We start from the raw sequence: 144,179 nt of genomic DNA, 5'->3' as shown, positions 1-144,179 counted from the left end.
AGAAGGAAAAATGGCAATAGGAACGAACAAGAACTGTAACAAAACTCTCACCATCCCAGATATGAAAAAAGGAACAGCAGCACTAATGGACACCTACTGGGTATGCGGAAACAAGGCGTACCTGCACCTTCCCCAATCATGGAGTGGTAGCTGCTCAATGGCCACTTTGCATTCAACACTAATGGTGATTCCCGAAAGCCATATTGACATAAGTAACATGATGAACGGAGGCTTGAACCAGAATGCAGCGTCTCCAACTACACAAGCGCACCTTTATGTCCTGTCCTCCGGAGGGAAAGGAGAAGAGCTCTCAAGGAACAAGCGAGCCTCGAATTATATATCACAAGCATCATCTGATTTATTGGCACAGATCCCAGACAAGTATCGCCTGTTCAGCTCCGTGGAAACATTCTTTGCTTCGCTAGTATCAAGTGTCCAAGCAAGAGCAAATGCAAAATGGCTCCAGATCACACGGTGGGAACTGATCCAGTTGGCCAATGACACTGAAGAAGGGTTTAACATAATAAAGGTGGAACTACGAGCTCTGCGATTAATGACCATGCAGAACAGGTATGTTCTAGACCTGTTAACAGCTATCGATGGAGGTGTTTGCCGAAAAATAGGAAGTGCGTGCTGCACGTTCGTACCTTCTGAAGACGCAGAAAATGGGTCCCTGTCCCACGTTATTGAAGCAGTACATAACCTGGGCGAGAAGATGAAAATTGAAGGTGGAGCTGAGGATAGCTCGTGGTTCGACAATATCTTCTCTTGGGTTCCCTCATGGCTTGGAGTGACAATGAAGTTCCTGATACCAATAGTGGTGATCATCCTTGTGATGTTCTGCCTGTGCCAGGTGGGCCTCCGATGTTGTGCTAACGCAGTTCCTAACGGTGCAATGATGATGGTGACAATGGGCAACTCCGGTGGTACAATTAAAGCAACACAAGAAGTACATGTGCAGACAGGAGCAGATAACACCCCCAGGTACCAGTTAGTGCCTATGTGCCGTGATAAGTACATAGTAGATAAACTATGGCACACCACTATCAAAGAACCACGAGACGTAGAACTGGAATGGTATGAGGAGGTTTGGGTAGATCTGGAAGAAACTGGCGACTGTATATATTTAACATGTACACCAGACGAGTATGCTAGGAGAGGTGAGAGCTTAAGGGGGGTGTGCAGAGCATGGATGCCTATAAAAGGAACCCCTGCATGGGATGGTGCAGTGTTAGAGGAACAAGAATGTAGAAGATTAGAAGAGCTAAAGAAATTCGTTACTTTAAGTAACGAAAGGGGGGAAATGTAGGGGAGGAATGGCCACGAGGCCCTCCTCACCTACAGCTCCCTCCCCAGGTAAGGACCATGGCTCGGTGGGCGCACCCTCATGCCACCCGGGCCCAGGTGGAGGAGGGTTCACCCGCCGACGACATTGCCCACACGCACCCTGTCTTTGCAGTTACCAAAAATTAAGTTAGGCCTAGACGCCATCTTGCATAGCAAACATGGTGTGAGTTCAGCACACTGTAACGAGGCCCCCACCTTTGGAGGGCCTTTCATGCATCTCTGCCGCCTCAGCAGCCCTGGCAGATCCGTTGCAAGCGCGTTCCCATGAGAAAGTCGGAGATGAGCTAAACCCGAGATGCCAATACGGCAACATTATATTAGTAACAATGTGATATTGCACCCCGTATGACCCGGACCGCAAGGCCGGGGTAACGGGGAAAAAGCTGAAGCATCACTATCTGAAGAAGGTGGAAAATAATTCAAGTATTGGTATTAATGAACTACCTCTGTTTAAAATGTGAATAAACCATAAAAATGTAACGTTATATGATATCCCTCCAGGTCTGGACTAATGCTGCTATAACCACGGAGAAAGATGTTGACTAAACGTGTAACCTCTATTTTGTAAAAGTGTTTTTCAATAGTATGTAGAAACTTGAACTCATATATGTTTTTGAATCACCCAAAGCGGCGAGCATCAATCTCTGTAGGCCATAACCTAGATATCCCTCGTATAACGTCTAATGTACATACAATACGCACACAATGTAGTGAATATAATGTTAGGTAATGAAAAGGTACTGGAACCGACTGTATTAAAGAAATGTGTAACGAAATTGAAATATATATGTGTGTCTAAATAACGTCAAAATAAGGCAGAACAGTATAGAACTTCTGCATTCACTGATCAGCAACGCACGAGGAAAATACCTTTGTGGATATATGCAAGGCCATTCCCTCTCCCACCCCACCAAGCCTGCCAGATAAAAAAGCTAAGACTTGTGCCGCGCTCCCTCACCTCCCCCAACCAAGCTGGCGTTACTTCAGAGAGTCAGAGGCCCCGGCACCGCAACCAAGGCCACAGCCCGCCACCTGTGTTATTTACAGCACGGTAATAAACCCACGGTTGAACCCACTGATCTACCAGCACCCTCTCATAAATCCCACGAACCCCCCAAGAATCCTGACCCCGTGTAAGGACGACCCCCATCATTGGGACAGGACACAGAGACCCATCTATATAATAACTTCTAACGCAGCAGACACGCATGTATCACTCGGCCCAGGCCCCAGAGCCCCGTCCCGTGACCTAAAATACCGGTCAATAAGACACAGGTAAATCTCACCCCAACCGACAACCACCAGACCTCTCACGAGGTGCATTCCTCATGTGTTGTGTTTATTTTATAAGATAAGCTGTTGAAGCGATTTATTAATGAACTTAAATGTCATTTTTCTGAATAACTGCAGTGTGCATGGCCTAGGGCAAATAAGACAGGAAAGGTATTCGTCATTGTCACAGGCTGCCCCAGCACATCAACACCGTACAGATGACCTCAAGCCGGCCTGCCAGGCCCAACCCAACCCACGAGGCTGACCAGTGACGTCGTCACGCCAGGACCAACCCCGCGGCAGCAACACCTATAGTTAGTCGACGCCACCCAATCCCAATCGACTTGTGCCCCCTATAGTGTTTAGGTGTTGATGACGTTTTTTGTATTAGAAATACGCCTGTCTTTGCTATTGTCAGACAGAGCGCTCTCGTAGGTTGCAGAGTTCTTTGCATGCCTTATCCTTGGATAAACTCCCACTTACGCTCACCCGCACTCTGTCTTGGTCTTATTCCCACTACGGGAGAGTCCCTTATTGTCTCTCATTGCGGGGAGGATCGTGCTGAATTGGGGGCGCTTCCCTTCAAAAGGAAGGATACCTCTGAGGAGGTGCAGCTGGTAGTGTGACTTCTTAGAAACGTCAGAAATGTGAGGAGAGAAGGAAAGTGTGGAGTCGAAGATGACCCCGAGGTTTTTTGCCTTGCAGGTAGGAGCAGGAAGAGGGCCAAGAGAGGCCAGCCAGAGAGCTGCAGGGAAGGAGGGAGTGGGTGTGCCGATGAGTAGAATCTCAGTCTTACTGGCATTAAGGCAGAGGTCGTTGGCGGCACACCATTCCTGGATAGCAGAAAGACAATCAGAGATGAGGGAAGGAGCAGAGGAGGCCGAGGGTAGCCTGAAAATGAGCTGGGTATCATCAGCATAGCACTGAAAGTTGGGGCAGAGAGCAGCGATGCGGTGGGCAAGAAGTGCCAGATACTGGTTGAACAGCCAGGGAGAGAGGTTAGAACCCTGGGGGACACCACAGGTAGAGAAAAAGATGTCAGAGAGGAAAGACCCCAGTTGGACCTGGGAGGGACGATTTGAGAGGAAAGAGGTCAGCCAAGCCAGAGCCTGTCCAGAGATACCTAGGTTATCGCGGAGACGGTTGAGCAGGATGGTATGGTTGACAGTATCAAAGGCAGAAGAGAGATCAAGCAAGATGAGAACACATGGAATGTTAGAGTCAAGGTTCGAGAGTAGATCCTCACGGACATTCAGGAGAGCAGTTTCCGTGCTTCTGGCGGCTCTGAAGCCAGACTGATGGTCATGAAGGCTACCAACAGATTCAGCATGGAGATTAAGCTGGGAGATGGCCAGTTTCTCCAGGAGCTTGCCCAGGAAGGGAGTGATAGAGATTGGGCTATAGTTAGCTGGGCAGGAAGGGTCGGAAGAGGGTTTCTTAAGAAGGGGGTGCACAAGGGAGTGCTTGAGAGGGGATGGGAAGACTCCAGAGGCGAAGGAGTGGTTGCAAAAGTGAGCAAGGGCAGGAGCCAAGGCGTCGATATAAGGGATAGACACTTCTACAGACAGAGAGATAAACTGCGTTTACCCGTCCCTGCCCCCTGTAAGTCAAGGCTGCACCCTGGGGAAACTGTGGGCTGTGCCCTGTAATTCAAGGCTGCACCCCCGTGAAAATACAAACCACCAACCCTATTTCAAGGCAACCCAAACTGCTGTCCTATTCCCCTAAGTCATAGCAGCCACCTCAAGTTCTGATTCTACCCCCACTCAATTCTGCTACTACCCCAGGCAGCCCCCTCAAGACCCAAAACCATCCACCAGCTGCCTTCACCTCCGGCACTACCCCAGGCAGCCCCCTCAAATCCTGACACCACCCGCCAGCCCCCCTCACCTCCACCACTACCCTAGGAAGCCCCCTCACCTCTGCCACTACCCCCCAGGCAGCCCCTTTAAGTCCCGACACCACCCGACACCACCCACCAGCCCTATTCTGCTACTATCCCAGGCAGCCCCCTGACAGTACACCGCCCTCCCCATACCCCATGACCTTTGCCACTATCCAGGGAAGCCCCCTCAAGTCCCAACACCAGCCACTGGGTCCCCTGACCTCTGACACTACTGCAAGCAGCCCCTTCAAGCCTGACACCAACCACCAGCTCCCCTCACCTCTGCCACTACCCCAGGCAGCCCTCTGATAGTACACTCTCCTCCCCACAACCTATGACCTTTGCCACTACCCAGGGCAGACCCCTCAATTCCCGACACCACCCGCTTGGCCCCCTGACCTCTGCCACTACCCCAAGCATCCCCTTCAAGACCTGACACCACCCACCAGCCCCATCACCTCCGCCACTACCCCTCCACACACACCTGTGACCTCTTCCACATCCCTAGGCATCCCCCTCAAGACCTGACACCACCCACCAGTTCCCTTCACCTCCACCACTACCCCAGGCAGCCCCCTGACAGTACACCCTACACCCCCATAACCTCTGCGCCTACCTCAGGCAGCCCCCTCAAGACCCAACACCACCCACCAGCTCCTCTAACCTCCACCACTACCGTAGGTAGTCCCCTGACAGCCCAGCCCCTCCCGACACATCCCTGACCGCTGCCACTTCCCCCTGACAGCCCCCTCTAGACCCAACACCACCCACCAGCCCTCCTCCCCTCTGCGACTACCCCAGGCATCCCCTTGACAGTACACTCCCTCCCATCCTCCCCTGACCTCTGCTACTACCCCAGGCAGCCCCTTACCAGTACACCTCCCTTCCCTCAGCCCCCTGAGCTCCACCAGAACCCCCAGGCCAGCCCTACCAGATTACACACCTAGCACCCCAATGTTGATCGACAACTCACCTCAACAACACAGGCCCGTCTCCAACATGACGTACACCAGCCACATATCCTCCTCTAACTGGGCGCACTGCTGCCGAATCCGTTTCTGTCGCTCATCACAGGACTCCCTGTTACATCACACTCAGTTGCACATCAACAGGACAGCATAATGTAGCACCAGCTACACTGTGACCACACCACGTACATGTGACATAGTAATGAAATGGAATGTAATGCATCATTGTGCCCATGTGCCATTGCAATGGACTCGAAGTGCTGTAGGTGAATGCCCTTGGAGGGCCCAAGTATGAGGCATTACAGATTGCACTTAGTCATATGTAATGTGTGTGTGCATAGAAGCCTGTACAAAGGAATGAAGGATGGTAGTCAGTTAGGTAGGCAGTGGTGGCAAAATTCCTGCAAGTGACACAAGTTTAACTGGCTTGTGGCTGGATGATGTGGAGACTGTTTGAGTTTGTGCGAGTCAGGGAGATGGATATTGTGTAAAGCCAGACTGAAAAATACAAAATCAGAAAATTCTGCATTTCAGTGGCAGATGTGCAGCATGATACGAGAGCAGATTGTGAGTGATTGCAGATGTGTCTGGCTGGGGGGCTATGCCTTGGGAGGGATACAGCTACTGAATAACAAGTGCACAAGTGATAAGTATCATGAGTGAGGATCCATCCCACATGACAGTCATAGTTGACATGATAGAGAAACTTGTATTAACACATCCAAACAACAAAAGCAAAACATGGGGAAGGATAAAATGTCCAGAGTTGAAATGAAAATAATAGTCAAATATGGAACCTAACACTAAGAACTATAAACACAGGCAGCAGGCTTGCATGTCCTTCAGTGCTTCCTCAAGGGCAGAGTCACATTCCTCTTCTTCCACCTGTAGGCAGGCTTCCATTCTTCCCTGGTGGTCTTGAAGACCCTCTCTCATCCTCTTCCCCTCCTTCTTTGCATCCCTACAAGCAGCCACCAGAATGGCAGCCCCCCCCCAATGTCCGTCTCTCTGCCACACCACATCTGCCCTGGTCCTGGAAATGGTTGCTTCACTAGCCCGCTGCCTCTCTGTCATCAGCTGCCTCTAAAAATGTGGCCGGACGCACACCAGCTACCGGAGCGGCCTCCTTTCCTCCTGCCAGATGTGAAAAATGCCCTGCCTGAATTGACTCCTCTTTGTTGATTGGTCTTGCATTGACCCCATCTGCACACTCCTCATCTGCTGCAGCCTGGCAATTTGCAAGCTGTGCAGGTACCCCTGCGATCTGGATGACACATGTTGAGGGGCACAGCACTTACACTGGCCTGAGGGCTAGCTGTTGAACCACTGCCTGTCCCTGTGTTGGTGCCTGGGCAGGCACAGTGACAACCTCATGTGGCGTACTTGCTACTTCCACCAGAGGGAGGGTTGTAGACAGTACCAGACTTAGCTGTGTGGGTGGGATTAGTGCACAGTGGCTGTGATGGAATGTGTCATGAAAGGCTCAATGGAGGATGACTGGGGCACACAGGAGGAACTGGAGGAGGGGGCAATTTAATGTGTAAGCGTACAGAGACCACCTGAAAGCAGAGTTCTTGCTAGCTGGTCCAGGTATTGACACATCGACTTGTGATACTGAGCTAAGTTCTCATGAGTAGCTGGCACAGAATCATGAATCAATTATGTCTGCCTCACCAGAATGGCCAGCAAGGTCTGCACCACACATTGGGTGACCTATCCGTTCACAAGGAGGGCCTTAGTCTGGGTGGAGGCATCCACAAAGGTGATCACTGCCGCAGCAGATGGCTCAGGGACAGGAGGTTGTGCAGCAACCTCCATGGTGGACTGCACATCCTCATGTCTCTGGGCTATGGGTGCAGACTAACACCATCCTGGATGCTCCCACCAGAGACCGTTCTCAGCCTGCAGTTGCCTCTGCCTCCACGTACACCTCCATCACCCTCGACGACTCCAGATGGCCCCTCTGTCTCTGCACACTAACCCACAGTCGCTGTGGAGTCCCCCACCACAATCACTTCCTGGGATTTACCCCAAGCATCTCCACCTAAAGGTACGGGTGCTCCCCCAGCCAATTCACCTTCTGGAGTGGTGGTGTCAATGATGGCTGACTGGGGTTTGTGACTGGGTCTGGTGGCCTGGGCCCTGCCGTTCTGTTCCACAGCAAAGCCTCCACCATCTTCACAAGCTGCAGCAACTGTGGAAAATGGGAAAAAGAACATTGACATCAGTCATAAGTGTCTCTCTCTCTCTCTCTCTCTCTCTCTCTCTCTCACACACACACACACACACACACACACACACGCCCCCTCCATGACTACTGACACAGCAGTTTAGGGATAACGAAGAATCACAGTCATGACACATGCACATGTCAACCCAACACATTTTCGTGTGGCCACAAACACATTACAAAAAACATGTAATGCCTCCATACCAATGCCAAAGTGACACAAGGATGACATGCAGCCAGGGTCATGGGAAGTCCACCTGGGCCCCTGTTCACCCAGTTACAGTTATCAACATGCATAACTGACAGCTTGACCTGTAAGCATGCAATATGTACCGGCACACATTTCTGAGGAACAATCGGTCACGTTTTGTGGCCCAGCACATAAATATGGCACAATCACACGTGATCTTGGGCCTCAAATGCAGAGGTCAATGTACCAACATGACATTCACAGACATCCATGCACATGTGTCACTCTCAGTGGATGTTTGTAGGTGGACTCAGATGCCACACATTCAGGTGTCCTGCATGTATGTCCCTCACATGGCCACAACGCCATAAGCCGGCATCCGTATGGTCCCTGCACTTGATCCATGGTGTCAAATAGCAGGTGCCTGAGTGCAACAAGTCACCAAGCACAATTAGTGCATATACCAATGCAAATACCAGAGACAAATGTCTACCATCGCATATGCCCAGCATTGCAGGAGCTCACAGCAACACCCATGCTGTATACAGAATGGGGCACCTGCAATCATGCATGCCACACATACACTATAGAGCAGTGCACCACATGGGTACTCACCAGCAGCTTCCAGATGTCATTTCCACACACAGATCTGGGAGTGAAGTTCCGGGTAGAACCTTGTAAAGACCCAAAGCAGGTTTTGTGACAACTGGTGGCAGCCTGCATGGTACACCTCCACAGTGGGCTCTTTCGAGATGGCTGCCTCTGCCTACAAATGGCTATGGGTGTTGAGGTCCTCCCATCATTCTTTTGCAGTCTTCTATGGGTGGGCTGCCATCCACTCCATGTCAATGCCAGCCGTGCTCTCTACCCAGATTTGTTCACGTTGGTCATTACCCAGCTGTGTTGCAGGGCTAGAGAAGGCATCATAGGCACACAGGACCCAATCCACCAGGATGCGAAATTTGATGCTGTTGTAGTTGGTAGCCCTCTGCCTCGCTGACGTGGGGGTCTGCTCTCTCCAGAACAGGCTGATAGTGCTGACATGGCAACTCCGGAGACAGGTGTGTCTCCGCTGGCTGCTGGGGAGCTGTGCTGGAGTTGGTAGGCAGAGGTGGAAGTTTCAAATTCCAGATGAGGTGGTCACAGGCCCAACACAGGAGATCAGACGATGGCAGAAAAGCTGGAACTTCAGGACAGTACTGGTTGGCAGCAGGCACTTACACACAATCAGGCAGCAGCAGAGATGTTGAGTGTTTTAGGCAGTGCAGGGCTGGAGGAGACAAAAGCAATGGCACGCAGGCAGGATGAGCATTGGTGCACATCTGGCAACTGAGGTTGCAGAGAACAGAGTTAAGACCCTTAGTGCATAAGTTACATGATACGCGTGGCACGCTGCATGCCTACACAGCTTATGTTTTACATGGCAATGATGGGATGTTTAAGAGGTGCAACGCACATCACTGGTGTGTATGAGAAGGCACAAAAAAGATGGCTGAGTTTTGCAGAGACACGTTTGGGGGTGCTAAGCAAGCCTTTTCCTTCAAGTAACATGCACTGCATTTTTCTTTTTGGGAGTTGCCTCTGTGCATACGTGCATGTATTTTTGCTCAATTTGGGGACTATGGTGTATCACGTACACATTTATTTTGATATTGGTGTGCCACTGCGTATCACGTACCACTTTTTTTCTTCTCTCAGGAGAAGTTTTGGAATATTGCACATGCAGTTTCTGGCTCTTGGGGTGTCACTGAGTCTCATGTAATGCTTTTGTTCTTTCCAAAGCTTTCGAAATAATGTGTATATCCATATTTTTCGTTTTGGGGTGCCACTGCATATCATGTACCACTTTTTTAACCTATTGGGGTGCCTCAGAGCCTTGCTGAACCACGCATCCACGTAGTACATCACGTAGACTATATATTGGTGTGCTTATTGTTTATTCATTTTGCCTGCATCATAAGTGGTAAGGCCACAAAAGGGAAAGGGAGATTACAGGGACTTGGTGAGGACACACATGTCCCAGCCCCCAGAGTATGTCGTGTGCCTCAGCCCGCAGGTGACCCGGCACTTGTACGTGGATTTGGTTGGAGGCAGAGGTTTTGTACGATCGGACTGAAAAAAAAGGTCTGACCGTACAAAACGACCGAAAAATGCTACCACCGAAGGTTCGAACACCAAAAGTTCAAACCTTTGGTGGTAGCATTGCAGGTAAGTAAAAAAAAAATGTAAAAGACTGCGGGGGCTGCGAGGGTATACCCCGCAACACCCCACTCACTATACTGTGTGGCATAGTGAGCGGGGTGTTGCGGGGGACACACCCGCAAAAATAAACGAAAAAAAAAACGGGCTGCAGGGGGTTCCCCCGCAACCCCCGCTCACTATACTGTAAAGTATAGTGAGCGGGGGTTGCGGGGGAACCCCCTGCAGCCCCCATAGTATGCAAGTGTGTTCGCATGAGAACCTTCCGGAAGCGGTAAATTCAGCCGCGGCCGGATCACTTAGAATCGAGGCAGAAAGGTTAACCAGCCCTTCCTAGAGCCACTAGGTTCAAGAGGGTCCATCCTTCAGAGCAGGAAGGGGCTCCATCCCAAGACACAGCACAGGAAAAGGGTCCACAGAGAAAGAAGTGATTCACTAATGAGGGGCTCCAGATCGTCGTAGACTATGTGATGGATCACTTTCTGAAGAGATGTACTCCATTGCAGGCCGCACCTATATTCCTGCACACCTAATGGTGCATTGGCAGCATGTCACAGGACTCATCAATGTCTGTGGTGTGGAGAGGCACACTGATGAACAGGTCGACAAGTGGATGAACAATCTCACACGCAGGACCAAGCAGAAGCTCAGATGATAACTCATCCTCTGCATGGGCCACTGGAGGGGGGCCAGCAGAGGAAGAGCAGCTGACCTCAGTTGAAGATGCTGCACACATGCTCATCAGCAGTGAGCAGGTGCAAGACGTGGGAGGCCTGCAGACCTATGTGGACAGATCTGGTGAGTGGCATATGTGTGCATCATATGTGTGGGCAAGTATGGTTGACCAACCTATTTATGTGTAGTAGTACAGTTTGCTTCAGTTGTTTGCTACAATGTAGAATTCTGTCACATGGCCTGCATCCTTGGAGGTGGTTGTGTTTTTCCTATGTGTGTCACATGATTGTGTGACAGTACACATCACTGCCTACAGGGCTTTACAGTGTGCCAGTCCTTTGATGCAGGGTTGGTATGATCCAAATATGTACACACTGCAAGACCCCATGATGTCCCGCCCCCTGACAGCCACACATCACCCACAAGCCACACCTCTGTGGCACAAAAATAAATACCTCATCAACATTTATAAATCATTGTCACACTAATGGGGCCAGTCACTGCAGTGTACATAAAGTACATATGATATATGATGACGCAACACAGAAGTTGCTGTTGAGGTGCATGTTTGTTGAGGTGCATGTTTGTTCTGTCACCTGCTCTTACATAATGCCTTCTCATAATGCCTTGTCAGAATGCATTTCCAAGCTGCCTGTAATAACACGCTGTGGTGTGACCAGCCTGCCAGGATCTGAGTGGCCACAAACCACTGCCATGTGTAGCTGGAGTTGTGTAGAAACAACATTGCTTGTATATTGCAAGGGGTGACACTAGACCAAACATAGGTAAAATCAGCTGATGGTGGGCCATCATTCCAAGGTGGCCAGTCTGGTACTCTCCTGTTGAACTGTCTGTAAACGACCCCTGAGAAAGGTTACTTGGATAAATAACACCAATGGGTGTATCTGTCTGCTTTACATGTCATGCATGTTCATGTTATAATTACAAATATGATGATAGAGCCCTGCATTCACATCAGAAGTCTGACATGGAAAACCTGTATGTGGGTATCAGTGAATACATGACAGACACATGCCTTGGTACTCGAATAATTGTTTACGACACTCACACAAACATTGCCCTGTCTGTGTCCTTGAGACATGCATACTTGTCCAGACATGTGGATTTATTTGGCAATGTGATGACATGGTAGCTTCATCGACCACTCAGATGTGGCACGAGGGACCTGTTGCTCCTTATGTCATGAGAATCAAAGACTAATTCTGAATCTGAGCATGCTTGCTGACCAATACAGACACATCTTGATTGGATGATGCTCAAAGACATGTACTGATGCTCAACTCAAATTACCCATACATGAAGTATAAATGTAGGGAATGATTGTTCCACTTATGTACAATTGCCTGACCATTAATGACCTTTGGCTGTATGAAGGACAAAACCGGCTCATGATGTGTCATTTGAGGTAAACATTTACACAGTCACTGCCTACTCACCATTAAGCATGCCTCAGGGGTGATTTCTGCACAAAGGAGCAGGGCCATGCTTTGTCTGACAGTTCTGATATTAGCATCTCTACTTAGTGCTGGATTCCAGCCAGTGAATACCATGTTGGGGTGGTGTACTAAGGGGGTTTAGCACAGTGGAGTATTGAATTTGAGGTACATTCTCTGATTGAATCATGTGACTTAGTGTGGGTACAGCACGGCACATTTGTAGATGCATAGGTCAATATTCCCAGTGCACTATTGTATGTACAAGTGACACAGAGCTGACTCAAGGGACTATCAAGTTGTGCTGTCACACAGGGCCCCAGCAAATATAGTGCCCCAGCAACACACACAATGTGAAGTGTCACTTCACATTGTGTGAAATGATAGCACCTTTTACATGACAAGTAATTCAAAGCAACCGTTAATGACTGTCACTCACTGACTGTCATGGGTACCAGGCAGGTAGTTGGGGCAAGCCGGGTGGAGGCTTGGCTGGCCCGGCATAGGCACACAAAGAACCCATAACAAATCCCTCCTTTCATTCCTTCCTAGTGTTTGTAGTAACTTCCTGGTTACCACTTCCTGTTGCTAAACAGGAAGTGCATGATAACCCATGAGCTCTCTAGTGTTTGGGTGTGGCTGGCTATATAAACCACACCCAAGATTCTTCCAGTGCTTCGTGTTGCTTACTGTGAGCTGTATCAGCAACACACTTGCCGTGCTCTGGATCAGCAAGCATCTGCTTACCTGCTCCGGATCATCCTGTTTCTGCTTACCTGCTCCAGATCATCCTGCTTCTGCTTACCTGCTCCGGATCATCCAACTACTGCTTACCCGCTCTGGATCATTCAGCTTCAGCTTACCTGGTTCTTACTCCACGCCGCAGATATCTCCAGTCAACAGGGGACTTCTACACCGGCACTTGTAAGAACAAAGAAGAATAGCGTTAACACGCGCACATCAGTAATGCTGCACATACTCACCGAATCTTCCTGCGACGCTGGAATCCAGGTTAGTTGCACAAGCGCACAAACCCCTGTAAGAAAGAAGAGACATTATTCATTGCGATCGCTCCAATAATGCGGACAATTATTTCACTGCGCTCTCTCTCTCTACGCGGTGCATACATACCAAAAGCCTCCGTGCAAACTTACCTATCCACCAAGCCTCCAGTAGCGCTGAACCCAGACTCAAGGTGCTAATACCACATAATTGCTCCTGCAAGGGAAAGGGAAATACATTACCAGGTGCACTTGAATTGAAGGCGCTGCGCAAACCTACCAGCAGCTAGCTTCTCCACACAGCACTACTCACACACAAAAATACCGGCAAACAAAGACAATACTGACAATTTTGGACACTCAACATTCTCCGGCAAATATTCATTTGTCGGATGGACTTTCTAGCCAGTGAAGAAACTGGCACCTTGAACTCTCAGCCTTGCTGCGAAGTCCAAAAACAGCGTTTGGTATCTGGACTCAGCCTACAGACATTGGCACCAATCACATGAGTGAATCGCGCCCCTGCAATTGCAGGATGGAGTGCACACTCTACTAAAGATCAAGGTAAGCCCATGGGGGACATCACAGCACACTGTAAAGAGAAGGAAAGGGCCCTGGGGAATTGGGTGAATTCAGGTCTGAGTGTACATCTTGTATTTGACATGTATTCCTCCGGGTGAAACAGGGGAAGTTCAGACTCTGGGGTCAAGGGAGGCTCGTCCATCGCTCCTGCAGAGACACAGGTGAGTGTGACACTGACTCATGGGCAGTCATTGCCTGACACATCACATGGCACTGTCATTTATAGGGCATTATCATTGCACACAATGTGAATTGACACCGCCTATTCAAAAATTGCACTAGGCAAACAGCAGGGGACTAACACCCCTGTGAATTCACACACAGGGTCCTGGTCGACCTGTGGTCAGCACTGATTTGACACATCTAACAGTAACAGTCAGCAGTCATATGTGTTGTCAAATATGTGCCAGCACAGGGAGGCTTTGACTGAGAGGATGGTGATTTCATCAGTGCAGTAATTATTGCTGCACACATCACGTCATTGATTGCGCATGTACTACGGTCTGCACAAAGACACAATGGATGGACCCTGCTGTCCTAATCAAGTTGCAGAGTCACAATTATGAGACATCTGGCAGTGGTTGGCATGTTTGGAGGATGGAGAGTATGGGGATGGCGAGGGAATACATGTAGGCCATGTCCTATGCATCCACTGGAGCACGTTGACAAGGACATCACAATTTGCCTTCTCAGGTATATGTAGCAATGAAGTGAAATGAATGACCAGTCTGTATTTATTTAGTTATTATCTATTTATTTATTTGTTTATAATGCAGGAATTGACATGACATGGTAATCAAGTACATAGTTTGAATTAAGTAATGTCTGCCATGTTTTCATATTGAAAGTATGTGTGGATTTGGCAAGCTAACTGATGCCTTGTGCTGGCCTTCAGCATTACAATGCCCCATGTGCAGTACTAGTCCCTGGGTTGTGAAAGAATATGCATGTTGCATGCCCCATAAATCATGAGTAGGCCACAGTTTTACGACTATTTCTACACTAACGGCATGGACTGGACCCAGAGGGGGGCACAGGCAGGCTAGAGAGTGTGTGTATTCAGTGTTAATGTTCTCCATGTGCACTCCATTGTTGGATACATGAGTATGCATGTATTCTTCTCTATCTCTGTACTCAGAGTAAGGTGTCTGGGTTCGAAACTTCCTGGGTCTGCATATGTGTGTCTTGAGATCTGCTACCCATGAAATGGCAACCACCACATGGACCATGAAACGCGGCACCTTGCACTTGTGGAAATTGCATGCTACACACATGTGACTCTATACATTCATGGTGTCTTGCATGTGTTTGTTCAGTGGGTGAGACTCAACATGACTGGTGGCAGTGGTAACTATCATTTTTACATGGATTACTGTGTTAGTGTTCTGGCTGTGATGACAGACGTGAACATAAAACCCGCTACCCCATATCATTTTTATTTTGGTTCCTAGCGTGGTTTTTCACCATTTCGTGTTGGAAAGGTCTTTCTTGTTGTTTGCTTTTCGCGCCAAACCAGGTTTGGTTTCCTTGTTCTCCGTCCTTTGGGAAGAAGCCCTCCTTTGGCATCTAGGTGGGCTGAATGTGAAGCAAGGGTTTAGTAACCCCCTGCACAGGGTCTCCTTGGAGACCCAAGTCGCACTTTGAGTCCATAGGCTGAGGTGGTTGTCTGGGCTGGACAACCCCCCTGCTGTGTGATTGACAGCCAGGCTGTGTGAATGGGGGAGTTTGGCATAAAAGGCAGGACTCTTGGGCTGGAAGTCAGAGTCGCCACTGGAATTACAAGAACCGAAGAGAAGTGGAGAAGAAGACGGCTGCTGCAACTCCTGGATCCTGGTGAAGCCCTGCTGCAGTCCTGAGCTATCTACCCTTTAATGACAGAAAAGATCCAGTCTGGAGTCTTCTTCCCTTGAGCCTGGTGGGATCAACCAGCTCACCTTCTACAGCCATTGAATCCTCTTCTGGGTCAGAATCGCTGCACTGAGTTGTAGTGGTCCAGATAGCCATCAGAAGAGCCATCTCCAGTTTTTTAAGGAGCGCACCTTTTATTCATCGTTGCTTTGCTGCTGCTGGCCTCATCCCTGGGTAGTGCAGATCGCTCCAGACGTCCTCCTTCTTGTCCCCACGACTGAATCTTCAGGAACTACCAGGAACAACTGCCGTAGTACCAGCTTTCTTCATCCGAATAAGGTACTATGTCCGTTTGGTCGTTCTCTCCGTCTGACCTTGAGGAATCGGGGTGAATCCTTTTCCTTTCCGAAGGCTTGTCCTTTCTTCCTTACTTTCCTCTTATAACTTTTACCTCTCTTTAACAATATCCAGTACTCCTGGCAATGTTAATCTTGAACTGTTCTCACAGTGTGATCCTCGACAATAGAGCCCTGCTCCATTTGACACTGGCGCAGGCCTAATGACTTTTATCTGCCACTTAGAACACGTCGTCTGATTATATTGCTTTGACAAAAGTATTGCCTATGATTTCTATCCACTATTCCCTTGTTTAAATTCTTTGTACTAAGTGTGTTTGACTACGGTTACATTTCTCCCCCTGGGTACGCTTTTCTTTCGTAATACCGAACTGTCATTCCTGTCAAAAAGTGATCGCGTAAGAACCCACGGTAACGTCTTTGTTTCAAAACACCGGTCTGTCAAATCCTAATGTACTTACCATGAATTCACCTGAACAAGAGGAATTGGTTGTGTGTCGCATATTTAGAGTGTGGTTTTATTTAATAGAAGTGAAGTGTTTTGTAAATAGATGGTTTAAAAATAAATGTACTTATATTTTTTAACCAAAAACCTTGAGTCAGTGTTTGCTTGAGTCACAGTAATTGTAGTCCTTTGTGTAATTCCTATTACTGGTCATTTGCTCTTGAGGTAAGTCTGGCTGCTCAGCCATCGCTAACATTTTACTGTGTAGTACAGGCTTGTACCAAAGGTGAAATTGTACTATCACTTGTAGTCTAAATTGTCTGTACTGTTCCCTAAGGGTACTGCAGATGATTCTACCTAACACTGGTGTACAGCGGTGGGATGTTTAAGTATAGTGATTACACTTGGAGTGCTGCTATTACCTTGGGTCAACTAACCACAAGGCTAAACAACACAATAATCTATTAACCGAACAAGCATGTCAAATATGAAAAACTGCAGTGTGGAGAGCCTCCTAAACTACAGTGCTGAGGTTTTAAGAACCATGTGTAGAGAACAGAGTATCTCTGGTAAAGGAACAAAACAAATCTGAACTGGTAGCTAAATTATTGGGAAAACAAAGTCTGGAGAGTGGGTCAGCAGAGCCTACCACTCCAGCAAATGTGGATAGTGATGTTTCTGATTCTGAGAGTGTTGGATTAGAAGAAGCAGACAAGTCTATGCCAGTAGGCCCTACAACTGCTCTCCCTGCCCAGAAACCACAACCTCTGTCCACAGGGACCCCATCAGGTCCTACACTCCTCCTGAATTTATTGCACTTGGGAAAATGAGACTTGAGTTGGAAGTGAAACGTATTGATGCACAAGCTACCATGAAACATCAAGAGTTAAGGCTCAGGGAACTGGAGATGGCTCATGCTTTAGAGATGAAGAAATTGTCTGTAGAAAATGCTTCTCTCCCAGGATCTTCTAGGTCTTCCTGTACTGAAACACCAAATGCCAAAGGAAATGATTGGTATGTAGGCTAAACTTGATGTTTTGGATTGAATAGCAATGTTTGAAGGTAATCATGGGATTCAGGGTATCTCAGGAAATCGGTTGATTCCTTTGCTTTTCTCTAGGCTCCCCCCTGTTGCAAGTGATGCTGTAATGGAGTTGGGGGAGGTGGATAAACAGGATTATGAGTGTGTGAAGCTAGCTTTGATAGCTAGATTTGGGAAGACCCCTTCCCAGTCCCTTAAGAGGTTTAGGACCCTCAGAAAGCATGATGGTACCCCTTGGGCTCCCTGGGTATGTGACTGTTGAAAAACCTAGATGGTTGGGTTAAGGGTTACAAAGTGAACACTTATGAAGATTTGAGGAATTTTGTTAAGTTGGAGTCAATTCATGATGCCTGCTCTCCTGAGCTTAGACAGCACTTGGCTGATTCAAAGTTGATAGATCCTAAGAGGTTAGCTAAGGCTGCTGATTTGTGGGTTGCGAACAGGGCTACTCACAAGGATTCTGGGGCAACTCAGAAGAAGGATGAGGGAAAGCAGCCAAAGAAAGATAACAAGGAGAATTCCAATAATTCCAATCCAAAAGAGGGCCCCAAACAGAACCAGGGTAAGCCACCAGGGAAACCGAATCAGGCTAGTGTACCATCTGGTGCTAAACCAGGCAGAGGTCAGAGTAAACCTCCATTCAATAGGACATTTGGTAAATATTTTGTTTGTGAAGTTACTGACCATGTGAAAGAGGATCCCAGATGTAAGGGTAAACCTTCAGGGGTCCACACTGTCTCCTTAGCCTTCTCCCAGGTGGAAAAAGTGCCTATGGCAAGTGGAAACTTTCGGTTACTGGCTGATGAACCCATGAGAGTCTCAGATAGTGTTTCTTAAGTGTCCTTGGGTCTTTGGGAACAACAGAATGTAGATGTCTATAACTCAATCCCAGATAATACTAAAGCATATTATAAAGATAGTGTTCTTGTGAATGGTCAGGAGACCCCTGCCATTAGAGACACTGGATCCAGCATAACTGTGGTTGATGAATGTTTTTTCAAGGTAGAGGATGTTGCTAAGGCACCCAAATACCTAACAAAGTTAGCTGGAGGCCCTGTGCAAATGGTTCCCCAGTTACTGGCTCTCATCCACTGCAATGACATGACTGTCAGAATACCTGTTAGTATGCAGAGTGAAGCACCTGGGGGAGATTTTCTGGGTAATGACCTGAAAACTCTTGGAGTTGTGTCTAGTACCCCCAGACCTCCCATTAAGAGGAAGCATTAGCTCACAAGGCCTGCAAGGGAGAGGACCTTGAGAGGCTCTCCTGGGGACCTGATAGAAGAAACTATCACCCCAAGTCCACAGGACTTACTTACTGCTATTGCAAGACAAAAAGCGACAGAGAGGAAACTCTAGTCTGCCAGCAAGAAAACAACAAGCACCCCTGTGCCCAAAAGGATATCATAGAGACTCGCCAAAGTACATCTGTGACTCCTCCACCAGCTGAGGCTGAGTGTGAGGTCCAACCCTGTCTGGTTCAACCAGAAACTGAGGAATCAGATCTGGAAGAAGATCTTACTCTGGTTGGAGATCTTGACCCTGTTGAACAACCTGAGCTGCAGTCTTTACTGGCAGAAGGTGGACCCAACAGGGCAAACTTCAGCAGAGGACAAAGAGAGTGTCCTACTCTTGAAGGTCTTCACCTACAGGCAGCTTCTCAGCTTGATGGGAAAGAGCCTGGGAAGTATAGGTTGCACTGGGAAGATTGTCTCTTCTACAGTGAACCGACTGAGTCAACCCCTGGAGACTGCAAAAGACTTGTAGTACCTCTAGCGAACCGACTCCAGTTCCTACAGTTAGCCCACGAGATACCTTTGGCTGGTCACTTAAGTTTTAAGAAGAGCACGGAAAGGCTCTCACTTTACCTCTACTGGCCTAAGGTGGGTTCAGACTTAGACAAGTTCTGTAGGAGCTGTCACACTCGCCAAACCTCTGGAAAGAGTGGGGCCAAGAATGTGGCACCCTTGGTGCCTCTCCCAGTGGTGGGAGTTCCTTTTAAGAAGGTCGGGATTGACATTGTTGGTCCTCTTCATCCTCCCACATCTTCAGGTAACAGGTTTATCCTGGTGGTAGTAGACCATGCTACTAGGTATCCTGAAGCAATACCTATGAGAACTGTTACGGCTCAGGCTGTGGCTAACGCCCTATTTGGTATTTTTACCAGAGTAGGTTTTCCTAAGGAAGTGATATCTGACAGGCGATCCAATTGTATGTCCCATTACATGCAAACCATGTGGAAAAACTGTGGAGTCACTTACAAGTTCTCTACTGCCTACCACCCACAAACAAATGGACTGGTGGAGATGTTTAATAGAGTTATCAAGAGCATGATAGGTGCTTTAGAAGAACCCCTTAAAAGAAAGTAGGACCTTCTACTGCCATGTCTTCGCTTTGCATATAGAGAAGTCCCTCGGGAGGGAGTAGGTTACAGTCCCTTTGAACTTCTCCATGGCCATCCAGTCAGAGGTCCATTGGCCCTGATTAAGGAGGGGTTAGAGAATGTTCCTTCCCCAAGCCAGTCAGAGTGACTGACTATGTGATAGGTCTCCGGAGGAGAATGTCAGACATGATGGCAGAGGCAAGTGATAACTTGAAGGCTGGTCAAGCTCTGGTCAAACATTGGCATGACCAGAAGGCTAACATGGTTGAGTTTTCTTGTTCTTGTTATGGTGCCCACAAGGCAGAGGGCCTTGCAGGACAAATGGATAGGACCCTTCATAGTTGTGGGTAAACTTGGAGAGGTGAACTATCGGGTGGAATTAGGCAATACTAAGGAGGCTCCCAGAGTCTTTCACACTACCTGTTTAAAGGCTTATGTCTCTAGACCTGAAATAGGAGCTTTGCTTCTAGCTTCAGCTCAGGACGAGGAGGAGAGTGAAACTCTGCCTGACCTCCTCAGAAGCTTACCTTTAGATGAGAAAGTGGAAGGAGTTAATCTCTCTTCCAGTCTAACATCTGACCAGCAGGATGAGTGCAAGTTACTGTTAAATCAGTTTGCCTCCCTGTTCTCACTTTCACCAGGCTTGACCCCTTGGGGCCAGCATGATATCCACACTGGTGACTGTTTGCCTGTGAAAAGCAGGGGGTACAGAATGTCAGACAATATAAGAACCCACATAAGGAATGAGGTCAACAGGATGCTTGATCTCGGGATTATAGAACCCTCTACTAGTCCATGATCTAGCCCAGTTGTGCTTGTACCAAAGGCAGGAGCCAAAGAGTTGAGATTCCGTGTGGACAATAGAGCTCTAAATGCAGTCACAAAGACTGATGCCCATCCTTTACCAGGACAAGGTGGGCACCCCAATGGGCATGTTGGATGGGGCCCTTGAGTCTGTGGAGGTGCATCAGGCTTCACAATGCCAGTCAGTGGTAAGCCCCACGTCCGTGGTGGTTATTGTTACAAGATCGCCCTCCCATTAGTTGGGGTCAAATTCTGGGACTAATGTCCAACAGGTTTCCAGGCCTGCAGCCAATGACTGAGGCCCAGCAGCAAGTGGGGGGTTATTAGTGTGGATTGACGCTAGTGTCTATGTCTCTATAGTCATAATAGGTAAGGGTTGCAGGGACTTTGTGGAACTACATCTGATATTTTAGAGTGGGCAAGGGTTGCTACTGATACATTTGTATAATAGGCAACAACAGGGTGAAGGGACAATGCTGTTCAATCTTTTAAAGGCACAAGTAGAGCTATGGGACTATTTGCACGTCACCAAACCTAGAATGATCATTGCAGGAGAGTTTAACATACCATATGAGCCAATGGAGGTAATGGTGGGGATGTGTGAGGAAAAGGACGCTCTATCAGACATTCTTGATCTGATGCACCGCCCCCAATGAGACATTATAAGAACTCCATTGAAGTTGCCAGTATAATAGCCAATCTCAATCTATGTGCTTGCAATGGCAGGTTTTCTGATGATCGCCCACAAAACGAACATTCAGTAGTGGGCTACATACAAGTCTTAGTGACTACATTTGAACTAGTACAGAATCCTGGATCCTTGTTAAAAACTTTGAAGTGAATGAATGGCTGAGAGCGATCATTATCCTCTTCAGTAACATTAGACAAAGACATGCTCAGGGCTGGCATAAATAGAGCCCGTGATGGAGTTGTCCCGTCAAATATAGTAAGACATACAAAAAATCAAATGGAGTGCGGTAAATAAGGACCAAACACTACCTGAATTAAACAGAGACCTACTACCGTCATTATCTGAAGTTTTTGGGAATCCAAACAGTTTGGATTATGCTATAATTGCATCATATATTAAAACCATTGACCATTTACAGATGTATTTAAAAACAACCGTCAGGAATGTGAGGAAAAGGGTAATTAAAAAAGACATCATGGTACGACATATATTGTCGCGATGCAAAAAGTAACTTAGTAGAACATGGAAAGAATATCACATCACTTGGTATCACGCCACTGCGCCAGGCTAAATCCGACTATAAAATGATACTGAAGACCAAGATAGAGGAGCATGTGAATTCTGTATGGGACACCCTGCTTACATCAATAAAATACAAAAAAGACACCACTGGAAATTGGTGGGGGCTGGTAAAACAGTGAACGTCGACCCATTACAGGGAAACATACCAGAAATAACGCGGTATGACCACTTTAAGAATAATTCCTTCACGTCAAGAACACACTAATTCTATTCCAATTATATTCACAGAGGAAGAAGTCACGCTAGCAGTAAAATTCCAAACAACTGAGGCAGCTCCCAGCCTGGATAACATACATAAGGATGTGTGTAATTCTGAGCCCTGCATCTGAGTTCCATAATTGGCAAGAGCTTTCAATGCAGTATTAAGTTTGAATAATGCCCCAGCTTTGTCGGCCAGAGCAAAAATAATTCCCCTTTACAAGAAGGAGGGAAGGTAGGACTCGCATAATTGTCATCCAATTTCATTATTGGACGCCAGGTGTAAAGTATTTGTGAAAGCAGTACTTGCTCACCTGGAAACCTGGTCAGAAGGAAAACATCTCATAAATCCTTTAAAGAAAGGGTTCCAGGTGGGGTAAGTACAATTGATCAATGTTTGCTGCTACAACTCCTAAGGGAGAAATATGTGGTTTTAAGAAAGATGACCTTATGTAGTATGCTCATTGGCTTAGAGACCTCCTTTGCTGGAGTCTCTTGTGCAGATCATGGTCTCTCTTAGCAATCTAGGCATCTCGGTTGCACTTGTTTCCGCTATCCAATTGCTGTTTTCAACCTAAATAGCAAGACAACAAGCGCATTCCGTAGTGAAATGGGAATTCGGAAAAGCTCTGTCCTTGCGCCAAAGTTGTTTTTCTTTTTCATAAATGTTGTTTTAGATCGACTTTTAGCAATTCCTTCTGATGCTCGCATCATTGCATCATGGCAGGTGAACCTTATTTTTGCCGACAATGCTGTCCTTATCTCGCTTAGGCCCGTTGGACTCAAATCCCAGTTTTCCATCTTTGAGAATTTCTGCTTGGAAAACGGCTTAACCATCAATGCCGCAAAAACAAAACTTCTGCTTTTCTCATAGAAAAGAAGAAAAACGCAATGTAATCTTGATATCAAATTACAGGAAAAAGAGATAGAACAAATCACTTTTTTCTGAATATCTTGGCCTCGGAAAACTGTTCATGGAAAAAGTAGGTTGACAAAGAAGGAATGGTGCTTACTAGAAACAGTTGTGTACTTGCTAAATTTACAAGGAACATGATAATGGAGCAGTGTGAGTTTTGTTAGAAGCCTACAAGCCTGGAAGGCAGCTTTGTATGATTCTGAGTTGTGGGCAGTGTGAATTGTTATGGGCTATCGGTCATAGAAAATACATTTTTTAAACAGATTTTGTGCCTGCTTATGTGCCATTGTTACTGGAAACAAATATGCAGGGATAGTTTCTTTGGTTAAATTCGGACCACTAGGGTATTGGCCTAGAGTATGACTTCTCCCAAAGTAAGTAAGTATAAGAAAGCTATTAAGAACCTCCTCATCCAAGAAGGCGGTAGATTTTTAACTTTGTGCATGTTCATTAACATTCCTTAAATATAATTGGTTGCAATGAAGCAGGGCGTAAGCCAGATATTATGAATAATTTAACTAAGTCTTTGGTCAAAAGACAAGTCAATGACAAGGAGCAATATTATCCAACCATAAAACATACAAGAAATGAAAACTGTTCATTATAAATCCCCCATTTCTGTGGAACGTATTAGTGTATGGGGGACGCCAGGTGATGACACTACTCCTTTAGCAGAATAATGCTATTAAAGGTTAGCTTTCAATATAATCCTGCAATGGAAGGACGCGTGACTGACAGGGTTGGTGCTGAAAGGCCTGAGAGTGATTTTAAAAGCAACGTTTAAGCTGGGGACAAAGCTTACTTGGTGCAGCTGCCTGAAAAGTTGATGTTCCTACCTGTCCTGTTCCTTTAAAAGACAAACCAAAAGTGAGTACAATGACTGCTGTCCATTTAGATAAATGTCCCAAGAACTAGTTAAAACCCTGATAGCCATTGAATGTCTCTTGCAGGAATTCTTTACCAGCTATGCCACTAAATGAGGATTGAGCCTGTAGGGAACCCTTGCGGAGTTACAGTTAAAATAGAATGCCCTATAATGTATAATTGCACAGGGCATATTAATCCCTAGTAGAGCCAAATATTAATTAATCAGAGTTTTCACAGGGCAGTTCATATCTGAATGTGCTACATGCTGTACATCATAATTCACTCAGGTGCGGCAACTGCAACCTCTTGTCCTGTAAAAACCATAGTTCAAATGAAAAGAGAAATCTTGAATAGGGTTTTAAACCCATTAAAGTGGAATAGGAAGGAAGTTATATTCTACCTTAAGTGGAGTCCTAATGTTCATATATTTAATGGCTATTGAAATTAAGTGTTAATTCCATTTCTATCTAAAATCTATACTCTCATGCTTGTGTGACCTTTAAATAATTCAAGATGTTATGCTCTCCAAATTATTTATGTCTATCCTAAACCTAAGTCTGTAGACATACTAGACAAACATACCATACCCTTTGCTCGTGTTTCTATGTCTAAACTAGAAACCAACCATTCCCAACATTTAGATTAAATTCAGCCATAGTATAGTTGCAGGACGATAGCTCAGCAGCAACGTGCTCACCTTGGAAGCAAGACGACACAGAGCAACACAGGTGTGATCCCCGGGTCAGCGCTTAGAAACCTCTGGGTATTAAGCGTGTTATAAATAACCTATCACATCATATCATAAGAAAGTTATATGTGAATCCAATGTGGTGTCAGAGAAATGTTAGTGAAATATATAAGATGAGCATATTTTGTGCTTTCTTTGAAATGTGGTGCCAACAAGTGATGGCAATTTGAATGTTCAAATGGGAGCAGATTGCATATTTTGTATTTAATAATTTTTCGGTCTTGTCTTTACAAGAATGGATGTGTCTGTGCATTGTGAATATCAGGCACATTGTGCTCGTTTCTGTGGTCAAGCTGCATGTATTTGTGTGAAATATTGTGGGTGACTTCTCTGTCATTCAAAGTTAGAGGAGTAGCTTTAATTTTGATATTATTACTATCATTTTAAATCAACCAGACTATTAAGACTAAAAACGGCCAGTTTTATGTCCCTAGGTTTTGGGGTGGGAATGTTATGGTGGGTGATGTTAGATCAGGGAACGTTTCTCAAAAAACATGGCTTCAAAACTAAGACATATATAGATATATCTTCTATTCACAAACTAATTGTTTATCAGTTTGTCCATTTCTTTTAATTTAATTTTCAGGATTTGGGAATACATGTGTTAGGCGGAAACCTGTGCAGTTCCCTCTGGGACCACTGCAAAAGATTTAGGACTACAGGTGTTTGGCAGTAAACCCACTTGGTAGCTGTCTGTACCACACAGATTCACTTGGTAGCTGTGGCTGAGCAGTCAGACTTCCCTCAAGAAGAGTTAAGCAGTATGTGGAGTATACAAAATAGGGCAATTCTTCACATTAAGACAAGCAAACACAGAACAAGGCATCAGTGTAAAGATATAAAGGTATTTATTTATAACGGCACATTTATCGAAAACACTTTGGCACTATCACGGCAAATACTTCAATTACAATTACTCTACGGAGAAAACAGATCAATCCCCCTAACAATAGTTCGACAAGTCTAGGTTCTACCAGCATCACTTATTTGCAGACAGAGGTGTATGTCTCAACCTAGATGGCACACTAATATTTGTTAGGACGGGGGAGAAAATAAGCAGGTTACGAAATCAACACGGTCCCAATACTGAACGGACGAATGCAAGGCAAGAAGACAAAAACCACGATAGATTATAAAGTTCAGAGGCCAGGCCCACTCGGAGAGAGGCGAGGCGATATGTCCCAAAAGTATCTTAGTGGAAATGCGTTTGAGTCTTTGAAGCAAATTGTTATCGGCAGATTGGACCAGTTCAGAACAACACGCTATAGAAAGCTTGGAGGCGACCCTATGGAGATGCGAGCATTAAGACACCTCACTCTATCCGGCAACAAGGGAAGCCAGGCGGACACAGTACCTTGATTGTGGAGAGGTAGCTCCGGCGGGGGCAGTTGTTCCTGGTGGTGGATGCACGTCCGGTCTTTGCCAACAGAAGAGAGGATCTCGTCGTCAAAGGAAAGTTGAAGATCGTTGCACCACCAGGGAAGAGACCAGCCGTGCAGTGCTCGGTCACAAGGCACCACCTTTTGGTCGTGGTACAGGGGTAGTGGCTATCCGGTTGCCGAGGTGCTCTGCACGGGCAATTCGACCACTGCGTCCTGAGGCAAAGAAAAAGCAAAAGGGACTGGTTGTTCCCACCAGTCAGGGGAAGAGACTCTCCGGCAAGGAGATCTCCTCTGTCGTCGGGAAGTGGTGAGTCGGTTCAGCAGGGCTCCACCGGAGGTGTCGTCGTTGCAGGTCGGCTCAGCGTTACCCTCGTCGGATTCTTAGGTCCTGTGGCGACTTCTGAAGATCCAGTCCCAAAAGCCCTGCTTTTATGAAGAAAACCCCCATTCATTCAGCCTAGCTGTCAATAAACACACACTAAGTGGTGAGCGGGGAGGCTCACTACTTGGGCCAATCACACCAGAGTGCGACCGGAGTTGGCAAGGCAACTTGGTCCAGGGTGCCTAAACCCCCTCCCACACCCCTGTGGTAACCCAGACAGAATGGTACCACTTTGGAGGGTCTCTGTACAGAGGCCCGCCAAAAGTGGAACAAAGGGCTCAACCTTTGGTTTAGGAGTCACAAAGACGAACACAGACGCCATTTTAAAAACCGAGTTCTGGCAGAAAATACCATCCGATAAACTTATTTAAGATAAGTAAACTGATGGTATGTTAGAGATTAACGAGGAAAAGTATCAATCTCCAACAATGGGAAGAATCCCATAGGGTTATGTTCGGGGTCGAACATAACAAGTAGTTTCCACTGCCACCAGCCAAAACTCGACGAGGGGGGACGGGACAGTGCCCCCTCGAGTAACAGATCCAGGAGTAATCGAATTACCCCTACTAGTACGTCCACAATAAGATGGTTTGTACTAGTTCTGTTAGTAAATTTAGGTCTAGTAAAGCCAATGGTGACTTTACATGCCCGGGGAGACAGTAGTCAGTCTCCGGGTATGGAGTCTATGACGGAGGTCCGCTAGGACGCCCCAGTGTTACGGCACGTAGGGTGCGGTGTAACACACATAGAAAAACATATGAGACCTTATGGAGTAAAAGACCCCATAGCCCATAGAACACATTAACATTCAAAGGAATTACACACATTCATGTCCAAGAGTGGGAGAAAAAGAGTCTCACTCTTGGCAGGGTGGAAAAAAAAAAACTCCAGAAATCCAGCAAAGCTGCTGGGGGACTCACTAGGTTAGGAAATTCAGCCTAAACAGAGAATTCTCCCTAACACTCGCCCCCCCCAGACTAAGGGACAGGAGGATTTAATCCACTCCTGGATGAATCTCATACCTCTAGTCGATGACATACATCCTAGAGAGACCATCAGCATTTTGGTGGTGACACCCTGACCTGTGCTCAATGGTGAAATCAAACCCTTGCAGACAGATCGACCATCTCAATAGTTTTGGGTTTTCCCCTTTCATTTGCATTAACCATCTCAAGGGTTGGTGGTCAGTCTGAATGACAAAAGTAGAACCATACAAGTACGGCCTAAACTACTTCAGAGCCCACACGATAGCAAAGCACTCTCTTCCGATTGTTGCCCACCTTGTTTCAGGATCCTTCAGCTTGCGGCTGATGAAGCAAACGGGGTGCTCGCTACCTTTCCCATTCAGTTGACTGAGTACGGCACCTATTCCTACATTTGAAGCATCTGTCTGCACACTGAAGTTTTGGTGGTAATCAGGAGCTCTGAGTACTGGGGCTTGGCAAAGAGCCTTTTTCAGGTTTTCAAAAGCCTGATTGCACTCCTCGTTCCATTTAACCTTTTTAGGGAATTTGGGCGAGGAGATGACATTCAGTGGAGAAGCTATGGTCCCATAGTTCACTATGAAATTCCTGTAGTACCCAGTGAGGCCTAGGAAGGCTCTCACTTGGGTTTGAGTAGTAGGTGTTGTCCAATTTTGCACAGCTTCAATCTTACTAAGCAAAGGCCTTATTTCTCCATCTCCTACCTCATGTCCAAGACAGACTACCTTACTCTGTCCAATTTGGCATTTACTCGCCTTTATGGTCAGATTGGCCCTTCCAAGAGCCTGCAAAACATCTCTCAGGTGGGTTACATGTTCTTCCCAGGAATTGCTGAACACTGAGATGTCATCCAAGTATGCCATGCAGAAGTCCTCCATCCCATTCAGAACCTGGTTTACCATCCGTTGAAACGTAGCAGGTGCATTCTTCAATCCGAAAGGCATTACCTTAAACTGGTATAAGCCAACGGGGGTAGAAAATGCAGTTTTCTCCTTGGCATAGTCTGTCAGGGCTATTTGCCAATAGCCTGACGTCAAGTCAAATGTGCTGAGGAACTTGGCGGCGCCAAGTTTATCCACCAACTCATCTGTTCTTGGCAAAGGGTGGGCATCAGTCTTGGTGACTGCATTACGAGCTCTATAATCCACACAGAATCTAAGCTCTTTAGATCCGGCCGTTGGTACTAACACAACTGGGCTAGACCATGGACTAGTAGAGGGCTCTATACCCTGAGATCGAGCATCTTGCTGACCTCACCTTTGATGTGGGTTTGTACGTTTTCTGACATTCTGTATCCTCTGCTTTTGACCGGCAGACAGTCGCCAGTGAGTATGTCGTGCTGGCCCCAAGAGGTCAAGCCTGGTGAAAGCGAGAACAGAGAGGCAAACTGATTCAACATAGATATGCACTCTTCTTGTTGCTCGGGTGTCAGATTGGAAGAGAGATTTACTCCTTCAATTTTTTCGTCTAAAGGTAAGCCTCTGAGGAGATCCAGAAGAGCTTCACTCTCTTCTTCTTCCTCGGATGATGCTAGAAGCAACGCTCCTACATCGGGTCTTGAGACATACACTTTGAGGCGGTTAGTGTGGAAGACTGTCGGAGCCTCCTTGGGATTGCCCAAGTCCACCAGATAGTTGACCTCTCCGAGTTTACCCACAACTCTGAAGGGTCCCATCCACTTGTCTTTCAAGGCCCTCTGCCTTGTTGGGATCATAACGAGAACGATCTGGTCTTGAGCGAACTCAACCATGTTAGCCTTTTGATCGTGCCAGTGCTTGACCAATGCTTGTCCAGCTTTCAAGTTATCGCTTGCTTCCACCATCATGTGTGACATTCTCCTCCGGAGACCTATCACGTAGTCAGTCACTCTGACTGGCTTGGGGAAGGAGCACTCTCCAACCCCTCCTTAATCAGGGCCAATGGACCTCTGACGGGATGACCATAGAGAAGTTCGAAGGGAGAGTAACCTACTCCCTCTTGAGGGACTTCTCTATAAGCAAAGAGAAGGCATGGCAGTAGAAGGTCCCACTTACGCTTAAGGGGTTCTTCTAAAGCACCTATCATGCTCTTCATGGTTCGGTTGAACCGTTCTACCAACCCATTGGTTTGTGGGTGGTAAGCTGTTGAGAACTTGTAAGTAACTCCACGGGTTTTCCACATGGCTTTCATGTAGTGGGATATAAAGTTTGACCCCCTGTCAGAGATTACTTCCTTAGAAAACCCTACCCTAGTAAAAATACCAAGGAGGGCCTTAGCCACAGCCGGTGCTGTAACAGTCCTCATAGGAATTGCCTCAGGATACCTAGTAGCATGGTCTACTACGACAAGTATAAACCTGTTGCCTGAGGAGGTTGGAGGATCAAGGGGACCAACAATGTCAATCCCTACTCTCTCAAATGGGACTCCCACAACTGGGAGAGGCACAAAAGGTGCCACATTCTTGGAGCCAACCTTACCAGAGGTCTGGCAGGTGTGGCAGCTCCTGCAGTGTTTTTCCACTTCGGCCCCCATCTTCGGCCAATAGAAGTAGAGAGAGAGCCTTTCCTTAGTCTTCTTGAAACTCAAGTGACCAGCCAAAGAAATCTCGTGGGCTAACTGCAAGAACTGTGGTCTGTTCTCTTGGGGTACTACAAGTCGTTTGTAGTCTCCAGGTGCAGACTCGGTCGGTTCACTGTAGAAGAGGCCATCTTCCCAGTGCAACCTGTATTTCCCAGGCTCTTGCCCTTCAGCCTGAGCTTCTGCCTGGTGGCGAAGACCTTCCAGAGTTGGACATTCTCTCTGTCCCTTACTGAAGTCTGCCCTGCTGGGTCCACCTTCTGCCAGGAAAGACTGCAGCTCAGGATGGTCAACAGGATCCAGATCTCCAATGAGTTTGTGGCCTTCCATTAGCTCTTCCTCAGAGTCTAACTCTACCACACAGGGTTGTACCTCCCTCTCAGCCTCGGCTGGAGGTGGAGTTACGGGTGTAACTTTGGACAACCGCGGGGAAGTCCGTGTTGGCTGCACTGTAATGCCGGCTGCTGGTTTCGGGATAGAAGTCTTAGGTTTCCCTTTCGCTTCTGATTTCTTGGAGACAGCGGCCGACAATTCCAGTGGAGCAGGAGTGATTTCTTTCTTCATCATCTCCAGGAGAGTACCGCGCATGCTATGCGATACAACTCCGAGAGTTTTCAAATCGTTACCCAACAGTACGCGTCCTGGTACCTCACTCTGTATGCTGACAGGTATCTTCACAGTCATGTCGTTACACTGGATGAGAACTGGTAATTGGGGAAGCATCTGCACAGGCCCTCCAGCTAACTTGGTGAGGCGTTTGGGTGCCTTAGCAACATCCTCAGCCTGAAAAAACAATTTATCCACCACAGTTATGCTGGCCCCAGTGTCCCTAATGGCAGGAGTCTCCTGACCATTCACCTGGACACTGTCCTTATAATACTCTTTAGTATTATCGGGGATAGAATTATAGACATCTAAATTCTGTTGTTCCCACAACCCCAGAAATACTAAAGAAACGCTGGCTGAGACTCCAATGGGTTCGTCAGCTAGCAGTAGAAAGTTTCCACTTGCCATTGGGACTTCCTCCTCTGGAGCGAAGGTTAAGGAGACAAGCTGGACCCCTGAAGGTTTACCCTTACATCTGGGATCTCCTTTCAAGTGGTCAGTCTAGCCACAAACAAAGCATTTACCGAATGCTTTCTGGAATGGAGGCTTGTTCTGACCTCCTTCCGGTTTGGCACCAGAAGACACACTATTCTGCTGTGGTTTTCTTTGTGGCTTACCCTTCTGGTTCTGTTTGGGGCCCTCTTTGGAATTTGAGTTATTAGAATTCTCTTTTGAGTCTTTTTTAGGATGTCTTCCCTCATCCTTTTTCTGAGTTGCCCCAGAATCCATATGAGTAGCCCTGTTGGCAACCCATAAATCAGCAGCCTTAGCTAGCGTCCGGGAATCCAATTCCTTCGAATCAGCCAAGTGCTGTCTGAGCTCAGGAGAACAGGCATCATAAATCGACTCCAACATAAAAAGATTCTTCATACCCTCATAAGTGTTCACTTTGTAACCCTTAATCCATCCCTCTAGGTTTTTCAACCCTTCACTCACCCAGGTAGCCCAAGGGATACCATCATGTTTTTTGAGGGTTCTAAACCTCTAAGGATACTGGGAAGGGGTCTTCCTCAATCTAGCTATCAAAGCTAGTTTCACACTTTCGTAATCCGTCTTATCCGCCTCCCCCAACTCCATTACCACATCAGTGGCAACAGGAGGGAGCCTAGAGAACAACCAGGGAAATAAATCATTCCCGGTGATGTCCTGGAGCCCATGATTGTATTCAAACAGTTTTAACCAATCCAACACATCCATTCTCGGTTCACACATACCCATTAATTCCTTCGGCATCCGGGGTCTTTTGGGACTGGAGCTCCTAGAGGAACCAGAGGAGAGAGAAGCATTTTCCATAGACAACTTTTTCATCTCTAACTCGTGATTAAGTTCTATTTCCCTGAGTCTTAACTCAGCTTGCTTCTGCTCAGCCTGGGCATTCATCCGTCTGAACTCGAGCTCTTGGTTTCTTTCAGATTGAGCCAAGAACAATTTGTATTCTAATTCGAGCTTCATTTTTTCAAGTTCAAAATAAGCAGGGTTACATGTGGGACCTGGTATGGGCCCCGTAGGTACAGCTGGTAAGGCAGGTAGAGGAGTAGGGGAGACAGTTTCGTTAGCCTCTCCTTCCTCTTCAGCCTCTTCATCACTATCGTCTGAATTACGATTTAGATCAACACCATCACTGTTATCTACATTTGCTGGTGAAATTGGTTCCTCTGAACCAATACCCAGACTTTGGTTCGCCAGCAATCTCTCTATTAGTTCTAACTTCTTGCCTCTTACAGGAAGATTCTCTTGCCTACAGAGAGCTCGCAAACTCTCAGTATTTTCACCTGACAAGGACTCTTGACTGTAAGTTTCCATCATAGACATGTTTTTGAAAGTTGCTTTTTAGTGCTAAGCTTTGTGGTTAGTTATCCTAAAGTGTGGAAAAGCACTCTAAACTGTATACTCGATACAAATCCCACCGCTGTACACCAGTGTTAGGCGGAAACCTGTGCAGTTCCCTCTGGGACCACTGCGAAATATTTAGGACTACAGGTGTTTGGCAGTAAACCCACTTGGTAGCAGTCTGTACCACACAGATTCACTTGGTAGCTGTAGCTGAGCAGTCAGACTTCCCTCAAGAAGAGTTAAGCAGTATGTGGAGTATACAAAATAGGGAAATTCTTCACAGTAAGACAAGCAAACACAGAACAAGGCTTCAGTGTAAAGATATAAAGGTATTTATTTATAATGGCGCATCTATCGAAAACACTTTGCCACTATCACGGCAAATACTTCAATTACAATTACTCTACAGAGAAAACAGATCAATCCCCCTAACAATAGTTCGACAAGTCTAGGTTCTACCAGCATCACTTATTTGCAGACAGAGGTGTATGCCTCAACCTAGATGGCACACTAATATTTGTTAGGACGGGGGAGAAAATAAGCAGGTTACGAAATCAACACGGTCCCAATACTGAACGGACGAATGCAAGGCAAGAAGACAAAAACCACGATAGATTATAAAGTTCAGAGGCCAGGCCCACTCGGAGAGAGGCGAGGCGATATGTCCCAAAAGTATCTTAGTGGAAATGCGTTTGAGTCTTTGAAGCAAATTGTTATCGGCAGATTGGACCAGTTCAGAACAACACACTAGAGAAAGCTTGGAGGCGACCCTATGGAGATGCGAGGATTAAGACACCTCACTCTATCCGGCAACAAGGGAAGCCAGGCGGACACAGTACCTTGATTGTGGAGAGGCAGCTCCGGCGAGGGCAGTTGTTCCTGGTGGTGGATGCACGTCCGGTCTTTGCCAACAGAAGAGAGGATCTCGTTGTCGAAGGAAAGTTGAAGATTGTTGCACCACCAGGGAAGAGACCAGCTGCGGAGTGCTCGGTCACAAGGCACCACCTTTTGGTCGCGGTACAGGGGTAGTGGCTATCCGATTGCCGAGGCGAGGTGCTCTGCACGGGCAATTCGACCACTGTGTCCTGAGGCGAAGAAAAAGCAAAAGGGACTGGTTGTTCCCACCAGTCAGGGGAAGAGACTCTCCGGCAGGGAGACCTCCTCTGTCGTCGGGAAGTGGTGAGTCGGTTCAGCAGGGCTCCACCGGAGGTGTCGTAGTTGCAGGTCGGCTCAGCTTTACCCTCGTCGGATTTTTAGGTCCTGTGGCGACTTCTGAAGATCCAGTCCCAAAAGCTCTGCTTTTATGCTGAAAACCCCCATTCATTCAGCCTAGCTGTCAATCAACACATGCTAAGTGGTGAGCGGGGAGGCTCACCACTTGGGCCAATCACACCAGAGTGCGACCGGAGTTGGCAAAGCAACTCGGTCCAGGGTGCCTAAACCCCCCTCCCACACCCCTGTGGTAACCCAGACAGAATGGCACCACTTTGGAGGGTCTCTGTACAGAAGCCCGCCAAAAGTGGAACAAACGGCTCAACCTTTGGTTTAGGAGTCACAGAGATGAACACAGACGCCATTTTAAAACCGAGTTCTGGCAGAAAATACCATCCGATAGACTTATTTAAGATAAGTAAACCGGTGGTATGTTAGAGATTAACGAGGAAAAGTATCAATCTCCAACAATGGGAAGAATCCCATAGGGTTATATTCGGGGTCGAACATAACAAGTAGTTTCCACTGCCACCAGCCAAAACTCAACGAGGGGGGACGGGACAGTGCCCCCTCGAGTAACAGATCCAGGAGTAATCGAATTACCCCTACTAGTACGTCCACAATAGGATGGTTTGTACTAGTTCTGTTAGTAAATTTAGGTCTAGTAAAGCCAATGGTGACTTTACATGCCCAGGGAGACAGTAGTCAGTCCCCGGGTATGGAGTCTATGACGGAGGTCCGCTAGGACGCCCCAGTGTTACGGCACATAGGGTGCGGTGTAACACACATAGAAAAACAAATGAGACCCTATGGAGTAAAAGACCCCATAGCCCATAGAACACATTAACATTCAAAGGAATTACACACATTCATGTCCAAGAGTGGGAGAAAAAGAGTCTCACTCTTGGCAGGATGGAAAAAAACAAACTCCAGAAATCCAGCAAAGCTGCTGGGGGACTCACTAGGTTAGGAAATTCAGCCTAAACAGAGAGTTCTCCCTAACAACATGTTCCTCAGTGTTGTGAACATTCATAGCAGCCCCCTCATCTTTATCAATTTCAGAGAACTGAAGAGCTTAACTTTAACTCGAGATGTCTCATTCTGTCATGTGTTGCGAAGATTAAATGAACTCATGAGAGACACAGGGTACGTAAAGACATTGGGATCATACCCTGTTATGGACCACGATTTAGAAAAGACCAAGGATCCCAGCCCACTAGACTGTTTCTCCAGGTACCAAGTGGAACCAACTCTCAATGTAACAAATGCATCACAATCTATTCACTTTTCAAATACAAAGGGGGTCATTCATAGAATTCAGTGCAGAAGCAGCGCACACGGGCACCACAGATAGGGAGCGTGCGCCAGCGTGCGCCAGCCGTGTGCGCTAATCAGCATTCTGGCGCACAGCAAATTCATGGATTTCCCAAGCCATTTGGAGCCGTGGCACAGCGAACATCCCGCAGCACCAGTTACGCCCCCAAGAATGCCCCTTGCGCAAGGAAAAGCCATCGAAATCCCCAATACGGCGCAAAGGGCCGTGCTAACCCTGGACCAGCTCACAAGGCCGCTACACTGTAATTGCGTGAAAAATGCAGCGGAAGACAAAACGCATGAAAATGTACTTGCGCACCCCCTTGAATATGTGTACCCCGCTCGCAGCAGCCAAAATGCATGAAAATGTTCTTGGGCTCCCCCGTGAATACACGTACCCCGCTTGTGGCAGCCAAAACGTGTGGAAATCATCTTGCACACCCCCTTCAATACGCATACTCCGCCTGTGCCAGGCAAATTGCCTGGAAAATGTCCCCACTGTGGTGTGGGCTGGCTGTGGGTCATGGTCAGGGGTGATGGGCTTCCTGCAGGGTATGGTGTGGGGTGTTGGGCTGCCTGCGGGGCATGCTCAGTGGTGTTGGGCTGCCTGCGGGGCATGGTCTGGGGTGATGGGGTGCCTGCGGGGCATGCCCAGAAGTGATGGGCTGCCTGCGGGGCATGGTCTGGGGTGATGGGCTGCCTGTGGGTCATGGTCAGGGGTGATGCACTGCCTGTGGGTCATGGTCAGGGGTGATGGGCTGCCTGCGGGGCATGGTCTGGGTTGATGGGCTGCCTGTGAGGCATTGGCAGGGGTCATGGGCTGCCTGCGGGGCATGGGCAGGGGTCATGGGCTGCCTGTGGGGCATGGCCCTGGGGCATGGGATGCCTGCGGGGCATGGTCTGTGGTGATGGGCTGCCTCTGGGTCATTGTCTGGGGTGATGGGCTGCCTGCAGGTCATGGTCTGTGGATATGGGCTGCGTGCAGGGCATGCACAGGGGTGATGAGCTGCCTGTGGGGCATGCCCAGGGGTGATGGGCTGCCTGTGGGGCACGGGCAGGGGTGATGGGCTGCCTGCGGGTCATGTTCTGGGGTGATGGGCTGCCTGCCGAGGGGTGATGGGCTGCCTGCGGGGCATGGTCTGGGGTGATTGTCTGCCTGCGGTGCATGCCCCAGGGTGATGGGCTGCCTGTGGGGCCTGGTATGGGGTGATGGGCTGCCTGAGGGTCATGGTCTGGGGTGATGGGCTGCCTGCGGGGCATGGTCAGGGGTGATGGGATGCCTACGGGTCCTGGTCTGGGGTGATGGGCTGCCTGTGAGGCATGCCCAGGTGTGATGGGCTGCCTGCGGGTTATGGTCTGGGGTGATGGGCTGCCTGTGCGGCATGCCCAGGGGTGATGGGCTTCCTGCAGGGTATGGTGTGGGGTGGTGGGCTGCCTGCGGGGCATGCCCAGAGGTGATGGGCTGCCTGCGGGGCATGGCCAGGGGTTATGGGCTGCCTTCAGGGCATGGTCTGGAGTGATGGGCTGCCTGCAGGACATGCCCAGGGGTGATGGGCTGCCTAGGGGCATGGTCTGGGGTGATGGGCTGCCAGTGGGGCATGCCCAGGGCTGATAGGCTGCCTGCGGGCATTGTCTGGGATGAAGGGCTGCCTGCGGAGCATGCCCAGGGGTGATGGGCTGTCTGCGGGGCATGGTCTGGGGTGATGGGCTGCCTGCAGGGTGTGGGGAGGGTGGATGGGCTGCTTGCGCGTATTCCGGGGGTGCTCGTGGAGTTCTACATGCGATCGGCCTGGCGCGAGCGTGGTACGTGTATTCCGGGGGTGCGTGTGGAGTTCTCCACGCAATTGGCCTGGCGCGAGCAGGGTACCTGTATTCCGGGGGTGGACCTGGGGTGAGCGAGTTACACGTATTCCGGGGATGCGAGGGGAGTTTTACACGCAATCGGCCTGACGGGAGCGGGGTACACATATTCCGGGGGTGCGCAGGGAGTTCTACATGCGATCGGCCTGGCGCGAGCGGGGTACACGTATTCCAGGGGTGCGCGGGGAGTTCTACACGTGATTGGACTGGTGTGAGCAGGGTACGCATGTTCCGGGGGTCCGTGGGGAGTTCTACACACGATCGGCCTGGCACGAGCGGGGTACGCGTATTCTGGGGGTGCGTGTGGAGTTCTCCATGAAATTGGCCTGGCGCGAGCGGGGTACCTGTATTCCGGGGGTGGACCTGGGGTGAGCGGGGTACACGTATTCTGGGGATGCGAGGGGAGTTTTACACACGATCGGCCTGACGGGAGCGGGGTACACATATTCCGGGGGTGCGCAGGGAGTTCTACACGCAATCGGCCTGGCGCGAGTGGGGTACACGTATTCCGGTGGTGCGCGGGCAGTTCTACACGTGATTGGACTGGTGTGCGCGGGGTACGCATGTTCCGGGGGAGCGTGGGGAGTTCTACACACGATCGGCCTGGCACGAGAGGGGTACGCGTATTCCGGGGGATGCGCAGGGATTTTGACACTCGATTTGGCAGTGTGGACCCTCCCGGGTGTGCCCCTCCCCACCTCCCCATGCCACGCAGACAGCCCACACCACAGGGGACACACGCTTACAACCCCTCCCAATGCCCCGTAGGTAGCCCATCACCCCAGACCATGCCCTGCAGGCAGCCCATCCACCCTCATCATGCCCCGCAGGTAGGCCACATGGCACCATGCACTTCGGAGCCCCAACACATGTCACCCCCACCCCAACCCCAGTGAGGGCAACTTGCCATCAGGCCCTGACACATTTCCCCCACCCCAAACCCAGTGAGGGCAACCTGCCAGCAGGCCCTGACAAATGTCCCCCCACCCCAATTAACAGGCACCTGCCAGCAGGTCCCGACTCATGTCCCCCACCCCACCCCCAGTGAGGACAACCTACCAGCAGGCCCCGACTCATGTCCCCCCAAACATCATGTCAAAATTATACAGACCCATGGCCCTAAAGCCAACCCATATCTCGCCCCCCCACCTCCCAGTGCAAACACCCAATGATCCACTGCACCCACTCCCTAGTAAATTACCCATTCCATGATAGTCTGAAAAGAACCAGCATGACCATCAGCAAATGTACTACAGAGACACACAGTGGCAACACATGACTGAGCCAATGCTCATGGAGACATGCACAAAATAAATCATAGTACACCACACCAATAATGTAGAATAATGAAATGAAAATAAATAAAAATGACAAAATGAAAACCACACATGCAAATGAAGAAATAATGAATGCAATCTGAAAAAGAAAGTAAAATACAAGGAAAAATGAAAATCCAAGACATGAAAATGAAAAGTGGTCCATTGCCAAAGTCCATAGAAATAAATCCAAAAATGAAAAGCATAAAAAACCATTACTCCAAGGGATGACAAAAAAAAGAAAGTATTTACATGTCCAGAATTATTTACAATGAAAGTCTGAAGGGTCCATGATCCCAAAACTAAAGGAAACCTACATAAAACCCTATCTAAAATACAACTATATACAAAAAGTGGAGCAAAGTCCGTGGACTCCAAATCATAATAAAAACCAACTGAAACCTAAACCTAAATAACTATATACAAAGGCGGCGGGTTAGTCCGACAGCTCACTCATTGATGTCCCAGGCCAGGGTATTATCAAACTCCACTTCAATGTCCCGGAGGCAGGCCTCTTCCCAGGCCTCGAGGTCTCGCAGGGATACAGCCATGGCCTCCTCCAACTCCCTGCGAGTTGCCTCGAGGCACGCAGCCCGCCTCAACGCCCGGTGCATGGAGTTCTCCACCCTGACCATTGTAAGCCGTTCCCTCTCTGCCCGCCGCTGCTCCGCATCCATTCGCTGGCCGAACCGCTGCCACTCGGAAGACACTCCCAAACCTGGGTCCTCCTGCCCGCCGACCGATGCCTGCCCCTGGGATGTTGATGGCCCTGAGCCATGATCGCTCCCACCTTGAGCTTGCTGCTGCCATGCACGTGCCCTGCCTGTTGATGCCTGCACATTCTCCTCTTGCTGGGGTCCAGTTGGTGGGGTGGCCACCCCTGCTGGACCTCCGACTCCTGACTGTGGCAGGGATGTGTCCTTTACCAGCCTGGTCGCTGGCTCAGATGCAGCTCCACAGAGGGCCCAGGTGATACTTGGGTGGGAAGATGGCACAGAGGACGACTGCCGCATAGGGGATTCAGTTGAGGAGGGGGTCGCAAGACTATCCAGCACACGGATGAACCCAGTGCAGACGATCTGTCCTAGTAGGTCGACGCGGGCAAAGAGGTATTCGAAATAACATGCATTGTCCAGACCAGAACCTTGCACGTCATCCCAAATACCACGTTGGAGCAACGCCACCCCAGCTAGGACAAGCTCAATCCGGTCATGGATTGCAACATCCGCAGGGAGAGATAGGCCAGTTGTTGTTTGCGCATACCCTCCCTGAAAACGGGTCTGGACAGATGCATCCCTGCTGGTGCTGGATGATGCAGTCACAGGATCGGGGACAGGATTACACACAGGCACCTCTGCGGCAGCCTGTGCTGCCTCCTGTCCCTGCCCCTGCACTGCACCACTAGCACCAGTGGAATCCCCCCTTCCAGGCCCCATGCGTCAGTCTTCCACGGCCGCCTCCTCAACCAAACCCCCCACCAACCTGGATGACTATGTGCCATCTTCCTCCATAGGCCCCTGTGGGGGCTCAGCTGCCGCTACTGCTGCAGAGGAGTCCACCTCCAAACTCCGCCTCTTGGACCTTCACTCGGCAGCTGCGGCCATGGACGTGGCACCAGACTCCTCACTCCCGGAAGAGATCACTACCTGGGACGGGAGCTGGGCCTTGAGTCTCCGGTTGGTGGTGGGATCTCTGACGCTGTGCTCCACAGCACAATCTCCGCCCTCTTCATCAGTCAACGCTGCAGACAGGGCGAGACAGAACACAGGCATCAGGGCACTGTACAATGGTCTGATACACACATGACAGTTGCACATGAGTGGCAGTGTCAAACTTCACAGATGGCATCACACTCCCCAACACTCATATCATTTGAACTCACACACATGCACAAATTAAAAGGAATCGTGCAGCAGGCAGCAGCATCCATAAACACACAACAGCATCAACATCCAAAGGTTGGCATGACGTCACAAGCAACATGGGGAGTCCCGAACACATGCACACATGCCACCAGACACACCTGCATGTGTACATCTCCACCACCTTTCACAGTGCAATCATCGGCAACTATGTCACATCTGCCAATCAGGTTCCTACATGTCTGTGTCACATGCATCCATGGCATATCACAGTTGCACACAGGTCAAACACACACACACACATGTACGCCGTGCACATACATGAAGGTGGAACCAGCATCCATGTGTCACACCCCAGCCATGGCATAGTACATTGACAGAAATGCTAACATGTTTGCATCTCCACATGCAGTTGTGCATCATGCTTTGGAACACATACACCATTGATGTGCATCAGACATGACTGGACTCACATGCAGCACGGTCATGTCCCTGCACATACACATCCATACATGGGCCTTTCCAGACATATGTCCAAGCTGCACACTCCTGGCACACCTCAACATGCACTGCATCCAATGAGTACGCATGGACACTTACCGCTCGACTCCGGACGGGTCTGCCTCTCGAGGACCTGGAGGTGAAGCGCTGGGCGAATGCGTTAAAGGACCCTCATCTGGTCGGTGGTAAGGGGGACCCGGCACCCCACTGCATCTGCTGCATCCAAGAGGCACCAGGCCTTCCAGAGGGTCCTCGACCTGAAGTCCTCCCAACGCTTATGAACATGTGGTAGGTCATGGGTTGCCACTCCCTCCGCGTTGATGGCAACCACGATGTCCATCCAGATCCTCTTCCATCCATCCTTGTTGGCACGTGTTCATCCGAAGAGGGCATCATAATGGACCAGGACTTGCTCCACCAGGATGCTAACTTATCCTGCAGTGAAGCTGGCAGCCCTCTGCCTCTCTGCCGGAGGGTAGCCATTGGTCTCAGATGGATTTTGGCCCGACATGGCAACCCCCGAGGCAGGTGTGGGTGGGCAACTGGGTCCTGGTGCTGGGCTGTGGAGCGATGGAACTGCAGTTGGGAATCTTCTATTCCAGCAGGGGTGGTCACAGCAACTGGACCCCTGCAGATGGCTGACGTGCAGGCACCAAATAGCAGGGCATGTGGCCAGCAGGCAGGCAGCAGCAGATGGTTTGTGGGAGGCGGCTTGGGGCTCTGGGTGGCAGGAAAATGGCCTTCTGGGCAGGAGCGTGGTCTTTTGTGTGTTGTCGCGTGGCCAGCTTGATGCAGAGTGATTTGGCACGTTAAAAAAACAGCACGTCAGCCTGTAATTCGAGGAAAGGCCCTTAGCACGTAAGCGCCTAAGTGACGTTTTTTGTGGAGAGCGAGCGGGTGATTCTTGTACTTCTTGTTGGTTCACACGCGATTACTTCACAACGATTGCAGTGCATACTCCTTGTTTACTGAGACAGAGCTCAATTCTTCTTTTGGCAGGGGTGTTGCCTACGCACCCACGCGCATCTTTTTCTCGTTCTTTTTCCAGGCAGACGGTGAGTCGCGCACGTATTTTTCCACTGTGGTTGCCACTGTGTGTTGCGTACCCATTCAGAGGTCATTGTAGTCTGCATTTACCACACATACGCATTTTTTGTGTTTCTGGGTGCCACAGCGTAGTGCAGGTCCTTAATTCCACACACGTGGGCTACCGAGGGGTTGCGTGCATGTTAAATTTTGTTTTTGGGGTGTCTGAGCATTGCGTGACCCGTCATCTTCTCCCAGGGGTCACAGACAGCCTTGTTAGAGCACAGGGGTAAGTATTCCATCGAGTACCCTGCCCCCTTCACCCCCATTGCCCAGAACAATTGTTTACTGCTCCTACCATTCGCACAACAACATCAGTGCCATGGTTGGGAGGCGACCAAGTACTAAGGGAGGCAAAGGTGGCCGACCTGCAAGAAGTGTCCCCGGTAGGGGATGTGGCCAGGATGAGCAGGGACACCTATGCCCCCCCACAGTGGGTCATGGAGATGCAGCTGCCACCATCCCAGCTCATGCCCTGTTAACCCGGCCCGGATTTGTCACGGAACTGGCACGAATGACTCACAGGCCGACTTCTGTGTCACAAAGTCAAAGCCACGTGTGGCGGTGAAAGTTGCTGTCACCAGGCCACGTGGAATTGGGGCAGCAATGTCATCTGCTGCCCGAGTAGCCAGGGTGAGGAGGCTGCAGGGGCAGCTGCAGCTCAATCCACCCCGGCTCTGAGTCACCCAGCCGGGACAGTGTTGGTCCCAGACCATCACACTAAGGCAGTTGTGCCGCTTGGTCCTGGCAACCGCACCCAGCAGCTAATGCCTGCAGTGAGACCTTTGGTCATCATGCCATTGCCTGCTTCCAGTGGCCAGTCCACCTGCGCTTCAGCCCCTACAGACCAGAGCGGCGTAAGCCACTCAGGGTCCGCACCACCTCTCAAGAGCAAGAAGCATACTCTTACGTAACAGGCTGGGACCCCAGACACTGTTCGCCCCTCTGGCACGTCAAGGAAGCGGAGTTTCAATGATGTGGAACTAGACGCACTTGTGGGCTACGTGTCAGCACATCGCCGTGACATGCTGGTGACAGTAGGGTGCAAGACTACGACTACTCAGCATAGGGCCCACTGGCAGTGCATCGCGGACCAGATTAGTTCCCTTTATTTGTGAAGCGCACAGCTGATGATTGCTCAAAGCGCTGCAATGAGCTCAAACGCCGAGCAAAAAGCAAGCTGGCTTCCAATTACGCCTCTACTCTGGTGACTGGCAGTGGGTCTCCACCAGAGGAGGATGAAGTCACAAAAAATGAGGCAATTGCTGGAGGGTTCATCGCAGAGGATCAGATCCAAGGCGTGGGAGACCTAGCAGATCTTGACACAATGTCCAGTGAGTGCCTATGCGTGTGTGTCCAGACCATGTGTATGTTGCTTGGGTGATGTGTTCTGAATGACTGTCAGGTTAGGCTGTGTAGTCTTGACTGCAATATGTGACCCATGTGGTGCCTCTAAGCCATCCCCCGCCCTTGGGTTTGGGTTTCACAGTATCCCTACTGGCAGCTGAAAACACTTTGCACATCATGACTGCACTTGCCCTTCAACTGGCATCATGCCACAACATTCTTAATACAGTTTTTCTCTTCATTCTGCCTGATTGATGGAATCATTTGCATGATAAACGCACATTTGTGTGCCGTTCAGCCCCAAAATCACCATACTTCAGACAGGGATTCCCCCCCACAAAGCCCCACATTTGTCAATCAGGCTGATTGACTGCTGTGCACCTACACATGCACTGCACCCGATCACTTCTGAGCCCTGTTTGAATGTTCAACATGACAATTTACTTGTGCCATGTCTAAGTGACCTAACATTGTTGTATCTGTGTGCCTCCCATCACTGTACTTCAACACACTGGCGTTGTGGCAGCGTGTGACACATGTGTGTTTTGTCACACTCTTTTGCATGTTCTATTTGATGATGTGCATCTCACATGGATGGGGAACAGTACTGATTTACTACCATCTGGGTGTCCTTGTAGTTCTGGCATGGCTATGTTACGTGCCATCTGTGTGCTGGCATGTGTCATGTTTGTGGATTTCCATGCCAGTCACAGGGTAATGTGTGATGCAGGTTCTATGCACCATGCAGCACATGTGTTGCTTTTCTATTCTGGAGTCCTTAGTGTCTGCTTTCAGGGTCCCCTTCCACTTCATTGCCACTGCATGCATGCCAGAGTTTGTGTCATGTGTGACATGTCTCATTAATGTATTGGATGTGTACATTATGATTCCTATGTGTGCCGGCTATGCTGTTCATGCATATCTTCATTACTTTTTCTTTTCTTTTTGTGCAGGTGATGAGGCACTGGATGCTGTGGAGGAGGAGGAGATGGCACAGGGGCAGGAGTACTCAGAGCAACAACCAGGCACCAATGGAGGACGTGGGGTGGTGGTGCAGGAAAATCCATTAGTCCTACAGACCATCCTGTCCACGGGTGTCTCTGAGTACACCTCTGATGACCTCTATGTCTCAGGTGCTGAATCAGACATTGAGACAAATGTCCCGTCGCAGGTGAGTGTTTCTGGCAGGGATGCTGTTCTGTCCAACTCACCTGCACTGGGGGTAGACCCGTCAATTCCCCATTCAGTGTTGGAATGTCTGCCTGTGGCGGTTACGGATGCAGGGTCACACTCCCCAATATTTGCTCCTGTTCCTGGGCCAGCAGATCAAAGGAGGAATGCAGTCCTGCAGCCTCAGGCAGTGCCAGCAAAGCAAGGTGCACGTCACCTTGGGGCAAACAGGTGTGGTGTCTGCCAATGCGGTGGCCGTGCGCCACCAGGCAATAGTGTGTGGGAGAACTCCATTTATGCTATTGCAGCACAACAGGGGGCATTGTGTAAGATGATGCTCAGGCCGTGGATAGGGTGGCCACTTCCATTCTCCCCCCAGAAAGGCAGGTGGAGCTCCAGCAGCAGGCAACGGAGTCCACGTGCCGCTCACACAGGGAGGACATGTTGGCCGCCAACAGGGACCGACGGGCTGAACTGGAGACTCAGCACACAGCCATATCTGCAGAGGCACAGGCCCACAGGGATGCCCTAAGGGTAGAAAACACCTCCCTCAGAGCTACTCTGGGTACTCTTGAGGTGTCCCACAATACAAGGTCAGAACAGCAGCTGGAGCAGCTAACACGCACAATCTAAGCTGAGCTCCAGGCAACCCGGCAGGAGATCCAGGCATCACGTGAGGCCTTGCAGGCACAAGTCCGTGCTACCCGTGAGGTGCTGCATGGGGATCTCCGGACCATCATCCTGCAGAACCAAACCTTTCAGACCTGCATGCTTGCTGCCATGGAGGAGCTTGCCAGGGCTTTTCGTGGTCTGCCACCCATACCACGCACACCTTCTAATGCAGCACCATATGGTGACGACAGCGACAGCAGTTCTTCCACTATCATCATCCTCAATTGTCAGCTGGTAGCCGTGCAGGCCATGAGCCCGAGGAAGTTTTTTTTTTTTTCAACATCCACACATGGTGTTGGGCTGCACCTCGTACCTTCTCCCTCCTGGGTGAGCCCCCTCCCACCCTGGTCGACCCATGGCCATGTTTCATTTTTATTTTTTATTTTTATTTTTAATTTTTATTTTTGTTTTCTATTTTTTTATTTTCATTTTTAATTTCATATGAATTTGAATTTGAATTTGAATTTTCATTTTTCATTTTCATTTTTATTTTTCATTAGAATTTTTCATTTTCATTTCTCATTTTCATTTCTCATTTGAATTTTTAACTTTCATTTTTCATTTTATTTTCATTTTCCATTTGATTTTTTAAGTTTTACTTTTCATTTTAATTTTATTTTCATTTTTCATTTTCATTTTTTATTTTTGTTTTCCTTTTTTGTTGATAACTTTTTTTTCAGATTGAACAATTCATGTTAGAGTGTGTTGCTTTGTGTGGCACCCATAGGCATCCACTGTGTGTTCCAGCTGGGCCCATGCAAGCTTGCCCTGTGTTTGTGTTTGAAACCTGGGGTCCTGACACATATGCCACTCCTGTTTCCCCTTTCCATGGGCTCGCAAGGGAGTCACTGTGTGACAGTAACTTACATAGAAGCATTGGGCTTCCATAAGTTGTGTGGCCAGTCTGTAGTCCAAACTGTGTATACACCACTAGTGGGCATTGCTGATTATTTCTCCACTGCATGGTTGATTTGTATATTGTATTCCATACTACCCATTATGCATATTTGCATGTAGCTTCTTCATGTCTTAACTTGCCTGTCTCCATTGCAGATGCAGTTCATGTTGTATGCAGTACACTGCCACATTTACCTACCAGCAGCACACTGGAAATGCAAGAGGTCGATGTGCTGCCTTTGTCAGGTTGTGACACTTGCACTATTGTGACTGGTCACTGTCATACGCTGCAACTGCTGGGTCCTGTGTTCATGTTTTGTCTTGCTGGTTAATATTTGTTCATGTGTGCTGTTTCTTTTTCATTGGTGAGAGGGAATTGTCTCTGTTATGTTTCCATTTAGGACGGTGCACTGTGTGACACTTGTGTCATGTGTTGTGCATTCCTTTGGTTGCTTGTCATTGCATGTCATCCCATGGTGTCTTGGGCAGCTGAGATGGGGTTGGGTGACATACCACTATTTGGGTGCACTGTTTTGCAAGGGGGTAGTCCTTCATGCTGCATGAATGTGTGCCTTTTACTGACACAGCATTGGGTCTGTTAAAGTAGCTAGGGATGCACACAATGTAGCACTTCCAGGAAAACAATCTCAGGGTGTTATGGTTGTGACAGTTGATTGTCCCTTTTGTCATCACCCTCAATTGTCAGCTGGTATGTGTCAGGCCTGTGTGCACTCTGCAGGGGTGGGATTGTAGGTGAAGTAATGTGCCACAAGCTGGGTACGGGCTGCCTCACCATCTGCCCTTTCCCCTCCCATACGCAGCGGCCGTGCATGTGGTTGGGGATGTGGGGGCACCACCATGTCCACCGGCCCACCCCGCCCGGTTGCAACGTTGTACGGGACACATGCTGCCACTATGATCCTGCACACTACTGGGGGCGCATATAGCAGCTGGCCACCAGAGCAGTCAAGGGAGTGAAAACGTGACTTCAGCACTCCGAATGTGCGCTCCACTATGTCCCGGGTTGCTCCTGTCCACGGGTGTCTCTGAGTAAACCTCTGATGACCTCTATGTCTCAGGTGCTGAATCAGACATTGAGACAAATGTCCCGTCGCAGGTGAGTGTTTCTGGCAGGGATGCTGTTCTGTCCAACTCACCTGCACTGGGGGTAGACCCCTCAATTCCCCATTCAGTGCTGGAATGTCTGCCTGTGGCGGTTACGGATGCAGGGTCACACTCGCCAATATTTGCTCCTGTTCCTGGGCCAGCAGATCAAAGGAGGAATGCAGTCCTGCAGCCTCAGGCAGTGCCAGCAAAGCAAGGTGCACGTCACCTTGGGGCAAAGAGGTGTGGTGTCCGCCAACGCGGTGGCCGTGCGCCACCAGGCAATAGTGTGTGGGAGAACTCCATTTATGCTATTGCAGCACAACAGGCGGCATTGTGTAAGATGATGCTCAGGCCGTGGATAGGGTGGCCACTTCCATTCTCCCCCCAGAAAGGCAGGTGGAGCTCCAGCAGCAGGCAATGGAGTCCACGTGCCGCTCACACAGGGAGGACATGTTGGCCGCCAACAGGGACCGACGGGCTGAACTGGAGACTCAGCACACAGCCATATCTGCAGAGGCACAGGCCCACAGGGATGCCCTAAGGGTAGAAAACACCTCCCTCAGAGCTACTCTGGGTACTCTTGAGGTGTCCCACAATACAAGGTCAGAACAGCAGCTGGAGCAGCTAACACGCACAATCTAAGCTGAGCTCCAGGCAACCCGTGAGGAGATCCAGGCATCACGTGAGGCCTTGCAGGCACAAGTCCGTGCTACCCGTGAGGTGCTGCATGGGGATCTCCGGAACATCATCCTGCAGAACCAAACCTTTCAGACCTGCATGCTTGCTGCCATGGAGGAGTTTGCCAGGGCTTTTTGTGGTCTGCCACCCATACCACGCACACCTTCTAATGCAGCACCATAGGGTGACGACAGCGACAGCAGTTCTTCCACTATCATCATCCTCAATTGTCAGCTGGTAGCCGTGCAGGCCATGAGCCCGAGGAAGTTTTTTTTTTCTCAACATCCACACATGGTGTTCGGCTGCACCTTGTACCTTCTCCCTCCTGGGTGAGCCCCCTCCCACCCTGGTCGACCCATGGCCATGTTTCATTTTTATTTTTTATTTTTATTTTTCATTTTTATTTTTGTTTTCTATTTTTTTTATTTTCATTTTTGATTTTATATGAATTTGAATTTGAATTTGAATTTGAATTTGAATTTGAATTTTCATTTTCATTTTTATTTTTCATTAGAATTTTTCATTTTCATTTCTCATTTTCATTTCTCATTTGAATTTTTAACTTTCATTTTTCATTTTATTTTCATTTTTCATTTGATTTTTTAAGTTTTACTTTTTATTTTAATTTTATTTTCATTTTTTATTTGTGTTTTCCTTTTTTGTTGATAACTTTTTTCAGATTGAACAATTCATGTTAGAGTGTGTTGCTTTGTGTGGCACCCATAGGCATCCACTGTGTGTTCCAGCTGGGCCCATGCAAGCTTGTCCTGTGTTTGTGTTTGAAACCTGGGGTCCTGACACATATGCCACTCCTGTTTCCCCTTTCCATGGGCTCGCAAGGGAGTCACTGTGTGACAGTAACTTACATAGAAGCATTGGGCTTCCATAAGTTGTGTGGCCAGTCTGTAGTCCAAACTGTGTATACACCACTAGTGGGCATTGCTGATTATTTCTCCACTGCATGGTTGATTTGTATATTGTATTCCATACTGCCCATTATGCATATTTGCATGTAGCTTCTTCATGTCTTAACTTGCCTGTCTCCATTGCAGATGCAGTTCATGTTGTATGCAGTACACTGCCACATTTACCTACCAGCAGCACACTGGAAATGCAAGAGGTTGATGTGCTGCCTTTGTGAGGTTGTGACACTTGCACTATTGTGACTGGTCACTGTCATACGCTGCAACTGCTGGGTCCTGTATTCATGTTTTGTGTTGCTGGTTAATATTTGTACATGTGTGCTGTTTCTTTTTCATTGGTGAGAGGGAATTGTCTCTGGCCTGTTTCCATTTAGGACGGTGCACTTTGTGACACTTGTGTCATGTGTTGTGCATTCCTTTGGTTGCTTGTCATTGCATGTCATCCCATGGTGTCTTGGGCAGCTGAGATGGGGTTGGGTGACATACCACTATTTGGGTGCACTGTTTTGCAAGGGGGTAGTCCTTCATGCTGCATGAATGTGTGCCTTTTACTGACACAGCATTGGGTCTGTTAAAGTAGCTAGGGATGCACACAATGTAGCACTTCCAGGAAAGCAATCTCAGGGTGTTATGGTTGTGACAGTTGATTGTCCCTTTTGTCATCACCCTCAATTGTCAGCTGGTATGTGTCAGGCCTGCTTCCGGCTGGCATAGGTATTTCCAGATTAGCGCGTTTTTTGTGGCGCGCAGGTTTCCCCTGTTCGATTCCATTAATACGTGTTGTTAGCGCACATGTGGGCGTTGCGAGGATTTAGCAGTGGTACTTCCCCCGTAACGCCCACATTTTCACGTGTTGTCCCCCATTCTGCATGTTCTGCCCCATTTGTAGGTGTGTGCGCTGCCCTGTGTGCACCGTCACTGGCCGTCTCGCGCACAGCCTTCAGGATGTCGCAATGACGTATGCGCAACACGCGGATTCAGCGCACATCTCAGGTAAGCCACGCGCAGCGCATTCCATGAATCGACAAACGGCTGAATGCGCGGCTTTCGCATGCGTGCCATGCGATTCTCACGCTTGCCCTCCCCTTTTCAGCGCACATTAATTCCATGAATTAACCTGAAAATATTTTATTAGGTATACTGTTTAAAAGCAAATACAAAATGTCAATAACATCAAATACAAAGATCACTAAAGTGACATGTGCTATACAGTGCTTAGTGTGCTTAGTGTGCTTAGTGTACTATATGACATTTCAACAAAAAAAAAACTTTTGTATCTAGAGAACATCAGCAGGCATTATGAAGCCTGCTCTATCCCATTAATCACTGTTAGTTGTACTCTTCTTAATCAACAATGTACTTTATCAGTCAAATATATTCTACAGGTCACGGCTACCTATACCTAGGTCTAAAACAACCTAATGTGTTATGAATACTGCTAAAATTCACAGTGATTCTTAGCCCTACATGTTTCGCTCACATCACAATTCTATTCACAATCAAAGAACTTTGTCAGGGGAAACGGGGTTTGAGGAAATGTTCTCTACATGTATTTACTTAGTGTTGAGTTTAATTGCTGGCTTCTTAATTCCAGTATCGCTGACTACTTTATTAAATGTGGACAAACGACAGGTTAAATAGCCTTATTAGTAGGCAGCAATTGTTACAGCACTTATATTCCGTAAGCCGTGCCTCATTCACAGTGTGTAGCCATCCACCTACTCATTATTAATCATCTGCTCGTAGACGTTCAGAGCTGCATGGTTCTTTGTAATCTTAATGTTGCATTGCAAGAGCATGGAAGTCCCAGCATCAAAACCTTTTGTATCTGTGACTGCAATCGAAACAATACTGCGTAGATTCTCTTGGAGAGATATTCTAGGTTTAGACACCCAGAATCATCCTGACACATGTTAAAGACAATCAATCTATATTACAGCTTATCACAAGAGACATTGTGAGAAGTCTATGATCATCCCCTTGGTACAAAACACAGAAAATGTAAAGTTTACTTTTATAATCTACACTAAATAAACAATACTTATACTGCAGGTCCCGTAGAAGCGTTTAGTGATTATAATAAATATGCAGTGAATAAACTTTAGTTAGGGGAAAGTTAACTTGAAACAGTTCAATAGAACAAAATATTTCAAATGCATTGAAAAAACCTTTGTTGAAGTGTTGTGAAGATGACGGTTTAACACAAAGAAATCTGTGAAATGTGCAATGCATTGAAAGTTGCGTCATCTTAACTCTAAGCCCCCCTACTCCGGTTAAGTTAGACGAAAGAACCATTCCGCCGAATTTCGTGGGTTTTGTTGCGATAAATCAGTTTATTTTAGCTCTGTCTTAACTAAAGTTTTTAATGAATTTCAAGGATTTTACTATGCTATATCTATACTATGGCCCAATACCTATTATTAAAAAATAACAACCAAGGCCAATTCCCCTCTGCCAAGTAACTAACCAGATCCCACCAGCCATTGCCATTGGATTTGTCCACTGGCAGAGTCTATGGCCTTCAGCTGTGGCCACTGTCCAAGTTGCCTCAATTATTAAAGAAGGTACAAGCCCATCCCCCCACCCCACCTACAAACTAATGAGGTCCAAACATCCATGACCTTTGGCAGTGGCCCATGCCCCCTTTTGTCCCCTTTCCTTTAATTTCCGAAGTAGTTTCCGACAAGAAATGTCCATGGTTACCCATGCTGTAGACACACAGTACCCATTATTCTTGTGGTAACGCACAATTTTCTGATTACTGGGGCAATGGGAACATTCTCAACAATTTAAAAGTCTTCCTCATCCCCATTGCAACTCTATATGTGCACCCACCCTCCTTACTAGATTCCCCTCTTAATCCCGTATAGTCTCCCAGACCCTTTCTTGTTACCCCCGCTTTCTCTCGCTGGCTCATGTGATGCATGTTTGTTTTCCAAGTGATTTTTTCGACATTTACACAGGAATCCTGAAAAAATCCTGCAGGATTCCCTCAGTAATATGAAAACAGTCTCCACTGCCCACCTCTAGCGCTAAATATACATGAAGTCTGCTTTACCCCATCCCATAGTAGAAGACATATAAACCCCATTCTATGTTGAATTACTTTAAAAGTAATGGAATGGATTCACATTTCAAAAAAAGTGACATTTATGGCCCTTTGCACAAAACGTCTTTCTTATTTGGTGACGAAGCATCCTGTCTTTTTCACAAAAAGGGTGTTCAAAGGAAGTCACCCTTGGGGGGGGGGGGCTATTCCCAAAATAATTTTGGGGAAATTTCATTGTATTCCTTCCATTCGGTGAGTCAAAAGTTATTAGCAATAGAATTTTGGGAAAAGTCGACGCAAACTGATTTTCTCTGAACTATGTGGCAGTGAACACTGCCCTATAGTGCAAGACATGTACAGTGAAGGGCATGGCTCCTTGTGAAGGAACCACAGATACGAACAGATAAGGCAATCCATGGGAAAACTCATAAGTTTCCATCTTGTCTCAAGAGCTCCATTCTGATGAGTTGAGGTGATCTGAAAATTACAACATGCTTCCAAATACATCACTATGTTAATTATGGCGTCACTCTGTTGTCTTTTTTGGATCAACACTAGTTATATTACATTTGGCTGACATTATGCAAGAACTACATATACATATGTAGATAAGCAAGCTTGACGTTTTACAGTTGTCTGAAGTGATATACACGCAACCTCAGTTTATTTTAGCAATTGGCTGTATGCTTAAAATGTGCCCTTTTGACTTTTTAAAACGGCTTTTATGTGAGGAGTTACAACATCCTATGGAGGAACGCCCAGCATGTGGTCGTATTTGCCTCCAAATCTGTTTTTACACACTTACGTAGATAGATGGAAGGTTTAGTGGAACCATTCTCAGCTTGTTTGTTAATTGGTAGACCTTAAAGACCTTGAAGAGATGTTAGACATCCTACTATGAGTGGCAATGTGGACTAGACATGGACCTCATTACAAGTATGGCTGGGTGGTCGAAAAGTTGATAACATGGCAGTAATTACGTTATTCCATTTTACTGCTGCATTACCGCACCCACATCCTAAAGGTTTGGAAGTAAATTGACGGATGTATGCCAAGCATTTTGCTGTTTGTTTATGTTTATGTTTGTTAATTTATATCGTGTACCAGGTACCCTAGGGTTGAAGGGCGTCGACAGAAAACAACCAACAGACAAGAACATTACATCACAAGTGCTACAGAGATCTGCGGCCATGGTCAACAAACTTAAGTAACCGGGCAAGCTCCTAGGGATCTAACAGAACAATAAGGTCTTGAGTTTCTTTTTAAACATTTCCAAGGATTTGATAATTCTCATGTCATGAGGCAGTGCATTCCATGCCAATGGAGCTGCAATGTTAAATGCTCTGTTGCGGGTTTTAATGGATTTATATTGTGGACTTTTCATGCTGTTCGTGTTATTAGATCGGAGGGATCTCACATTTTGCTGTTTTACAATTGCTTCTGCTAAATAAAGTGGCATCCTGCCATTAAGGCATTTATAGGTGATGAGGAGCATCCTAAAGCGAACTCTAGCATGCACAGATGACCAATGCAGGACTTGTCTCGATTCTGACACATGGTCCCTTCGACATACTCCTTTTCACAACCCTCACTGAACCATTCTGGATCACTTTGCAGATGCCAACGAGGAGACTGCAACAGTAATCTAGCTTAGATCCAATTATGGTTCAGGCTAGCGTTTCTGCATTTTTCTCTGAGATCAGTGGGCTAAGGTGCTGAAGCAGCTTGATGAAATAATAAGAAGAGGAGACTAAACTATTGACCTGAGCTTTCATGTTTAAGTTATTATCCAGAAAGAAGCCTATGGTCTTGACTTTTCTCTTGATCTCGATATTGCAGTTATCAATGTTAAGATGCTTGTACAAGCCTGGCATCTGAGCCAATGATTAGGAGCTCTGTCTTGGCACTATTCAGTGCCAGACCATTCGTGATCATCCAACATTGAATGGCCCGATAGGCTTTGTTCACCTTTAATTCATCCTCAATGTGTATCCCTGATAGTGGAATAACACATTGCGTGTCGTCAGCGTAGTTGGCAAAAATAATTCCTTATTCTTCCAGCATATGGAAGAATGGAATCATCAAGATTTTATAGTAGCAGGGGGACACGCAAGCTCCCTGAGGAACCCCAAACAGCAATGGTGCTGGTCTCGCCTCTGCCAACTCGCTAGCCACATTCATTAATCTGCCGCTCAAAAAAGAGGTGACCCAGTGGGTGGAGAAGTGGGCAACACCCCTTAACCTGGTGGACAGAAAGGAATGGTCCACCAGGTCAAAGGCTGTTGAAAGATCTAAAATCATGAGCAGGGCTGTTTGGCCTTCATCCAGAACGCTATGCAGCTGTGATTTAAGGGCCAGAAGAGAAGTCTCTGTCCCGTGACTTTGAGGAAAACCTGACTGATATTTGTGCGAAATCTGATTATTGTTCAGAAAAAGCGAGATCTGGTTATATGCAATCCTGTCCAGAACCTTCAAAAGGAACGAGGTGTTAGTGATGGGTGTATAATTGGTGAATGTCATTGGGCTGAGATTGGACGTTTTCAGTAAGGGCGCAATCCAAGCATTCTTAAGCGTTTCAGGGACATGGGTCTGTGCAAAGAAGGCATTAGCAAATTTAGTGAGGGATGTGATAGGTGTTGGGGAGCATTCCTTAATCACAATGGCAGACCAGCTGGTGGATTTTAACTGTGCAATTGTTTTGGCTAATTCAGAGTCGGACACAGAAGAGAAATTGAAAGTCTGAGACTCTCTGCTCTCTTTGGATGCTGTCTGATGGTTAGCTTCAAGATCCTTATTGCTCAGTAACAATTTATTTTCTTCACTGCCGGCTTTTATCTTTTCAATTTTATTACACATGGCTGCCTGAATGTTAGAGCACCAACTTTCGTTTTTAATGATCACATCTTGATTTGGGCCCTTGGGATGTTCTTGTTCTTTTAACATTTTGAACAGCTCCTTGCTGTTAGAGGTAGCATTTATAATTCTTAGATTTGATAAGTCCGTTTTGGCTGAGATGCTAGCCAATGTATACTCTGTTGCCACTTTTTATAGGCCACCAGGCTAGCTGGGTCTTGGCATATATGCCATATATAAAATGCTTTAATATGTTTAGCCTTTAATTCCTTAAGTACGTTATTAAACCCGAAATTAGTCTTATGTTTCACTTGATGTTTTATTTTTAAGGGAGCTAAATCCTCCGTAACATCACTTAGGGATTTCATGAAGGAATTGGTGACCTCCTGTATACTTCCTTTATTGGCGATCTCTAAGTTAAAGGGCGTAGCTCATTTACTAAGATTTGCTAGTGTCAATTTCTTGAAACTTCTGACTGGAATAGGAACCGTAGTCTCCGGCAATCTTTGAAAGAAATAGTCGATAGAAGTCCGAAAATAAATGTAAAAATTATCGGACCAGGGGCATGGAATGACTTCAGTATCTGAGAGGTTAAGATTATGGGTAGTTACCCAATCCAAGGTGTGTCCTTTTATCTGGGTGGGCTCTCTAATATACTGAGAGAAGCCCAATGCATCTAGAGTCATCGCTATAGACGTGCTGGATGAAAAACCTCAAATTTGACCCCAAAAAATGTGCAGATGTACATTGCAATATTACAGCTTAAGTTAAATCCATTGAAATTCCCCATGGATTCCAGAAATTGGGATTTACACCACGTTACCACCATTCAAAATGCTGTGGTAATGGCAGGGGAAGGAGTGGCACGCATGTTAACTGTGTTTGGTCGTAATGCTGAATTACCCCCAAACTCATGATGAGAGCCCTGATTTTGAACTGGACGTGCACGTTTATAAAGTGAGCGCAATTTGTTATTGTTGTCTCAGGCCAGAGATGAGTCTAGCAGTATCATCCTAGTCACTTCAATGTATTGTTCAATCTTTTTCTGAACCTCATTGAGGAAATCATTACAAACGTCCTGTCATTTGTTGATCCTTTGCTAGCTAAACCCCCACTGAGGAGATCGCCAAGTCCGCTCTCTATCTCATGGCAGCAAACGTCTTTATTTTATTTTCTTGCCCGTTTGCTTACATGTCCCCACTGCATCACCTCTATTTAACAGGGGAGGGCGGCTCAGCATATAAGTGGTACCTTATATAATGGCTGTCTAAGATGCAGGTTAGTGGTTGTAGAAGATGCTGATATAGCTTGTGGAATGCTGCAGGTAGTTTTGTTGATTTGCTATTGTGGGAAGCCTAGACTAAATGTGTGGATACAGTAATGTCTGAAGAAATAACACCAATTTAAGACAAGTCACAGACATTCCAACTGATGTTGTCTAGTTGTATGTGCATGGTCTATGGGTATTGACATTTTTTAAAGTTCTTCAACAACTCTACATTAACCAATATTTGCCTGTTTTATCAGAAATATCATAACTGATAGTCATTGGAAATGAACTGCCTTCTAGAGGTCTGGCATCAAGAACAGAATGATACCTCTCAGGGGGAACGCCAAACTGTTTAGTGGGACAGCACATCTTCCGTTCATGGTATAATAACACATTTCAATAAAGAGATATCATGGTTGAGAAATCCCTGCTTTAACCTATTGAGCGCGAGCTAGCACAGATGCTAATGTAACAATGGGCCTCATTACGACCCAGGCGGTAAGTTACCGCCTGGGCCGTCACTTTACCACCATGGCGTAAACTACGTTTACGCCATGGTGGTTGGCGGACTTACCGCCCCATTCCGACCTTGGCGGGGCGGTAAGTCCCCAATCCCCATTTACCCTTCCCCCTTCCCATTTTTGCCCCATAGGGCATAATGGGAGTGGGGAAGGCGTTAATTACGCCACCGTAAATTACGGTGGCGTAATTAACTCCATGGTCCCTTAGCGCCATGGATTTTAACACCCGCTAAAAGCGGGTGTTAAAAGCTCCATGGCGCTAAGGGACCTCGTAATTGGCGGTAAGGGGTCGGCGCAGCTAACGCTGGCGTAAACCCCTTACCGCCAGGGTCGTAATGAGGCCCAATGTGTTAATGTTAATGTTAAAGGTGTTTGTACCGCGGACTGCCAACAACGGAATTGGTCCCCTGGTGCTCTGGCGCATCTGAAAATAAGAGGCAGGGTGGGTTAGTCGAGTGAAGAAGGAGTAGGAAAGTGAGAGAAGTGGAGAGCTGTTGGCAGCTTCAGTTCGGTTTTCACTATGTGCTCAGCTTTGGGGTGAGTATAGGGCTGTTGCGAGACATTGTGTGCTGTTGATGCGGTTTATGTGTTGTTTGTTGTTGCGATGTGGTGAAGTGCGCGCAGTTTGCTGAGCGAGAAGGTGGTTGTGTAGGTTTTCATGTGAGTTAGGTATGCAGAGATTAGAGCAGAGGGTTAGCGGGTTATATATCTTATGTTGTTCTATATATCCGGTTGTCCTATAGGTATGCATATTTTCCCCTTTTCTTTTTGCCCAGTGTGGTGTTTTTAAGCAATACGCATGAAGAAGGTTAGGTGAAGTCGCCCTGCAAGGTATGCATATCTATTAGCACCCTAGACATGCGAACCAGGGCGATTTTGACTTGTTTTAAGCGACCATGGGTTCATAGATGGATGCCAAAACAAAAATGGCAAAGGGATATATTGGTAGTACTTTTTGCATATCCGCTGTGGTAGAGCAGTCGTGTCTGAAGTGGTGATCTCTGAGGGGAAAGCTCTAGCATACAGTGGTAAATGGAAACTGGAGAAGGAAAGATAAAGGAGACTGGGATAGGCAGAATCCGGGGATGCAAAATGGGGGCACCCTGCTCCTGTCCACTGATGCAAAGACCGCATTCTAGTCTCCCTGATTTGCTGGGAGGGCCAATCATGCCACCTTTTGGATGAGAGTAAAGCATATGCAAAATAGATATATTTGAAAGGCTGAGTGGCTTTTCATTAGAGCTCTCAGGTAATGGTATCGTCGCTGTATTTCTGCCAGGATCTCCCCTCAGCTAGGACGTTGTATACTACACTAATCCAAATGTATTTACTGGCACTGCCTGCGTTTGCGTTGACTGGCTCTGTGCCTTGTTGATGTATTTCACGTCTAAGAGATCAGTTTGCATCAGCATATCACTGTAGTTTGTGTAAAGTAATTCCCATCGAGGAGAAATCCATACGCAGCTGTCGGCTGAGCCGTCGGTGCCGCCTGCGCAGTAACACGTGCAGCTTTTTCTCAAGCGGTATCGGCAGATAAGAAACAGCGAATGCCAGGAAGCTCCTCTGGGCCAGCACAGCCCCCATGAACCTTGAATGGACGACAATCAAAAATGACAGACGCGTTCTTAACCTTCAGCAGACAAAGCCTAGACCATTGAACCCCCTGTTATTTCACGAAAGCTCCCATTCCAGCTCCTCTCGCCCTCTCAGCAAAGATTACAAATAAACGATGACAACTTGGCATTTACTTCACACAGGCTGCCTTCGCAAAGTGGTCTATCACCTTTTAATCAAAAGGCTGCTAAAAAAAGACAACAACAACATATTTTATCTTTGGCATCTCTCAATTTGGAAACACGCGCTGCCTCTCTTCTGAGAATACGTCCATAATTGCTCTTTTAGGTCAAACAATGAAAAGCAGAGTTGAGTCAAGAATTCAGATGCTCGCTGCAAGGCGAGCTTCAAGAGGCTTGCTCGGAGAATATATGCACAGAGGGACCTGCCTTTCTCAGGGAAAAGACCTGCGTTTCATTTTCAGTCACGTGTCTGTATGCTTTTCGAGGAACCAATGACACGCGTCAATGACAAAAGCAGAACCATCAGTTCACACGTGGCCCCAGATGTTCGTTCATGGTTGTGCTTTAACGGCCATCCTGCCTCTAATCTTGCACTGTTTTTATGACCGCATTGGACAGGGCACTTTATATGACGAGATGACCCCTTTTTGTGTGATGTAATATCCACAATCAGTAACGTGACTGCAGCAGAAGACCCTGTCCAGGCGATATCAATATACCCCCCTATGGCAGGGCCAATGGCTTAACTGCTGGGCTCAGCTTGTAGATGTTTCACAGCACCAAGGATTAGCATCACTTTGTGAAACTAAATGGCCTCTGAATTGGAGTGAAAGATGCCTCTAATTGGCCAAAGGGTGATGTAATAGCTATTCAACCTCCTGGGCTCAGAGGAAGGCCTGAGTCAACAGTGCAATAGTTAAATGGCTCCCACACCCCCACCACCACCTTTCACAACTCTCAATCAACATTGTCAGCTTTTTATAGCTCTTTGTGGAGATAAATGAATAATTAGCGTTGTAAGTTCTCCAATATGCTTTACCCAAATTCAACATGTTTATTTTTTCTCAAAGTTTATTGTAAAACATCCAACTGGTGCTGTAATATCCTAGAATAAATATGATATGATATGATATACGCGCCTATACACAAGTGTTTCAAATAGCCCACCTAGTAAAGTCAGCTCCCTGTGCATCCCAAACGGCAAGGAACTTTTCCTTTCTGTACTTTCGGTGATTGCTGTGTTTTTTCTAGCACAAACCCAGCTGTGAAGCACCAGAGATCCAGTGGTAGGATACACTAATAGGGATACGATTAGACAGGCAGACTTGTAAGGCTACAACCTCGACCACTCTCAAATTGGACAAACACTCAAACCAAATAACCAACCATTCGACAGAGCAGAATGCGTGGCGCCCAGATAGAGTTGTAACTGTTAGCATGCCCACACCTGGACGGGTCTCTAGACACTAGCCTGCGCTGCATCTGGATGGGGGTGTGAGGGTTGGCATGACCACAGCTGGATGGAGTCCTAATCACCCGCCTGCGCCGCGTCTAGATGGGAATATGAGGGACAACAGGTGTCACACTCAGACAGAACTACAAATGTTAGCATGGTAAAGATCAGGTAAGCCACTAACCAATATAAGCTCAAACTCTGCATACTTATCTCACTAAAAAAACTCACACAACCATCTCTCGCACAACAAGCCGCACGCACTTCACAACACTGCAACAACACATAAGCCAGAACAACAGCACACGCGGACTGACTCCGATCCGATACCCGCACCAAAGCTCAGCACCCGGTGTATACTGAGTTGAAGCTGCCAACGGAACACCACTCCTCTCACAATCCTACTCCCTTCTTCACCTTACTAACACATCCCACCTTTATCGTTTACAGATCCGCCTGAGCGCCTGGGGACCAATTCCGTTGGTGACGGTGCACGGTACAAATACCTTTAACATTTTACAGGTGACCAATTCTTGAGTAATTTGCTGAGGGCCCCACAGTTGTGCTCCTGATGAAGCTGTATTTCTTTGAGTTTCATGTAACCTGAGCTTAACTGCACCAGTGAGTTCCTGAGCCCACCCCAGGGATACTTTGAAAACACAGGCAGACTTGTTAACTCCAGTCACTTCAGACCAGTCACAAAACAAAGTTGATCATTAAAAAAAAATGTCAGCGGCATAGAAGGATGTCACAGGCTGGACACTTTGCATACATGTGCAAAGATTGCATGACATTGTGTACTTAACTATATCATGCAATATTAGAACCCAATGTAAGAGGGTGCATGCCAGTATTTTCTCTGCTCTCTCTCTCTCACTGTCTCTATTTCTCTGGCTGTCAGTTGCAATGTACACGTTGTGCAGTGAGCATTAAAGGACAAGCAGTTGAAGGGGAGGTTGGCTGCCTGAGAACTCTCCTCATTTACTGAAGTTTCTTGATAAGGGTACTTGGAGGAATGGGCCATTAGGTTGAAATAAAGGCCTCCCAGGAAGGATAAGAACAATTCAGAGTCCCATTTAACTTCCTTAGTGCTCAAGAAGGGGCAGCAGAACGCATTTCTTTTAAGTGAAGAATGCTGTAATGAAATGGAAGCCCAGTGTCGATATTGCAGAAGAGCCCGTAGGACGCAGCGGAACTGAAAATAAAACGAAATACAGAAACGGGGGGCAGAAATGGTGACACATCTGTCATCCGCAGCTTCTTTTGGCCCAGATGCAAGGCATTCAGAAGAAAACTGAACTCTGCGGAAAATATGAAAAAGTGATGTATTTGTGCTGCTTGCTTATATATTTTGCATTTCACAAGAGTGAATTTTGCAACGTACATTTACTTTTTTTTCTGTAAGAAACTGAAGCATAACATGCTTATCCCACCACTGGAAAGGTGTTACCAATACACCCAGCAAATACTCCACAATAAATACCTCTGTTCAAATGCTGGGAATTACTTGTTGGGAAGTGCTGGCACTTTTTTTGAGGATTCTGCTACAGAGCCTGCTCCGTGTTTCCCTCATGTACTTAGTTATTTAATGTAAGTGTTAGGTAAGTATTTGTTGAGTCCAACCGGTGTGGGACTTTACAAGACTTATCACTTGGTATTAGGTAAACCACCTTTTAATATAGGCCTGTACTACACATGTTGGTAGTGAAACTGAACAGCCAGGCTAATCTTAAGAGGGGTAATGTGAGCTGTAGTGAAATCAGTAAATACAGGTATCCATGTAAAAACACACGTACAGTTATAGTATACATATTTATTTATGTGTATATAAGGAAATAGACAATCTTTAAAAAGCAGCAACTACTAATAACATTAATCCCAAAAGTTAGGATTCAATTTCAACAAAAGCAATAAAGCAGGTCAGTAACTTTTCATATGTTATACATTTTCCAGCACACTGAGTGATGTCATTTGAGGTCAGTAATAACACTTATTTGTGATCACCTTTGCAGTATTGAGTTATAAGGAATGAAGGGTTATAGTTAGATCAGGACATACTTTTTACTTTTAAAAATAGTTAGATTCTCCCAGAGGGGCATAGGCAGTCTTTTATCCCAGCAATAATAGTGTTCAACAATTAAAACCTGAAAGGGAACATGCACTGCCAAAGACAGTAGGTTCAGAATGGGGCCTTTGGGGGGCCAGGACAGCAAATGTGAATGGGCTAGTTCAACGTTATGATGCTCTCTTCTTAGAAAATGTTTTAGAAAAGTCAGTAGTTCAAATAAAATATCACAGAATGTCAAGAGGAGTCACCTTGAAGCAGCACAAGCCGTGGTCATTATGGGTAGAGAGGCTCCCACATCTTTTTGTGCATTTTTAGGAACTTTGGGTTTCACCCTAAATTACCCTGGGTAATCCAGACGTGGACCCCTTGTTCACTGTGCTTAAAGAGGCTCAGCTTCAATGCACTGATGAGGCCCGACTAGGCCGAAACACGTGTCTGGGGTTGCTGATGGTACTCTTGTTCAGAGATTTGCCTAGTCTTTTCTTTCTGGACTGTCCTTCTGGGTGGAACAATGACTTATATGCAAATGGATATTTCTCCTCTGTGAAGGGTACAGTGAGCTAAAACGTGGTTGTAGACCCTTATAAGTGGAAGAACCTCCATAGAACCGTGTTTTTGACCCATGTTCGTTCTCAGTAGAGGTGCTCGCACACTCCTTTGTAACTTTACTACATAGTGCATTGTGTGAAGTTTTAGGTCTTTTCCAGGGACAGACAGTAACTGTGCAGTGGATGGAGGAAGGGGCGATAGTACATGAGGACGACTATATAAAGATAAAAAGGATGGCAGAGGATCCCAACACCAGGAAAACAGTTTTGCATCATGAGGGGGAGGGGCCACACAGGTGGGGGGCTACGTTCACATCGCACACCACGCTTACCTGCCTGAACGTGACAGGACACTCCATACCTTGGTGTAGGGCGAGGCCACAAATGCATGTGCAAGAGGCATTTTTCTTCAAAGATGAATTGTGTTGGGGATGATGAACCGCAGGGCATAGGGTTGGTGGGGTTTGGGTATGAAGTAGTGACCTAAATTAATGCATCCTGTTTGAAGATATGGGAGGAAAAGCCTTGGTAGTGCCCCCCCAGAGGTTGCCCCTCTTAATGTCCACCCTGTTGCCAAACTTTTATCTGACACAAGGGGCCTCATCACGAGTTGGGCGGTAACGCCGGTGCTAAACGCCAACCCCCCCGGCGCTATTAGCGCCGGATCACGAGTCTGGTGAAATGGTTATTGCCCATTCCCCATTGGGCCCAATGGGGAAAATGTGTGCTATTACCGCTGGCAGATTTCCTGCCGGTGGTTAAAACACCAAAAATCAGCAAATTTGCCACAGATTTCCACCCAGCTCAGAGCTGGGTCATGATCTGTCGGACCCTTAAATGCGGCGGTAATAGCGCTACCGCCGCATTTAAGGGTTACCACCAGACTCGTGATGAGGCCCAAGTTCTTTTGCTGAACATTTGTTTGCTGTTAATTTGGGTAACAATGGCTTGTCCTTCCAGAAGTATATTGGACTTTTGAGACCTATGTTTACTATTGCAGGACTGTCGAATGAAATGGACGCACACGCACATCCTAGGCAACTTGTTGATATATTTTGGATCTATAGCTTTGCTGGTGCTATAATGGAAAAAGAGGAAGGAGGTATCCTCAATGTGAATAAAAGAAGGAGAAGCAGAGATAATAATTAAACATCTCAGAAATCAGCAGAATTATTGCATGATATTCCAACCGAGTTCAGATTGTTTTCTTCGACTGTTACCTTCTTTGCATCTATTTTAGCAATAGGTTTTCAGGCAGCTCTGAATGCAAAATAGCTCCAGGTCACCCGCTGGGCGCTATTGCAGCTAGCTAATGCAACAGAGGGGGGTTTACATTTTATACGAGAATAGCTTTGGGCAGTACGATTGATGACCCTACAAAACAGGTACTTTTGACAGATATGGAAGGGTGGTTGTCAAAGATTGGCACAGGCTGCTGCACACTGAAACCAGCTAAGGATGAATAAAATGTTAGTTTGATTGCAGAAGAGGAATCTATCAGGTCATCAAAGTAGATTGGTATGATGCTTGTTTTTAATGGCTGCCTTTGTGATTGTCTCAGATCCTGAAGGCATTGGTCCCTGTCCTCCTAGTGGTGCTCATCGTTCTTTGCACCAACCAAGTAGCAATGGGCTATTGTGCATGGGCTGGGTGAAAATGGGGGAACACAGTAGGGATGAGATTGGGGAAAAAGAGAGGCAGGGTGTTCTCTCTCCAGGTGAAGGGAACAGGCAATGGGGTGGTGAAAGAATACAGAAATGGAGGCCAGCAGAAAAGAGGAATAGTAGGGGTTGGTAGAGTTACTGATGTCCAGGAATACAATTTTCAGACCCACTGGATCCTGAGAACTATGAAGGACCCTGGGTGAGTTGCTTTGGGGAATGGAACTGCATTATCCTTGCAGGGTCCCGAGAGGAATTGTTCGGAGGAAGGCTACATCAAGAGGGATATTTGTGAGATGTGGGTAAAAAAGAAGGAGGACAAAGGTGCAAATGGGAATGAGTTGTTTGTTACTGATGTAACAAAAGGGGATACGGGTGCACTGCCCACAATGTGAGAGAAAGTACCGCCTGAGAAAGATCATCTAAGAGGGCATCAGGGCCTTTGCAGTCCACAAGGATGTAGCAGTGATGATAATTTTAGGTCAGTAGCTAAGATGTGACACAACAGAGCACACAGTAATATATTTTATTTTTACATAACACAGGCACCATTTTGCTTTTACATAACAGACAAGTGTTGCCCTGCATCTTTGCTGTTTGCCAGCATTGTGTCATATACCATTGTATTGCTTGCATGCACTGCACCTCACAGAGAGGACACAGCACACAATTTCTTATGTAGCATATTGCCTCATGTCTGAGCTCTGACCACGACATACAGCACACTACATTGCACCTCATTCTGCATGCGTCAAACCTCACAGAAAAACCCACAGCCCTTTGTATAGCAAGCCTACGTGCAATCAAGCTCATGGCACCACATTTTCGAGTTACCTGGCAGATGCATATCATGTACAATCATGTTTTCACCATCTGACACAGCACACACAGCCTTTGTGTTGTATTTTCCTTCATGGCAAACATGTGCACCTTTTATTTTTCGTTGTTTTTTAGCACACAGTGTAGAACACACAGCACTGCATTATTGTGTCTTCTGTTCATATAGATCCTAGGTGCTACAAAACAAGAGCTTAGCCATTTTTGAGTAGGCCTTATTTAGAGGTATTAAGCTGCTATTTTAGTGTATTAGGCCACGGTTGTTGGTTGGCAGCACTCGCCTGAATTCCATCCCGTCCTGCAAATAGGTTGAGAGCTCAAGGGCAGGTGGGGAGAGGTGTGAGGTAGTAGCCAGCTTCCTATTGCAATGGGAGCATTTCTCAAGGGACGAATGTTCGGTCCCAGACAGTGAATGCTGCCTGATCAGATAGGGGAAGAATACTTAATGATTGTGAAGGCAGCAGTGAGGGGTTGGACCAGTTCTCGGGTTGCCAATATGTGAAATGGGCTGAATAATATGGAGAAATTAGCAGAAATGATGGTCCAGGAGCGGTGTTCAGTGGTGGATCTATCATGTTTTTTCTAGGAGGCCATTCATTGCAGGCAAGCTGCTAGAAAAGGGTGCACCAGGATTGTCACAATGTATCAAGATAGGAAGATACATGGTGAGCAGATGCACGCTAGGGGCAATGGGGAATGTATAGGTGTGTGCATGTTGGTTCATTACTCATTAGTCCATCTCAGTGAGACGTTGCAGCCCCAAATGTCTGAGGTGGCATGGTTTAATTAGAATGATGCCCTCTATCAAACTGTTTACCAGAGATGGGATTGGTGCATTTTTAGTTGACCAAGGGAGTTGAGATCGTGTTGAGCGGATGGTGTTTATTTTTGTGATGCGATCGTAACTGCAATAGTTTTTGAAAAATGCACAGGGTTGTATAGGGGACAGGTAACTTCTTGCAAGTGGTGCACTCGTTTTTGAGTTTTGTGGATTGCTTTTTTTTCCTACTTTTTGGACCTATTTTGGAGCAACCTTAGCTCAACACACGCTCATGAGGCATGCCCATCGCACATTTATCTGCCCACCACGCATGTGCTGGTGCATGCTGCAAAGGCAAGATTCTATGCCTGTGCCCATTTCCCTAATTTCATAGCAACACTTGACTGCATATATGTTGCATTGGTTACCCCACCAGGCAATGGATCCTGCATACAGGAATCGTAAACAGTACCACTCAATGAACATCCAGATTACCTGTGATGAGGATTTGACCATCAGCTACTGCTGTGTATGATTTCCAGGTTCCACCCATGATTCCATGCTCATGAAGAACAGCACCCTACCTGCATAAATGGACACACACTGAGAACAGCAAACCTGGCTCTTGGGTAAGGATGACATCTGATGATGATGCAGAACAGGGGCACACATGGAAACAGGCCTGATTTAATATGTGAGGAAACTACATGTCCCACGGACCATAATTCATTTTATACTTAGTAGCCCATGGCCCTAAATCCAAATAACGCCTGTAACAGAGACAACTGTGAACAGACTGCATACTCCTGCACGTGCCCACACACATCCACTAAAGCACTAACACCGCCATGCAGTACAGGGAGTCAGCCCTACACGTATTTCAGCACACAATGGCCAATATTGATGGAGATTAGCATGCAGAAACAAAATTGTAATGGTAAACACTCTTCTCCCTCAGGTGACTCAGGATATCTGTGGTTGTTGACACTGGTGAGGAACCATGTTAAACTGCAGGAGACAGCCTACAAAGAGGCACACATAAGGAGCGGGACATGTGTAGAATGCATGTTTGGACAACTCAAGGGTAGGTGTGGATGCTTCCACCAGAGAGGTGGGGCACTGATGTACACTTCTGAAAAAGTGGGTAAGATTGGAATATACCCATGCCTCCAAATGAGGACTTTGCACGCTCCCAACTCAGATGGTGACGAAGGTGCAGATGCTGACAGGGCATCTCACAATAGACCTAAGGAATTGAGAAAAGGACATATTTTTATCCAGAAGGACACCATTGGCAACTGTTTCTGAATGCACATATAAGACACCTGTCACTGTACAATTAACTTCAACTGTCTTTACAGGTATCACTCAATGAAATTATCACTGGAACAAATGGCTCTATTTCCAAGTGATTTATTGCACAATTGAGTGCTTCATTTCCAGCAATATGATGCTCCCCCACACTATTGTCTCAAATAATATGACCCTCACCACACTATTATGACCAACACCAGCCCCCTCCACACACCTTCATCCCCAACACAATCCCCCTTCCCACACCTTCATCCCCAAAAATATGACCCTCCCGACACCCTCAGCCCCAACATCATCACCCTCCACACACCCTCATCCCCAACAGCATTCGCCTCCCCACACTTCCATCCCCAACACTATGACTCTCCCCACACCCTCATTTCCCAACAGTATCCCCCTGCCCACACCCTCATCCCTACCACCATCTGCCTCCCAACACCCTCATCTCCAACACCATCCCCCTCCCCACATGCCTCTGGTCTCCAGTCTGTCCCACTAAAGTGTCCACTACTGCCTCCTCTTGTCCCCTTTCCGTGCAGGTGTGGTTGAATGACTTGTACAATATTGTGAGCACCTAGGTGGCGTGCTTGCTACTGCTCCCTCAGTAAGGGTGCCTGACACAGAGCTTGCAGGTTCACTGTCCCGGAGTCGTTGCATTTTAAGTGTGATGACCCTGGCAATCATATCCTGTGAGGCAGATATTTTCTCAGCCTGCTACTGTATCCTTTGACTCATTAACGGGTTGCTGGCAGTGGATTCTGCTGCATTCTGACACAAAGGGTCCAGGGAAGTGGCCACCCACCTGGAGGCATCCAGCAGCCTATCACGCATTGTCTGGTAGTGTCCCGGTTGCTCCTGGGCTATCTGATGCATTGCCTCATGGTGCTGCTCAATCTGTGTGAACCTCTCCCAGATGGCATTTAGGATGTGTTCCTATACTGGCCTGGGAGAGGGATGGGGGTGTCTTCCCCCAATGCCCGATGCCCGGCATGCTTGCTCCTCATCACCATGACTTTAGCAATCTTTGTCCTTTTACGATGGTCCTTCTTAATGTTGTCAGGTATATCTATTAAAGCTTGCGTGTCTGTATAGGTAGTGGGTGTTGGCAACCCGCTCCTCCTAATAATATGATATGATAAGTCATTTATAAAGCACCTGTACACAAGTGTTTCTAGGCACGATGAGACAAGGAGGGGGGATAGAAGGAGGACAAAACAATTATCTTACTAGGCCTTGTGTCATTCCGATCGTGCCAGTATGGGGTGGAGAGAACAGAACGAAGTGCATGAGGGAGAAGTGCAGGTAAATCAATAAGTGCGCCGGAGGGTGGCTCATAAGTGCAGAGAGACAAGGGACTGTAGAGTTGTAGATACAGAACCCTAAGTGCTGAAGGAACCTGGAGGCAGTGTGAGGGCAACTGGACATGCAGGAGCCTGGGTCCGTGTTTCAGTGGGTGGCCAGGTGACCAGTGTGCTGAGAAGTCAGGGACATCAGCAAGGGGGATGAAGAGAGAAAGCGGAAGTGAAAGTGAAAAGGAAGGTCTTGAGTTGCTTCCGGAACCAGAGGTGGATCTTCTCATCATTGAGTAGGGCAGGGAGGCTGTGTTAGGCAGAAACCTGTGCAGTTCCCTCTGGGACCACTGCAAAAAGTTTAAGTCTACAGGAGTTAGCAGTAAACCCAATTGGTAGCAGTCTGTACAACCCAGATTTACCTGGTAGCTGTGGCTGAGCAGTCAGACTTCTCTCAAGACGAGTTAGGCCGTATTTGGAGTATACAGGATAGGGCAATTTACACAGTAGATCAAGCAGACACTGATCAGAGCTTGGGTGTAAAGATATATAATTATTTATTTAAAAACACATCTATGGAAAACATACCGGCACTAATATGGCAAACAACTTCAATCACAGTTACTATAAGTATATATCAATCCCATAACAATATTTCGACAAGTCTAGGTTCAACGGCACCACTTATTTGCAGACAGAGGTGAATGCTTTAACCTAGATGGCACTCTAGTATTCGTTAGAAAGGGGGAGAAAAAGGCAGGGTATGAAACCAACTCAGTACCAACACTTTTACGAAACAAATGCAAGGCGAGCAAGGCAGGGTCTACTGTAAATCACAAAGCTCAGAGGCCAGGCCCACTCGGAGAGAGGCAAGGCTGTATGTCCCAAAAGTATCACAGTGGAAATGCACTTCAAGTCTTTGTAGCAAAATGTCACAGAAAGGTTGGACCAGTTTAGAACAAACGTTTAAGAAGGTCTGGAGGCAACCCAATGGAAAGGTAAGGATTTAAGACACTTCACGCTAACCGTTTCAAGGGAAGCCAGGCGGACACAGTACCTTGCAAGTGAAGAGACAGCTCTGGCGGGGGCAGTTGTTCCTGGTGGTGGATGCAAGTCGGGGCTTTGCCAGAAGATGAGAGGATCCCGTCGTCGAGGAAAAGTCGAAGATCGTTGCACCACCAGGGAAGAGACCGGCCGCGGAGTGCTCCGTCACAAGGCACCACCTTTTGGTCGCGGTACAGTGGTTAGTGGCTATCCGGTTGCCGGGGTGCTCAGCACAGGCAATTCGACCACTAGACGTCCTGGAAGTGGAGAAAAAGCAAGGGACTGGTTGTTCCCACCAGTCAGGGGAAGAAGACTCTCCAGCAGGGAGATCTCCTCTGTCGTTGGGAAGTGGTGAGTCGGTTCAGCAGGGCTCCACTGGAGGTGTCATCGTTGCAGGTCGGCTCAGCTTTACCCTCGTCGGATTCTTAGGTCCTGTGGTGACTTCTGAAGTTCCAGTCCCAAAAGCCCTGCTTTTATCCAGAAAACCCCCATTCATTCAGCCTAGCTGTCGATCAAACATGCTAAGTGGTGAGCGGGGCGGCTCACCACTCGGGCCAATCACACCAGAGTGCGACTTGAGTTGGCAAGGCAACTCAGTCCAGGGTGCCTAAACCCCCTCCCACAACCCCTGTGGTACCCAGACAGAATGGCAACACTCTGGGGGGCTTCTGTGCAGAAGCCCGCCAAAAGTGGAACAAAGGGCTCAACTTTTGGTTCGGAGTTACAGAGGCGAACACATATGCCATTTTAAAAACCGACTTCTGGCAGAAAATACCAACCGGTGGATTTATTTAAGACAAATAAACCGCCGATATGTTAGAGACTAATGTGAAAAAGTATTAGCCTCCAACAATGGGAAGAATCCCATAGGAATATATTCGCGGTCGAATATAAAAAGTAGTATCCACTGCCACCAGCCAAAACTCGACGAGGGGAAGGGACAGTGCCCCCTCGAACAACAGACCCAGGGATAATCAAATTACCCCTACGAGTATGTCCACAATAGGATGGTTTGTACTAGTTATGTTAGTAAATTTGGGTCTAGTAAAGCCAATGGTGACTTTACATACCCTGGGAGACAGTAGTCAGTCCCAGAGTATGGAGTCTATGGTGGGGATCCTCTAGGACACCCCAGTGTTACGGCACAGAGGGTGCGGTGTAACACACATAGCAAAACACATGAGGCCCTATGGAGTAAAAGACCCCATAGCCCATAGAACACATTGACATTCAAAGAAATCTACCACATTCATGTCCAAGAGTGGGAGGAAAAGAGTCTCACTCTTGGCAGGATGAAAAAAACGAACTCCAGAAATCCAGCAAAGCTGCTGGGGGACTCACTAGGTTAGGAAATTCAGCCTAAACAGAGAATTCTCCCTAACAGGCTGTTCCAGAGGGAGGCACAAGCTGAGGAAGGAGATCTACCCCCCATCCTCTGCTTGGAGACCCTCAGAGAGTTGGAGGTGGATGAACGGAGGGCTCGAGAAGGAAGATGTTTAGGAAGAGAAAGTTGGAGGTAGTGTGGTCCGAGTCCCCAGAAAGCCTTGTGGACAATGCAAAGGGTCTTGAACGTGATTCTTGCAGTCAGAGGAAGCCAGCAGAGAGATTTCTGAGCTGGAGAGATACGAACCCTGAGCTTGAGGCCAAGGACAATTCTCGCAGTCCTGTTCTGGATAAACTGTAAAAGTCGAAGAGTAGAGACAGGCAGATTTTGGAAGAGGCTGTTGCAATAGTACAGTCTAGAGAGGACCATGGCTCTTGACACAGTGATCTTCTAGGAGAAAGTGTGAAAAGGCACAATAACTCTGAGGAGGTGCAGTGTGAATTCTTAGAAACTTCGGAGATGTGAAGAGAGAAGGAGAGTGTGGAGTAGAAGATGACAGCAAGATTCATAGCCTCACTGGAAGGAGCAGGAAGAGGGCCCAGGGCGGGCGGCCAGAGAGAGAGAGAAAATCATTATGATAAACCAGTAGCCTTTGAAGGCCACCATTATCAGTCTACGGAGAGGTTAATTCTGTTCTACTATAGATACAGGAAACTTTACATCAATAGCATCTAGGAAGGTATTGTTGGGTGTCCTGACCCACGTTTGGACTATCATGCTGCAACATTTGGTGCTGTGGGCTTAGAAAATACAAGATGGCCAAAAAGCCCACAAGTGCACCAGAATCCAGGAGAACCACGCAGTTTGTGCGCACACCAAAATGGTCACCTAACTTGCCAACCACCAGTGTAAAGAAAGATCTTTGTTAACAAAATCCACTGTTACTGATGTCAAAAAGTTGCTGAAATCGTGGCTCATTGGACCACTTTAAAGATTCAACCCTTTTGTGGGGTTCCACATAACCATTTTACTGTAAGGAGCCCCATCAAAACAATGTTAAGCAAGGATTTACTACCATGTAAGAACCATTCCTGTTTAGAATGCATTAATCCAAGAAAGATCCCAAAATTGCATGCAGTACCAACAAAATCCTCAAGGCGGCGCTAGCGGTCTAAACTCTGACAGGAGAACTGAGTGCAGTTGCTGACAAAGGGATTTGACTCAGCTGACTTCAAAGGCTGCATTTTAATTAAAAATTAGCCACCTGCTGTTCCCAGAGGCCTGAAGCCTGGGAAACCCTCTCACCTCTAGAGATTCACACCAGGATTTAGAATCTCACATGACCTCTTGATTGATAGAAGGCAGACTGGCTGGGAGCCTCCTGGAGACCACACAATAGGCTCTTGCAATTGAATAGGATATGTTGATTTTGACTGTTTCCTGTCAACAAAGGCCTGCCTGCCAGAAGACACATGTGACTGACCCACCCAAGTCTTGGAGGCGGACTCCAACACTCTGAGAACTGAATTGAAAGCAAAATATATATTTTACAGAAACACTGATAACTCTTTGTAATCAAATGACAGAAATGTATAACTTTGAGAGCCTTAATTTAAAAAATGTACCTTCAATTCAAGCCCAGAGAGATACGAACCCTGAGCTTGAGGCCAAGGACAATTCTCGCAGTCCTGTTCTGGATAAACTGTAAAAGTCGAAGAGTAGAGACAGGCAGATTTTGGAAGAGGCTGTTGCAATAGTACAGTCTAGAGAGGACCATGGCTCTTGACACAGTGATCTTCTAGGAGAAAGTGTGAAAAGGCACAATAACTCTGAGGAGGTGCAGTGTGAATTCTTAGAAACTTCGGAGATGTGAAGAGAGAAGGAGAGTGTGGAGTAGAAGATGACAGCAAGATTCTTAGCCTCACTGGAAGGAGCAGGAAGAGGGCCCAGGGCGGGCGGCCAGAGAGAGAGAGAAAATCATTATGATAAACCAGTAGCCTTTGAAGGCCACCATTATCAGTCTACGGAGAGGTTAATTCTGTTCTACTATAGATACAGGAAACTTTACATCAATAGCATCTAGGAAGGTATGCAGCCTGTAGTATTAATGCAGGACTGTGTGTAAAATGCACATGTAATCCGGGATAGACCGAGCACTTGCATTAGCTGCCTCACAGAATGCAAAAGTGCTCAAGCATGGATAGAGGAGACCGATTGGAAGCAAAGAGAGAGCTACACATACCTAAGCATAGATAGTGGATGGAGATTAGCAGCTACCAGGAAGCTGTCTGTATCCTGACCAACTGAGATTAGAAGTGGGACATGGTTTTCAAATAGTGCTGTCATTAGAGATCAAAACAACATTTGCCAGTGGTGCGCAGTATATCAATGCTCATTATTATAGAGGAACCACCACTATAGCCAGTGAAACCATGAGTGAGGCTGGGAATGATTCCAGGTTCATTCTCTCCTTCATCAAGGGAAGTATATAATTTCCCCGGCATACAAATCGATGTGATTTAACAGATTTAATCGGGGTTTGTGTTTTTTATGTGAAATGAACAGACCTTAAAATATGCTTGCCCTAGGCCTACAACATCTGGTCCACCCTCTTCCGTCTACCACTCCTTCCACTCAAATAGCTTATATAAGAAAAAAGATCAAGTAATGGGCTAAACGACGCCACCAGCATGAGAGAAGGCAAACCTCACAGAGGATAGCACAGTAATGTAAGACATATCAGATGATTTGACCAGGATCACCTTATCACCTGCTGGCAAATCCAGAATACAAGCTTGAATGCTTTGGTTCCACAGTCTTGAATGTGGATACTGATTCACCCCTTGGAATAACTGTTTAGGCTCATTGTTGGAGATGATTACCTAGGTTTTACAACACCCCATCTTAACAAGCCAATTTCTAGACCTTCACCATACGGATGCCATGCTAGTTTTGATAGCAACCCCTATTTGGTGCATGGTATATTGCTGATAATAGCTCCAGTTGTGCTGCAAAATCAAGTACATATGCAGGCAGGTTTATAAACGTCAGTCATAGGAAAGGTTCAGCCAGCCTTGTTGGAATGTGTTATTCAAATCTTGCCTATGAACACATATCAATGAGTGCTTAACACAGTGAGGCCATTTCTGAACCATTGTGGCACTCAATTTATCAATATGCATTTCAGCTTTGGCTAGTGTACATGATCACGATAATTCCCTCAGGAAGTAAAGAATACTACAGGAACGCAGTAGTGAGCACAAAGACCATGGCCCTCATTAGGACCCTGGCGGAAAGGGGTTTACGCCGGCGTAAACCATGGCGTACCTTACCGCCTGAGTACGAGTTCCCTTAGCGCCATGGTGATTTTAACGCCTGCTTTTAGCAGGCGTTAAAATCCATGGCGCTAAGGGACCTTGATGTTAATTACGCCACCGTAATTTACGGTGGCGTAATTAACGCCTTCCCCACTCCCATTATGCCCTATGGGGCCAGGAATGGGAATGGGGAAGGGTAAATGGGGATTGGGGACTTACCGCCCCGCCAACCTCGGAATGGGGCGGTAAGTCCGCCAACCCCCATGGCGGAGTTGGCAGCTTAGCGCCATGGACCATGGTGCAAATTGCACCATGGTCCTCCGCCAGGGTCGTAATGAGGGCCCATGTATACCGCAGTGAAGACAGAAGGCATTACATTATACATTGATCAAGGCAGAATGTACTTGTCAATAACTGACAGGCAATAGGTTTAGAGCCTCAGTAGCATGCCATGCAATATCCTGACATGTGCTATTAAGTCTGTTGAACAATGGAATCTTAGTTCTTCAGATAAGGCAGCTATATGGGGTCCACTTCCAAGGTGGCGGACCGGGGAAAGTGCCCCTTTTGCCCCCCCCATAAGAAAGTCTCTGAATGTGCACCTGCGTTTTTCAGATGTGCGCTTGCAACTGCATTCTGAAAATTATATACAATGCTGGCCCGTGCCAGTCTATTGTAGATATGTTTTGAACTGTGTACATGCAGAACTATTGAAAGGCAAAATAGATGGTGGGTGTTTCTGTGCCAACGCACATCACAACAATGTTCACATTGATTGGCACACATTTCAGCATTGAAGTTCCTGGAAGGCGTCATGAAATGGCTGTTTGAGGGTAATAATACAATATAAGAGGCCGTGTGTGCAATTTATCATCTGCCCATTCATAAGGAATTGTGAAGCACCCATCACATAAAGGGTAGACCTACCCTTTTTGGCCATGCTACGGAAATGGCAAACATTATGCATAATTCGGTACAGCATGCTTATGAACAATTGTGTGGTAATAGCTATGGAATGTATCTCTCATACACCCAAAGAGGCCAAGATATATGTGCCATGAGAAGCCAAATGCCAGCCCAGCCAATCCTGTTATGGAGATCATGTGTCATTTAGCAGCTACATAGCAGGATAAGTTACTTTGGGAATAGTGCATCCAACATTTAGCGCTGGGGATCGGAGACAAAAAGTAACCTCTATGAAGGGTAGGCGGATTCGGCCATACTCCAAAATAAACATCTTATGTGTTAGGGAGAATTCTCCAGAATGGCTACTTTCCCTTACGTAATGAGTCCCTCAGCAGCTTTGCTGGATTTCTAGGATGTATTTTTTCACCTGGTAAAAGTGTGAGCCTTTTTCCCCACTTGTAGATGTGTTTTGCTGTGTCTGTTTAACATGTTTGTGTTCATAGACTGTGGAGCCTCACCTACTCCACAGGCATCATCTTGTTACTGTGTTTTACACAGCACCTTCAGTGCAGTGACACAGGGTTGTCTTTTAGACTTCCCAACTCAGACTCCATTTTCTGGGACTGACTACTGTCTCCCAGAACATATAAAGTTGCCATTAACCTTATTAGCCTCTGTAAAACCACAGACCCAGTACAAACCATCTTACATGGAGTAGTGGAAAGGGTTATTCCTTATCCCTTTTCGTCTTTTTCTCTTGGAGAATTGTTTTGCTCCCTTTTCATCAAGACTTGGCTGGTGGCAGTGGTAACTGCCCTATTTTTCCTACCGCGATTATCTTAAATAACCTTGATATTGTTTTAGGCTATCTTGGTAGCCTCGAACGTAAACCTGCTGGACCATATATGTTTTATTACGGTTCCGGTTGGGTTTATTCACAATTTCTTTATGTAAATGTCTTTCTCGTGTTTTACTCTGCGCGCCAAACCAGTTTTGGTTCCTTTGTTCACCGTCTTTTTGCGGGCTTCTACGCAGAAGCCCTCCTTAGGCGCCTGTATGTCTGGGGGGGATATGAGGGAGGGGTTTAGGACTCCCTGCACAGGGCCTCCTTGGCCATGACCCATGTCGCACTCTGAACTGATTGGCTGTGGTGACTGTCCAGGCGGGGCAGCCACCCTGCTGTGTGATTAACAGCCAGACTGTGTGAATGGGGGAAAACTGCATAAAAAGCAGGTCTTTGGGTCTGGAAAGGCAGAGTCGCCACTGGAATGAAAAATCCAATGAGGAGCTGACGGAAGAGGACTCCTACCACGACTGACCCACCCGGTGAAGACCTGCTGCAGGTCCGAATCCTCAAACTCCAATGACAGAGAAGATCCTCCAGGGATCTTTTTCCCCTGAGCTGGTGGGACCAACCAGTTTGCCCAAACTGCAAGCCAGGACTCCCTCCTATGGTCGAATTCGCTGTAAAGAGCTACAGTGGGCCAGATAGCCAGGAAGGTCGGACCCTGCTTGGGTTTTAAGGAGCACACATTTTATTAGTTGTTTTGCTCTGCTGCTGGTTAAATCCCTGGGTAGTGCAGGACCCTCCAGTCTTCCTACTTCATGTCAGTCCGACAGTCGCTTCAGGAACCATGAGCCTGCAGGAACTACCAGGAACGTCCACCTCAGCTACAGCTTCTTCTCCATTTAAAGGTACTGTTCAACTCCAGTTGTTCGTTTAGTTCAGCCGCGCTGAAAGTGTGTGAAATCTTTCTCCAATCCAAGGGCTTGTCCTTCTCTACTCTTTAAACTAACTTTTCCGCCGACCAACTTCGTACGGAACTCTTGGCAAAGACTTAACCACGAACTACCCTGAACCGTGTGATCTTGAGCAAAAGACTTTTGTCCTCTTGACTTTGGCCCTAAGCCTTTCGAATTGATTCCATCACTGTAGTTCCGCTTTCTAGATTGCCCTGCTTACTTACCTGTTGGTGCTGCTCAATTTCTGCCTAACTTTGTCTTCCCCTCCCCTTTAAATTTCTGGAGTGCCATTTTGCTCCCACTTAATTTGTGAGCTTAACTTGTCTGGAGCCTATTGGGAGTGGTGTGGTGTATTAAGAGTGTGATTTTTAAACTGCTTTACTTTAGTGAATTGTTATACAATTGATGTGTAAATAAATGTATATTCTTATACTCAGAAACCTTGAGTCAGTGTTTGTTTGAATCATAGTAATTGCTGTCCTTTGTGTAACTTATGATACTGCTCACCTGCTCTTGAGATAAGTCTGGCTGCTCAGCCATCGCTACCATTTTACTGTGTAGTACAGGCTTGTACCAAAGGTGAATAATTGTGTGTGGTGTTCCCAAAGGGTACTGCATACAATTCTGACTAACATTATGTATACAAACTTGTATGACCCCATCAACACACAATGTTTCTATGGCTGGTGTATTGTGATTTTCTCCCAATGTGCGCGGAGGTGGACGACATGCAGGCATCGTCCCGGGAGGATAGCTCAGCGGCAATGTGCGCGCCTTGGAAGCAAGACGACACGAAGCAACATAGGTTCGATCCCCGGGTCCGCGCTTAAAAACCTCTGGGTGTTTAAGCGCGTTATAAATACACAACTAAGACAAAAAAAAACAATTACGCAACAAAGCCAAAAACAATTCCTGTAACAGCGCCTCGATGCCCGCGGGCTGTGTGAGCGCTTTAAAAATGTAAATAAATAAAATAAAAATAAAATGTCACTTTGCTTAGCACACTCGCCTCCTGAGAGCTACTTTTCTCTTCCAACTGCTGTTCTCTAGTGGCAGGAAAAAAACTCTGGCGTTCTCACCGGAGACGGTCCCCACACCATTTTCCAACAGTGGAGAATCGAAGGGAGCTGCTTGCAATGAGGGACGATATGTGTGACAGTAGAGAAGAACACATTGTGGAACATATTTACGGTTATTACCCACAGGGCGGACGAAGGACAGCTTGTGACCTATAGATATATTTGTTCTTGTTAAAGGACATACATTTTTTATGTTTAGAAGTAGTCCGTCTTCTCCGCTGAATGCCACTGCTGTTCAACCTTGAAAAATGATTACAAATATTTTCTCAAAAAAACAAGGGTGATTAATCCCCCTATCATCGCCTGTGTGGAGATGATGTATGCAGCTTCTGCTCGATATTCCATGTTGAGCCTCGTGCAAAAGCATTGACCCACCCCCATCTATGTGTTGCATTGAAACATAGTTCATTAAAAGGAGTGACCAACACATATAAAATTCACACTTGTAAAGTTGAACGACCTGAAAGTTGCAGTTATCGACATGATGTATTGTTATGAGGTCGTGGTCACATTCTGAAAATTCTGCATGTTATTTATTAATAACATTAATAGCAGTTATTTGATGAGTATTGTTTTCAGATGGAGCAAGCGTCGTAGAAAGGAATAAGACAGGGTGTAACCCCCACATCATTTTGTTTGTGTGTTAAAACGCTGCTGATAGCACAGTATGGGTATACTGTTAAATGTTGTAGCTGTGGATAGAGGTGCATTGAGGGAATCTTGAGGGTACCCGGTTATGGTGTACTATCTCATAGAGTGCATGTAGATCGAAGTGCATTGTGAGAGCTCTGCACTTGCCAGTAATGTCGGTATATACTCATACTTATTGGAAGTGTGCTAGAAGTGCACTGGGAAAACTCTGAGGACTACATGTTTCAAGTTAAATGAGGCACATTTAGGAGGTGTAGGGGGGTTTGAGGGTGCATCAGAAAGGTATACTATTACTTGCTGTAAGTGTAGATGGAGGTCAATTGTGAGACCTCTGTAGGTGTCTTAGAAATGAATAGCATAAGTGTCTTTACACTGTATGGGCATAGTAGTACATTATATAAGTGTGTAAGAGGTGCATTGTGAGAGCCCTAAGGGTCCCTTACTATGGTTTATACTACTACATGCTGTAAGTGTGGACAGTGATGCTATGTGAATAATATGAGGGTGACACAGTACTTTGTTGCACTTTCTTTCTGCCCATGGATGCTATACCATAAGGCACATTGCATAGGCGATCTAAGGCCACTACTACAAATGCCTATACCATGCCTACACAAAAGCCCACAGTGTTCCGTGTCTGGTTGAAGCGGGAGCCATGTCTAAAAGAAGAGTCACCTGGGGGAGAATCCGGGATTCTGGTTTGCACCTGAAATTATGGCAAGGAAGACCCTGGAATTCAATGGTATTTTAGAGAATGAGGCCAATCTAGTGCAAGAAGAGTACTTTATGGCCATACTAGGGGCTTTTACCAAGGGCTTTGTGATGGAGCACAGCCTAAAAGGGAAGGCTAATAGGAGGCATGGTTCAATCCACCGTGCGAGTCTGCTAAAAAAATCTCTCCTGAATACTTTAAAATCACTGGTCATCTCAAGAGGGGAGATTATCCAGGATAGAGCCCACTATCGTTCTGTGGTTCAGAAGAGAAAATGGAGTTAGATGAAAGGAGATGATGGAAGGTTTTTTAGAGGCCTCTAGGACAAATGACTCCAAGAGATTTGTGAAATTTGTGAAGCGGTGGCCGGTTTATAAAACATCAGTAGGCTTAATGGGCAACCATGTGGCAATGGAAGCTTGGGTGTCACATTTTATCTCCCTGTTCAGAGTAAGAGGACCGTAAGAGGACCATCATAGGACTGTAGGAAGAGCAGCTCAACCCTATGCTTTAAACTTGAGGAGGTCTCTCTGGCCATCAAGGTGCGAGCCTATAATCGGGCCCCCGGACCAGATGCGATACCAGCAGATTTGTTTCTGGATCAAATGTACCTATGCGCACCGGTGTTGACCATAGTGTATAATGTATGTTTAATGTCTGGTCAGTATCCACCATCATGGAAAACCGCCATTATCTTTCCAATCTTTAAAAAGGGAGACTCAACCAGTCCAATGTCTTATCGATCCATATCCCTTCTAGACACTTCCTTCAACATTTTTGTAAGGGCACATAAGAGTCCTGGCTCTTGGAGGGATCATTTCTTTTTGATATTCAGCTTGGGTTTTGCCCAGGGCTAAGAACCATGTAACACTGTCTAAATCTCTGTCTTGTAATTACCAACTCCATGTTCCATGATGGGGAGGCAGTTTATCTTGCTTTTATGTACCTAAGCACGGCCTTTCACAAAGTGGATACATCAAAGCAGTGGGCTGTGCTGGGGTCATTGGGGTGTCCAGAGGAAATCCTGACTGTGTTGCCTGAAATCCCTTGGATAAATAAGGCTTGTTTCCGCATCGGACCGGGGAGGCAGTGTACAGAGTGTTTCTATGTTGGGCTGGGGGTCCGCCAGGGTTGTGTGTTGGGCCCAATACTGTTCACTCTATATAATGATGGGCTTCACAAGGCCCTGTTAGGCACCAGGTCGGACTATCCGAGCCTGGGTGGGAGGGTTTTTCCAGTTATGGCATATGCTGATGACACAGTTTTAATAGCCAGAACCCCAAGGTCCCTACAGACTGTGATTGATGTCTACGCAACCTTTATGAATAGCTTGGGCTGAAAAATGTATTCCACCAAGTCAGCAGTGATGGGGTGCATAGGAAGGGAGAGGCCCACCAAAGTGCGCCACATGGTCTGTAAGGGGGATATTATCCCAAGGGTCAAAGAATTTGACTACTTGGGGGTCAGATTTTTGGAGGCTGTCACGTGCAATGAACACATTCAAAAACAGTATCTAATAATGAGCCAGTACACAGTTGGGATTTCCCGCTTTTTGAGCAGGTGCCCGGGCCAGGCCTTTATTTTCTATGTGCACTCTTACTTATGAGCTCGACAGAATTCCTTATTGACATCAAGGGGACTCTAGATTTTCCAAAACAAGTGTGACTCCAGATGTTCCCCAGATGAACAACCTCCCCTGTCGTAGCTGTAAAGGGAGCACTGATTATTACCATTTCACAGAGTACCCATGGTTACGCGGTGGCATGCCAACTGGATCCTGTTAAAAGATTCAGTGGTCAGCTATAGCAGCTGTACATTATATCGAACAAAAACATATTAGTTGTATACAGGTAGTCAGTCATATGCAGTCAATGTTTACCTGACTCGATTTCCAGAGTCACAGTGAATCCACAGTCCTCGCTGTTCCCTAGGAAACACCCTTTCATTTTTAACGTGGTGACTAGGAAATAATGGAATGGTTCAAGATGAACTCAAACCCATAGAATTTCAATGGGTTTCACCCAGGTGGAGCTTTTCTGATTTTTTTATAAGGTTTGAGATATGAGGTTCCAGGAGGTTCGAACTTGCTTGTATTTAAATAAAGATAAGTAGACATGTTGGACAGCCGATGACGGGCATTTGAAGAGACAGGACCAACTCAGACTTATTCTGGAAGGGATTTTTAGGAAAGTTAGGTTAGATCAATAATACTGACTAGGTAGATATAGTTTTGAATTGTGTAAGGCTTGTTGGGCATACATGATTTTTTTGGTCGGTGTAGGTTTGTGAATTGTGGCTGGAGGGCCAGTACAATCCACATCCATTTGTGAATTGTGTTTGAAGTTGTGAAGGGACAGTGGAAATTGCATGCTTTTTGCAGGAAAAGCAGAAGTCCAAAAGGCTGAGATCGCCACATGAGTTTAATATGCATAGGGTAAGACCTTAGCACTGAGAACCCCATGCACATTTATTATCCATAGAAGAAAAAGTTACAGAGAACTCTATGGCCATTTTCTAGGTTTAGGGGAGGATCAAAACACTGATAACCCCACTTGAATATTGTAGGCAAAGTAGAAGGCCAAAGCACTGAGAACGGCAGGTGCATTTTTTGGAGGCATAGGAAAGGGCCAAACTACTGTGAACCTCATGTGAATTTACTAGGCATAGAAGGAAGCCAAAGCACTGACAACCCCACATGCATTTATCATGTATAGGAGGAGAACAAAGCACTGACAACCCCACATGCATTTATCATGTATAGGAGGAGAACAAAGCACTGAGAACCCCACATGCATTGACTTGGTGAAGCCGAATAAAGTACTGAATCACTGTGTGCATTTTGTAGCCAGAGAAGAAGGCAAATAACTGAGGATCCCATGTAACTTGAATTTATTAGATGCAGGAGAAGGACGCAGCACGCAGACCCTATGTGCAATCACTAGGCATAGATGAAGGTCAAATCACTGGGAACCTCACATGCCTTTACTCGGCATTGTAGAAGGCCACAGTAAAGGTAATTCAACATGCATTTACTGGTCATAGGAGAAGGTCAAAGTACTGAAAACCTATGCAAAGTTCCTATTCATAGGGGAAAGACAAAGAACTGAAAACCCCACGTGCATTTAATAGGTGTAGGAAAAGGACAAAGCACTGAGAACCTAACAAGAATGTTGTTGGCAGAGAAGGTGAAAAGCACTGTGAACCCCACACACATTTTGTAGGAATAAAAGAAGGCAAAACACTCAGAGCCTCATGCGCATTTACTACGCATGGGGGAATTTCAAAACATTAAGAACTGCATATGCATATTGTAGTTGTAGTGGAACACATGCTCATTTTGTAGGCGGAGCAGGAGGCCAAATCACTAAGTAACTGCCACTCATTTTGTAGGCATTGGAGAGTCAGTCCTGTGCATTTTGTAGGTGGAGGAGAAGGCAATGCACTGAGAACCCCATTTGCATTTACTAAGAGTTGGGGAAGAAAAAGCACAGAGAATGTCATGTCATGTGCATTTATTTGGCATAGGAGAAGGCCAAAGCACTGAGAACCCCCATATGTATTTTGAAGCAGAGGAGGAAGCAAATCCCTTACAACCCCACATGAATTCCTATCTGTAGGGAACGGACAAGGAGCTGGGACACCCAAAGACATTTACTGGGTGTGGGAGAAGGCCAAAACAGGGAGCACGCCATGTGCCTTTTCTAGGCAGATAAGAACCCCAAAGCAATGAGAATCTCACCTTGATATTGTAGGTAGAGAAGTCCAGAGCACTGAGAACTCCACATGCACTTACTAGGAGTAGGAGTGGTCAAAATACTGAGAACACAATGTGCATTTATTGAGCTGAGTGTGAATTAAATGTGTATGTCTGACCACACTGCAGGACACAAACCTGGTAGGGGACATGGTAAGGGTCAGGAGAGAAATGCATCCTTTAGGCATTTTTCAACTTCTATGGTAGCAGCTGTTTGTGTTGGAGAAGCCCAGGTAGTATGTGGGTCTCTGGTCCATCCAGGCCAGTCCATTGAAAGCCGCAGATCTTTTCCTTTGCATAGAACCGGAGTGCCTGCCTCAAAAGAATATGGTATACTGGGAAGTAATGTAAATGTGAAGTAAGCACCTTTGGACATGATTCATGTGCCAGAGAACAGAGTTCAGCAGGGAGAGGAGGAAGTTGTACTGCGAACTGCCAAGCTTCAATAGGGAGAAGTTATGACATCCACTCAGCAACACAGAGAACAAGCTACATATGAAGAAGAAGAGGTGATTCCTAAAAAGGCCCCAGATATAATCTTTGATTTGCTTGAAAGTTCCATTCCTTGATTCAAGATCGCGCCTCAGACACTTTTAATTTGATTATACCGTGGCTAGCAAGGGAGACCAACAGACAAAATAAGAGGGTGCAGGCACTGCAAAACCTATGCAATTGTCAAATGCAAGCACTGCATATAGGAATCAAGCTTCACTGCCATATGCTGAACCGTCTGGGAGAACAGTACAAAGCTGTGTGCAACTACTGCAAAAGCCGGAGCCAGAAACTGGAGAGGGCTTACATACCTAGACAGTCACACATGTTGGACAATGTGTATTCTTTGGTGTAGCCATTTGAAGAAGCCACACAGCTGGTAAACCTGTATGTTATATAACTCAGTGAGGCGCTGCCACTGGTGTATCTTTTGAAATGACAACTGTCCAAAATAATACATGAAAATGGACTCTCAGTGCAAGTGGCTATGAATGTACTCTCAACCCTCTGACATTACACAATGATGGGATGAAGAGGAATGAGGAGCTTCTCATGACCCACAGTTTAAAGCCAAGATGGAAACTTTTAAAAAGCATGTGCCTGTAATGAGGAAAACATAGGGGGTATGTTATTTGCAAGGGGACTTGCTGCCATGTGAAAGGATGCACTAAAGAGCCATTTATAATCCTGGTGAAGACAAGGAGAGGGAAACGTTAGAGATCAGCAACCCAGTTTGGGCTAAAATCACCACTGTAAAGAGCTTTACTGGACAGCCCACACTCTTGATACACATTTCGTATCACTACTTCAGGCATCATAAAGGTGAGCTTTCTGAGAGTGAAAAAATGTAAGCGGCTCTGGGACAGACTCCTCGTGTTTTGCTACATGCATCAGGTTCCACACGAGAAATCAGCTGACCCTCTGGAGATAGGATGGTTCACACTTATTATTTGACACATGCCAACTGGGTTGTGATGATGATCTACTGCAAATATGTCTTGACAAGTGGTCAGTGTGGCCATCTGTACATGTTATATTAGTGGTGGAAAGCCTACATTGATTCCGGCTAGTATGACTTGCGAATAGGCTTTCAGCACTGCTGGGGCTATTCTCTAAGACCACAGGAAATGCCTCAATGACACACATGTGAGAGAGCTTACCTTTATTAAATGAAGAATTCTTATCGCTGTAGACTACATCAGGAGGAAACACCTGGAACATAATTCGGAAGATCAGACAACAGATTCTTCAAATGAAAAACATGTCTTTGTGAGCCAGCTACAGTCACAATGATGGAATGTCATGGGGAAAGCTGGTGATGTCTTTATGTTTGAAAGTAGTCTTTAAGTGCATTGCCAGAGTGAATCTTTAGTTTTTCCATCATCCTCAATCTATTTGCCTCTACGGGTCCCAGTGCCATGCTTACAATCTGGAAGTTCTGTCTCAATATATTTGGCCCTGTCAAAAATTGTAGTCACAAGGCATCATCGACATAGTGTTACATTATTGTCTTAGTTAGTTTGGTTACCAACAATATTGGATTCAGAGGTAAGTCTGCCTCATTTTATTTGGCAATACAAGGCATCAGAGCCACTCTCTGAGTCCTAGTACCATGATCAGAAACATAATGCCTCAATTTATTTGGCTCTTCCAACCACCGGAAAACGCATATCCACTGTTCAGTGTTGCATTCTCTACTTCCTCTATACGGTAAACAGAAATGTTGATTTCAGTGGTGGTTCTGTCACATTTTAATTGTGTCTACCAATCAGCAGAACAACTCTCAGAGGCACAGTAACATGGTCAAAATGGAATTTCTGCCTCAATGTATTTGGTTGTACCAACCTGCATAGCCACAATTGCCTTATTTCTGAACTCTTCAGTGCCTCATGCCCTCACCTTGTACTACTGCCTTTGCTGAGTCATCTAGATTAGGATATGGTGTTGCAGTATCATCTGCTTCTCCATGGTACCCAGGACTAGATGTTCATCCATCTCACTAAGACTGATAGAGGTCCCACAATGTATGCAGTATATGCCTGCATTCTTCCCCTTCTTCCTCTAAACTCCCTAAAAATAAAAGCACATACTCCTTAAGGTCCTAATGATAAAAGGACAAATGTGCTGTAGGTGCATAAGGGGTCAATGTGTGTTAAAAGGGATTCCTAGAATCCCTTCTGGTGATTTTAATAGGACACCCTGGTTATGTTGAACAAGGCAACTTTGACAGGTTAGTCAAAACCCCTGTCAAGGTAGCATGTAGAGCAGTGACGGCTATTCTCAGGAGAGTGTGAGTGTGGTCAGTGGTCCACAAAGTGAAGCACACAATAATTCAGTTTAGAGAGGTAAGTGCAAACATACTGTCTTTATATTAGGCCCAAAATACACACTGAGAAATGAAACAAGCATGTGTTAATATTACACAACACTCAATTATAAACTTAAATACAGTCACCTTTAGGTTCTTAGGAATACATTAAATAACATATTCAACAAAAAGGAAGGTAAGTAGTGATGCAGTAGAAGGAACCAAGTCACAAGAAATATACTCTAACTTGATAAGTCCAATCCTTATGATGAGTGAGGCCTTGTGCCCAAAAATCACAAAACTTCTTCTAAGGAAAAGAGTCTGATGGAGGAAGTGTTCGTATGTTGGTGAAATGTTTCAAAGAGATATTCAATAAAAAGTTAATGGTAAGTAAATGGATGCTCCTACCTTTGGGATGAGATTATCAAAAAGTGATGCAATGGAAAACCAACGTTTATTCAACGGTTTATTCTAAGGACAACAGTGGGAATTAATTGCATTGTGATTACTTAACCCCCTGGATCTGGTTTTCCCAAAGGACTAGATGGGTCAACTGGGGGTTACTGGAAGTAGGTTATCCCCACTGTTGGTTCCAGTGGGAGGTGCCCAGGAGTTGCGTGTGCAAAGATTCTTTCGGTCGGTTCCTCGAACAGAGTGAAACCCTTCATGATGAAGAACTGCAGATGGCACCAATGCAGACCTCTTCAGGACACTTCACCAGATGGGGGAAGGTGAGTTTCGATGACGGCCACCACACACAGGTGACAGCTGGCATTCTTCCAGTCGCGATGAAGATCTTCCACAGCAGGATCCCTTGAAGCTGGGAGACTGCAATGTGTCAGGAAGGTGACTTACACTACAAGCTTGTGTCTAACCAAGTTTGGCGACAAACACAAACTGGCGATGGTTTTAGGGACGTAGCCCATTGTATAGCTGGCCAGTCCACTGGGTGGTCTAGGGACACTTCCAAAGGCTGAGGATAGGTGCATCCTCAAGAACATGTTGAGACTGGTTGATTCCACTAGTCCAAGGATTGAAGCACTGCTCAGGCCATCAAAGATCAGGAAGCCAGCAGGGCTTCACCTGGCACAACGCATGAGGGTATGCTGGACCTTTTCGGGAGTTGTACAAAGATCTTCAGTCAGTTGTTCTTCTACAGAATATACTTGGCTCCAATGCTGATCTGAAGAAATGGCCTGAGAATTACCTAAGAAGGCAAGAAGAAAGCAAACAACAATATGGCAAATGAACAAGCAAAATCCTTGTGGCGTGGTCATTTTAGGGCACTAGCCATGTTTACTAGCCATGCGTGGTAAACCCGAATGTGCACACTCGAAATAACACGAACATGGCAAAAATATGATAAGCCCACCGTGTAGAAAAGGGCATCTGTTCCTTGCTGTTGTTGGCTGCTATAACGTGTGTGATTGCTGGAGCCTGCTATTTGCTTCTGTTGCCTTAAGGACATAGCCACCACCCATACAACAATGCTGAGTACAAATTGCCTGCCTCGTAGCCCTAGCAGCGATAAACCCACCTTTTTCTTTTAACTTATTCCTTGGTATTTAACTGACTACCTGATTACGAGTCTCATGTTCTGCCTGCTTGTGAGACTTTTGAAAGAAATTGTGGTGAAATAGCGTACGTCTATGCATGGATTGCAATAGAGTAATACATACTTCATATACTGCATACAAATTGAAATGAAGCAGTCTAGCAAAATATTCTGTATCACTCATGTAAATGTGTAAAGTCTTCATACTTCTTCCTCCTCTTCTTTTCCGTGATTACATATGCCCCTACTACGTAGCAAACTTCGGGATTGTGCGTTGAGTCATCTGCCGGATGGGTGGAGTCTTTTAACCCGATTAACGTTTTCGACAGTGCTTACGTCCCCTAGCACTCTTGAACCATCTATAATCTCGGAGACTGTGATTATAAAACACTGCTTACATGAGAGATGACGTAGCACTGACGTAGTATTTAAATATTCTGTAACTGCGATTCCAGGTACCAACAAAGCAGCCTTCAACCGGGGTCACAGTATGCTTTAAAACGTATCTGATTGGAAAACTATCATACTCGCGGTTTAACTCTTTGAGAAAATACAGTGACAAGAACTCCTGGCACTACAAAAGTAGCCTTTTTATTGGGGTCTGTGAGCCTGAACGCTCTTGACCCGTGAATAAACGCCTTCTTGGTTCACACTTTCTGGGACAGCTGTGAACACGAATCCTGGTACAAGAAAAGGAGATCTCAATTTCAGGAACTGCAGGCTTGATTTTCTTTGACCCGAGAAGCGGATGCAGACTTTATCTATTATTCGAGATATTAACAAATATAAGAACTATTGTGACTAACTCTTGTTAAAAGGACAAGAAGCATCAATGAATCCAGGTGTTGAGATATCAAAAGAAATCTGTTTATTTTAAATGTCTAAAACGTATAACTTGCGGAGCGCCTTACAAGACTCTGGCAGAACTACAACAACTCTAACAGATTCTTTAATGTCTAAACACAATAGAAATCAGATGGACAAGATTTCATTCAAACTATACAAAACTGGAGGGGGTGTCTGGCTGGGGTGTCTTTATTCCAGTGCAGAGTGTATACCCAGAAGGTTTAAAACAACCCACATGTTTGGGACTGACTGATGTATCCACACAGTCAATCCTTCAACTATTAACTATAGAGATTTCACCAAAAACTAAAAAGGAAACCATTAAAGATGACCATGTATTATGTTCTAAAAGTGAAAGGCCATCAGACAATACCACGTTCTTGATGGACCAAATAAATATAGATGACAACAGTCTAAAAATGGTCGCTGCTAACCACATCCAGACGGAACCAGACATTCTGTTACCTGATATCAAGGCAATAACAAAATAAATCGATACTCCTATAGCTTATAGAATAAATAAAATAAACTATAGAAGTAACATGTCAACAATGAATGGAAGTGTGATAGCCTCTACAGTTCTTAAACCTGTTTCTCAAGGATTAAAAAACCCAGACAACGAAGTGTCATCTAGACAGAATAAAGTAGAATGTCACGAGCGGATCGCAATGTCTAGCCTGAACAGTCAACAAATAGACACACAGAATACAATACTACAAGAAATGCTGAAAAATGGAAATACCTTCAGTGAGACTAAAGAGACCCAACAAGAAAGTCAAATTACAGATACACAGCCCTTTAATACCCGTGATGAAATAAATGATTTAGAGCTTGAAGTTACCAAATTAAAGCTTGAAGTTGCCAAATTAAATCAACATCCTAAGACCTTGCATGACAAACAAAAGATAAAAACAATTACCTCTCAACACATAGGAGGATTGACGACTTCACAATTGACGCAACAGCAAAAAGCCATCCAAGCATAAAAATGTATGGAACTGAATAGCAATACCCAATTAGAGAATGCTAATTGTAAAGAAGCCAAACGAAGAGTAGAGAGACTCTCGTTGGATATTACATAAATTGAATCCTTGATTATGAACCAAGACAAGAGACAAAATATATTCAATAGCCCTAGTATAATTGAGAGAGTCCTAAACCAAAAAGAGATGACTTCTACACCTTTATCTGTCATTAAAATTTGATCATCAAGATGCGAACAACAAATTTGGAAACCAAATCAAGATTTGAAACATGAGGAAAAATCTATGACAGCTGCTAAATACACAGCTTCTAGATCACCACCTGTTTTCTCTGAAAACATTCAACAAATAAATAAGAATAATTAATTATCAAACTCAAATAAACATAACGGGAACCCAGAAGAGCAACAGAAAATATATCCTACGACTATGTTAGACTTACAAAACGCTCTGACAACTGATACAACACATGCTTTAATTCCATTCATGAAGCTTTATGAAACGTTAGCAGATAATATGCAGGACCAAGCAAACTTGTTAGCCAGGGTCCACTCCAAACAAATATGTTTGGAATCATTTACTAACAAGGTACAACAGAGGCTTGACAAAGAGGCAGAGATCTCCCTGCAATGGCAAGAACACCTCTTTGAAGTCGCCAGCACTGATAGACTAGATAAAGCTGCAATGGTGAAATCCCTAACAGAAATGATGATCTTCACACACAATTAAAATATACATTCAGTATGACTGGTCGGAAAATGCAACAAATTGCTTGTCACATAAAGATTTTGACATATTCTTGTTTGGCATCAAAAGATATGGGGTAATAGCCAATTACCTTGTGAAATGTCCTTGCCCTATCATGCAAAGAAAGTATTTGAGCTTCAGGTTAAACCTGTGGAACACTTGCGATGTATTGCGCAGAAGGAGAATTATTTCTATAGAGCAAAATGATTGCCGCTATTGTTTGAACACAAACCAAGCTGAAACCTTACAACATCTGATAGTCGATTGCAAGGCATTGAGCAGTGTACGAAGCAAATGCTTCAGGGATAAACTATCACTCCAGAACCACTTAAGACAAGATCAAACATGGCCATTGCTATTCTCAATTCTGGATATGATTTTACCAAATTTAATTTTTGAAGAGTAAAAGCAATGTTATTTTTGGCTGGTTATGTATAGTGACCAAGGAGAAACGTCACTTTATTCTGAATGTCCTCGAACTTGGTGGTCATCTGAGGGCAACTTATCATTTTCGAATGTATGAAATCATTGATATTATGAGATATTAGGGGTTTATGTTTTATTTCCTTTTAACATGCTTAGAAAGGATGCATTTCAGAAATGATGCATGTTATGCTCCTTTCTCTTTTTTTTCCTTGTTCTTTGATGTTCATTAATGTATGAGCACTATGTTATTTTTATTATTTGTAATTGTAGATATTGGGCTTCATTACGACCCTGGCATCCCGTAATGAAGGGTGCCTGTACGGGACCGACACCCTTCATTACGGGAGCGCCTATTACGAGGTTCCCTTTGCAGGACCCAGAACAGACGTCTGGTAAAACCAGATGTCCTTTCCGGGTCCCGCGAGGGGAAGAGGGAGCTAATAATGGGCCATTTGTAATGTGCCCGTTATTACCTCCCTCCCCATTCCCATTGAGCCCTATGGGGTCTGGTTGCTTCAAGGAGGAATTACCGGGTCCTCCAATGTTGGAATGACCTGGTAATTCCCCATTGAAGGAACCCGGTATTGGAGACCGGTAGGGAGGCAGCCATGGCGCTAATAGCACTATGGCTACCTCCATACTCGTAATAAGGCCCATTTATCTTTGTTAACAATTTGAAAAGTTGATATATCAACTAAACAAATAAAAACAAATAAAAAATATATACATATGCAAGCAAAAGCAGTAAAATAAGGATTCCAACAAACTACATTAGGAAACCTCCAAACAAAAGAAGTGCAGGATAAAACTGACAAAACTAAAATACTTGTTCCATCCATTGTTAGTGATCCACAAAGACAAGAAGCATCCCAAGCATATGCATCAAAAGTGCCTAGAGAAAAAATGGGAATATACAAGCAAACTAAAGCTACTATCTTAGACGACCAAATTCTCAGCGAAGTTCCAAATCAAAAAATCCTGAATACTGAAACAGTGAAGGTCAATTCTATCAAAGCTAACCTTACTTCAGATAAAGCAAACACACACTTGTCCCAGAGTAAAACAACATCAAATATAGTAGAGTTGTTTGCTATATTTGACTCACGAACCCCACTGAGGAAAGAAGAAAAAACTGGTGAAAAAGATCAACCACAGAAAGCGAATGAAAAAACAAAGGCTACTAGGAGAGGCTCACATGCATTCCTACGAAACCTGACTCTACCAAAAAAACAACCAGTCCAACAAATAATAAAAGAAAAAAAAGTAATTCAAGTATGATCAGGAGCACATTAAAAAAGTCGCCAGGAGACCTCCTGAGTGTAATGATTAAAGAGAAAATAAATGAAATGACAGAGGAAGACGTACATGACCTGCTCCTAAACTTGTCTACATATAGTGATGAAAGACTGCACAGAAGAAACTGTTCCAAATTATTAAGATCTCCAAACACGAGAACTAATGGATTGCTATATATTGTAGATGAATACAAAATAGGCCAATCAACACACTCAGACCAAGAGTCCCTCTCTGTCGAGGATATTTTGGATACTGAAATTGATTTTTCAACAATATCAAGACACTCGATAGTATCTGTGCGATCTGAATATTCAACCGACCACATGTAAGTATCATCTTGTAATGCTTCAATAACATATGACCACAAAGGTCAACATAATGGAACTAGATAAGCGTATAATCTTTCAGATAGACAAGCCAATTGGAATAATGAGATAAGGAAACCAGTGTTTATAGATCCAAGGAGGAAACAGGAATCCTATAAAATGAGGATTGAACATATTACATCAAAAAAAATCTTACGTCTGCTTAATGCTATTCCTAGTTTACAGCACATTACTTCGATGGACATTCAGTTAGTTGATTTTCCTTTAGAAGGAGAAACAGATGTTGTTGATATAAAATTCACTACAAAGAAAACATATGAACAAGTTGTAGCTAACTTCGATCGACTTAGTTGTCTAGGATTCCGTTGTTTAACAGCTGATGTAACCCATCAACAGAATAAAAAAACAGGACAATAACCAAGATTACTATCACAGAGACATAAGACCTCAACATTTCAGAACCAGAGGCCATCAGAATATGAGCTTGAATAAATCAGTGACACGAGTATGCTATGAGAAAATTAGAGGCCCAGATACCCGCAAGTCCATAAAATTAAGTGGACCGAGTAACGAAGAGAGTGATGTTCAAAGATCAGATATCATCAGAAGAGTATCCAAAGAATAACAATCACAGGCTTGAGAAAAAAACATTTCTGACATTGTGCTCATGGAGCACAAGGGGCTTCATTCATCTCTTCAAACACAGCAACATAGACTTTCAACTCTCAGATATAATTTGTTTACACAAAACCTAGAGCAACCAACAAGTGACGGCTTCTTGATAAAAATGAATACAGGAATTCGAAGAACAAGGGGACACCCTTCAGCAGGGCTTCTCACCATCACAAAAATAGAGTCAAATATAAAAATACTGGACTCATATATCCCAATACCGTTCATCCAAATATCAATTCTAGAAATACCAATACCTATTACCAAACATAAATCTAGGACTCGCCAAACAAATAACGTGACATCTTTAGCCATTATACACATATATTGGTGTGTAAAGGGGATTTAAGACAAATCATTTATAGACACAATTCTTACCATACTTGATGCAATACAACTAAGGTATGAACACATTGAAATGATAATATGTGGAGATTTCAACATGCACATAAAATCAACAAGGTTTAAGAATTCCATTCAGAAAACAGCAACAAAAGGCCCAGATTTGGGAAAAAGAAATGACAAAATGGGATATGATCATGGAAAACAAATGCTTTAAAAAAGAAACTAAAGTAAAACCAACCTAGACAGGTACGCACTCATCCACATAATTGGATTACATTTACGTCTCTGATTCCATGATATCTAAGATTGTATCATTAGACGTGCTACAAACAGATGACAGTGATCACCACAAATTAGTGATGAAATGGGACCAACATCATGTTCAAAAAGAATTGCGACCTCTCCCACCTCTAGTATTAAATAATGGCTGCAATAGACTGCGCATAAACAAACAATAAATGGCTACACTTACAACTCTCTTTGAAGATCAAAATATCCTCTAAGAACTAAAAATTGATTATGTAGGGCTCCTGATACCATTCAAAAGCACAAATAGGCAGATTAATTAACAGAATGTGAACCACAATCATGAGTATAATCTACAGATTGCTCAAATGAAAAAATCACTTAGAAAAAACATCAAAGAAGCAAGATCTTTCTTGCCTGAAAAGAGAAGCATTGAAACAAAGCGACTCAAAACCCATTATAGGAACTGGATTAAAACCCAGCAAGCCCAAATTATACAAAATGATGCAGAGAAGATGTTAAAAGATGTTAAAAGCCTTAAGCTAAAGAAACAAGAGAGATTTGTGGACCTTAATTAATGATAAGGAAGATTAAACAATAAGATCAATCTCAGGCATATTGGAACAAGATTGGATGATGTATTTCTTAGAGTTATACAGTTTACGAAATGACACAAAGAATGAGGTGTTGAAGAGCAAAACCACAGCCTGGGACATTCATTGGGACCATGATGAAATTCAGACTCACATTGAACAACTTAATGGTTCCAGAGCTCCCAGCCCAGATGGATTGAGCAATGCCATCATCAAAAAATACCCGGAATACTGGTCTCGGATATGCTTCCAATTATTTAACATCATTGGAGCTAGCGCCTAAATCCCGAACACATGGAAAACGGCGACAATCATTCCAATTTATGAAAAAGGCTGTAAGATCACACCTTCAAATATCACCCAATAGCGCTATTAGACCCGCTGGGAATTTTTTTTGCTACCTTCCTCCAGAAGAAATGGTACTCTTGGGCAGCGTCAAATGGTTATTTCGACCCCAGACAAACTGGATATACAAAGAAGATCGGAACAAATCTGAACATATTATTACTGAATTGTTTGAAACATGAAGCACTGAGAAAAAACATGTCCATCTATGCAATATTTGTAGATTTAAAACTACCATTTGATACAGTGAATCAACCTAAACTTTAGGAAAAACTATCATCTTGGAATTGTCCTCAAAGTTTTCTACAACCAACTAAGGATTTGTATTCACAAACTTCCATTCAAATTCGCCTATCAAGGGGTGGACTAATGTCAAAGCTCATTCCGACGAACAACGGATTGAAACAAGGTTGTCCTCTTGCAGCGACCCTCTTTGTTCTGTACATTTCAGACTTGAGAAGATCTCAAGCAGCACTTACAATCCTGAATTCTACTAAAATTATGTATATCCTATTTGCGGACGATATTGTCCTATTTGATAAGACACAATGGTCTTAACAGCCCACCGCAACCCAAGGACTAAGCCACTGTTTATTACCATCAAAGGAGAAAGACTATGTCGAATCCAAACAGTCAAATATTGGGTGGGTGGATTGCCCACTTAAAAATACAAGTATTGTCCTTGGCACAAAAAGCACTGCCTATACCCATTCTCACGTATGGCAGTGAATCTCTAATAAATATCTCAAGACAAATCTGGCCTAAAATAGAAGCTGTCTTCTGGAGGAAAGTGTTATTACTATCCAGTTCACATCCGATTCCAAGAATCATATATGAACTTGCATTACAATCATTGGATTCCATAGTGACCTGGAAGTATCTGGACCTTTACAGGCACATATAAAAATAAACAAAGGTACCCCTACTGCCACCATGTTTCTCACATTTCTCTCGTCAAGAAATGTCATCCAAACACACAGTTAGCCAAAGAATCCCATGTCAGTGCAAGCCCAGATTTTGAAATAGCAGACGTTCTTGACTCAAGATGCAAATGTAACCAATTACCATATCTGATCTTTCGGAAATTGTGTTGTCTAGAGGATCAGTCTTGGGAACGTGTATCTAACATATTTGTGCCAAAAGGGTTTCTCGATTTCATCAAGACTACTTGGCCTGATCACCTTCATTGCTTTATTAGAAGAGGAATACTACTGTCAGGATATTCATGAGGTTTCCATTCATTTGTAAAAAGTCATATGGTTGTAAAGACAATGAGATATGTCGTGGATGTCTTTTACTAATGACAGGACTACTGGGTACTACAATTCTGAGAGTTCCTAGATGTGTCTGTTTTTTTTTTAGTAATGTGAATATTGTTTTCAGTTACTGCTATGGGACAGTGTCTTCTCTAGTGAGATTCAGTTAACTATGAAGCCTTCTTAGGACATGAATCTGGAAACCTTTCTCAAGTCTTTGGGTATATTATGGTCTGTGTGACTGATTTCACTTGGGTAATGGTGGTTGGTGACATTAGGTGGGCAAGTTTGGAGACATCATGACCGGTTTGTCATGACATGGTCCCAAACCTTCTGGTCCTAGAGACCCAAGCTACACTTCACTAATGATGCCCAATAAGGCAGAAACATATCTAGGGTTGCTTCTGATCTATTATTATTATTATTATTATTATTATTATTATTATTATTATTATTATTGTATTTATTGAGCACTGACCTAGGTTCGGGAAGCAACAGAGCGCTTTACAATCATAGGGGGAAGAACATAGTGAGGGAAGAAGAGGAAAGAGGGCCAGAGAGTAAACCACAGGGTAGGGCAGGCAATTTTCAGCAAGGGATCTATCTAAGAGCATCCAAGGGAGGAAACAGTGAGAAGCAGATCAGAGAGTCTCATCTTGGATGGGGAATGGAGGGTGTATGGCCCTATGTGTTAGAGACGGTCCATTCCTTGAGGGGCAAGGTCTTGAGCTCTTTACTGAACTGCAGAAGTGTTGAGGCAAATCTGATGTTGACATGGGGGACGCTCCAGAGTCTCGGGGCATAGACGGATAAAGTCAGCACATGTCCTAATTCTGGTGGATTGCACACCACTAGAGATGCTGTGTTTCTCAGTGAGGTAGCTTGGGTACTTCAGGGTGACATCATTATAGAATATAAACATGGTACAGGCTTGCAGTGGGAGCCAGTGCAGTTCGGGTGATGTGGTCAAATTTGTGAAGTCCTTTGATGAGGCATGCTGCTGCATGCAGGACACATCTCAGGGGTACCTGGAAAGCCATCAGAAGGCCTTCCAAAAGGGCATTGCCACCATACAGGTGGGGTGGTGGCATGGAATGAGTAGTCTGATCAAACAGTGGCATAGTGTTTGTTGTAGACTTTTATTTACAGAATAAACAAACCTATCTATCCCTAATTAGAGGCAGTTTCCCTACCTCAAACAATCTAAAACTTGGGCAGTCAGGAAGTCTGTGTAGTCCAAATCAAAAGTTCACCATCCTAGTCCAAACTCTGATTCTATCCCTACCAGTCAAACACAAATCCTAATCTAATCAATAAAGCTACTTCTAAATCCGAGGAGAATTACTCCCTTACCATGGGTATGAGTCTTTCAAGGTGTAGCGTTCTCAAACTCAGGAAATGTTCCAAAGTTCACAAACAAAGGAGAGGTACCCAAGTTCACAACAAAAAGATTCACATTTCCAAAGTTTCCAGGTGGTGCTTGGAGAGTGACTCCCTTCTCCTAGTGTGCTCCCCAGTTCTTTGAAAGCCTATGTCAGGCTATCTTATCTTCAACTTCTTTAACAACTCTTGTAGTTCCTCCAAGGGCCCTTCCATTCTCTACTTTCTCTATTTTCTTTAACTTGCCCGCATTGGGACAATGAGGAGGCTCCCTGAGTCTTAGTTGATTTTGTCTGACCACACTTTTGTGGAAATGGCCAGAGAATTGCCTTACAAAATGCTTCACTACTTTCTTTTCTTCTGCTTCTACTTCTTCTTCTACTTCTCGACTCACAGGCTCAAACAGATCATGCTGAACTTACTCATGAAGAAAGAATTGATGACTGTGGATGTTTCAATGAAGTGCAGTATGGGTGGGTCCGGCAGAGGGTTGACAGTTCTTGATGGCTTTGAAGAGGCCTCTGCTTTCATTGTTGACCTTTTATTTTGGTGCTATGGTAGTAGGTGGCCTTGGCAGTTGTGATTACTCATCTGTGTGTAGCACAGAGTTTCTTGAGGAGGGAAGTTCAGATGCACTGGAATATTTCCACCAATTATGTACTTGCTTTCCGATGATTTGTTTGTTGAAGTGGTCTTATACAGAAAGGATGTGACAAACAGTGTGGAATTAACTGAACCTTTGGGGTGTGACCAAGCTTTACTTGCCTAGTCAATCCCCTATTAAAATGGTACTGGAAAGTCCCAAATTTCCCATAAGACTCAAAGACTATCCACAGTGGACTCAAAAATTGATTAGACAGAGAGGAAGACAAAATTCAGCTTTATTATCATCCAAATAAAGCAGGAGCAGAAAACAAGCATTACAATATTGCAGCTCTCAGAGGATACAAAGCAAACAATTGAATAAATACTGCAAACCCGTCATCACAAACGTCACAACATTATCTTAGTTGGAAAAACCTATGAGGAAAAGGATTTGGTTAGTGGTGGAAGCTGCATATAGACTCTATAAGTACAAACATGTCATTGGGTTAAAACACTCTGATGGCTCCACCTGGAGCCACCTTTAAATTGATAAAGGTACAAATACCTTTCTACAGTTCTTGATGGCTTTGAAGAGGCCTCTGCTTTCATTGTTGACCTTTTATTTTGGTGCTATGGTAGTAGGTGGCCTTGGCAGTTGCGATTACTCATCTGTGTGTAGCACAGAGTTCCTTGAGGAGGGAAGTTCAGATGCAGTGGAATATTTCCACCAATTATGTACTTGCTTTCCGATGATTTGTTTGTTGAAGTGGTCTTATACAGAAAGGATGTGACAAACAGTGTGGAATTAACTGAACCTTTGGGGTGTGACCAAGCTTTACTTGCCTAGTCAATCCCCTATTAAAATGGTACTGGAAAGTCCCAAATTTCCCATAAGACTCAAAGACTATCCACAGTGGACTCAAAAATTGATTAGACAGAGAGGAAGACAACATTCAGCTTTATTATCATCCAAATAAAGCAGGGGCAGAAAACAAGCATTACAATATTGCAGCTCTCAGAGGATACAAAGCAAACAATTGAATAAATACTGCAAACCCGTCATCACAAACGTCACAACATTATCTTAGTTGGAAAAACCTATGAGGAAAAGGATTTGGTTAGTGGTGGAAGCTGCATATAGACTCTATAAGTACAAACATGTCATTGGGTTAAAACACTCTGATGGCTCCACCTGGAGCCACCTTTAAATTGATAAAGGTACAAATACCTTTCTACAATAGAGCATTGGTTTACACATTACATCATGGTGGCCAAACATTGTTTTTTCTAATTGGTTGGCTTCTTGCTGATCAACCTTGGACACTAGACAGGCCATCAGGACATGAGCCAGACAAGGGCTGGGGGAGGGACGTCTATGGACTGTTTATTGTTCATTTAAGAAGTTACCGTCCCTTGCTCTAGGCCATGAGCCAGGTTGATCTCTTTGTACTTGTACTTGGATGGTGTCTTGTGTCTGTTTGTACATTTAGGGAGTACGGCAGGCACCCTATCTGTGTTTGTTTCTAATGAATAGGCACTGCCTTCCAATTATGGGTCACGTTTGATGGGACTGTGTTTGAAATGGAATGAACTCCTACTTATTGGGTCTTAATCTAATATTACCATGTGTGCTGTGTTTTTGTTGCCTCTAGGAACACGCTTGATTTATTCTTCATAGAGTCCTTAGGCTTGCCACATTACTACACCTTGCCTACACAAATGGTTGTTATTTTTATAAACTTTAAATAATCTGGAACTATACTGCTTGCATCTTGCTAATGATTAACTTGTGCCTTTGCTTCATCGTTCTATTCCTCCATTATTCCACTGTGACCTTTGCTTGGGTTGCTAACTACTGTCTGGGTTCTGCACAGATCAGCATTTCTGTGTATTCAGCATTTTGAGATCTCTTGCAGTCTTGAGTCCTTCCATTAACTTAAGAGCATGCTTCAGCTTCCATTTTAACGAAGGTGACTGCCCAATTACAATCTTGTTACTATGTTAGTAAGCTATATTTGCATGTCATTTATGTTGCATTCGCCTTATATAGTAGGCATGTGTAAGGAAGGCATGGTATCAAGAGAAAGACAGACACAAGTGAGCACAGTTCAAGGGTGTTTATTGAACCTTAATTGGGTTTGAAATACTCCTATTTAATTCTAAATCTAAAGATGGGAGCAAGCTATGGCCATCAAATAATAATAATAATACAGTCCTAGTGGTGTCTTGTCCAAATAAAAAGGCCTATACCAATAAACCTATTGCCAATCCTTACCTCTAAATACAAATAGTATGGTAAACAATGTTATGCAAAATAAAAGTGTTCAAGAAATAATATGTCGGGATATTCAAGCTGTTGATGTCCCTTCCCCATGTTTTCAGCACAAGGTAAGCCGGCACACTCAAGTTTAGCAAAGTCTGTGGCTTCACTAGCATGAGGGTGCAGTTCAAAACTCCAACGAAAATCTCCTTGCCTTTCAAAAGTCTATTCTATGAGAGGGCCTGATGCAACAAACAAATAACAAAGTTCCTTTACTTTCAGGATTCTCCTATGCACAATTTTCTCAGGTGATTTACTGTTCACCTTGGATCACCTCCGGTGGGTTCAGATCCACTTTAACACACATTTTGCTTTTCACATATATACCACGTATCCAATTTATCAGGTGACTCACGGTTCACCCCGGATCCCCCTCTGCCTGGCTCATATCCGTTCTAACACAAAATCTTCAATCATTCTACCTCTGCCGGGCTCTAACCAATTTATTTATTGTAACACAAACTTGTTTTAACAAAAAGCTTTCAATTGATCTCCCTCTGCCAGGCTCGGACCAGCTTCGCATACTTTGCCATCAACTTTCTTTACTGTATCAATATCTAAGATTGTGTACAGGATTTTGCTTGCCCCATTGCAGGAACACTTCGATTCACAATCCTTTGCCACTCTTTCACCTTTGTAAACTCTCAGCTGGACCCCTTAAAGACACCTGCGATTGAGCATGCACATGGTGCCGGACCACTCTTTTAAAGGTATCATATATTTTGGCTTCAAAGTTCAATCACTCAACTGCAGTTCAACTTCACTCGCTTTGGATATCACAAGTATTTCACTCAATGTTCTCAGATCCAGCACTCACTATACAATGTTGCCACTTGCAACCTTGGCTTCAAAACAGAACTGTCTTGTATTGGTCTCCCAAACTCACCAGCTGTATTGATTTCCCTGACACTGCTTTCTTTTTGGAGCCAAGGACAGTACCGCGGCAGCTGGTGATTCTCCCCGCCTTGATTATCGACGCCAGAGGGCCTCAGATAGCTCCAACACACAATGCAGGATTCCTTAGTCTGGATTCCTGGTAATACACTTTCTATTCTTGAAGTTTCATGGAAGTAATGGTTCCTTGTCGAAAAGGTCAAGTGAACTACCCTCCTTGTGATGCCCTTCAGTTTCACCATATGCCTTCTCATTTTAAACTGCCATCTTGGAATTGTTTCATTGTGTGCTTTGCCTCGCTCAGAGTGTGCTCTTTGCTCCACCTTTCATCTGAGTGGGGAAGTGTAATGGAAGTCAGGTGTGCGTGATGGTCAGTAATTGCCTGACCCTGTGTGACTATTGTATCGGGACACGTCAGGTATAAGGCTCGGGTGTTAGTCCATTTTCTCTCATAGCGGGCTGTCCGTGAGAAAGTATTCATGTTGTGAAAGGAGGGAAGTTGAGTTCCTAAATATCCTACTTGGTAGGATGGGGTAAAGGTGTTAGAGGGAAGGGGATACCGTGTCTCACCATCTGGTGTCCCACTCCCTGAAGAACCCTCACCCAGGTGATCCTCCCACACTGGTCCACCCCCAGGAACTGGATCCAAACGTGATGGCCGTGTCCTGGCCACCTGGATGACAGATCCCCGGGGACTAGTGGGTGAGACACCTTCTGGTTTCTCACACATGTTAGCATTCTTTATGTATTGTGGATACATGAAGAATGTCGCGCCTTGAAACACTTGTATATCGGCGCGTTATAAATGCCATATCATATCATTATAAATGCCATATATCATATCATATCATATCATACATCATATCATACTATGTTAATATTCTTCATTTATGAAGGCACATTTTGCCTAGTGTCTGCGCTTCTTCATGTGGAGTGCATGTGTGATTCGTGCTTAATGCATGTGCTTGTTTCTGTTACAAATTTCGTTTCTGCTTTTGCCATCTATAATTTAAATGGTCTCCATTCCTTGCTGTACCAGTCTGGGATAAGGGCGTTACAGTTGCCTCAGTGAGCAACATTTCTCAACTGTGCAATATTGGACAGGGGGAGGGGCAGAAGCTATGGATCAGATATTCATCTGCCTCTTAACATTCTCCCCTCTGGTTGAGTCCTCAACCAAAGTCTTCCTTTTGCTCTCACCCGCATAGGGCTCTTTGGGTATCCACATTTTAGTCCCCCACCTCAAGTTATACCTCACATTGCACATGTTTTATCTGTACTCCCTGTCATACTGCAACACTCCCCATTCGAATCACAATATACCCATGGCTCTGTGTAATTGTGAGGGTCCTGAGGATATACATATATATATATTGACCTTGGTGGTGCAATAGGTCTCGACAGTGCTTGGGGAAAGGGGATGTCATCAGTCTGTGTATACTCATGCACGTGAGCATCCAATTATGTTACTATTGACATTCCTCCTGTCTTCTTAGCAGTCTTTTTGCATTGGCTTCTTGCTATTCTTACAACACAAAAGGCTAATAGTACTAGTACCAGTTTGGCCACTAGTATTTTGAACGCATTAACCAACCAGGTGGACATGCATGAGAACAGGTAGTTAAAGCAGTCATCATCTGCAATATCTTCCACCTCTTCCACCATTTGTGTGTGCAGTTCTTTCAGGGTTGCTAGGGCCTCTGTGAGGGTCCAATTTTTCTCATCATAGGCATGTGTGTCGCAAGAAGATCCAATTTTTACGGACACTCCCCCATCCATTGCCGTTATCGGATCAAGGACATATCTATTTTGAAGACTCAAGGGCATTATTGCTCTCAGCTCTCCCCTTATTGCATTAAAACATTTTATGGTTGTATTTATAGTGTGTAATAACTCCCATCTGATTATTTGCAACCATTTAGCATTTGTATTGACTTGCAACCCAGGAGTAAAGAAGGATGCAAAGAACATCTCTGTTCTACTGAAAAATGTATGCTCATCAGGTACATTGTCATGCAAAATTGCAATTCTTTTTAAATCATAGTTACACCCCGCTGTGCACTTAAGGGACCTCTAGTGTCTTATGTGTGCATTCATCATGGTGAAATCATCCATCTGCACCTCCCTTTGGGGCATTACTAAGGCTTGTGCACTTATTACTACCAGGGAGCAGAGGCCTCCCCAATTTGGGGGAAGTTGCATATAGGCTTTTGAACTACAGGCCCAATAGTGGTCCATTAATACAGCTGTTCCTACTTTCATGCCTGGTACATCAAAAATACGCTCACACTTTATATTTGCTCCAACACGCACTATGCCATTATTTCTGAATCACAGAGTTGCATCTTTCAAAGGTATTATTAGTACTGGTCCTCTTTCATCTTCTACCAGGTGAGCAATTTCATACATTTGGGCCATTCCTAAACGCATACTTCATTTGCATTTTGCACAACCTCTTCAGTACTAATGCTTTTCACCCAATTAATCCTTCCCCACATCCTTCTGCCGTAAGTATATGTCCCTTTATTTGTAACTGTCCTCTGTTCCAACACTGAGGAATCTCGTTTCTTTGTGCATCATTACACTGCAGAATTTTGTTATCTGCTATTTTAATCCCTTCCGCATTTAAGTCTACTGCCAGGTATTTTACTTTTTTGTGTTGTGTATTAGCCTTTATCATGGTGTTCTTTTGTTTTATAAAATGATCCTCTAGTGGAGATTATGCTTTTGTCACCCACTCTACGCTGGCTGTCTGACCCTGGAATTGTTCTCGGGTCATACATAGTGCAAGCTGAGTTGAACAATCTGCTTTTCTCCATGGTACGCCTGTGGCAGTAAACATTCTGGATGCACTCACGGTGTAGGGGATGAGGGAACACACAAAACAGCTCTCATCAGATATCTCTCTCAAGAATAGGATGGCTAGGAGGAACATTTGCTTGTTCTCCATTTCCATTTGTTTTGGAAGTGTCACTATTTATTTCAGGAAAGCATATTTTAGGGGATATTAGATCAATTGTTTTGCATGTATAAAGGGTATGCCTCTTTATTGCTCTTGTGGCTGGTTGATTCTGGTCACCAATCTCATTTGGGGTCTTCTCACGTCATCTTCACCTTCGGCTCAATGCTGGCAAACGGGGGGTTTCTCCTCTGTATGGGTAGACATTTCTGAGGTGAATTCAGGAATGTCTTCTTTCAACTTATTTATTTATTGGACTTTTGTATGGCGCCTATGAACGGGTGTTTCCCTGCACCACAAGACAAGATGGGGGAGGGTGCGGGGGAAAAATGGGAAATCATAAGAATACAACAACAAAGAAAGGAAAACACTTGCATTGGCCTTGTGAGAATCCTACCATACAATTGCATGATAAGGTGATAAGTGCAAGGGGGTGGAGGGTAGAGGGAGAAGTGCAGGAGTGGGGTACCCCCACGGATGACGGGTAACTTTCACTGCAGACTGATTGACAGGCTCCATGACGTTGGCTCTTTCAATGCATGGACTATGCCACTTTCTTGTAACGTTTTGGCACAAGAATTTGACCCAGGGTAAAGTAACAATTGTCTTAACAGATTGTCGGGCTAATTGGTTCTTGGGCTTCACCTGTGCTCATGGAACCCCCCTGCTGCATCTGCACCTGTTGAGACATACATTTAAGAGATTACATCACAGCCATCAAATAATCTTCCATTTCCTTCCCTAACACAGTTGCAGCATTCTCTGTGTCAATATGGGCCTGAGTGGGAGGAGCAATGGGTGTATGCATTCAGAGTCCCGTCACCAGTTTATGTGGAGTCAGGTGATGGTCAGAGCCTGGCTAATTGTGAGGGAAGGCAATGCAGCCAACCTTTTTTTCAAAGTCTCTTTTAGTTTGGCAATTCGCTCTGTTAGGAGGCTGTTGAGGTGCTTTCAAAGACTGTTTGCTTGTGGGTGGTATTGTTTGTAGGCGGTAGGTGGAAGAGAATGTATGCTTCATGCCCAAAATGATAGTGATGTGCTCAAACACCTCATTTACAAAGTGCTGTTTGTTGTCGGAATGTAGCACATCACACACTCCTCACCTTGGAAATACCTCATGTACGAGGAGCTTCGCTGCACATGTGGTATCTGGGTGTATGCACAGACTGGTTTCGATCCTATCAGGAGAAGCATATACCTGTAGCTGTTACAAATTAGGAGCATATCAACATAATTGATATGCAAATGGTGAAATGGTCCTGTAGTATGTGGTATCGCTGTGGTATCGCTCCTCTCACTGTTCACAGAGTATTCCCCGCTGTAAATGTTTGGTATGTTAAACAATTAATCACAAAATTAGCAATGTGTTCTGCCAAAGGGACAAATCAGTCCTCCGAAATCAGTACTGCAAGAAACTCTCCAGATGTATGTAACAATGCACACCCCCTTCTTTCCATAGCTCCTGCTCTTCTTGTGGTGCCCTCCCTTGTAATTCAATAATTTGTGCTATGGATAATGTATTAACAACTTCCTTCACCACCATGTTGCGTGCACATATATACTTGTTTGGTTCAGTCCCAATGTCCGATACTTCTAGGAAATATGCTGCTCATTTTGCTTCTTAATCTGCGGCCTCATTGCAGCGGGATATGATGTTCACACCTCTGGTATGTGCTGCGCACTTCCCTATGGCAATGGCTGGTGGATGCGTAAGTGCTTCTATGAGCCTGTCTAATAATGGCACATGCTGTTTGGGTGTGTCGTCTGCATGCCAGAAGCCCCTCCGTTTCCATTGTGACATTCCTGTGTGTACTGTTGATGTAACGTAGGTGAAGTCAGAGTACACCCTTGCTGCTCATCTTCATTTGCCTCAAGCACCAATATCAATACTACCAATTCTGCTGCTTGTGCTGACAAACGCACTGGTAATCTTGCACTTGACACTGTCTCAAAGCTGTCATTCTCACCTGTCTTCACCACTGTGTTGCTATTATGCCACTTGCCCGTGCTCTGGTCTATCGGTTATGACCCATCAATGAAGAGAATTATCCCCCCTCCTACAGCATGTTCTTTGACACAGGGTATCTCATTATGGTATTCAGTGTAGTTGGTGCAAACATGTGCATAGTCCCTCTTTCACTGGTTCTGCTGTGAATCTGGCTGGGCTTACCACTCGACACCTGACAATTTTGAGTGATGGATTTCATATAACTACCTCATAGTCTAATGCTCTCTGGGTAATTGATGTACTTTTAGGCTTTTCAAGTATGGCAAATAAAGCATGCTCAATGTATAAAGTAAGTGGACAGCCCATTATTATGCTGGCTGATTTCTCAATTGCGAAGCCTGCTGCAGCTAATTTGTATTCACATGGGTAATGGCATCTCATTACTGGATCTAATATTCCACTGTAAAATAATAATGGTGTGTGCCCCATGTTAGTTTTCTTTGTGAGGACAGCCATCATCACTATTCCATTTGAATGGGAAAACAAAAATAATTCTTCATTGTAATTGGGGATCCCTTATACTGGAGGCTTGGCTAATTGCTAACTTCAGCTCACCAAATGCATCTATCATTTCACCTTTCTAGGCTATATCACTCTTGTCCTTTAGTGCTCCCTTGACTCATTTTGAGAGCAACCTGACATATGTGCTGTAATCAAAAACCCCATGCCCTAAAATAATTACAATGGCCTAGAAATTGCATTGGTGTTTTACTGTATCTGGCCTGTGTGTCTGCATTGTGGCTTCTGCTCTCTCATGTGTCAATTTCTTCCCTTACTTTGATATTAGGTGACCTGTGTATAGGACCATTTCCTGGCAACATTGCATTTCTCTTTGTCTAACGCGTACCATTATTCTGCCAATACTATCATCATTCTTCTTCTGCGGTGCTACACACCAATATGTCATCAACATACAGGACGACTGCATTGCAAATCTGTTCATTCCCTAAGGCTATTTGCAACACTCAGTTGAAGACCGAGGGTGATTTACAATACCCCTGAGGTAACCCAGTATGTTTCAATTTAAGCCCACTGTAATATTGTGACTCTTCATGTAAGCAGATTTAAAAGAAAGCATTCCTTAAGTCGATCACACTAAAATATTTAGCTTTGGATGGGATGCTACACAATATCGTGCCTGTATTTGGTAAGAATGGGAATTCTGCCTCAACAATATTGCTCAGCGGGTGTTAAGCCTGAATGAATCTCTTCAACCACCCATTGAATTGAATTGAATTGAATTAAATTGAATTGATTGTCAATGTATGTAGTGCCTATAAACAATGTGTTTCAAAGCGTTTCAAGGCAGGGAGTGAACAAGGGAGAATACAGTGACATTCTTACAAGTCATTGAGACATTCAGAATGTGAAATTAACTAGCATAATCAGACTTGCAACATTTCAGATAGTGCAAGAGCTTTTGACAATGATAAGGAGGGGAGGGGGGCGGGAAGGAGAAAGAGACAGACAAGCTGCTATATTACTATGTTTAATGACAATTGAGCTAGTGCCAGAATTTAACAATGGGGGGCAGGGTTGGAGTACAGGGAGAACGAGAAGAACAAAACAACAACTATCGTACTAGGACTGATAACATTTCAGATAGTGCTGGAGGGGGAGAGGGAGGAGAAAACACATGAGGGAGGGGTGGGGGAGACAAACAAGCTGCTATCAAACAGGTCAAGAGACATTGGTGATAGAGTAAGAGCTATTGATAATGATAAGGAGGGAGGGGGGAGGGAAGGGAAGGAGAATGAGACATACAAGTGGCTACATTACTATGCTTGACGACAATTGAAGTAATGCCGGAATTGAACAATAGGTGGCGGTTTGGAGTAAAGGGAGAAGGGGAAGAACAAAACAAGCTACTATCATACTAGGCCTGACGACATTTCAGATAGTGCTCGAGGTGAGGGGGGGGAAACAAGTAAGGGAAGGGGGAGGAGACAAATAGTTGTTGCTATCATACTAGGTCTGGGACAATTCTGATACATTAAGTGCATAGTAACAAGTAAGGGAGGAAAGGAGAAGGGAGAAAGGAGAGGAGGAAAAAGCAGAGATAAAACAGTGAAGAAGAACAGAGAAACAGAGGGGAGAGTGAATACAGTTGCAGTGGTCAGTAAAACACAAAATGTTTCAGGGAACAGAAAATGTGAGCAAGGAGTCAAGATGACGATGGGCACAGCAAGGTTCAGAGCCACCCTGATTACGAGATCCAGTGGAGGTGAAGAATTCAAGTTGAGAAAGTGAAGCAACAAAAGTCAATGTGTCCACAAAGTCAAATCCAAGTAATGGCAACAGGTCGGTGATGGTGAAACCATAGTGAATCAAGACAACTCCAATGGTGGTTATGGAGAAGGTGAGGGTGGAAGAAGGGATAGGGAAAGGGGAAAGAAAAAGATAGGCAGAGCATGGTGGGGGAGGGGCAAAGCAAACATCACGGGGACCAGAGTTCGGGCGGGGCACAGAAGACATCACAGGGGCCCAGGGGGACGATGGGAGCACAAAAGACATTGCGGGACCAGGAAGGGGGTAGGGGCACAGATAACAGCATGGGGACCAGGGAGGGGGTGGGTGGCACAGAAGACAGCACGAGGGGCCAGGGAGGGTTTGGGGGCACAGTAGGCAGCACAGGGGACCAGGGAGGGTGTTCGGGGGCACAGAAGACTGCAGGGGGGACCAGGGAGGGGGTGAGGGGCACAGAAGACAGCATGGGGGCCAGGAAGGGGGTGGGGGCACAGAAGACATCACAGGGGACCAGGGAAGGGGTGGAGGCACAGAATACGTCATGGGGGACCAAGGAGAGGTTGGGGGGCACAGAAGACAGCACAGGGGACCAGGGAGGGTGTGAGGTGCACAGAAGACATCGCAGGGGGCCCGGGAGGGGTGGGGGCGCAGAGGAACTGCACAGGGGACCAAGGAGGTGGTGGGGGGCACAGAAGAGATCACAAGGGACCAGGGAGGGGGTGGAGGACACCGAGGAACAGCATGGGGGCCCAGGGAGGGGTTCGGGGGCACAGAAGACATCACATGGGACCAAGGAGGGGGTGGGGGCACAGTAGACATCACAGGGAACCAGGGGGTGTGTGTGGGGGCACAGAAGACATCACAGGGGACCAGGGAGGGGCTGGAGGTCACAGAAGACATCACAGGGGACCAGGGGGTTTGGGGGCACAGAAGACATCACGGGGGGCCAGGGAGGGGGTGGGGCGCACAGAGGAACAGCATGGGGGCCCACGGAGAGGTTCGGGGGCACAGAAGACATACCAGGGGATCCGGGAGGGGGTGGGAGCACAGAAGACATCACAGGGGACCAGGGAGGGGGCGGGGGGCACAGACGACATCACGGGGGACCAGGGGGCAAGGAGGCATCACAGGAGACATGGGAGGGGGTGGGGCACAGAAGACATCACAGGGGACCAGGGAGGGGGCACAGCAGACATCACGGGGGACCAGGGAGTGGGTGGGGCAAAGAAGACATCACAGAGGACCAGGGAAGGGGTGGGAGCACAGAAGACATCACAGGGGACCAGGGAGGGGGCGGGGGCACAGACGACATCATGGGGGACCTGGGGGCATGGGGGCAAGGAGATATCAAAGGAGACATCACAGGAGACCAGGGAGGGGGTGGGGGGCACAGAGGACATCACAGGGGACCAGGGGGGGCACAGAAGACATCACAAGGCCCCAGGGAGTGGGTTGGGCACAGAAGACATCACAGGGGACCAGGGAAGGGGTGGGGGAACTGAAGACATCACAGGGGACAAGGGAGGGGATGGGGTGCCTTTTTTCATGTACACGGCTGTGTTACATGGGGATTCTGAAGGCACTAATATCCCTTGTTGCACTAAGGCAGTAATAGTTTAATAGATGCCCTCTTCAGCTTGCTATGACATGGGATACTGCCTAACTCATGGTAAAATGGCCCCTTGCTTTGATTTAATTTTCACTGCCCCCAGTCCTTTTAAGCACGTGCTTTGGTTGCATTGGTGTTAGCTGAGTTTGGGATGAAGTCCCCTGTTGCGTATTCTGTATTTGTGGCACTTGTGCCTGCTCCTGTGTGTGATCCTGGGTATAATATGTTGGTGGCTCTGCGCTTTATAGTGGGGGGTATGCTGCCCCCGTGCTGATTTGCTGCCAATTTGGTTGCATTCCTCCACTACTTCTGCACACATGTGAGATGTGCCCCATTTTCCCAAATGTACAACATTGCTTTGGTGGCCCTCCAAATCATGGTGGCCCCCCATTAAACCCTCCTCCTTGCTGAGTTTGAAATCCAAACCCTTTAACTCTGCGTGAAAACCCTCATCAATCATTATAGTCACTCCTTCCTGAAAAGTTTCCATTTGGCCTCGGCTGCGCTTTCTGTGCCTCCTGCAGTGCATTGTTTTCCACTGCATTTGTTAACATGGCTCCTTCCATGGTCAGTTTCAATAATTTATTTTGCACTAGCTTTGCTTCCTCTATCTTTCATTCCACAACTTTCTTTCTGTCCTTCTCTTGTTTTAATATACAATGATAGAAAATAGTTAACTGTATCTCAGGCCATGGTTTTGCTTCTATTCCCACAATCTTTTTTAGTTGCCTTTGTACCTCTACGAGAAGTCCCTGACTCAAAATATGATAGAAAATGGTGATGTTTTTATCCTGCAGTTCTCTAGTTTCTAGCCTCCACTTTTCTTGAATGACTTGTATATAAGCAGCAGGGTCTTCATCGGGCACCATTTCCATGTCATAATTGCTTCTGTATCTTATGTGCAGGGGCGTTATTGGGGTGGGGGGGCTGAGGGGGCTATAGCCCCATGTCTTTTGGTTGTAGCCTTGGAGAGAAGCTCAGGGGCTACAGCCAAATGGCTAGCTAGCCCTGAGTCCCAACAGCCCCGACATTAGCGTAGCCCCAGATCTCTTCCAGATGTAGCAACACCCCTCCCTCCTTACTTCTGCTCTACAATTATTAAAAGGTGCCCTGTCATGGCTAGTGTTTTGGGCTGTCACCCCGGGATACCCTGCCTGCTTCCAAATGTCTTTTTATTGCTCGCATAATATGGGGACGAATATGCTTTTGATGTCATCTACTGCTAGCGTCATCTCTGCTGCCATTCTTTCCAATTCATAAATCCACTTCCCCGTCCCTGCAGTAAGTGATAATAATTTGTAAATCAAATTGTTTTTATCTGTCTGCGGCCATGGAATCTATTGTGCTAGCCCCTCCCTTTCTCTAATAAGGGGAACAGTTTTATCCTGCTGCCCAATCCAACCGTGGCAGCAGCTTTTGTCTTTCTTACCGCGTCTGTCATGTTAACTCTCTTCTGCCCTAGTAAATTTCTCAGCTTGCTTACATACTCTAGAGAGCGTAGGACTGGGAGAGCGGAGGACTATGGAGAGCGGATAAGTATGGAGATCGGGTGAGAGTGGAGATCGGGTGAGAGCGGAGATCGGGTGAGAGCGGAGATCGGGTGAGAGTGGAGACCGGGTGAGAGTGGAGATCGGGCGAGAGTGGAGATCGGGTGAGAGTGGAGATCGGGTGAGAGTGGAGATCGGGTGAGTGTGCGGAGAGCGGTTTGAGAGTGGAGAGCGGACGAGAGTGGAGAGCGGACGAGAGTGGAGAGCGGATGACTTTGAGAGCGGATGTTTTTGAGAGCGGATGAGTGTGGGGAACGCATGAGTGTGGGGAGCGCATGAGTTTGGGGAGCGCACGACTGATTATGGACTGAACGAGTGTCCTACCTCGACCAGTATGTAGACTGGACGAGTGGATAAACTACACGAGCATATAGTCTCAACAAGTGTCTAGACCTGACGAAGTGTGCCGTCTGGACGAGGGTGCGGTCTGGACGAGGGTGCGAACCAAACGTAGGGTGCGGACTGGACGAATGTGTGGAGCGGTCGCGTATGAGGAACAGATGATTATGTGCAACGGACGATACTTAACATGCCTTGGAATGAAGGAAACTCTTGAAAACATACATCACGCCACACCCCACGCTTACTCTCTCCCTTACACCACCACTCATCTAGAACACAGAGATACTATGACACCATTCGGTATAACTGTTCTCATATCTACATCTCCCGCTTACTCCACATCACTCTAAGTAAACATTGCTGGTTTCTCACCACCCAGCCAGGCGTTCTTCTCAGGCCTAACGCAGCCACACTGGTTCCGGATAAAGCCGACCAGAGCGAACACATACTCCTGATCTCTCAACCACCACACCTACAGCTAAGAAGCAGCTACCACTTGTTTTCGCACCAGCTGCACACATACATGGTGCGCACACGCACTTTTTGACTCCCCCCTACTCTCTCTACTGACCTGAACTTCGGTTCCCAAGGGCGTTCAACCTACCAGCGCCTTCAGACCATACCAATGGTATATAAGGCGCTATATAAATGCAAAATAACATAACATAACATATGGCGTTTGCTCATCTAAACTGTTTGAGCACATTGTTGGGTGTCTCGGTTGTTTAACAGGCTCTGGCCTTATTGATGGTTCCTCTATCTCTTTTCAAGCTACCTCTCTCCCGATATATCTACACATAGAGGGTGTCTGTGTTGCCTCCTTTTCAGTTTCCCTGGCTTCTTCATCTTCAAACATTGTACCATCGCTGTCTTCATCCTCTTCGTCCTCTCTATCCTGAAAATCTTGTCATCCCAGGTGAAGTCGCCAATATGTCCCACTCATCACTGCTTCCATTATAGTTCCGCCTTCCTCTGGCTTGCCTGTTCTCAAACCTCCTATTGCTCCAATGTCATCCTTTTTCTTCTTACCTCAACTGTAACTTCTTCTCATAATCCCTTCGACCTCGTTATGCGACAACACAGGTCTGCTCATAATGTCTCCAACTTCCTTGTGGTTTCTCTCTGAGCTTCTCTCTTTCTTTGTTCCCGCTTCCTGTCTCTTTCTGGGAAACGCATGCCCCCAATGATATCATCAACCTGTTGTTGTCGCCTTTCCATACTTCTTTCCTCATCTCGTTGTCTCTCCCTTTCTCTTTCTTCCTCTATTTTCCTTTCTCTTTCACTCTCTTTCTTTCTTTGTTTATCATTTTTTTTTCTTCTCACCTTTTCTGTCTTTCTCTTTCTGCATCTCATCTCTCCTTCTCCCTTTCTACTTCATCCCTTTTTTCTCTTTCACCCACTTTCTCTCTCATCCTCTATTCTTGTCTCTCCTTCTTTCTCTGCCTTTCTCTATGTTCCTTTGCATTTTCTTTACATTCATCGATGCCCTTTCTATCCAATTTGAGCATGATCTGTCCCCACCACCCATTTATTGGATACTATTGTCTCACCCCGGTCGTCTTGCCTGCCTTTCTCTCTCTGAACCTCTTTCTCCGCTTCCGTTAGCTTGGCTTTCATCTTGCGACCCTCATCATATTCTACATATCTGGGCGCTAGTCCCTGTTTGTTTATTTTCTTTCCACTTATAATATCTTCACTATTGTAGGCAGAGGTGCAAACATGGGATTAGTAAATCCTGCCGCTGCTTTTAATACATGTAACTGGTATAATCTCTGTGCAGGCCAGAACTGCTCCTCACTTTGGGACAGAGAACAAGGAGCCCTGGGTGTCATGCAACCCTCACCATGCTGATTAAGCATCCATTCTTTTGTGTTTGGCTCCACTATGACTTCTCTGTACACTTTCCATAGTTCAGTATTTTTAGCCTGCTCTAGAGTTGTTTTCCCTTATATGGGGCATGTAAATATGTGCACATGTGTTGCAGTACTGTCTTTGAATGTGTGCTTTCTTGTGAACAGGGCATAAACACTTTGGCTGCAGTGTCCTGAACTAACTGTGTGTGTGTACTTAATAATTGCGTCTTTATATCGGGGCAATGACTCACATAATTTGATTATTGGGGTGTCTCCCATAACAATGCTTTCCAACACAATTTACCAATACTTACAAAACTATTTTTCATTTCTCTCTCATCCCTTTCTCCTTTTTGCACCCTTCCCCAACAATACTTTTTCACAATTACTACTTCTGCATCTCTCTCCGAGACCACACCTCTTGCATCACACAGATCTTCAGAGTTGCATCAGAAATGCTAGTCACACTCTGAGCAGCACTACTTCGCTGTTCCCACAACGGACCACACTCCTCGGTCCACACCACCACTTTTTCTTCCTCCACTCATACACAACAATCAACCTTTACAAGACATAAGCTAGCTTAAAACAGGAGGCTGGTGTCAGCAATAACTACACAACAAAATATAATACAGTTGCCTTCTCGACTCCTGGCAAGGTAACACGTCTCTTCTGTTTTTACTGCCCCATATAGAAGCTTATCAAGTGATCTTTCCCAACCCTGGTCAGAAGCATCACCTTTTAACTCTTATTTCTTCAAAAATCCACAATATCAAAAAACATTTTTTTCAATGTTACCATGCCTATGTCATACTTATCCTCTGTTGATCTGCTGAAAGTCTTTGTGGTCGAGTGTCCCCTAATAGCCAGCTGCCCTCCACCCTATGGGTAGCCCTGCATGGACCTGAGAGGATTTTCCTCCAAAGGGGACTACTTCTGAACTCGCTCTGTTAGCATAATCCCACTCTCCACAGGGCACCCCCACAGTCTTCGGGCTACGGCAGGGACCCCTCGACAGTCTGACAGTGCTTAGCAAGCCATCACCACTGCTACCGTCTGTTAATATGGCCCTGGAAAGTCCCAAATTATCCAGAGGACTCTGAGTCAATCCACACTGGACTCAAAAACAAAGTATACAACTGCAAACAGAATTCAGCTTTATTGTCATCCAAATAAATCAGGGACAGAAAACACGCGATACAGTCTCATGACTCTCAGAGGATACACAGGAAACAATTTACTTAATTACTGCAAACCCATCATCACCAACATCACAACATAATCTTAGTTGTAAAAACCTATGGGGAACAAGGATTGGTTAGTGGTTGTGGCTACATATGGACTCTATAAGACAAAACATTAATTGGGTTAAAACAATCTGATGGTTCCACCTTTAAATTGATAAAGGTAAAAATACATCATTTCTACAATCGAGGATTGGTTGTGTGGCCTAACATTGGTTTTTCTATTTGGTTGGCTTCTTACTGGCCAACCTTGGACACTTGACCGGCCATTGAGACTGGCCATCAAGACATGAGCCAGACAAGGGGTATGAGGAGAGAGGCCCACCTACTGTTCATTGTACATTAAAGAAGTTACCATCCCTATCCCTTATCCCTAGGTATTGAGCCAGGGTGATCTATTTGTACTTTCCCTTTTTACTTGTACTTAGCCTTGTGCAGCGTCTTGTGTCTTTGTGTACATGTAGGGAGTATGGCAGCTGTCGTATTTGTGTTCATTTCTAATGAGTAGACACTGTCTTCCAATTATGGGTCACATTTGATGGGGCTGTCTATAACATAAAATTAACTCCTATTTATTGGATTCTGAGCTAATATTACCATGTGTGTTGTGTTTTTGTTGCCTCTAGGGACACTCTTGAGTTATTCTTCGTAGAGTCTTTTGGTTTGCCACATTAAAAGACCTGGCCTAAGAAGGCCGGTTGTACTTTTTATAAACTTAAACTAATCTGGGAATATACTGTTTACGTCTTGTGAATTACTATCTTGTGCCTTTGCTTCACCGTTCATATACTCCCTTATTTCACTGTGAACTTTGTGTGGGTTGCTAACTACTGTCTGGGTTCTGCACAAATCTGTATTTCTGTGGATGCTGCCTATTGAGTTCTCTAACAGTTTTGAGGCCTTCCATTTAATTAAGAGAATGCTGGTGCTTCCATTTTAACGAAGATGGCTGCCCAATTACTATCTTGTTACAATGCTAGTAAGCTATATTTTCATGTTGTTTATGTTGTGTTCAATTTATACATCAGGCATGTTATTATTCTTCATGTGGATGCTATGTTAATATTCTAAATGTATACATATATCTGATGATGCCCATTGAGGCATTGTACAGAACGGATGTGACCAAACAGTTTTGGCTCTATTGCCCTTTTTTGGGGTGGACCCAAGCTTGATGTGCATATGTTCTTTCCCCTTTTTATAATGGCTTGGCAGGCCAAGGAACAATGGTCTGTAGGGTTGCCCAGATCAGTGCCAGAAGCTGAGATTTATTCGAAATCTTCCATCCATCAACTCATGTTTCTCCAGGCTAGCTTGACCAGCCTTTGAGAGGCCCTGAGCCATTGTAAAATATGTTTGTCCAACCTTCTCCCTGCTTGCTTTGTGGGTTATGTATTGCTTTTGAGTTAGGGCGGATAGGACAGGATCACACATAAGGTTTTGGGGGGGTTAGGTGGTGCTTTTGGTGAGTTTAGGAGAGTTTGAGAGAATGTTGGAATGGTTTGTTAGTTGTTTGTGCTGTTGTTAGCATTTCTTGATGCCTGTTCTAGTCCTGTTTTCCGTTCATTCTTTTTAGGATCCCTCTCGAATCTTCTCTTTTTACCCTTAGTACCTTGTAAAAAAAAAAAGAAAAAAAGGTTCCTCCTGTACTTCCCCTGTTGTGTCATTCTAAAAGAAAAGTGTCCTATCATGTTTCCTTTCTCTTGTGAATGCAGAGAAACATATGTGTGTGAACCAAGAAGTCTTCCTGTGCCGTGATCAATCGCTTTCAATACAGTTTGTGTGTCTGGAGAACCATTCCCCGGTGTGGATTTCTTGCTTGAATACCTTTGTTTACATGTGTTACTTGTTTTATGTTTTGACCATTGGCACCAAAGGAATATTGAACGTTAGGCACACCAGGCATATTTGTATTTTGCATATTGAGACGGTATCCAGTGATAATATTGCAGGAAATAATAAAGAATGAATTTACAAAGATGAAAAAATATTGCAAGATATAATAGAGCGGGTAAAAAATACCTAACAGCAGAAAACATATTGAAATAAAGAAAAGAAAATGTAACGGTATGGGTGGGTTTTTGGCGTAAAAAATAAAATAAAGCGATTTAGGTTAACATTGGGATAAAGGGCAGGGAGACTAGGAGAGTTTAGGCATAGGAGAGGCAAGGGGAGTACGGGGGTCCCCCCAAAATTAGGTATTTCTATAATGTGCACTGTAAAAGGCATTTCAATATTTATTCTTACAATATTTTTTGCATTCTGTAATTGTACGTCTTTGTTCTTTCTGCAAGGAAATCACAGTGAACCATTGAGACCATAGTCTTTTATGAGAAAGCAGGGCAATGAGAATATGAGGAACTTGACTACTCCTCAAGCCCTATTTGAGAGGTTGTGTGAGTCAGCCAGGAAGTTGTGGTAAAGTCCCCTGCCTATGCTTGGGAACCAACAGAAGGGGGGCCCAACAGGCCGGGTGCCTCCATGATGCAGTTAACGAGTAATAATACCAACAAAATAAAACTTCTAACAGAAGTGAAAATGGTGGGGGAGCCCCAAACCCCTTAAAGAGACCCCTTTTCACAAGACTGACAACTAATCTAAAAAAGTGTGAATATGTGATTGGTTACTTAACATCAGGTGGGGCAACTAAACCCTCCCCTAAAAATGTCCACTATGAATGTCACTGTATACACAATGTCCCATTGGTTTACACAACTATAGGACCCCTTATTACACGGACCTCTACAATTGGTTGGCACTCTAACCTCCGTCAGTACTTTTCCATCTATGTCTAGCAGCATGCAGGCTAGCCATCCAGGTGCTGATGAGCTCGCCTTAACTATTGCTTCCCACCAATTAGCATATCAATCCATCATCACCTCAGTGTTCTACTGTCAAGTAGACTTTGAAACTCGGTCTTGGGAGTGTTCCTAGCTCTGACAAATTCAGGGAGTGAAAGCACGCGCTCTGCCCTCGTGCGTAGGTGTGACCATCTTGTTCGTCCAACTTCATTCTTCCACGTGACTAGAGACCATCAAATCAAGGCTTTAGTGCATTGAATATCATTTTTTAATAGACCTCTGATGTCTTCCTTATTATGTTCATGCCTTCTGAACAAGAGTTTTGTTCTTTTACATGATTTTCTATCAAATGTCAGTTCACTCCAGTTTGATAAGACCTTGGCTTCTTTGGCTCACCCAGCCTCATCTGGTGAGATTCACTTTTGTAATTCAATTTTCTTTCTAACTGCGACACATTAGAAATGAGACCTTCTTGCTAATGTCCAGCACTGCTATAATGCGTAGTGGAAACATCCATCCTTTACTTATCCATATATATATATATATATATATATATATATATATATATATATATATATATATATATATATATATATATATATATATATATATATATTTGTGCTTGCTGCAATCTATTCACTATAAGCTAGCCTCAAGAATACTTTGTCTACTTACGTTTCTTTTGCATCTGTACACGTATAAAATAGCTTGATATCTTTATCTGTTTCTATGGCCTAAGTTCCTTCACCTTGATCCCAAGATGTCACTTATCCTTGGTATTTTCTTGATGCCTTATAGAATATCTGCATTCTCTTGTCTCTGTATCTCTTCAATGTACGTCAGTTCAGCTCTTTGTGACGTTTACTTGAGGATGGTTGGTGATGTCACCATTTGTCTTGAACCGTTATTTGCTCTGCTTCTTCAGGGATTTCATTCAAATGGCCATCATATTTTCTCGTATGCAGGTATGGTTTTCTCGATGGGTAACCTTGCCTCCCAGATTCTCTTAGGCACCGGCACCCTCACTGGTATTGCACAGAATTCATACTCTGCTCTTTGTTTGTTCAGCTGTTCTCTGTATGTCGCATACTCTGGTTTCCAACACACAGGCAATATTGGCGAGGAGGTTGAGGTGGGGGTACTTGGCTCCTTCACTACATAGCCTTAAGAACACATATGCACCATATCCTTAAAATCCACCAAAGGGTAGGAGAGACTCTACTCCAAAAATCCTCCAGTTCAGTGTGGCAAGGTGGTCCATTTGAGAAGGAGTTGGAAGAATTAGTTTGATGGTGAGAGTGAAGAGCACTGTGAGGAGCATGAGGAGATAGTTGGAGTTTGGAGGGAGAATCTTGGGTAGGTTGGCCAAGGGCAGAGTATTATCTAGGGGAGAGAGATGCAGTTTTAAGGTTGCCTCTGGAGAAGGTTGGCGGAAAAGTCTGTACTCTTTGAAGAAAGAGAGAGGCTGGAGAGGTTGGAAGAGAGGAACCATAAGTAACTAGGAAGACAAGGAGGGAATGGAGAATAAAGTCATAAAAGTTAGTAACATAGAAGAATGAAAACCAGGTGACATACAGCTAGTATACTTGAGAAGGTCATTTGAGAAAAGGTACTCCTACAGGATAGAAAGGTCAGGGAGGTATTGTCAGAACAGGTAGGTCAAGGGCACTATCTAGAACTGGCAGGAGAAGATAATTACAGTGACATCTCACTGAGTGATAGGGAGATTATGACAGAGGTAGTCAGAAAAGTAGTGTTCTGGGGAGAAGTCTGTCATTGTACAAAGGTCAATCCAGGCAAAGTCCTGAGATCGTCTGAGTGTGTCTCAGTGCTCAAAAACTCACCTGGTGTCTCAACCTCATGAAGGTGACCTTTAGATTTTTCCAAACCCTGAAAACCCAGGCCACGCAAGCCCTAAAAATCGTACTCAACCAATGAGGGTTTGTGAACCAGGCTAACCGGAAATACTAAGGACAGGAGACATTGACTGGATATTTGAAAAAGGGAGGTCTGGCCTCCTTCTTAGAACTTTGTAAGAGACTTTGGGCCTCATCATGGGTTGGGAAGAAAGTTGCAGATTTACCCTGGCTTTGAGCTGGAGGTAACTCTTGTCACTTTCTGCACATTTGTGGTGCTATTACTGCAGACCGAGTTGTGTTAACTCTATTTGCGTCAGGCGGTATCCCGACCGATTTACAGCCGGGATGCCACCCACATTGTGATGAGGACCTTTGACTTTTGAGTATGACCTATCATTGGGGAAGCATCCTTCAATTGAGCAGTTGTCTGAATAAAATCCTAGTTCTGTTAAACCATATCTTTATGACAGTCTTTTTGTGTCTCCCACCACGCTACCCTGTCACAAATGCTGTTGGGTGTTGGAAGAACAAAGGCTGTTTTGATGACTACCCAAATCTCCCCATGCTACACAGAGTAAGGCATTTGAGGGTACCAACTAGAGCAGCAGTCTGGCTCAACAGGCCTCGACTTTCGCATTAAACAAGTGATCATCCCTCTGATGGGGTGGGGGGGCTAATTTACATTGGCCTAAGGTCGCCTTTCTCGAAAGTAAATTATGGGCACAAAGCCAACAGGTACGACCCAGCCTTATGGTAGAGGATAGATGTGGGATGATTGATCAAGACTACTGCGGAATCATTAAATGTCTTCTGTTCGATTATGGCGTGAAAAGCTTTCAAATTAAGGAGGGTTAATGCCATTGCCCAGATCATATTGGAGAACTGCACCCCCACACAGAATAATAAGAAATGTTGAGGTTAATGAAAACATAAAACGGGGAGAATGGATTTGTGTATTGTATAGATGGTGATGTCCCAAAACAACCTAAAATTAGGAAACAAAAAATTCTCAAAAATAGAATACATAAACTGCAGAAAGAACAGAGCTCTATTTCCTGAACAGCAGGGAGAGAACACACAGCATTAAATTGGACACAATCTATCACGCCCATTTGGGGCCAAACAATGAAAAGCTGCAAACCACAATGTCTGCATATTTGATAAGTATTACAATAATTCCAAACTTAAATGTATCATTGGCTATGTGCTCCAAGTAAGAGAATTGAGAGATTCAATATGTTTGTGTCTAGTTTATCATCACCATAAACTGGGCACAGTAGTTATAAATCACACAAATCATCACTTTAGTTACTTACTGAATGAGAGTGTTAGTAGATGACTTGATACTCTTAATAGAAGCACACAAAATGTACTGAAATAGTTATCTATTCACTCTCAATAGTCGTATACAAAAGAAATGTCTTCTTAGTAGAGTACATGGTGTGTCGTGACATTGTTAGCAAAGTGACTCCTATTGGTGGGAAACAAAAAGAATTGCCTGTACATCCTGCTCAATCATTGGCACATCCACCTTAGCCTCCCTACAAACACAACCACCTAAAACCATGACCTCATTTACGTTTGGTGTTCCTATTGGTTGGCCCATATGAGGCATTAGTGACAAAGAAGCTTTGTACTAATTGGATTGTAAAACTTTGAGCCTTGGCGTCTCCCCGAGATCTGACCCATGGGAAGGTGGGAAAAAATAGGGAGGACAGATATGTTAAGAAGTCTAGAACATTATAATTGTGTTTATTTGTTCTTCATGCCCTGCACCTGTACCCCTGCAACTCCCATCTCGACACAGTCCACAAACCAGTACACCAAGACCTTCATGCTATCTCTTTAATGAACCATCAGGCTAAGGTTCTGCTGTTCGAATTTCAATTTCCGCTATTTTCTCCAAACTATCAAGGTAGTTACCTCACAAAATAGGGCTTTTTGTGGCATGAGAGGCTTTGTGTTCATGTTCTAACTTTGTAAATGGCCAGTGATGCCTTATAATGTCCTTTGTGTATTCATTTGCATTTCGCCTTGGACGGCACCTGCTTGTCTGGAACTGAGTTTCAAGTTATGGGGGCTGTTCCTTTGCAACAATTAATCAATGTCTGCTTTTCCTACCAAAACATCCTGACCTTGAGCTGCTTGCTCTCAACACAAAATAAAATTTAATTAAAAGGGGCCCTAGTTCTGGAGAGAAACTTAGCAGGGAAAACACAAACTCGATAATGGGGAATGTCGGACCTCTACAACATAATATAACACTATGCTTTATGAAGGGAAACTATATATATACAATTCATGCAAAAAGAAAAGCCATTTTACTTAAAAAAGAACACCCTACACTAATAAAGCTTCTGGTACACGTGTTCTCTAATTCTTTACTGCAGATTTGTTGCATGTATGTTTTTGCTGAATACATGTTTCTGTGTGTATATTTAACTATCATATTATAATGAGGCAACTTACATGTATCTATGCAACAGCCATGTTACCATTAAAGGCCTAATATCTAGTTGGCAGGGGTTTTCTCAATGTGAATCTCTGCATGTGCTTAGAACGCTGGACCTGCATATTAATAGACTTCAGGGATGATGTCTAGGCCTCTGAAGGACAGATAAAGCCACCAAGCCTTCCTGTGTTGCTGCAGCCAGAACCTGAGACCCTCAACAGCACAACCCAGGAAGATATTGGGTATACCCAGTTCCGAGACCAATCCCCGTCGTTCACCTTTGGTAATGCCTTTTCCAGGCTGAATGGCTCATAATCGCAGGGCCTTACTTTCTTGAACAGGGGTCTGCAACATTTGACACTCCAGTTGTTTTGGACTATAACTGCCATCAGTCCTTTTCAGGATAGTCAGTGCAGAGGAATCATCTGGAGAGCCACAGGTTGCAGCCCCCATTCTTGAACAAAGAGGCCTATTCTACTGAATGTTCAGGATGGAGGCCACACTGACTACCTACTACTGGTTCCAGTGAAATATAAAGAGGAGATTCTTGAACTAGCACCCTCCCATCTCCCAAAAGGACATCAAGAGGTGGCTAAGAAACAAGCACATAACCTCAGCCATTTTCCTCTGGCCAGAGGTGCACAATGAGGACAAGCAGTATTAGCCTATGATGCCCCCTATTTTAGAAAACCACCCAAGCATATGTTTTGCTTTCCACTACTGATGTATTATTGCATGCATTGGGATGGATGGCATTGGTCCCATGAGGCCATCCAATGTGGGGAAACAATACATCTTCATAATTATGGGCGATGTGACAAGTTACCCCGAGACATTTCCCATGTGAAGCAAAAACATTACGAACATCTTAAAATAAATCTTCCCATAATTTTGATGAGCAGGCATTCTAAAAGAAATCCTTTTAGATCAATGAACACCCTTCTTTTCCTGTTTTATGATGGACCTAAACAAATATACACATTACCCAGGTCTATCTATCACCCTCAAACTAATGAAAATGTTGAGCACTTTAATCATACTCTGAAGAACTTCCTCCAGAAGACAGTTAAAAAAAGATGCATAGAATTGGTATGAGTTGCAAATGTGGCTCTTTGTTTCCACCAGGGCAATACCAGGAGCCTCAATGAGATATTTGCCTTTCAAATTAATCTATGGAAAAAAGCCTAGTGATGTTCTGGACATTTTAAGGGAAGACTCAAAAGGAACAGAGGAAGCAGAGGAAGTGATTAGTAAATTTGTTCATGCACTTATTAAGTCCATTACAAGACAACAACTGAAAGTCTGCCAAGAATAGTAAAAGAGGCTGAATGAGATGGAGCTGACAAAGTCTTGCTTCCAACTTCCACAAACAGTTTAAGACCATGTGTCAAGGGCACTTTTAAGTGGTGCAGACCATCAAGGATCACAGCTAATGCATTTATCATGATGATCGGTGGAAGACCCCCTATGTCTATCATGTTAATTGGCGGAACACCTGGAAAAAGTGTTAGGATCCACTACCTGTGGATCACCTGTTGGTGGGATGATAAATGTTTCTGCCAAGAAAGATGGGACTAACTACTGATAACTCTATTGACCAAAAAACCAGACTGGTAAAGACTACCTTCTGCCATATTTGTCAAGACATAAGTGGGAGCACATGGATTTGAACATCGAGTTGCGTTGTCTTCTTGGAAGGCTGTCCGCCTTCATTCCTATCATCTAGCGTAAGCTAGGTAGAATGTTGTGGAGAATTAAGTCAAGGAAATGATTGACTTGGGCATCATCCTCCCATTCAGAGGTCACTGGGGTACACCAGTTGTCCTGGGACATAGAGGCTCTGTAAAGACGTTTGCAAGGTGAACAAAATTAACCACTTCAATGACTACTGGACAACGCACATTGATTAATTAATCGAGAGGGCAGGACTAGCCAAGTTCATATGTACAATTGACCTGACATAGGGATATTGGAAAGATCCCATTGACATCAGAAGACCAAGTGAAGAATTCCACCATGGCCCCAACAGGTGAGTTCATATTTACAGTATTTCCCTTTGGATTTTATGGATCATAAGCTTCCTTCCACAGAGTGATGTATACCATTGTGCAGCTGCACCAAAATGTACTGATGCTTGCCCGAATAACATCACCATAGACAGCAGAAACTGGGAAGACTTCAGGATTAATCTGTATGTCGAGGTGAAAGAGGATATCAGTGACAGAAGAGAGGAAACAGCTAAAGTGTAAGATACAACCACTATCCACTATACCTGAGGTGGGAGGAGGAGAACATGTGCCAGAGATAGAGAGAGAGAGAGAGAGAGAGAGAGAGAGAGAGAGAGAGAGAGAGAGAGAAAGAGAGAGAGAGAGAGAGAGAGAGAGAGAGGCAATGGTGGATGAGGATGGATATTTGATGTGTAATTTGGAAGACATGGCTACAAATCCAGAGGCACAAACTGTAGTCTGCGTCACAACAATATGTTAAAGGAATCAACATCACATGACACAGATCCAGCTAGTGCAACAGATTCCTCCAGTGGTGTCAGTGGCCACAAGAAAAAGTTGGATGATTCTACAGTTCATCACTAGAAATGCTCTCACACCAAACCCGTCCCCATGATTCTGAGCCAGTGCAACTGTCCTCTAAACCCCTGCATTGTCTGGCACACCAAAACTTGACCCATTGGCACCATCGACTAGCAGGCCACTTTACCAATACTAGCAGTGCATACGGTTGTGAAATTCATGGTGTGGCATCATTTGGTAAGGACAAGCAAGAAAAAGGGACTCATTACGGGGTATGCGGTAAGGGGTTAAAGGTGCCGGAGCCGTGAACCCCTTACCGCCCCATTGCGAGGTCTGCTCGCAGGACCTGCTAAGGACGCCTGGTTTTACCATGCCTCCTTAGCGGGTCCCACGAGCAGACCAGGATGCTAACAAGGGGCCCGTCATTAACGGGCCCGTTGTTAGCATCATCCCCATTCCCATTCAGCCCTATGGGGGCTGAAATGGGAATGGGGATGTACCGGGCAGATGTACTGTAATGGGGATGTACCGGGTCCGGGTTCCCTGAATGGGGAAATACTGGGCCCTCCAAGGTTGGAATGGCCCGGTATTTCCCCATTCAGGGAACCCAGACTTGGTACACGGAATGAAGGTAGCCATGCCGCAAAAAGCGGCATGGTTACCTCCTTCCTCATAATGAGGCCCAAAGAGCTGAGGAATGCAGTTACATAATACATGCATTGCCTCTCTTCTGTCCATCAGGAGCCGCTGGACCCCCTCCCAGTGGGGATGCCATGGAGCGGTATATCCTCCACTACCACCAGAGTGCAGTAGTGGCCCTACTGGTCGGTAGAAACAAAACAATTGAGCTATAACCTTGACTGTTTGTGTGGGATACAAAGACGTAGACACTAGGGGCTCCACTGGATAACGCAAGGCTACCTCCAAACTTGAAAGAAAGTCCGGCACCCGCGAATGGGCAACTACCGGGGAAGTCTGACCCCACTGGACCCGGTAATTGCCCTTTCGCGGGTGCCGTAATCGGGTGATCTCCATTCCCATTGAGCCCTATAGGGCCCTATAGGGCTCAATGGGAATGGGGATGCCTGTAGCACCGGCACCGTTCATGCTGCGGCCTGTGCTACAGGCATGCTGCGCTCGTGGGTGCCTTTCATTCCGCCAGGTCAGACCTGGCGGAATGAAAGGCACCCGTGAGCATAACTCAGAGTTTGCCGGTCCGGATACAGCAGTACCGGCAAGCTTACTGGTACCGTAGTATCTGGACCGGCAAGCTCGTAAGGAGGCCCATTGAGAATAAAGAAAAGCATCGAAGCATTTACCTTTCAATCCACTCAGCCACTTCTGTCAGAGTCAAAGTACCCACCACCTTTCCAAATGCCTCTGCAGCCATGCGACTGCAGCTGGCTTACCCACACATCTTCATTTCTCATACATCTGTTGTGTGGTCTTCTAGGAGATGAGCATGTTGTTTCCACCCATCTTAGTCTTCAGGGATAGGTTGCTCATTCACTTTTATGAAAATCATTTTTCTCACATATCTGTCATTGAAGCATCTCCTTTGGTCGGAGACAATAGTCACAGCAACATTAAAAAACTGTTGAAAATGCACACAATCTGTAACAGATTAGGCTTTAGTTAGATAATGGAACAACCGCAGTTGGCCACACAGCCTGCTTGCCAAGTCAGAACTGTAGCGGATAATCATTGCACACCCACTTTGCATGTGTCTAGAATACAGTCATTAACCATCTGGTCTGCAGTAAGCCCATTCATTCTTGTGGGATTCTGATGCAAAAAGCAAGCGAGAAGGGAGGAGTATGTCTAAAAGCCTCATATATTTACCCATTCTTCAAAGGCTTGCCTGGTGCTACCTGAGCTAATGTCAGAAGTTATGAGAAGGGGTGTTCACAAAGCTAATAAGCTTCTTTGAAGTGGGGGAGTCCCATGCGTTGTTGTTGATCTCTGACCTGTGCCCATATTTATTTGCCAACTTGGTGACTAGAATGTATCTTTAGTGCATCCTTATTCATGGCTAGCATGCCAACTTCCCAGTGCCCTTCAGTTTCCTCATTTTCATGCAGAAATGACTTAAATGTTATCACCTTTACTTTAAACCAAGGGTTAAGAAAAGATACTCTATATGCATCATCATCATCATCATCATCACCACCACACAGACTTTATTTGACACATTGTTTTGTCCCTTCATCCCAACATTGGTTGGCTTCTGTCTTAAACATATGGTCAGAGTCATGGCCAGTTTCCCTGCTTCTGTATCACGTGACAATTAATATTCAAATATTATTTTGAATAGTTCTAACCAAGGCTACAGATAGACCTGTGTCACCACTTCACAGAGTGATGTATCATTCTCAGTAAGCCACTGAGTGACCTTTTCAAGTGTCTATGGCAAGGAAAACAACATAGTCTTTCATTTGCCTCTGTGTAGCTGATAAGTAGTCACACTTTGTGTGTTGGCTCTAGTCAGTTACTGTCTTGGACTGACATTCTAGCATATGTAGGATTACATTTCCCCAGAAGACATTACAGTTTTTAACTTGATGTAAGAAAGGTGGTGGTGTAACTGAAGTTTTTCTACAGGCTTAGCCTGGTGTGGTTTATCAGGACATATTTTATGGAACCGAGCTCTATCCAAGTAAAAGCTGCTTTCTCAACTGCCTAACTCTCTAGCAAACCAGTCTTTGCACCCCCTTTGCAAGTGAAAATGATTATATCGCCTAAATTGAAGATTTCTTCTGTGGCACCATGTCATCGTTTTGCTTTTTAGAGTATACCTATTTGTCTATTTACAGCACATGGTTCTGAAATGCTTGCATACTGTTGCACCGTGCATATGCACCAGTGTGTTGAATGGGGGAGAGATATTGGTGCAGATCTTATCTTAGTCATTAATGATGGGTCCTATGAGTCCAGTAGTTATGGGGGAGTTGGCAGACACAAGAGCAGTCAGTCAGTTGGGAAAAGGTATAATATACATAAGCACAAACCTTGCAAAGAAATTATGAACTCTCATAGTGCAAACTGAAGATGGCCATGTACTGACTATGGAAGCACACTTAGACCACAGCTCGAGAGGACACCCTACAACTAGCCTATCTACATTTTCATATTACCATAGTGTGCTTTTTATACTCGACCCCAACTTCCGAAGTTTTGGTATTCCCCGGTGTCCCATCCTGCCTTACTCACCATCAGGGTCTCCCAGCTGTGCATTGGTGTGAACAGTGTGCTTGCATAGAGAACAAAGGGATGGCATGAATATCAGGTAGCTGAAAAGGGTTGGCTTGCACCACCCTACTGACCAGCACATTGGTGTCATTTGTCTCTGTGTTAGGGAGACTGTTTTTTTAATTATGTGTTTTTGTATAACGTTTTTCATGCTGCAGAGCCCGCTTCTCCTTTGAACTGTCAATTTGTTCTGTTTCAGACTAGTCTTGCAGGAGCCAATGCTTAGCACTAATACACAGCAGGTAGGAGTGGCCGACTGACTCAGCGGAAACATCAAGAGCATTTTCATTTCCTTTTATTTATTTATATTTTCTTTTTGGGGGAATGGCTGTGGTAAAGAAACATATATTTAAAAACAAATGACCTAAGAAAATGCCAAAAGGCAGTGCTGAAAAAGGGAACAGAGAGACGTGCATAGTAAAATTGAGTGCAAAAAGAATTGAGTCCTCTTAATGCCATTCTCACCCACACGCACTATGGCGGCAGTGAAAAGGATTGGGCGGTCATCCCAACGTTTGCAGGAGAGCTAAAGGTTGAGAATAGGCTTGAACCGAGATCCTATATGGATGTCGAGATGACCAGATATGAATGGGTATGCACATTGCCTCTGTGGGGGACTTCTGTACAGTGACCAGGTTCAAAAACTCTGAATACTCCCAATATTCCCACACTGTTCCTAAAGATTTCCTCAATCCATTAAACCTTTTAGGACTCCTGTGTGATGAAGTAAAACAGAAATGAATTAAAGATATGTAATACTCATCATCAATGGAATATCTTTGCACATATTGTATAACTTTGCCTAAGAGTGAGATTTCAGTACACACTTCCATTATCTCTTGCATATAAGCATACCTACACACAGAACAACCAGTGTCTGTGCTCCTTCGAAAAAAGATCCCGGTCACTTTAAGGCAGACAGGGTGCACCGGCATGCCGTTATGCAGAGTAATAAGTGAAGCCCCACAGTATGGCCCTCATTCCGAGGTTGGTGCGAGTCATGGCGCTATTAGCGCCATGACTAGTACCAATACCGGTACCGCCACCGACTTGGTGGTATGGTGATTTACCGGTCTATTCCGACCTTTGCGGGACCGATAAGTCCCCATTTGAAAAGCCATTCCCCATTCCCATTTGAGCACCCATAGGCTCGATGGGAAGGGGGAAGGCGTCAATAACGGTACCGCAAATTGCGGTATCGTTATTGACCCCGGTATCCCTTTGCGGGTCCCGTCCATAACGCCTGGTAAAACCAGGCGTTAAGGGAGGGACCCGCAAAGGGACCTCGGAATAGGGTGCAAAGGGATTACCGGCACCGGTGTCCTTACCAGTGCCTGGTATCCCTTTGCGCCCAGGTCGTAATGACCCCCTATGTTTTTTTTTTTATTCTAAGCAGTGATGATCTTTGATCACGGAGTGCAGCCTTTTCTGACTGAACACCGATTTAGAGCAGTATACTTTTCATCATTAGTTGATTTCATATGTGTTCATTGGAAGAAAGATGGGTTGTTTGTTCGTGGCTATGACTTTCTTCCCACAAAATCCAATCGGGTGGTGTTAAGCCTTCGCTCGATATGCTGCCGGCACTTTTTGACAAATGTGCCTCCGGCTGTGGGAAGAAATCTGGGAAATTTGATCATGCTCTTTGTATCATTTGTTTTTCGGATTCTCATACCATATGATAGTGCCTAATTTTTAAGATAATGCTTTACAGACCTCTGAAGCCATGTGGCGAGGGTGAGAAAGATTGGCCTCTTAGCACTCCGGACACTTTGAGCCTTGTGCCCCAACCCTATAAACTGGGGAGCATGCATCTTTAGTTGCTAGCTCTAACATGCCCTGCGGGGGGAGAGAGCGGGGGGGGGGGCTAGTCAGCAACCATTCAGAACCTTGGCAGCATCACGTAAATCAGTATTCTATATGCAAAATCATGAGTGATTTGTTTGCCATCGAGTAACCCAGATGACTGCATCATCCATCTCTAGCCTGACAGACTTCTCTCTCAATGGCATAAAGACTCAGAACAACACCATTCCCCAAAGAGTCCCCATGTGTTACACGAGGCATATCAGCAAGCACACAGAGGTATCTATTGACACCTGCAAAGACTGGGATGAAGAGAAAACAGCAAAAGAGCAGCGTCTGGGAGACTACACCTTCTATTCACATACTTTACCAAGGCCATTTACCCCTTCAAGGTCATGCTTTACAAACAAGTATTGAGTACTTGCCATGCTCCCTGATGGGATACAACCTAGAGTGTCTGACTGAGGGCACTTACCTTTGTGCTGGGCGTTCTGTTATTGATCGGGTGTCTTTTAGTACTGCATCCTCCTAAACCATGCCTTCTGCCCCAGCCGATTCTGCCGCTTAGGAAGTGATTGCAATGCTTAGTCCTAACCGACTTCCACCCACCTTAAAGAATATTATGAAGATTTCAAAATGTTCGGGCCGGTTCTTGTACCAAGCCAGCCTTCAGCCTCTGTACCCTCTTGCAAGCATACAAAGCTTAAGAAGGAATGGAGCAAGGAAACCATGAAAAGCTCTTAGAGTTGAGAGAACATTTCTGTTTCAGTATCACATATCCTCACTGGAGAGGGGTGCACATTCCACTGTTTCTCCCAGACTACTTGATATGGGAGTTTCGTGGTTTACTCCACCAAGCTTGACTTCTCCAAATTCAGAACTTTTTTCTTAGAACCTATACTTCTAATGGATTTCATCCTCCCACAGATTCCTCATCTTGATGGATACCCTGCAGTGGAATCTGAACTTTGAAACGTTCAGCAAGGGTTGCAGTATAGCAGAGCACAATCACTTCTGTGCCACATCTATGGTCCTGGATGTGACATCCTCCACTACAAGTAGAGCACACCACGCCCCATGAGCTAACTTCATTTTTTCTGTAGTCTCAGCACACTTCCCAGAACTGTTATGCCAAGGGGTCTCTTACTGATCCGAATATATTTTTGTAGTGTCTCTGTGCAGATCATGTTGATACATGTAGTTCATGTCAGGCAATTAACCCCAAAGCACTCGGGTATCAGGCTGCTTAATGTGTTGCTAGGCCACCACCTAAACACTCTCTCCCGAGCCCCCCCGCCTCTTCTTAGAAGGGGCACATAGGCAAGGAAAAGATCTTGCTCTTGAAGAAGATCACACATACCTCCACATCTTTTCATAAGGAGTTCTTTTTGAGCAGCTATGAGAGTGGGGACTCCAGTGATGGTAAGGCATCCTTCCAGAGGAGTGGAAGGAACTGAAGATCCAGATGTAGGAAATATTCACCAGGGCGTGGTGGGAGGAGAGGGATGCTTCGGTCTCAGTGTCTATACCAGTGCCATTACCCATTGCACCTCTGGCCAGTAGTAGTGCCCTACGAGGGTTGCTACCATATGCTCCAGATATCAGTGGTTTCTGCACAGAGTACAAGATTTGACCCAATGTGCATTTACTCTGCTCAAGACCATTACTGCTAAACCCTGAAAGGCTTAATTGCAGTGCTGGGTATCAGATTCCAGGGCAAGCAGTGAAACCTTGTTCTTTATTTTTTTAGTCAAACATCCTTTTCTGAACTGATCAAAGTTGACATTCACACCCTTAACCTGGTTGCAGTAGATCTTTTGGATACATTACTGAATCTTGCGATTCAACAGGCTTTGCTCTTCAGTGATCTAAACACAACCTTGCATGCAATTATTGAGAAGGTGGTGGAATCATTAGGCCGCAGCACTCCTTTGAAGCCATTAGTCCAGTACGGTCTAAGATTCATGATATGTAGATGTCCTCAGAAGGGGACAGATCTACTTTTCAGCGTAGCCATTACCTTCCCCCATCCTTTCACTCTGGCAAGCCCCTTCTTTCTAACCTGTTGGTGGACTCGGCATAGGCATAAAAATACAAGCCAGTGTGTATACACCCAGTCTTAGCACAGAATCGCAAAACACCTGAGAAGCTGGCATTTCGGCCAGCCACAGTGAATGTGAAGTCTGCATCCTTTTTCCCCAATGTGCAGCCAGATAGAGACAGCACAAAAATAGACACACTAAGTAAGATCTTCACGTCTTGGAGGACATCAACACTTACTGTGCTTGTCAAATATACTCATACCATGGTCTGTTATCTTGGAGGCTTCTAACCACCAACCAAAGGTTGAAAACTAAGATTTTTGAAGAGGATTTCTAATGGCAAGAATGTGGCATGTTAGTTGCTGCAAAACATCTTGAATGTGGCACGTCTTTGGGCTGCATATCAAGGATGCATCTCTTCTGGATGAGCATTTCTGGGTCCACTCCAGATGTGCAGGCAAGCTCCGTAATATGCCCTTTAATGGTGACAGCCTCTTTGGCACAAAATGATTGACTGAATATCTCAAATGTGCATCTAATGCCATTGCAAAATCCTCTAGAATGCTGGTGCACAACGTACTTCTTAGATAACCTCTGCACCTTCTTTTTTCAATTGTGAAGACCTCAGACATTTTACATCCTTTGCTAATCAGGGACACACAGTTTGCTTCTACAAAGGCCCTCCCACAGACACACATTTACTCAAGCAGAGGTCGGGGTGGGCACAGCCATTACATTCTTCTGTGTGGCACTCAGCTCCATTTTAGTCAAAGTGCCTCATTACGAGTTTGGAGGTAGCCATGGTGCTGTTAGCACCATGGCTGCCTCCAAAGTCGTGTCCGGGTAGTCGGAATGGGGACTTACCGGGTCATTCCAACCTTGGAGGACCCGGTAAGTCCCCATTCTGAAAACCATTCACCATTTCCATTCGAGCCCCCATAGGGCTCAATGGGAATGGGGAAGGAGCTAATTTACGGGCCCGCAAATACCGGACCCATTATTAGCTCCCTGGTCTCATAGCGGCTCCCGCTAAGGGCGTCTGGAAAAACCAGCCGGCCTTAGTGGGACCCGCTAAGGGACCTCGGAATGCGGCGGTAGGGGGTTAACGGCACCAGCATCCTTACCAGTGCCGTTAACCCCTTGCTGCCAGCCTCGTAATGAGGCTCAAAGCCTCTTTAAGGTCCCCGCCCCACATATATTTCCCATTGACAGTCTCTCCATGCCTGTTTGAGAGTATGAAGCCACTACTTTGGATGATTGGGTGTTGAGGTTTGTGAGGAGAGGCTACTTTCTGCTTTTCACAAAAAAAATAAACAGATCATCAACAGTTGAGCATCCCTCTGGACTGGAACCAGTGCTTTTGGAGTTTGCTTTCCATTTGGCAAAAGGGGCAGTGAAGTCAGTGGGCCTCATTACACGGATGGCGGAGAACCATGGCGCTATTAGCTCCATGGTTCATGCCGGTAAAATACCAGCACCGCCTTGCCACCCCATTCCAAGGTTGGCGGGGCGGTAATTCCCCCTTCCACCATTGCCCTTCCCCATTCCCATTTTTGCCTCATAGGGCATAATGGGAATGGGGAAGGTGCTAAATACGGTACCGCAAATTGCGGTACCGTAATTAGCTCCCTGGGTCCCTTTGCGGGTTGGTTTTTAACGCTTGCAAAAAGTAGGCGTTAAATCCCCCAACCCACAAAGGGACCTCGTAGTAAGGCGGTAAGGATTTACCGGTACCGGTATTTTACCGGTACCGGTAAATCCTTACCGCCATCCGTGTAATGAGGCCCAGTAACTTTATGTGGAAGAAGGGAGGGTGGTATTTCCTCATTCTAAAGAAACGTAGAGAGGGTTGCGGCTCATCCTTGATATCCGGTTCTCGAACAGGTAACTGTGGAAGGTCAATCAGAATCGCGACCTTGAGGCAAACCCTCCAGGCCTTACAGGATCAGGAATAGTTGATTTCAGTGGCCCTTAAAAATGCTTATTTTCATGTGCAGATATTTTCCATAGCACAACGTTCTTAAGGTTTATTATAGACAGCACCCATTACCAGGTCAAGGTGCTACCTTTTAGGCTGACCTCCACCCCAAGGGTTTTCACCAAGTTGATGTCATCTGGAGCTTGTCACCGGAGGAAGAAAATGTACTTTTCTTTTCTCTGCTGCACCTAGTAAAGCACAGACAAATATAGTATTAAATCAAAGCATCACCCAACATCTGCCCAATCACATAACTAGGGTTGACCGGTCAAGCACCACTTCCTAAATTTACTATAATACCATCTGTACACCCATTCAGCAGCCAAATGCACAACAGCCCAATTCCAAATGCTACAATTAAAATCCCGCTGATTAACCAGGAACACACTATTAACTGCCAACCCTCAGCCCTCAACTCTTAGGCAAGTCAGCCTCCATGCTTGGAGAAGAGGTGTGATTGGTCGACTGACCCCACCAAGAACGTTGGAAGTACCATCGAGCAGCAACCGGAGACGCATGTCATAGGCATTGTCAAACTAACCGATCTACTAACCTATCATCCCCTTTCCTGCTCCTCCAACATAACCAACACGACTATACACAACTAGGAACTACCCCCACTACAAATAGACACACTCAGAACTAATCTAATGTTCACACCCAACACCTTCGCACATAGTCCATAAAACCATCAACACTACACAAATGCAAAAAAAAACAACACAATCAACACACAATAGTCATCAGCAACCCTGAACCCCATACGGATACAACTAACTAGCGTGCATGACCGCAGAACCCACCCTAAATATCATACAAAACACACACACACCCAACACAAACTCTAGCACACATCCAAGGCACTGAGTCCTTCCTACCCATAAAGTTACAACATGGGGAGCCTCTCGAACCAATTCCCACATGCAAGACAACACTCACAGAAGCCAGTACTTCCTGGTTCTGAATCTGTCCTATCACCCAACCCTCACTAACACACCCTGCCCTCTTCTCTTATAGAGCCACATGAGCACCTGGAGACTTCCTTTGGGTGTTAGCAGAACACAATATAAATCAACATAACATAACATATGCTGGGCACTGTAGGAGCTGCTAAACTGATTGCAGATATTCACATTTATCTCATCTATTATTAGGTATCGGTTCATGAAGCAGGTCACCAGAATCTGGAGGATATGAGCAAAACCGGGCACAATCATTGTTTCACCTATCATCAGGGCAGCTCCAACGTTATACCCATTGACAGCTGACACAAAACCTGCTTGTGAACTATGGGAAGTGGGCCTATGTACCACAACCTCCTGTGTTTTCTCCCAAAAATCAACTCCCCTGTGGGACCTCCATCCATTCCCAAGTGGCCTGCTGGTGATTGACATTAGCTGTCTGGTCTCTTGGGATTTGCTGATGAGAGGTTTATGAAAAGGTGACACAATGTCTTGTGATTGCCATGAAATCTGAGCATTGAGCACTGCGTCACATGTACATTGTTAGGAGCACTTGCTTAACCTCAGGCTGGTCCAGTGCCTTTCATCAGGATTCTATAACACTCTTGTAGAGGCGTGGTACTGCAGTTTGAATGAAGTAGTTTTGACTTGAAATGTCCCAGCTGGAACCAACAATGTCACAGAGCCATCGGAAGTCACAGTATTCTACAAATGAATAGAGTAGTTCATAAATTGGCAACATCAATCCAATGTAGGCATTAAATAGGCAGAAATTCGGTGACTTGTATAATAATATGTATCATGATCCAAAGAGACAGCATTGTCCCGCTCGTGTGCACTGAGAGGGAATTAAGTTGTCTGTGTGCAATGGGATTTGCAGGCAATTAGGGAGTTCATACAGAATTTGTGACAGTAAGCGAATAAGCTAATTGTATGGAGTAATTGTGCAAGATGATAGTGCAAATATGTCTATTCCATGAAGTTGAGGGGTGGGAGGCCGCCCTGTCCTCCTTTTCATTTGCAAAACATGCAGAGGATGCCATTTTAGGTGGGCCCACAAGGAAAAGGTGCCCAATTAGGTGCCTGATTTACCTTGCAAGATTTTCTTCTGCCCCCTTGTGCCCCGTTTGGGGAGGGCTCAACTTCTTCCTCCTTCTATTTCTCCTGAACTCAGTCCCCTGGAGCGTGATGCAAGTCCAAAGGTGCAGCAAGCAGAATGAGATTTCTTACTGATGCACCAGATTATTTGCTAGAAATGTCCCTGTTTTTTGGAGAGGCCGAGATCTGTGGCCACTGATTAGCATGGTTAGCACAGGGAGACAGACACACTCTCTGGAATTCTCCAACACAAATAGTTGCAGCTGTAATATGGGAAAGAATGTCCAACAGATGCAAACCAGCCCTTACCCCAATTGATCACATTTGAAAATTGCAGCAGATTCAGACATGTTCATTTAAATCACCTCTTCCATTCTGTAAATGCCATTGAGGTTCTCAGTGGTTTGGCCTTTTCCGTTGCCTACTAAATGCACCTGTGATTCTCAGTGCTTAATCTGCCTCTGTCTACTAAATGTATGTGGGTTTCTCAGTGCTCTGACCTTTTCCTGTGCTTCCTACTAATTGCATGAGGGGTTTTCAATCTTTTCTACTTCTACTCTACTTCTACAACTACCTCCGGGTCTCGGCCCCGCCATATCAAATTAACAAACAAACAAACTCTGCCTATTAAATGCACCTGGGGTTCTCAATGGTTTGCCCTTCCAATGCTCATAAATTCATATGGGGTTGTCAGTGCTTTTGTCTTCTCCTACCAGGCCTACAAAATGCACATGGGGATCGCAGCATTTGGGCTTCTCCAACGCCTACTAAATTCAATTTTTCTTTCATTGCTTGGTCTCTCCAACACCTTCAAAATGCACGTGGAGTGCACTGCTACTCTACCCATAATGTATATACCCACATCAAGCAAAAAATCATCTGTCCAAAACCTCTCCACTAAATTAATTCTAACCAAACTCGTTAGCTTTACTTTTGGCCCTTTTAATATCAATGTAATTGTGTTCACCACTCCACTGCCCTAGCTTCAATTCCCTTCCAATACAAACGTGCGCCAATCCTGCCTCTCCAAACATCAACCTTGAACCTTCACACGTGTTTATTTGCCGGCATTTATAAAGACACAATGGGCCTCATTACAAGTCCGGCGGAAACTGTGCTGGTAAAACCGGCAGGTTGCCGCTGGACTTGTAATAATTACCGTCTCCTGGGTTGCCGGAAACACCGGGGAATTACAACACCGGTATTCTGGGAAGTCAGGCACCGGTAATTGTAAGTCCCCATCCCCATTTGAGTCCCATTAATAATGGTGCTGATGCTTCTGTGAAACTGTGGGGGCGGGTGCCGTTACGTCCACCAGGTAAGACCCTGGCGGGTGTGACGGCACCCGCCCATAGAGTTGTACTCTGCCGGTCTGGTAACAATGGTGCAGGTAGGCTACCAGCACCATTGTTACCGGACAGGCACAGACGTAATGAGGCCCAATGTCATACCCATTAGAACCCCATAACTAGTACGTTGGCCAAAACTTGTAAACACATGGTAATTCTAGGGGTTTAATGTGCATGAACTGTCCGGCCTGTCCCTGGTTATTTCGAGCATACCATAAAGTGAAATGAAGTTCATGGCTCACTGTAATATCTCAATTGTGTATCTGCCCTGTAATCCCTTAAACTCCCATGTGCAGACGACGCTTCTCCAATAACTGCCAGCTTCCTACGAGCCAACCCTTCTCACCTGTCCATCCATCAAAAATGCTGAGACATGCAATGAGTCCATGTTCTTCTTCCTTGATTTAATTACCCTTTTTATGCAATCCACGCAGATGAGTCAGTTATTTTGACAAGCCTTTTTTTAAGAGAAAAATACATAATTTGCCTGCTTGTGCTTCAGTGTCAAAGGTTTCCCATGGAGAAGATGCATTTGACATTCCGTTGTCAATTGGAGGGGCAGGTGAGTGGAGCATTTGAGAACAGTCAGAGGGAACTTGAATTGTATTTCCCAGTGTAATGTTCTAAATTTCTTTTACATAATCACGGGGCCCATGAAGCCGTATTATTTCTGCAAATATAAAGCCTAACTTTTCAAATTTCACATTAGCCCCGTGTTTATAGGAGCCTGGTGGGTTTGCTATGCTCTGTAATCTGAGCACCTGTAAAATAGCCCTAGGCAGCTGCACAGGCAGATTACACCTCATTAGAAATGTTACATTGTACCTTTCTTTATAACCTAGTGTTTCTTTTTCAATCACGTTAGAATATGAGCAACAAAAAAAAAAGAAAAAAAACCTGTACAGCATTACACTGTGGGAAGTCAGGGAGGATATTTGTGTATGAATGGAAAGCTCAGCTAGCACATTACACCTGCCACAAAGTATTTAATTAACATGTCATTCAACTTAAAACCGAAGTTACTGCCGAATAATTATTTGGTGATATGTATCTCATGTCCTTTGAGTTTGCTTTTTTAGACGGAATTATAAATGAATAGTAAGCAATAGCAGTTTATTGTGAAGAGACTAAACCAGGCCCTTAGTGTTTGTACCTTCACAGTACACTCAGATAGCCAGGCTTCAGCTGGCCTATAGGGCCGAACCAAAAACACAGCATGCTGGTGTGGGCCCGTTCCATTGGTCAAAGTGTGCCACTTTCTGGGCCAATTTAGGCCAGTTTTATGAGTGAATTCACTCTGTGGCTAGTAGTTTGGGCCAGTGTTGCTGAATACATATTATTTAAAATGTACAATTTGCATCACACAATGGGGCTCATTACACGGATGGCGGAGAACCTTGGCGCTATTAGCGCCATGGTTCATGCCGGTAAAATACCGGCACCGCCTTGGCGGAAAGGGGAATTACTGATTTTTGCCCCATAGGGCATAATGGGAATGGGGAAGGCGCTAATTACGGTACCGCAAATTGCGGTACCGTAATTAGCTCCCTGGGTCCCTTTGCGGGTTGGTTTTTAACGCCTGCAAAAAGCAGGCGTTAAATTCCCCAAACCGCAAAGGGACCTCGTAGTAAGGCGGTAAGGATTTACCGGTACCGGTAAAATACCGGTACCGGTTAACCCTTACCGCCATCCGTGTAATGAGACCCAATATCACACTTTATAAAAAAAACTCCCCCCCTTGGTTATTATTCAAAAAGTGTCACACAAGGAATGGCTAGTCATTTGGAACTATGGCCCACTTTTCTATTGGTGCCCGAGACAATTTTATGACTCAGTCCGACCCTGCAGATAGCAGGACGTTTGCCCCTCCAGCATTTACCATGGCTTCCATTTCTGACTGGCAGGCCTTATATGTCCAACCGGCATTCTTTCCTCTGACACATGACGCAATTGTCCTCCTATCACTTACAGGCACCGTGTTGCAGCCTGATTACTTTGCACCTTCTTATCCCGAGCCCCTTTGTTGCCTTGACCTCCCCCCCCCCTAAGTTCAGGTGGGTTGATTGGAAAACAAAATCCCTTTGCAAGCTTGATCCCTTTTTATCGGGGAACATTTCCCCTTGCGGAAACCGTTTTTCTTTTGGCCCATGTCTCCGCCCGACCCTCTACTGGCATGTAACACCTCATGCCCAGGCCTCTCATTCAATGTTATACCTGCGGCTCTGCCCCCATTATGGCCTGTCCTTTGTTTCTCTTGACCTGCTTTGTGCAAGGGCGCCTGAGGGGCTGGGGTGAGGGCACCACCCTGTGACCCCGTGTCCCGCGATTAACCCCCTGTGCCCTCCATCTTCCTTCCCTACGGTCCATCAGGGACCCCTAGACTAAGCTGAATAGGGCTAGCATACTTTGCTATGTAACACACAAATGTATCTGAATGAATCATGATGCGCTATGATTAGTGGGGAATACAAATTTGGCTGTAGACTTTATAGCTTGCCAAACCAAAACACAACAAGCAAACTCAGAAAGCAAACTCGAGGTGTTCTTTGGGCGCCTCGTGTTCAAGGACAGCAATGCTTGCCGCCAGCCAAATCATCTTTCAGAGCTCAGCTTCATACCTGACAGTGGGATTTCCATGGTCCCTGAGCTCATCCTTCCACCACCTCCATGTATTTCTGGCATCGCTACCAACAGTCACACGCCCAAGCCACCCACAACAAAGATACAGTCTCCTACAGAAATGCCATCCCTATTCACTATCCTAGACAGTAGCCGAGTTGCTAAATTGCCTTTGACCAAGTCGTCTTTGCCTACAACCACATCACGCACAACAGGCTCTACAGAAATTAACCACCTTTCAAAGCTACCCTGTGCTACACCCAACCCAAGCACACCGGACAATCGTGGCACCTCAGCTACCAGGACTTCCACCCCCTTTGCCTGGAACAGCCCAAGACGACCCAACCAAAGTCCATCATGCCCTTAAACACCTGTACAACACACCCAAAATTGGAGAATGTTGAGCCTCTTCTACCCGTGCAGAGGTACCCCTAGATAATTCAAGCTCCAAACAAGAACGATACACCAGCCTGCACTGACACGCAATCTCTCTCTCCCCGTTTTAGGGGACTCCAGACGAGCTAGATTCAGTGCACGTACCCCCCGCCTATACCACTCACCACTGAGGCCCACTAATCATCGGATCTCACTGTCTCTCAGTTACCAGTTAAACATATATCAGCACTATACTGTGACTTGCTAAATTCTCACGCACAGGGAGTACATGCCACTGAGATCCACAATATCATTCTTGACCACCACCCGAACATCTTAGTTATTCCATAATCAAAGTTCCACAGTGCCTCTGGCCCACTGCTCTCGATAGCTACCCCCCAAACTACACTATCCACAGAGATGATCACCTGACCACCCTAGGAGGTGGAGTCACTGTGTTCACTGAGTTATCCCTATAAGTAATACCCATCCCTTTTTCTTCCACAACAGGCTATGAAATTCTATTACTACTCAACCTCACTACTGACCCCCCTGTCCACAATCAACCTTCTCCTTCTGTACCATCAGCCTAATTCCTTTAACTGACCAGATGTAGATATTCCTCTCCTAATCTCTCCATTCATTAAACCCATGTCACAATTCATCATCCTAGGTGATTTCAGTCTGGATATCAATGACCCAGATGACCCCAAAGCAGCCTCACTTGCTCAAGCTCTAGGAGACATGAACTTATCCCTGCTAATCTGCTCCCCCACCCATGGCAGAGGATGTGTACTAGATTGGATCCTCTCTACTAATTCCACCGTTGGTTTCTCATCTGTTAGTACAGTTGCCTGGTCCGACCACTCCCTTATTGATTTTGGACTCTTCCTCGCCAAACCCCATATCTCACCTGTTCTGACTCAGATGCCAGGCCTGGTCCGCAATACCAGGAAGCCTTTACGTGAGATAGTCCAATCCACTCTCAAGACCATGCTCACCAATCACATGAAGCCTAGTAACATGAACTCCCAGGTTCTTGCTAACTGCTACATGTTAGGGAGAATTCTCATAAATGTGCTAATTCCCTTCACCTTAGAGACACCCAGCAAAGTTGCTGGATTTTGAGGACTTGATTTTTTTACCTGGAGAGAGTGTGAGCCTTTTTCCCACTCTCCCATGTATTTTGATGTGTGTTTTACTCTCGTGTTCTTTGATTATGGAGTTTTAGACCACTCCATAGGCATCATCTTTTCATGTGTGTTACACAGCACCCTCAGTGCAGTAACACAGAGAAGTCTGTTTAGGCTATCCCAAGGTTTAAATACCTTCCCTGGGATAAACTATTGTTTCCCAGAGAATGTAAAGTTAAATTGACTTTACTTGTCTTTTAAATTCCTAGACCCAGCACACACTATCTTACAATAGAGTGCTGGAGGGGTTACCTAGTATCCCCTGTGCCTAGAAACTCATGTAGCAGTCAAATGCTACCCGATTCATATTGCAATGTCTGGTGGCAGTGGTTTTACAACAAACTACCATGATTTTTCCCATGGGTGCCATGTTTTTCAAGATGGCGTCTGAGCCTCCTTTGTTTAAACGGGTCCCGGTCTTCTTTTTTCACTGTGTCATTTTGGAAAGGTCCTTCTAGAGTTTGTCTCTGCGCGCCAAACTAGGTTTGGTCCCTTTGTTTCTATGCCTTTGGCGGGCTTCAGGACTGAAGACCGCTTCTGGCACCTGAGTGTCTGGGGTGGGAAGGAGGTGAGGGAGGTGTACAAAATGGCCTATGAGACCCCAATGCACTCTGGCGTGATTGGCTGGCTGACTGTCCGGTAAGGACAGCCACACTGCTGGGTGAGTGGCAGCTAGGCTGGAATGAATGGGAGTAAACTGTTTAAAAGGTGAGTCTCTTGGCTTGGAAGGCAGAGTCGACCACTGGAATGAAATAACGGAAGACGAGCTGGAAGAGGATGGTTGCTGCAACTGCTGGACCATTGGTTTGCCCGGTGGAGTCCTGCTGCAGTTCCAAATCATCACGTTCATCTCGACAGAGAAGCCCTTCAAGGACGACTTCTTTCTTTGTGTTGGTAGGACCAATCAACTCGAAAGCCACCTGGATACCATTCTCCGAGCTGGTTAGGCTTAACCAGTGGGAAGGAAACCAGCTTGTTTGCTTGAAGAACAGCAACCGGAATCGAAGATTTGCCAGTTTGCCAGCTTTGTGACTCATCCACGTGCAGTGCAGGAGTCCCTTGATGTTCTCCCTCTTGTCCCCACGACTGAGGCTCAGGAACAGCGAGATCTGCAGGAACTGCCAAAAACAGAAGTCTTCAGCTGCATTCTTTTCTTCAATATAAGGTACTGTGAAAACCCGACCGAGAGAACTTACCTGTCACCGTGAAAGTTTGTGGAACTTAGGCAACTTGCAGGCCTACTCAGCTTGTGACCCGACATATGAACCTTTCTTCCGTGAACTACTTCTATGAACCGTGGCAAAGACTTTTCCGTTTAAATACCAGAACCGTTTTTACTTATACAAGACACAGCTGAATTTGGCCTACCTATTGCATTGAATCAACTCCTCTGGTGAACTTAAACTATTTGAACTGTTTTCAGAATACTTGTGATATTTGCTTTATTAATTTATGTGTTTTTGCTCATACTTCGATGTTATTTTGCTCCGACTTCAAGGGAGCTCAACTGCTTAGTAGTCAGTATTGTAGTATCATTTTTGTGTGATATTGGTTGCCTCATTTAGTGAATGCTTTATACATGATTGTGTGATACATTAATAAATGTTGCTTCCAAGAAACCTTGAGTATAAGTGTCTATCAGAATATTGTAGACCTTTGTGTAACACCCTTACAAGCTCGCATTCCCTCTTCAGATAAGCCTGGCTGCTCGGCTCGCTACCAAAAACTGTGTAGTACAGACTTATACCAAAGGTTGGTTTTGCTTACACCTGTAGTCCTAGTTGTGTGTAGTGGTCCCAAAGGGTAATGCATACACACCTTGCCTAACACTGCCACCTGAGCCTACTCTATGCAATGGATCTGCATGACCCGAATAAAGTTAAAATTCCCAAATCACACAAACCCATTAATATCTGGTTCTCAGAAGAATTGATTGCATTGTGCATGAACAAAATAACCCTTGACTATCTCTATACAAAACATTACACTTCACACAACCACAGGACATTCTCCACAGCAACTAAGAGTTATAAGAAAGCCATTATTACACTGTATTCCACAGCTTAATCCTGCAACCATTCCAAGCAAATTCTTATGATGCTAGAATTACCAACGCTGGATCTAACACCAAAGAGCTCTTCTCCATCCTGTGATAACTGGAATATGGAATCCCCTCAACAATCTCATTCCGGGCCAACAATGTAGGTGGCCTACCATCCAAGTCGCCCGTGCCAAAAAAATTAACCATCTACGTGTGAAAATCCTGTCCCCAAAAAATCATTACATGCAGCTAAATTCCTCTCTCTCTCCCAGAGCCGAAGTGTCAGCCAGCGGAAATCCCCCCCCCCACAAAACCCACACTTCACTTTTGCCAAAGTCTCACACAATAAAGTGCTAGAAACCATTTTAGTCCTGCAACACTCCAATTGCAAAGGCAATAGTTGCCCAGAACACATCGTCAAGCTTTGTGCACCCAACCTGACTACCAATATCACCAAATTTGTGAGTACCTCCTTCTCAACCAGTGAGGTCACCGCTAGCATAAAAGCAGCATAGGTTATCCCAATCCCCAAGAAACAATCACTTGATCCATCCATCCCTACCATATATTGTCCCATCACCACAGTCACGGTTTTACTGAAAATTGTAGACCGGCTAGCCTACTCCCAAGTACAACTGTTCCGAGAACAACCACCTGTTAGGAGCTTCTGCCCAAAACGTACTATGGAAACAGCCCTCCTTGGTTTACAAGTCCAAATGGACAAAATCTGGGACTCAGGAAATCTTGCTATTCTCCTACTTTTAGACCTCTCTGCAGCGTTTGACCTGGTAGACCATGACACCCTCTGCCAGCACTTCAGATCGCACTTCCAATTTTCCTGCGAGGCTAAACCTGGATATATTAGGAAACGTGGTACTCCTCAAGATGCGCCAGGCACAATTATTTGAATATGTCCTTCAGTTAACACGGTTAACACGTGTTTCGGCTTTGGGAGTTTTTCAAAACAGGACAAAAGTTAAATCATTCTAAATACAGTGATACTATGTAAATGAAAGAAAGGGGTTGGCGAAAGGTAGGTTTCAAGGGTTGACAAAAAACAAATCATATATTTCATCAGTCATTTGGTATTTCCTTGAATGATTCCACATCAAGTTAATTAATCCTTTAATCACATTGAATGTTTTGGTCTTACTCAGCCTAATAACTTTAATTGCATCACACACCAATTTGATGAATTTTAAGAACCTTCCAAATCTCGGGCTAATCCCCTGTTTCTACAATAGAAACATTATTTATTATAATTCCAATCAGGTTCCCTGCCCACTAATCATAGTCTCCTCCTTAATTTAGCATTCAGATCTTCCCCCATGTGGCAGGTTCAATGCAAACCCTAAACTGATCTTAAACAACTTAATATGAGTGGTAATTAGCCTGATATTGTGAGGCAATTTGATTATACACACCTCGCAACCTGCAGTAACAGGTGGGGGTTTGATCTATGTACCTGTAGAGAAAGTTGGATTAAATTAACATATAATTATAAAACAAATTGAACCTAACACATGGGGAAAGATCAGAATGCTACATTAAGGATGAGACTGTGATTAGTAGGCAGGGAACCTGATTGAAATTACACAAATGCAATAAATAAATAAAATAGAAAATCAATTTTACACATGCACATGGCCACATGTGTCTTGCTGCTGGAGGCCAGAAAATCAGACAAAGTGACAACTCAACCTTGGGCTATCTTGTGGAAGATACATAACATAAACAATCACCCACAAGCACATTGTTAATGTGAATTAGATATTATCAAAAAAGCAGAGAAGAGAAAAAAGGGACCCGATTGTGCTAATGAAAAAGGCTGTGTCATATCAGACACAATGTGCCATTTGTTAGGAAGAATTGATGTAGTAACCCTGTGCGAGACTATACAGCCCTTGTCCTCTTGATATTAGGTAACCCACCTTTTGGTATATGCCTGTACTGCACAAGTTGGTAGTGTGACTGAGCCGCAATGCTTATCTCAAGAGGGGTAAATGTGCACTGTAGAGCTGTAGCAATGAAATCTACAAATACACGTGCCATTTAACAATTATACTCAAGGTTTTTGAAGTAAATAATTATTTATTTAACAGTAGCTTTTGAAGAAGCATTCTTTAAAAAGGGCAATATGTGTAGCAATCAGATCTATTTTAAACTACTTTTCCAGAATCAACAGAAAGCTAGTAGATTCTCTTTAGAGATGCTTATTACAGACTTCCTACACCCTGAGGTGAGTTCACTAACAAGGACCATAATGGCATTTATATATCACTAGTACACTTTGTAGATTGTAA

This window comes from Ambystoma mexicanum, chromosome 9, assembly GCF_040938575.1.
Source record: "Ambystoma mexicanum isolate Mex_15411 chromosome 9, UKY_AmexF1_1, whole genome shotgun sequence".
Lineage (NCBI taxonomy): Eukaryota > Metazoa > Chordata > Amphibia > Caudata > Ambystomatidae > Ambystoma > Ambystoma mexicanum.
The sequence above is the reverse complement of the archived record's forward strand: the minus strand, read 5'-3'. Positions refer to the sequence as shown.